At 38.3% G+C, this 144,179-nt stretch overlaps 7 protein-coding genes and 6 long non-coding RNA genes across 16 annotated transcripts in view; 8 read left to right on the plus strand and 5 right to left on the minus strand.

Moving 5' to 3' along the window:
• Nucleotides 1-3,231, minus strand: part of pde9ac (phosphodiesterase 9ac) — a 14,262-nt gene extending 11,031 nt beyond the window's left edge. For all 3 annotated transcript variants that reach the window (XM_059330844.1, XM_059330843.1, XM_059330845.1), the window contains exons 1-3: nt 3,106-3,231; nt 2,604-2,733; nt 846-916 (exon numbers count right to left, since the gene is read on the minus strand). In XM_059330844.1, coding sequence (XP_059186827.1) covers nt 846-916; nt 2,604-2,672 — 140 coding nt within the window. In that variant the 5' untranslated portion in view covers nt 2,673-2,733; nt 3,106-3,231. The remainder of the gene's footprint in view (nt 1-845; nt 917-2,603; nt 2,734-3,105) is intronic.
• A 5,529-nt stretch (nt 3,232-8,760) lies between these two features.
• hepacama (hepatic and glial cell adhesion molecule a) lies at nt 8,761-18,315 on the minus strand. The gene is made up of 7 exons (XM_059332161.1): nt 18,210-18,315; nt 15,034-15,381; nt 14,041-14,322; nt 11,380-11,470; nt 11,048-11,115; nt 10,814-10,884; nt 8,761-9,653 (listed from the first exon to the last, which is right to left on the minus strand). Exons 1-7 carry the CDS (start codon nt 18,313-18,315, stop codon nt 9,291-9,293), a joined length of 1,329 nt encoding a protein of 442 aa, XP_059188144.1. The 3' UTR covers nt 8,761-9,290.
• Nucleotides 18,316-22,752: 4,437 nt separating this feature from the next.
• LOC131969530 (neurogranin-like) lies at nt 22,753-27,552 on the minus strand. 2 transcript variants are annotated; one of them, XM_059330583.1, is made up of 3 exons: nt 26,805-27,552; nt 25,127-25,328; nt 22,753-23,714 (listed from the first exon to the last, which is right to left on the minus strand). In XM_059330583.1, exons 1-3 carry the CDS (start codon nt 26,817-26,819, stop codon nt 23,659-23,661), a joined length of 273 nt encoding a protein of 90 aa, XP_059186566.1. In that variant the 5' UTR covers nt 26,820-27,552; the 3' UTR covers nt 22,753-23,658. The 2 variants fall into 2 exon arrangements, with proteins under 2 accessions (XP_059186566.1, XP_059186565.1); XM_059330582.1 differs by having other exon boundaries at nt 25,173-25,328; nt 26,805-27,548.
• A 1,990-nt stretch (nt 27,553-29,542) lies between these two features.
• On the minus strand, nt 29,543-34,128 carry LOC131970741 (histone acetyltransferase KAT6B-like). The gene is made up of 4 exons (XM_059332162.1): nt 33,680-34,128; nt 32,203-32,282; nt 32,045-32,088; nt 29,543-31,484 (listed from the first exon to the last, which is right to left on the minus strand). The coding sequence occupies exons 1-4, from the start codon at nt 33,831-33,833 to the stop codon at nt 29,543-29,545; spliced, it is 2,220 nt and encodes a 739-aa protein (XP_059188145.1). The 5' UTR covers nt 33,834-34,128.
• A 345-nt stretch (nt 34,129-34,473) lies between these two features.
• Nucleotides 34,474-37,829, minus strand: LOC131969536 (uncharacterized). The gene is made up of 3 exons (XR_009394127.1): nt 37,802-37,829; nt 37,158-37,270; nt 34,474-34,579 (listed from the first exon to the last, which is right to left on the minus strand). It is a non-coding gene; the product is annotated as an uncharacterized LOC131969536 (long non-coding RNA).
• A 4,291-nt stretch (nt 37,830-42,120) lies between these two features.
• On the plus strand, nt 42,121-43,463 carry LOC131969532 (uncharacterized). The gene is made up of 4 exons (XR_009394123.1): nt 42,121-42,174; nt 42,369-42,456; nt 42,979-43,167; nt 43,355-43,463. It is a non-coding gene; the product is annotated as an uncharacterized LOC131969532 (long non-coding RNA).
• Nucleotides 43,464-45,388: 1,925 nt separating this feature from the next.
• On the plus strand, nt 45,389-53,724 carry LOC131970742 (proprotein convertase subtilisin/kexin type 5). Its single transcript, XM_059332163.1, has 8 exons — nt 45,389-45,487; nt 46,330-46,514; nt 51,189-51,325; nt 52,029-52,253; nt 52,427-52,568; nt 52,719-52,842; nt 53,237-53,428; nt 53,551-53,724. The coding sequence occupies exons 1-8, from the start codon at nt 45,389-45,391 to the stop codon at nt 53,722-53,724; spliced, it is 1,278 nt and encodes a 425-aa protein (XP_059188146.1).
• Nucleotides 53,725-53,828: 104 nt separating this feature from the next.
• On the plus strand, nt 53,829-55,175 carry LOC131969534 (uncharacterized). The gene is made up of 3 exons (XR_009394125.1): nt 53,829-54,004; nt 54,118-54,312; nt 55,066-55,175. It is a non-coding gene; the product is annotated as an uncharacterized LOC131969534 (long non-coding RNA).
• A 186-nt stretch (nt 55,176-55,361) lies between these two features.
• On the plus strand, nt 55,362-84,581 carry LOC131970743 (multiple epidermal growth factor-like domains protein 6). Its single transcript, XM_059332164.1, has 31 exons — nt 55,362-55,483; nt 55,590-55,724; nt 56,443-56,595; nt 57,466-57,524; nt 58,907-59,047; nt 59,140-59,325; nt 59,624-59,695; nt 61,321-61,447; nt 62,085-62,218; nt 62,644-62,841; nt 63,955-64,104; nt 65,646-65,825; nt 67,662-67,778; nt 68,581-68,730; nt 69,696-69,848; nt 72,865-73,074; nt 74,364-74,468; nt 75,071-75,215; nt 75,295-75,506; nt 75,684-75,902; nt 77,652-77,751; nt 77,996-78,168; nt 78,431-78,667; nt 78,804-78,991; nt 79,684-79,804; nt 80,136-80,286; nt 80,495-80,634; nt 80,861-81,007; nt 81,998-82,126; nt 82,532-82,687; nt 84,523-84,581. Exons 1-31 carry the CDS (start codon nt 55,407-55,409, stop codon nt 84,549-84,551), a joined length of 4,494 nt encoding a protein of 1,497 aa, XP_059188147.1. The 5' UTR covers nt 55,362-55,406; the 3' UTR covers nt 84,552-84,581.
• Nucleotides 84,582-97,843: 13,262 nt separating this feature from the next.
• Nucleotides 97,844-100,394, plus strand: LOC131969535 (uncharacterized). The gene is made up of 3 exons (XR_009394126.1): nt 97,844-97,903; nt 98,984-99,087; nt 100,267-100,394. It is a non-coding gene; the product is annotated as an uncharacterized LOC131969535 (long non-coding RNA).
• An 11,864-nt stretch (nt 100,395-112,258) lies between these two features.
• LOC131969533 (uncharacterized) lies at nt 112,259-114,195 on the plus strand. Its single transcript, XR_009394124.1, has 3 exons — nt 112,259-112,619; nt 113,577-113,685; nt 114,095-114,195. It is a non-coding gene; the product is annotated as an uncharacterized LOC131969533 (long non-coding RNA).
• Nucleotides 114,196-121,545: 7,350 nt separating this feature from the next.
• LOC131969531 (uncharacterized) lies at nt 121,546-123,973 on the plus strand. The gene is made up of 3 exons (XR_009394122.1): nt 121,546-121,573; nt 122,323-122,468; nt 123,843-123,973. It is a non-coding gene; the product is annotated as an uncharacterized LOC131969531 (long non-coding RNA).
• Nucleotides 123,974-124,166: 193 nt separating this feature from the next.
• LOC131970744 (uncharacterized) lies at nt 124,167-133,006 on the plus strand. Its single transcript, XM_059332165.1, has 10 exons — nt 124,167-124,278; nt 125,859-125,991; nt 126,127-126,282; nt 126,696-126,822; nt 127,650-127,861; nt 128,524-128,686; nt 130,057-130,145; nt 130,840-131,000; nt 131,138-131,252; nt 132,828-133,006. Exons 3-10 carry the CDS (start codon nt 126,249-126,251, stop codon nt 133,004-133,006), a joined length of 1,080 nt encoding a protein of 359 aa, XP_059188148.1. The 5' UTR covers nt 124,167-124,278; nt 125,859-125,991; nt 126,127-126,248.
• The last annotated feature ends 11,173 nt before the right edge of the window (nt 133,007-144,179 follow it).

Consider the following 144,179-nt stretch of genomic DNA (forward strand, 5'->3'; position numbering starts at 1 on the left):
ATCTGCATATGTGCATTGTGCCTAGAATATATTTTCTCCTATACTATATTACAAAGCAAAGTCAGGTTTAATATTCTCAAAAAGTCCAAAACAGAACTGAAGGCAGACGTGGGGACTCCATATTCCTCTTCCTGACTATACATACAAAATAAATAATAGTAATAATAATTTTTTTTATACAGCACGTTTTAAAAACAGCAGTTTACAAAGTGCTTTGACAGAGAGCATAAGAGCCATAAGGCTAAAAACAATTCTTACATTAAAAGAAAAACAATAAGAGACAGAATAGGAACAATCACAAGACCTTCTCAGATACACAGAAAATAAAAGGTAAAAGGAGAAAAAAAAGTAAAAAATGAAGAAGTAAATGGAGTGGTGAGATAGAAAGCATTACATAAAAGCAAGTCTATAAAAGTGGGTTTTAAGAAGTGATTTAAAAGAAGCACGACATGTACTCGTTGTACACGGTCTCCCATAAAGTTGGAATAATTTTGTTTTCAGACACAACCCTGTGTAAATTGTGGTTTAATTTTCATTGTGATATGTTTGGAAGTGATTGATTAATAAAGTGTTTAGAAGATATACACTTTATATGTCAATAATAAAACACATTGTCACAATCATTTCATGGAAAGAGGTAAAAAAAATACTTTATTCCAACTTTATGAGTGGCCGTGTATTTTAGTGGCTGCTTTACTGCATGATTATCTTGCTGTGTTGTGTATTTTTATAATATTTTTGTGCAGCTTTGTGTAAAAGTAGGCAATTTTCAATGCCCGGAGACACAGATAGGGAGTGACGTGATCTACATGTGAATAAAGAAATTAATGACAAAGGCCACAAACCTGGGAATGTTAGATGAGGAACACAGAAGTTCCTTGATGTCACACGGGCTGCAGTGCCGACTGAACACCACCTGTGAGGCAAACACATTTTGTATTAATTCATCACATGTCATAGTAATGATGGAAGTCTCTGGCAATGGATCACCATGGCAGTGGTGTGATTTATTATCATGTCACGTTTGAGAGGAAAAACCTGTTCTGTGGCCCATGAATCCAGTCCAGTGTGATCTGTGTGTCTGCATGATTTTCAAAGGAACACCTGCACACAAACAGCTGCTGTGGCTTTGACATAAGGTCTCAGTGTTCTGACAGGGAGGTTATCAAATGTCACGTGTCTTTTAGAGAGCAGAGTCACATGGGAATGTAAAGTAAGGGTCGGCTCATTTTATGGTTGAATAAGGTTAAGTCAGCAGGGAGTCTAATGAAGGAAAGACAGCTGGAGTGTGTGTGTGTTCACGTAGCGCTAGCGTTATCCACGCCTGTCATGCAACCAGCCCAGTTTAGTTTACAGCACATAGCACAGTTTATGCATAAGGATTATACAATCTGTCTATGGAGGGGTGAGTGTAAAGAGTGGGAGTGTTAACCCTGTGCAAAATATGTGATCTTGCATCTTGAAGGGAGCAGGTGTAGCAGACAAACGTTCAGCCTCAGGCCGAGGGCTCGGGGCTCTTCAACAGACATGTGTCATCGCCAGCTCTGTACTTGAACCACTCTACATCAGCAGATCAGCAAGTGTTTCATTTATCTGTTCCTCGGCATGTTTGCAACACTGGCCTTAAAGCATTTGTCACGAATCATTGTCGTTATGACTAAAAAGGTGAAATACAGTAAGTCAGTGTTACACTTTATCATGCATTCTTTTTTTCCTTTTATGAAATTGCTTGATTTCTACTAAGCATAAGGAAATAAGTACATCTACAACCGTTTTTTTTGCTCATATATAAGAGAGCTGTAAGGCAGTAGTATTGGATTCTAACAAGTTGTTTTCAACAGGTGTTTGCTTCTGTCAGTAACACCTACAAGGCTTAAAGCATCACCATCTAATCTCATCCTCAGGTGACGAGTCCACCGGGAATGCCTGCTATGTGGTTCAAGATGGCAATTTAAAGATGGAATTATTTAATTGCTATAATTAAAGTAGTTTAAGATTGTTAAACTATATAATATAAACTGTAGTTTTTAAACTGAATAAAATAAAATACAATAATAACTAAATCAATTTAAAAAATAGAAATTAAAAAATACATTTAGTGAGTCCCAACTGCATGAATCTAAATGTAATCCAACATTTCCTATATTTATATATATATATATATATATATATATATATATATATATATATATATATATATATATATATTATATATATATATATATATATATATATATATATATATATATATATATATACATATAGTTTTAGCAATAACCTTTACGGTCTATATTTTCTGAGTCATATCCAAACTATATGAATTTCATATATTCCAAATCCTATTGACAGTATATGACCCTATTGGCTGGCAGAAACAGAAAAGTAAAAATATGAGTCTGTATTATCAATGTCTATAACATTATTTTATTGGAGCTCAACTTTATAGCCAAAACAGACCATTTCATGCATTAGAATATACTTTTTTAAAATGTGTTAAGTCACATTATATTTCTAATTTACAAGGGAGACTGAACAGAGTTTTACAATGCAAACAATAAAAAAATATCCCAGAAATACAACATTTCTACTGTAATTGGACCCACCTTTTGCACTTTCCCATCGACATCCAGGTAAATGGCTTTCGGGGCGTAGGAGGAGGAGCTGGAGCCCATGTTGACCTCCCTCTCCTCTCTTACACCTGCAAAATCTGGCTTGAAGCCCTGATCAATAAGCCTAATGAAAAACAAACAAACTGCATTTTCAATATGCTCATGCAGATACAATCGAGTGTACACTGACAAAAACAATAAATCAAGACATAAATTAGCAACAGGTGCAAAGATTTCTGTCACCAAATTTGAAATTACAAAAATTTCAAGTATTTGCTGTTTGCAAATATACAGATTAAAAGTCAGAGCATAATAATACTTTTATAGAGGAATACAAATACACAACAATACCATAGGAAAAGGCATAAAATATTATAAATAAACTGTTAATCTATGTGTACTATTTTCAGTAATACAATGCCAGTTTTCACCATACATTCAAATAGTAAAACATAGTTAAAAGTCAAATTAATTGAAGAAAAGCAGCAATACTCACAGTGTCAGCGATGCAGCTTCCCCTGTGGAGACCGGAGGTAATGTCCCAGGTGCTGAGGATACAGCTGACTCACATGCAGACACACATGCACAAACGCAAAGGGAGAGCTACAGGGGAGGAGAGAGAGGACGCAAGTGATGGAGAGGTGAGGAAGGGTATGTGTGAGGAAGCAGGGGGGTATGGAGTACTATGAATATAACGGGCACTCTTAACAGGTTGCCAGGGGACAGTTGCTATGGGGAAACAAAAAGACAACCCTAATGTCTTAAGTGGTATACCGCTTTTACATGCACACTGGTTGTACACTTCTTATCTTCATAGTCTGATTCACTGTATCTCATAAGGGGGAAAAACCATTATGGCTTTATCAAATAGTAAACCTAAACTGTTTACAACACAGCTATCTGATTGAAACCTGGCTACAGAATCATATTATGCCTGTGTTCTGTTTAAAAAAAAAAAAAACTGGCCTAAAAGGAGTTCAGTGCACGAACAAAACACTGATTAGAGCACTCAAGGATACATGGAAAATTGTATCCTATCAGGGAGACTCCACTTCTGACCAAAGGAGCCCTAATTTCAAGTGAAGCTTTGTTCCTTCTGCCGGGGCGGCGGAGCTGCGTAAGTGCTGAATTGTATGAACATATGTGTGAATGTGTTTTATGTTCATGTGTCTGTTTTCAGTGTGTGTGTGTGTGTGTGTGTGTGTGTGTGTGTGTGTGTGTGTTACCTTCCCCAGACCACTCACCACTCCGTTGTTGAGGACAGGTCACACAGATGGTTTTGTCAGACGAGCTCACCACAGCACTTGAGAAGATTTCGAAGTGCATTTTATTTTTAGCGACAGTTTGTCTCGATGCATTTCATTTCATGACATGTTCATTTCATTTTATTGCCCCAAATCTCAATCTGTCTCTCAATTTTTATTTTGGGGAGTAATAATCTGTACAACATTCAACACTGACTATCTTTAGACTCTCCTTTGAGATAAGAAAACTTTTTTAAGGAGAAAAAATAGAACATCTCAGGAGAAGGGTTATCAAATCCAGTGATTCTCAACCTAAAGGTCAGGCTCCCTACATGTGGTCATAAGACAAATCTAAGTGGCCGTGAGGCAATCAATGGAGTAAAAAAAAGAAGCATAAACCAGTTTTTGAAATATATATTTCAGTGATGAACAGACAAAAGAGTCTAATATGCATTTGACAGATATACCCAGGATGTCAAACTGACTGAGCAGCAAAAACAGGTTGAAAAGATAAAGATATGGAATTGATCCAGCTGCCAGCAGACGTGTCCAGTTTTGAAATGCAGGCTAATGTTTTGGGCAATTTTGCCGTCACATTACGTCAATGAAAAGTGCTTGACAAACCACTTTGCCAAATAGTAAAATGCCTTTTTTAAAACCAAAAAGCAGCTATATTGCACTTGCCAAATACACTAGACTCCATTGACAAAATGAAAGTTACCTTGTAATTAAACACACTTCAATCAAACTCAACAGCAAGAAAATAAAAATCACAAAACCCTCTTGGTTAGTCTTTCTTTTGTTCCAACAATCACCAACTCTGGTTTGGTTAAAGAAACAACCTTGTGAGTATTATTTTGTATCTGTCGACTTTGAATATAGTTAAGCTTAATTACAGTTTCTGTCGAAAGGCACGTTTCCATTAGGTATTTTTCCCTCTAGTGAGCCGCTAAGGGTGTGGCCTGGGAGAGAGGATCCGCCCAAGATCCGCCCACTTCACCGGTTAGCGGGTCAGGTACAGTGTTGCCAACTTAGCGTCTTTGTTAGCAACTTTTCAGACCCCCCTAGCGATAAATCGAGCAACTTTTTCTGGTGTTACAGCAGACTTTTGGAGACTCAAAGCACTCACAAGCGGTCACAGCTCACAGTCCTCCTGCAGGAGTCTCTCGCAGCTGCCTGAGCTGGAGGGGATATTAACCCCTTAGCATCCAGTCTGCAAATCACGCATGCGCGGAGTCGCCTGGCTGGCTTACACTCAGTGTCTCATTTGGGTCACTTTTGCCGGTCCTGAGGCTGGATAAAGGAATTGTGACAGAAGACAGTGCATTTGCAGTTCTAAACATATTTAGGGTGTTTTTTACTCACTTTTTGTCTTCCCCACAACGTTATTCCTCTCTCCTACAGCGCCCATTACAAGTACATGCATATGGGAAATTATGCAAATTAGGTGATGGCGTCATTTATCGACTTCTAGCGACTTTTAGGACAGCCAATAGCTACTTTCCTTACTGAGGAGTTGGCAACACTGGTCAGGTAGCGGCTCAGAAAGTACCTGCCTCGGGTAGGTACTTTTCTGAGTCGCTATTGAGCCGCTAGCAACTAGTCGACGGCGGGATATGAAGTGAGTAGAACTCGACACAACCACAACATAAGAGCTCCATTTTAAAAAGAAATAAGCAGAGCAGACTGAGACGACAGAATCGAGAACAAGAAACCAAGATGATGGACAAAGGAAATTGAATGTCTCGACTGTTTGGACTTGATGCATCGGTCTGTTGACAGCATCGCGTCACTGACGTCACAGTCAAAATTGTCGCTGAATATTCACGTAAGTGTCGCAAACTATTTATGTCACATTCAATCTCCATTGGTAAGCCGCTAAAGAAGTACCTGTATGGGAAGAGAGGCCGAAATACAAGAAAATATACATTAAGGCAATATAACACAGTAAAAAGGCAATAATTAAAATATTAAATGTAAAGTAATTTAACATATGTAAACACATGTGAGGGATCAATTAAGTGGTATGATGTTATGAAGAGTAAGAACTGTAGATTTATAATATCTGAAACCTAATGACACAATTATACAACAGCGTATTAGGGCCAAGTATGAAAAATAAAATAAAATTCGGATCCAGGTTCCAGGATCCAGATTTATGAGAAAAAGCGCAAATCTACAAGAAAAGAAGTCGCAGATTTATGAGAAAAAAAAGTCGGAAAAAAGAGTGTTTTCTCGCAGATTAGCCACTTTAAATCTGTGACTTTTTTTCTCGTAGATTTGCTATTTTAATCTAAAAAAAAATCTCAAAATATTACCTCTTCCCCTGGATCAGTTTTTTTTTCATACTTGGCCCTAATTTACTTTCTAAATTATAAGAATTACGTGCAAAATGTGACAGTGAGTGAAGAAAAGTATCACAGAACACACTGGTAAGACTCTCTTTCTTTTGTCCATTGACCCAAATACAGATCAAAGCCTGTGTTCTACCTGTTATGTACTACCTGACCTGGACACAAAAAGGGCTCGATGAGAGCTTTCTAACAATAAAGTCACCCTCCTTTATTGGGAATTTCACATCAACAGGCTTGTATGAACAATTAGTTAACATTAGTGATGAGGCTCAACCAGGGAAGAGAAGGAGATAATTAATTAGAGATGGAGAGCATCATACATCTCTCTCTTTTTATGTCATAGGACAACGACTCCCCACACGTTTGCAGATACACAGACACATACACAAGTGCTGCATGCACACAGATGTGATCCTTCTCCCCGGAGTCTAATTACTGCCGGGGCTTCTAAGCTCCTCAGCCATGCTGGAGGAGAGATGGAACATGATGGGATAGACTGCATGACTAATAAAAATGTAACATCAAAATAGATTAAAAGCAATTTCCAGGCTCAATAAAAATCGCCCACTTTCATTATCTGATTTCATTTTCCACTTACTGTAAGCCACACGTGATTATGCACATTTGCGTGCTTGTTGTGTGCGCTTGTGTGATGCTGTATGTGTATTCATGAGTCTGTGTGCCAAGGAATAAATTGTGTTTCAACTAGAACAAAGAGACGGCAAAGCACAGATCAAAACAGGCGGCTCTGATTTGCTTATGTAACCACAGGACTCATAGCACCTTCTGTAACGGAAGATACATTTCAGGATAAAAGCATTAAAAAAAAAACGTCCTGCAGATCTTCATGACAAAAGATGTCCAGCTGGTCCTCTGAAGGGAACACATTATCCTGATAATAGTAATGGACCAGGCCACTTTGTGGGTTTTGGCGCATTAGTACGCTCTTTCACAAGCTTGTACCTGACAACTGTTCAGTACATCTTTTAATCTTTTTGGTCTTTTTATTCCATGTCCCTGACAGTGTTTTGATGAAGATAAAATCACCTCCATATTAAGTAACCACTGCTCCAATGCATGGATACATATACTGTAACGTCATTTAATTATTTCCAGGAACAGTTGTTCACAGTCAAGAAGAGCTCTTGTTTTGAAAATACAAAAACACTTGGAGGTTAAATGATTGCATGACCTGCATTTAACTAAGATTGACTGTAAATACAAACTGTTTGACCATACATCACTGGCTCCTCTTGGGCTTAATGAGCTCAAAATTTCTATATTTAATATTTTTATTTATTATTTAACAGAACTGTGCTTCCAGGAACAGCTTAATTGTCATTGACCTTTTCACGTCACGTAATGTCAATGAGGCACTTTGTCATTAGTCAACCAGTGGCTCATGGATGGCGTCGTTCAAGCAATAAGGTCTATTGAACAAACTAGAACAGCGTTATATAATCAGCTTATTTACCGTCCATTTAAGTAAAGACAAAGGGAAAACCAAAGGGCAACCCATCCAAAGAACTAAACATAAATTTGCACAATATAATACAAAATGCCTTACATCTACTTCTACATTATATGGATTAAAGGTAAAATGTATTTACAGGTTAATCTCTTCCTGACAAGTGTGCATTGAAAGATTTTAAGAAATGTGTGGGTGACACCTTATGGACAACAAAGGAACTACGTATGAGAATGGCAGCTCACACAGCACAAAAGTAGGTTAAGCAGTTCACATTGTGGTATTACTTTGTTGAAACACTTAAAAAAGCACAAAGAAAAATCAAAGAGTAATATTGTTAAATCTATGTTACAAAACTGATGACAAATGACAAAGTTTTTAAACAGTTTTTATTACCTGAAGCTATACAGTGACCTAATGTTGGATATCTTTGTGGTTTAATTGTTTAAAACAACCCAGCCCCCTTCCCAAGAAACCCCCCAAAACAAATGTTGTTTAATTCCCCCCGCCAACCCAAAACTATTAAATTACATATGTACAGGTACTTATCAAAAGTTCCCAGGAAAATCCATAATTCATCACAAAGCAAAATATATACAAGACCTGCAAGTCTTTACTGTCTCAGCCTCACTACATGTTGGTGGACAGAATATATTTTCTCATATGACAGGATATTATCAAAAGACTAGAAATATTGTGCATAGCCATGGAGAAATCAATGATAAATAATGGCGTATGAAGACAAAGAGTTAGCTGAAAGTGAACTCATCTCTTATCCTAGTGCATCACATCCATAATACAGTAACGCTTTATATTAAGGTCCTTGTAATAACCATTAATTAACAAGTAATAAGGCCCTTGTAAGTCCTTACAAGATGCTTATTAACATTATTGTGTGTTTATAAGCTTATATAAGTGTTAATAATGGCATTACAAACACCCATGACCAACCCATTATGTCTTTGCCATGCCTTTATTAATCTTATTTTGTTTGCTTATTGATATTAAAATATACTTTATTGCTCATCTATTATAAGTTAACTATAAGTTAACTACACTGTAAAAAAAAATCTGTTTAATTTATGGTAAAATACCGGCAGCTGTGGTTGCCAGAACTTCGCCGTAAGAAATACAGTGAGCGTATGTAAATGTAAATATCAGCAAAAAAACTGTAATTTATACTGAATAATCCCATTACTTTCAGGATAATTGTGTCATCATGGTATTTCTCCATTCATTTTACATGAAAATTGTTTATTTTTACAGCACAACTGTGTGTTCTCTACAGTTTATGACAGTAGAATTTAAAGTTTTATGCTATTCTTTGATTTACAGTAATTAAAACTATCGACTACGGTGATGTACAATGTTCAATTTTACGACCTATTTCTGATGCAATTTGACAGTGTTTTACTGTTATTTCTACAATTTTTTTTTACAGTGTATGCTTTTTGCAACTACCGGATATAAAGCAAGAACAATGCCTTATTACTTGTTAATTAATGGTTATTAAGGACCTTATTATAAAGCGTTACCCATAATCCTCCTGGCAGCGTGCAACAGAAGACCAACAAACTACAACTTTACATTTCACAGGATGTAAAACATCCCGTTGTCACTGCTGTGGTGGACTGTGAGTCTGATCGGAGGCATCGGGACACTCTGCCTCTACAGGCAGGTGGCTGGTTGGGATACCTACTGGTGGACGGACTTTTTTTATGGGGCTGAAACTGCGTGGAGACGAACCCGGGGAGTGAGCAGGGGAGCGGACAGGGCGTAGGAGAGAACCTGGAAGGGGTTGAGGGAGAGGTTGTGCCAGTGGAGAGGGGCTGCGGGGGTATCTGCGGGGGGTAGACCAGATGGGACGCTCAGTTCTGTTGGAGGAGATGGGAAGGACCGGAGCATAGGTAGCAGGGATACCCATTTCTGATTGGACAGCAGCATTGCCAGAACATTCTTCCAAACGCTCCAAAGTCTCCTGAACCCACATAAAGACATGTTACAATCATCATCAGGCATGGTGGTATCTATGAGTCTTCTTTCTGTAAGGTGATCCAACATTTTGGTCCAGACTGAAATATCTCAACTACTAAATGATGGATTGCCATTACATTTAACACATGTAAACACATGTGAGGGATCAATTGTGTGGTATGATGTTAAGAGTAAGAACTGTAGATTTATAATATCTGAAACCTAATGACACAATTATACAATGGCGTATTAGGGCCAAGTATGAAAAATAAAATAAAATACGGATCCGTGGGAGGGGGGTAATATTTTGAGAAAAAAGTTGCAAATTTAAGAGATTAAAAGTGTCAAATTTGCGGAAAAAAAAAAAAAAAAAAAGTTTGTGAAAGATTTATGAGAAAAAGCTCAAATCTACAAGAAAAGAAGTCGCAGATTTATGAGAAAATAATTCGGAAAGGTGATCCAACATTTTGGTCCAGACTGAAATATCTCCACTACTAAATGATGGATTGCCATTACATTCTGACAGACAGACATTCATGGTCCGAAGACGATGAATTCTAATGTAAATGCTTGAGCACCACCTGCAGGTTGAATTATATGGCTTGATTACTCATGGATGGAGACTGTCCTCCCCCAAAATATGACCTCATAGGTCATTACAAGTAGCTTATTATGACCCATGTGAATTTATGTACAGCGGTGACCTCAGAGTCTCTCTAGGGAGGTCGAGGTGGCTGAATGGCTCAAACAAACACAGGATTATGCAGGTGACAGCTGTTTGTGTCCTATCTGACACTAAAAGTCATTTTGGAGTCATTTTAACTAACTAACTAAATTAACAGAATGTACTTAACCCTTTATAAGGCAAAGAACTATATTTGGTAACTTCAGGTAATATTTTGAGAAAATAGTTGCAAATTTACTAGATTAAAGTGGCAAATCTACGACACATCAAATGTGCATTGAAATTCATTGATGGAAACAAGACTATTGTGCACATGTTAGCATGCTGGTGTTAGCATTTAGCTCAAAGGACTGCTGTGGACTGCTTAAGTACAACCTCACAGAACCACTAGCATAGCATGGCTTTTTCATTGTAAGGTTGTTATTGACTCATTTAGATGGTAAATGGTATTTATTTTTTTCAAATAAAATGTGACTTACATCTTCATTGAGAACATAAAGAGGCATGGGACTCCTTCGACCAAGTGTAGTTGGTTTTGGAACAACATCAACTGCAAAATCCAAACATTTATTTTAGTATTGTTGACATTCTGTTGACTTGTTAGCTTTGAAATGAGTAAAAGCATTCTTGAGTTTGGTGTAGTGTGTTTTAAATGTCCTACACGAAATAAAAAACAATAAGAAAGTGTTTTATATTCTGCAACTGTTGCTCACCATCATGGCCATTTTCACTCTGCTCCACATAGATGGGAGCTCTTTGGGGGACAGGTCGATGCTTCTTTCTATGGCAGAAAAACAATCACACACACAGCAGTTCATACAAGCTACAGGTCACTGTGTCTATTACTTTTTCACCAAATGTTCAGAGTATATTGACACTGTTGAGCTACTTGAGATTCTAGTCACATCATCAAGTGCAATATCAAAGCCAAAGAGAGAGGGAGGGAGAGAGAGAAAGAGGAGGAAAAAGCGAGGCTGAGAACTAGAGAGAGAGAGAAAGAGAGGGAGGAGGGAAAAGAGGGCAGAAAAGAAAGAGTCGCTCTCACTTGGATGGTTTCCAACAGGCACACACTGTCACCAGGGTGATTAGGAGGAATATGCCCCCGGTGGACAGGATGATGTATAGCGAGCTCCGTCCTAAACCAGAGTGATACACAGAGGTAGAAAGGGACACAAAGAAAGAAAGAAAGAAAGAAAGAAAGAAAGAAAGAAAACGTCAAAAACAGCAGGTCAATGCAGTTTAACTCTTTACCATTTTTTCATGTACAACTTATTAAATATTAAATGAAAAACCTATCAATTTTTCCCTATTTTTCTCTTTGACTGTGAAAAAACAAGTTTTCATGATTCGATGAACTTGTGTCTTCAAAAAATTTGTTATTTGTCAATTTGGAAGATCATTATTAATTTCATACTTTGAGCTTGGCTGGGACATGGAACATGCAGAACATTTGATTTTTTTTATTTATTTTTTTTACATTGCTTGCCAAGCCTTTTAGAGCGTGCTGGCATGAAAAAGGTGCAGTGAAGTAGCACATTAGTGAAGTCACTTTGAGACTTTGTGCCGTGCTGCTCTGCATGCAGAGGGAATAGAAAGCAGTTTGAGGGCCTGTAGCTGTCTCTTCATGCAACACATCATAGTACAGCAATAATGAAGTCAGGATTACTGAGGTCCACTGAGGCAAAGCGTCCTCCCCACCTGCCTTCTCTTTCTGCTCCCTCCTCATAAATAACTGTCCATTCATTGGATTAGACTGCCTCTCCCTCTCTCTCAGGCTGACATGTGGCCCTATGCTGGCGCCCAGGAACTGCCGCTCTGGGCCAACTCACAGCGCTCACAGACCAGATTTGCACTTGTTGTAAACAACATTGTTAGAGAGACAGGCATGCGTGGATGGGTCAGCATGAGATGATAATTACTTCTGCTAGCTCGTGAAAATGGATGGTTGTGGAATAATGACCTAAATATATACAGTTTACATAATCATTTTCATATTGGGTGGTATTAATTAGACCTAAAAGCCAGAGCTAAAATGTAAATTCAATCAAGTGCTGTTCATTTTAAGTACAATTTTGAAGTGTTTGTACTTAACAGTACTATACGAATCAATTTACATGCATTAATTGCTTTGTGTTGCCAATGTGTGAATGGATTGTAACATAAGTGAAAAACTAAGACCATCTACTACTTTCTCTTTTGTCTAACGGCCTGTGGATTGGTTTATATGTAAAGGACATGGGAAGATTTTTTGGGGAAAATCCAAATAATGAGATGTTTAATGTGCGATTTTTTCTGCCTTTGCTTCTCTTCAGCAGTTTGCAACACTAGCTAACATTAGCTGAGGAATTGAGTCCAAACAAAAGTTCTGACCCGTTAAGGGGTAGGACTAGATACGCTTTTTTACTTCTTCCTACCCCCTTTCGAGCTTGCAGAAAGTGTCTGTTTTTTTCAATTTTTTTTGCTTTTTTATTTTATTTTTTATTTATTCTTCCATTAATATTTAAACTTGTTTTTTTTATTGCTTGCATGTTCGAAATAAAGACAATCAATCAATCAATCAATCAATCAATCAATCAATCAATCAATCAATCAATCAATCAATCAATCAATCAATCAGTTCAAGCTGGGCGAGTGCGAGCAACAGAATGCTGACTGCAGTTCTCTGAACAACCACCAATGTTATTATTACCATTTTTTTTTATAGAAATGCCACATAGTATTTTTAACTTGTTTTCCTATTTTGTACTTCAAAAAATGGGAAGGAAATATTTTTCTTCTTAATCCAATACATTTATCTCACAACTATAGTTACCCTTTAGTTCACAGATGAATATTTTGTTATGTTGTCATCTCATTTAATATGATGCATTTTTAAGGGGAATAAACAACAGTATCAGCAAAAGCTGACATCAAATCCACCTCAACCAGCTAAAACATAAATATGCGGCATAAGAGTAGCTGTGTTTCCATTAAAGTTAAAGTGAATTTTGAAGCAAAATTTTTCATGTCACATGAAAGAAAATGCAAATTAGGGACATTTCCATCAACTTGTTTAGAGCGAATAAACAAAGCTGCATTAATGTACTTTGGTCAGAAGATGGCAGTGTAATGTGTTGCTGTAGGCTAATCCATCAGTAAACAGTAGAAGAAGAAGAAATTAAGGAAGAGAGAGAATATAACAAAAAAAGAGGTTGCTAAACTTTGGAAAATGGAGAGACGTCTTCAGGAATTTGATTCAATTGAGCAACTTATAATTGTTCTTTCATGTCAGCTTGGGAACAGCTGATCGGTCATGGGAGTTAAATGTTCGCTACATCAGAACTTATTCGGAAAAAGTGTTTCCATCTCCCATTTAGTGCTCAACTGATCATAACAATTTTTATGCCCATTTTCAGACATTTTATCGAATTTTGGTGTTTTCATCTAGATTTTCTCATGCAAATTTTCAAAATGTTCATAGAAATTTGTTGATGGAAACACAACCAGCAATCCAACACTTTTGTACTTTTATTTAAGTAAAATTTAGCATGCTGACACATCTCTGTAAGCAGACTACATTTGCTTTCAACACTGATTAGTGCATTTGAATTTCCTTTAAGTAAAGGACCTAAATACTCCCTCCACCTCTGCTAGAAACCCATCTCATGTAACTATACCATCATCTCTTGTATAACTTGAGATCCTACCGGTGTAACATGCCACCTACTGTAGACAGTGAGCCTGACAGCCATGCTCTTCATGCTGCTGATGGGGTTCTCCACTGTGCAGGTGTAAATGTCATCATCTGACATCACAACGCGTGAGATGGTCAGCACCTTTTGGTCATGTGACAGCTGCAGGCGTGTGTCATTGGTCAGCACCTTGCCTCCTTTTAGCCAGCCATAGATGGGTTTTGTACCGTTATCGTGGGAACAGTGGAGGTTAAAGTGCTCGCTGTACTCCAGGACAGACGAGGCCATCATCTGGATGTAGGGTTTGGACACCGGGACTGAGGAGGAGAACAGGAAAAAGACACAAAGCGGCTTGAATATTCAAAGCAACATGGTCTCACAGAAATCCGTGAAATAGCCACGGATTTCGCTTAACTCAAAATCCGTGGAATAGCCACGGAATCGCTCAAATTTCCGTGAAACTGACACGGATTTCGCTACAATGCAATCAATATTTTGACTTAGTTTCTGCATAAAAATGGATTTTGATCACATTTGTAGCGAGAAATATATGTTTTATTTTCTAAATATTCACTCAGTGAATGTACATAATCACTTTGTATGTTGGAATAGCCACGGGATATGACTGTCATTAACTTGCATTGTAGCAAAATCTTTGTCAGTTTCACGGAAATTTGAGCGAATCCGTGGCTATTCCACTGATTTTGAGTTAAGCGAAATCCGTGGCTATTTCACGGATTTCTGTGAGATCATGTTGTTCAAAGACATGAGTGTCTGACCCCTAGTTATGAAAGAACATGATCCGTGAGATCCCAGTTGGTGTCTTAAAAAGAGCAACACCAACACTGTGAATCACTCTGTTTCGTGTTCTGAAAAAACTAAACTTGGTGTTACAAATACACTCTCAAGGGTGAGAGATGTATTTTCAACTTGTATTGATTTTCTTTTAGCGGAGAACTCCTCTTCAGTGTCCTGCTCTGATTGCTCATACATTTAAAACTCTTTAAAAGGAATTTAATTCTGCATACCGTCCACAGTGAGCTCAATGTAACGCTCTCCGGTGAAAGTGTCATCTGTGATGGAGATCTCCACCTCGTACGCCCCTTCGTCTGACAGCTGCAGGTTGTGAAGCAGCAGCGAGCCATTCTCCAGCACCAGGATGCGGTTGCGGTACTCCGGCCTCAGGTTCCCTATGATGTCTGTCCCTATGGACTGCACCACGGTGATCGGTTTCTCTTTGTCCCTCTTTATCTGCCACTTAATCACAGGCTTGTCCGCGCTGCTGCTGGAGTAGCTGACTGACAAGAGGGCCTCTCTGCCCACCGTGCCCCTCACCACCTGGGTTTGGCTGGTCACATTCACCCCTGACACCTCACCTGGAAAAAATCAAAGAGACTGAAGTGAGGTCCTGAACCCAGGAGCAGATAGATGCAGAGGAATATAAGGACACTAAGCAACATGGTCTCACAGGAATCCGTGAAATAGCCACGGATTTGCTTAATTCAAAATCTGTGCGAGCCACGGAATCGCTCAAATTTCTGTGAAACTGACACGGATTTCGCTATAATGCAAGTTAATGACAGTCATATCCCGTGGCTATTCCAACATACAAAGTGATTATGTACATTCACTGAGTGAATACTTAGAAAATAAAACTTATATTTCTCGCTAGAAATGTGATCAAAATCCATTTTTATGCAGAAACTAGGTCAAAATATTGTTTTTTTCACTAAAAATGAGAGAACTGTCCGCCATGTTTTTTGTTCTGACTGCCGGGACCTTAAAAGTCACGTGACTTGGAACAAACCAATAGGAAAAAATATCCATGAAATATGCACGGGATATGACTGTCATTAGCTTGCATTGTAGCGAAATCCTTGTCAGTTTCACGGAAATTTGAGTGATTCCGTGAGTTAAGCGAATCCGTGGCTATTTCACAGATTCCTGTGAGACCAGGTTCACACTAAGGGTTTTTTTGGGGGTGGACACAGAGTAAACACAGGTCAGTCACTTTGCAGCTTTTCATGCTCCACCAGCGAGCACAGATCAGATGCATCCACTATTCACACAGTCAAACAATAGAAGACTTATGCAAAAACGCACTAATTACTGCTACACTAATTACTGCTATTACTACAAGAGCAAACAGAGATGAAAAACCAGAGCAGGAAAGGGGCAATAGATCTGTAAAAACAAAGCACATTTATGCTAAGTACAATAATAAGGTACTTAACTCCTATTGTTTTTTGGATGTAATAGCTTCCACCACTTCTGAGTTATGTATGATTTATTAGATTTTCAAAGTAACTTGTTCACTTGCATTATTTGTTTTATTGCATTTTACAACAAGCCCCCAAACCTTTTCAGAGTTAAAACATCATCATCAATATGTTGTTTTAACTGTTTTAAATAGTCAAATAACTTAAAACATTGAAACATTTTACACATCGATGTGTCCATAATCTGTCATGTCAATCTTATTTTAATGTTAAATGCTGATTTACTTTACTGGTTATTATTTGTGACAAGATCACCACATAAACCACACAATCCTAGCACGCAAGTATCCAGTTTTACAATGTATTTATTAAGTAAATACATACATTAAACCTTTGTGTGCAGAGGCTGCATTTGTCTACACTTTGTGAGTGATTGAAATTGATAAAATAATGAATACTTATCCATTACGTGTCATTTCCCCTCTAGCCTGACTGGCCGGATATGGACTGTGGCTATAAGCCTGCTGCTGGCATTCTTCCACACTATCCATCTAGTTTGCAAAGGCACCACAACTGCATTCGACCCACAGTGAAGCATTTAATACAATTCAGACATTTATTTTAAGCTCAAGATATTTTCTTAATACCTTGATGCTGTTATAAGGGGCTTTTATTTTTTAGGCCTTTGCCCAAGATTATTTTTTACAAGCTTTTGACTTGATGAATAGAAATCCTTTGCATTTTTGCCATAAAACAGCCATTATGCAGCTTACTGCATGCTACCCACACAGATAAACTCACATGCATGCACGTTGCTTTTCACTAATCACTGATATGCTGCTTAGGAACTCCCCCAAAGAATTCTCTATGACCCCTCGTTGTGAACAAGTAATACTCTAATTTTGATTTGTGTTCCCCAATTATCCTCCACCTCCCGCAGCGATAAGGTATTACAGTGTGAGCCACATTTCATCCTTTATCAAAGAGCCCTGTCTTGGAAACCAAACACAGCAAAGCTATTATGTTCACAGTGGAGTTTCCTATAACTCAGCTGTGGACTGGACACACGGAGGTCTAAACATTGGCTGAGGGCCCGTGAGGGGCATCCTACTGTTAGGGCCTCAGTGATGGAAAGATCAACCTAGAAGAGAGGGAGGAGAGAGAGAGAGCCGGCACTGTTCACTATTCTTTGCAGTGAGGCAGTTAGCAGGGCATCGCCTCATTGCCGTGGTAACCATTTGGGCCGCCTGACAGGGGTTGCCAAGGCGATAAGACAAAGGGCATGATTGTTGGAACTAGTTTCCTCCCTTGAAAAGAGTGAGAGAGTGTTAGAGAGGGAGAGAAAGAGAGAAAGAGAGAGAGAGTGAGTCTTTGTCATTGGTGAAGTTGGAGATAGACACTGGATCCAGTGATTCTACCAAAACTGGCCTGGTTGGATAAACTGGACCCATGGTACAGTCATTGCATTAAATCATTTTTTAAACAACACAATAAACATTTGACATGGCCTTTACCCTTCAAGTGAACTCATCTAAAGCTTCCCACACTCGGAAAAAGCAGGCGCTGGCTGCCCTATTCACCAGCTCTGCACAAAACATGATATCATCACACTTAACCTACACATCCTCTTCTTACACACCTACAATGGACACTCCAGGATCCTTTGAGATCAAGACGGGGGCCCAATAGAGAGCACCACCCATGAACGAATTCATTGTGGACAACACAAGGACAAGAACACCCATCAGCGACTAACTTAACCTGGATTAACTTCCCTTCAAAAGGAGCAAGAATTAAGGAAGTAAACCAAAGATTACAAAGTAAGACAATTTAAAAAATGTTATTTGAAATTAATTCCTGATAACAGGCCCAGTTAATTTGATCAATTAAACAAAAATCCACTAGCTTTGTCGTCATCAGAAAGGCAGCACAGTCTTAGGGAGACTCTTTCATCTCTGGATAGCCTCACAAATGTTTGAGCTTACCTGTGAAGAGAAGAAGGAGGAGGAGGAGGAGGCCAAAGAGCGTCAGTAGCGGAGGAATGTCTGTAAAAGTGTCGCCTGTAGAGGAGGTCTTCCTCTCCACCTTCATCTTGTGTCCTGGGCAGATTCTTTCTCCCACTTAGTGAGCATGGTTTATCCACCCCGGGCACGTCCCTGCGGCTCCACTGCCTGCCTGCCTGCAACACTGGCCTCTGCCTGCCTGGTCACACTGAGCCCCACTCTCCTCACAGCACCCCAGTCACTGCCAACAACAGCCAACTGTGTGTGTGTGTGTGTGTGTGTGTGTGTGAGAGAGAGACATAGATGAGCTCGTCTCTTCCACTCTGCATTGCCCTTTCAGAAAGGAGCTCAAAGAAAATAGTGTTTGCTTTTTTAGGCGGTTATTTATCTTTAAGTGTCTGGGGTTTTTTGTCCTATGAAAAAAAAGTGCTGTCTTGTTTTTTTACACTCCAAGTAAATCATTAAGGCTTTTAATTTAATAATAATTACTTTACAGGAATTCCTGCAAAGAAGAACGTCTGTACTTCAGTTCTAAGAGGAGCCCACTTAAAGCTGAATATCTGAGTTGGAAAAACAACTCACTTCCCCCCTCTTTGGCCCATGTTTGTCACATTGTGCAAACTCCTCTTTGGACTGGAGCCTCACAATAAACTCACAATTTGTCACTTGGCAACCAGCTCGTCTATTGACCCACACACACAAGCTCATGCAGCCTCGAAGCCCATTTTGCTGCAAGTTGCAACAGTAGCTGTCAGGTGCATGATCCATGTGACTATACCTGGAGCTGAGAGATACAAGATAATAAGAGCAACAAATAAAGGACACAAATAAAAAGTTTTGTACCTGCTCTGGCCTCTAGGTGGAGTAGAAGCAACATAGTGTAGAGAACACCAAAACACATCAATTAGAAAATGTTAAGCTGGTTTCTCATATGATGCACATGACACAACGACTCATTATACAGCACAACTGAACTTAAACCCAGGATGACCAAAGTCCTCAAAGCTACCAGCAGACCTGCACAGACCCATGCAACAGCACATAATGTGACCTCCATAACATCAACCACTGCACACCCAGTTCAAGACAGACAGTCACAGTCAAGCGTCCGAAATGTTTATCAGATGTCTGATATTTTGCATAATGCACGATTTTTTGATTTTTTGATTTGACTGTAAATCATAACGTGATTATGAATCATACAAAAGTCAAAATCTAAACGTTCTTGCAGCTTAGCAAAACAGATGCCATGTCCCATGATGACCTTTCACCTGCCGCAGGTCATCATCAGAATCAGAATCAGAAACACTCGAAACAGAAATTGCTTTGTTACAGTTCCTGCTGTATAAGAAACAAATAGACATAAAGTGACGTGAACTAACTGATGGCAGCAGGGTCGTTTTATTTATAAGCTAAATGATGAATAATTGTTAAATGTTCTTTTTGATAAGGGCCACTGCCAGACCTTTACAAAAGTAGAAATAGATAAAATAAAATAAAATCAATATGATAAAAAAGGACACTTTGCACATGAGGGGGAAAGGGACAGGTGCAGCCTCAGCCGCCCCCTCTGTACGTGCCTGGCACCTACACACTCTGATACAGCAGGTGGCGGTGACTAATCGGTGGTATTGAGCATTAAATGCATTGACATGCCTAATATGACAGATTATATATATATTTAAGTATTTAATTTTGCTCTAATAAAGCCAAAATATGTGTAGGAACTGTTAAGAATAGTGATGTCAGATAGATTTGGGTTAGATCATAGCTATTTATTAAATCATCCAGCTTTTCTCTTTCTTACACTCGAGTGTGCATCAACTACAGGTTAAGAACTTCTTTTTAAGATACAAAAAAGATACATTATTGGTTTTAGTATTGGTCTTGACAATGAGAGGCAGGTAATTATTGGTTGAAAGACTGCAAAAAAGTCAAAATACATATATCTTTTGACCAATATGGGTTGGTTGATGGCTGGTGATGATGCCAATATTTAGAGAGTGGGGCGGCCAATACAACGATTTAATGACAAATGAGACACAAAATTGCCGAACTTTATTACTATACTAACTTACTTATACTAACTTTATTATTTATTTTCACAGTTATTGTCTGAATTGTCTCGGCTTAAACAGATCCGCATTCTGTCTGCAGTGCACAAAAATATAAAAAAATATATCAACTAAATAAATGTCAACTAGTTATCAGAAAAATAAACTAGTTTAAGTGCACTTAATATGGCATTTATCAGCAGATAGCAACATCTCCTTCATCTTAATCAGTCTGATTGAGTCATCTCTCAATTGACTGCCAATCCATCATCTAGTCATAATTTCTTGTTAACTGTCACTTTATTACTTCCGGCATGATGCCATGTATAAAATCCCCCCCATGTGTTACATCAGTCAATTGTCTCTGTGTTTTGGAGATTAAGGCTTGTTTGCATTGATGAGTCAATTGCATTATAAGTCTCTCCCACATAAGGAAAGCAGTCTTTTGTTGAGTTTCTTTGGAGCATTTTGTTTGACAACAAAGGGAGGTTTTATGCAGAGGAGGAAGCACGGCTGATAGAAAGCTCCAGGAATGTGGGAACAGCTGCTGTTCACCAGCACTCTCCCAGGGCTCAGACTCCTGTGTAGTGGACCATCAAAGCCGAACCTCTCCCCTCCACCTCTGCCCTCGATAAAAGCAGCACCTCCCTCTTCCTCTCATCTTCTAACACACTCTAAATCAAGGGGGACTCTTTCCACTCAATACAGGAAGAGAGCCGGAGCACAGACAGGGCCTGTGTGTCTCAGTCAGTTTGGGTGAATGTGTTATGACAGAAACCATTATCAAGTTTGGCCCTCTACAACGCTGATGTCATCCTGTGTGACTCAGACACACAGATTTGAGAAAATGTGTCTTTTTTTCGGGTTGATGATGATGTCACAGCGATTCTTTAAACTGATTGTGCTGCATCAGGTGTTATATGCAGCTGAGACCTTAAAGTCCTTTTAATTACCACAAAGTTGTGTAACCTACTTGGTGTTAAGGATATCTCCTAAGATGGCGATGGCAGTGGCATAACCACTGGAAAGCATATAATTGCGCCCCCTGCTGCTTGTCCTGGCTTATTCATCTCTAATTATCACCCCGGAGACCAGAAAGATCTTTTCCTCTCTGACAAGCTGTCTGAAAAAGAGCACAAACCAGCCAAGCAGGTCTTTCACATGATCTGCTCCTAAAATAGTCCACATTCAGCTTAACAAGTTGTAAAAACGGGACAGAACTATTACTCTCTGCTTCACCGTGGAAGTTTTAAGGCTACCATGTGTTTTACAAACTCTCACATGACTCACATGAGGATCTATCAAGACCCCAACCAACATGTTTTTCAGGTTCTTTTTATTTATATATATTTTTTTGGAAACCTGTCTTTTCCCTTATTCTCAAAATTCAATCTACAGCACAAAGTGGGTGTTTTGCTATGTTTGGAGGTGTGCAGAATATTGATTGTTCACCCACAGTCATTAAAGAGACAGGAGAACGTGGCCATGGCACCTCTGGGACTGAGTAGGAGAAAAGAGAGAATCGGCCCATATAAAACCCATAGAGGATGTTTATGAGAGCGTGGCGGAGGAGGAATGTCAGCCTGAGAAGGAAACGCTTTGCACTGTGGTTTTACCAAAACCACTGAAAACAAGACTCATGATGGTTGTCCTATCTCTACAGCTGGTGACACAATCAACAACGCCTGTCTGTGTGTGTGCAGAATGAGTGACTTGAGTGGGATCTGCATACCAAAGCATGGGTTGTGTTTTTTCCTGTGTGAGAATGCATGTGCAGTTTGAGCCTGTGCAGAGTGCTGTGTGGCTCAGATGTGTGTAGGTGGGCTGAGTGGGAGCGCTGGGAGACTGAAGATGCTCTAGTCTGTTTCTCATAAAGCGAATAAGACTGCCTGGGCAAACGAAGCAAAAATTGTGTTGTTCTTTTGTGATTCAAACAACCTCACTGCAATAAAGGAAGACCTTAAAAAGTATTGAAAATATCCAACAGGTGCTCACATCACTCGGTGGTGTAGCTGTTTATAGCCATGCACTTGTTGATAAGATGAAAACATTTTATAGCTATATGCAACCAGGCTCTGCAACTGCACACACTTCTTTAAATGGCTCTATCTAATAGCTATTATTATGATTAAAAACACGATTCATTTGTCTGGTGTAATTGGCAGTTGTAAATATGAGAAACGCTGTTTTATGTTATGAATTATTCATGAGATTCGTTGTGCAAGAGAGCCACACGGGAGACAAAACACTGCCTCAGCCTCATGGAAACTGCTCTCTCCAATTAGCAGCCTTGCTTATGTTGCAGTGACAAAAGAAAAAAAGAGCAGCTTTGGCTGCTGTTATGTGGTACACAAATCTCAACTTTACCACTGAAGAATAGAAACGGGGGTAACAGATGACATAAAAGGTACAGTTTGGAAAAAACAGATACTTAATCTGGATTAATGAAGTTTAAAACAAACATTTCTCTGTATATTTAAGGTGGATTTATTAGTGTAATGACATGACTCTACAGCAAAGTTCAGCAAGATACTATTCAATTAGATATAAAGCATGATGGCTTTTTGACAGTGAAATTTTACACACCTGATTTTAACATACAAGTCAAACTCACCAACACAACAACGGAGCATATTGAAGCAATGTCTCATAAAGTTAAACTGTACCAAATGCATCTGTAAAGAAAAAAGTGTAATAACTGCATGCTTACTGTTCTGGAAGATCAGATTTATAGAAAATGCTTGAAAAGGTGAAAAGAGAACCTAGTTATTATGCGGTCAAAAAGGTAATCGAGGTGCAATCTGAATTGAGTAACTTAGAATGAATAGAACATACATAGCTACTTGTCTTTTGGTGTTTTAATCATTTTTGTAAGCAAGTCAAATAGGTAAAGAATAGTCAAGATACAAGCACATCATAAACAATGCAAAATAACAAATAATTGAAGCCACTAAATACGCAAAGTCTAACGCTGATGCATACAAGGTTTATACACAGATGGTATGAACGGATCCATCCAAAATAAGCCCTGTTTAGCATTTAGAGGACATTCATTTTCACATTCACAGATCATCATCTAAAAACTAGCACACTACCAGAAGTTTCACAAGTACATGCAGTGAGTTGCAAATTCTGGGTCAAAGACATCCGTACTGATGAGACTGCTGAAGAAGCAGAGAAGGAGTGTTAAAGTTCACAAAATTCACATAACACACCCTCAAAACGGTTCATTTTCTACTGCTAATTTGTGTCGAAAAAGAAAATGCCTCCTGGGGTAAAAAGGTGTGTGCCTGAAAGCCAGCCCAGCCAGCTTCTGTCAACCATCTTCCGCTACCTTGCTTCCCCTTTTTCTCTTCATCCAGGTCAGGACAGGGGCGTCACTGCTCTGGCACAGATGTGTCGTCGCTCTCTACTGCCCCCGATCCTCCTGTCTCTAAAAACAGAAACAGGCAAGGCGTAGTTAAACACTGCATAGCCTGGAAAAAAAAAAAAAATCTGTCGTCAAGGTTAAAAGCTCCAGCGTACAGCCACAAACTGTAAGGTTACTTGTGGGTGGATCTATTATAAAAACACACTTGAAAACTTTATATCAAGTTGCTACTGAAGAAGAATTTATTTTCTAAGGAGGTGAAACTTTCCATGACGCACATACTTCTTTGTCAAATCAATTCTTAAGTTTTAAAGTGTTTTGCAACGCTGAGAACTTGGCTGACATAACCGATAAGTTCAAAAACCTAGTTCTGTTGTGAAAAGGGGTCTCCCCCAATGGGAGGGAATGCATGGTTCCAGGCGGACAGGTCCATTAATTCTGCCTAGCACACTCTGAAGCATATACTGTACCCTAATGCACCTGGAGCTATTAATACATCTCCTACATAAGGATGCAAGGCAGCCAGCAACTGGGTTAGGGAGAATCATTGACGAGCATCCCTTGTGTCAGCCACATCCCCAAAGAAAATGTCGCTTTGTCTTATCGGAAAAGCTGAAATCTTGAGCGCTGGGAGTCTTATTTCTAAAAAATACACCTATCTGGTTAACATGTTTTAGAAAAAAATAGCAGATTTGACTGGATATATGATGTTTTTCCGAGTAAAACGCTACACTGTTTTATACTATGAGGCCTTTGTTTACTTTTGTTCTTTTCAGAGATAAAAAATAAAGCATAAAATCTAATCTAAGTGCAACCTTTGCTTGTGTTGAAACAGTAGACGCCCTCAGGAGAAAACAGCGAAACATCTCTGGACTAAAAACTGAATTCTGAAACCATTTTCTTGTCCACAGTTGTACTAGAAAAACATGTTTACCAATGTGAGAATGCAACTTGACATTTCTCCGGTGAACTGAACTCTGACAAACATCTTTTCTCTCTCCAGCGATTTAACGGCTCATCTCCAAGCAGATTCCTTCATAAGACCTTTAACAGTATAATTAATTGAGAGATCCAATCATCTGTTGCCGTACACCCTATGGGGTAATTAAATGAGTCACTCAGTTATGTATTGCATTAATCACACTTTGGTAACCCATAAGGGGCTCTAATAGGTGTATTTAATTATGTATAGCTTTTTAAATGCTTTCTCCCCCTAGTAGCGTGTACAGTGGTAAATCAGTTAGAGAAAAGGTTAGAGTCACTAAATGTTCCTTCTATCATCAACAACATGCAGAACAACTAACTTATCTTGCTTATATAATATCTTAAAATGCTTTATATCAAAATGTAACTTAAGCTCTCCATCGCTTACCTTAAGCGCACCTCCTGATGGGAGCCTCTGTTACAGTCACTAGCCATAATGCCCTCTTTAACGGCATTATGTGACCTCTACTCTTATCCCCTACACCACTGACCTGCGTCCCCCTGGCTGCCGTTGAGCACATCCCCAGTGCTGCTCACCTCCTCCCCTTCCGCTTTGTCCTCCGGCTTCATCTTCTTACGGGTCATGTGCCCACGGAAACCAGCCTGGATCTTGGCGGCGGCCCTGTTGGCCTCTGGGTCGTCCAGTGGGATGTCCATGATGTCCTCCTCCTCCTGGGGCCGGCTGCACTCCTCCTGCAGAAAAGGAACAGAAAGTAGTAGTCTATCACAGAAGGGTAGCATATTACATGATCATATGATGTTTTTTTTCTGGAACATTGGTGGAAAAATCTCAACAGATTGCGATACCATATTTTGTTAACTGCATACGCTACAACACAATCTTTTAGACAGCGGGGAGTGTGCGCTCGTTGCAGAGTGGCTCAGCCTGATTTCAAGACTTCAGCAGGGCTCTCAGGAGGTCACTAACCCACATTGCCTCCTTTTTTCCTCTCCCCTTCTCTTCTTGTCATATAATACATTGATGTCTGAGTCAGTCTATTCTGTAATGAATCACCATCATGTCTGCTGTGGGGGGGTTTTATGATGGAAAAAGGGTTTTTACAGTTTTAAAGAAAGCCATAAAATTGCACATTTGGCAGACTTATTGATTCCCAAACTGAGCAACAGTCAATGATGAGAAAATCTTTGTTCATAAACAATGAAAGCAGTGAGCTTTTGGCAAGAAACAAGGTTGGTGTAAAAGATGGCTTTAACGACAACAATTGATTTATAACTTATTCTGTCATATAGTATGTGGTTATGCTTAGGATGTGTTTCTTTCAAGATTTTTTTTTTTTTGCAACCCAGGCCAAAAGAGGATGACCCAGCAAAAATGACGCTGTAGTCAACAGCAGCAGCTCGCAGAGTGACTGAAAGCACAGAATCCACTGTCCCAAAGGAAACATGGGGTGGGCGGGAAAGAGATTCTGGCTTGTCATTAAGTGTCGGTGGAATAGCGCCAAGGCTGTCGACAAGTTATGTAAACACCAATTCAGATTCTGTGGCGAACGCATATCAGCTACACCCCGTGCTTTGCTTATAGAAACAGATTGACATTTCACACAAAGGCAGCCCACAGAACGAACCCACTGCCATCCCACTGCCTTGGTGAAGCAGTGCATCATGTCTCCAGTGAAACCCCTCCAGTGTAGGAGTGTGACCACCCACCTGTTCAGCCAGCATTCATTAGCCTCTCTGTCTGACTGCTCACTGAGCAGCCAGAATCCAGCTTTTTTTTTTTTTTTTCAACACCAGCAGAGATGCAGGACTGCTGCACTGTATTTTGCTGGCTACACACCTCCTCGGGAGTCTTATTGTTTTTGTTGCCTCAGGGTCCTTAGACTTGATTTGACACAAATTGATTTGAAATATTCTGATGCAAATCTCATGTAATATGATGCACCTATGGTGAAAATAGCTTTAAAAAGGTGTGAAATGTGACTCAAAATTTAACATGTGTGGATCAATAGGATCCAGATTCATAACATAATTTTTTTTTTTTTGTAAAAAACAAAAAACAAAAATACACATGGCAGTTTGAGGGCAATCAATCACTAGTAAACACTATTAGGAACAAACAAACTGAATTACCAAATTGACCAAACTGATTGGTGGTTAAAAATGCAAAAATAAATGTTGTAAAAAAGTTAATGTGAAGCTTCTACTTACATTGTGACAGTCCATGTCTTACACTCAGAGATGACTTCAGTCTTCAGGTGAGCTGACCTAGTATGACTTGTATGCCTCGATTTCTATGTAGACCAAGCAAAGCTCTCTTTAAATGAGTCTCCGGTATAATACAGATGCCCCACTGGCTCTTACTAACAATCACTGTATGTTCAGTAACACCCGCTCACGCACAGAGTGAGAGAGAGACATACAGTCACTGAGAGAGGAAGAGAGAAAGAGGGAGGGAGGGAAAAAGAGACCTCCTACAAACATGACAGCATGTGTTCTATCTTTTCAGTCCCATTAAGGCTGCTGACCTACTGTGTGCACATTAACAGGCGGCACACGCCCGAAAGACGTGAAGAAAAGTAACTAAAACAAATCTGTAGGCTTTTTAAGTGATATAAAGTGTGACGTTTTGACAGAAGTGAAACTAAAGAGCTATACAGTCCAGATATAAATTAGGAAACAACAAATTGGCTACCACATGCACTGAGCATCATAAAAAATTCACAAGTTTAAGTGTTACAACAATAAACTCCATAAATAAAAACAGATGACTAACTTAGAAATACTATGTAAAAGCCAGATGGCCATAAAACAATTATTGCTGACTTTCAAATTCTACTAATAGCGCGAAAATAAACCAGTGTAAGCATCTTGGACTGCTTTACACTAGGAGGTGTTATAAATTTATTAGAGGCAGAGTGAGCTAACAACCCTCTCCATCCCTCTGATCCCAGCTGGTATGGCCGCCCACACTCCTCTGCCAGCCTCAGAGACAAGACGTAGAGGGAGAGAAACAGAAAACGTCCATTTATCTGAGTTATATATCTGACATTAACGCTCTCCTGCTGGTTTAGCAACCATTCACACAATATGTTAAGTTATCCTCACGCCTGATTTCACAAAGCTGACTGGCTTTATCACTCAATTTTCTGTTAATTTGAGAAACGATTTCCACTGTGTAGTTTTAAATTTACTGCAATCAATCGTGACAGTCTGCTCATAATGGGCTTCATCATTAATGTGACACAATATTTATTCTTCCATGATGGTAAGAGGGTAGGACCATCACTGTGTGCACTTTTAAACAGTGAGTTAAAGGCACAGAAATGACAATAAAAATATTAGACATGGCACCTGCAGCTAGGTCACTGTTAGAATAGGTGGCCTATATATTGTACAGTTTTGTGGTGGCCTTGTTTCGGCTGAAATAACTTCTAAGAGTATACAGAATAGCACCACACTGTATGTAAAAACCAGAAAGTGCCTTTTTCTGTTTAATCAGTCAGTTGGAAACTGCTATTAAAGGTAGATTACTGATACAGATGGTGCCTAGCAACTATCAGCATCACCATCTCCTATTAATTCCATGACGACACGAAGAGAGAGCAGGATGGTGAGGGGTTACTATGGTAACGTTCTTAGTACCCCTTCCTACACTCCCCTCCCTGTGTGTTTGGAGCCCTGTTGGTCCAGACAAATCAGACAAGGCTAACTGTGACAGCAGTAAAAATGTTAAATGTTAATTCACAAGACAAATTGTCCGCTCTTTCTTTTATGATGATAGATTACCGAAACAACTTTCAATCTGTGGAGGCTGTAGTGGCTCCCATGAGGAAAATGGATCCGGCACTAACAAAGCCACAGTATTACAGTTTTATGAGCATGCGGCAGAGCAAAAGCCTCAAACAGCATCTCGAACATGCCCGTATATACACAAAGACACAGATTGTGGCGAATTTAGAGACAAAAAATATAATTTTTGCACATTTCACTTTCAATGATTGTGATCACAGCCCTCTCGATGACATTCAAAGTTTATCAGAGCAACCACCATCCAGAAAATGAACTATTTCGGAGATATTTTCAATCACATACCCCTAGAGAGTGCATGGGGGAAAAAATGAGGGCCTCTGTTGATCAGATTCGTCCTTGAAGGGTTTATTTATATAGGCTACCTGAGACAGGAATGGGAGCAAAGCAGACTGGAGCAAAAGACACCTCAGTCTCAAATGGTATGAACATTTATTCTCAGCCTGCTGACACAAGTGGAGGAGATGTGGTGAGTAGCAACAGCCAATAGTGAAAGAGGCATATAGATCGTTTACTTTAAGTGTAGAAAGTAGCGTAGAAGTCCTGCATTTAAAACTTGGGATGCACCGATCCGACTTCTTCAGTCCCGAAACCGATACCTGGCCTTTGACTTTCAGCTGATACCAACTACTGATCCTACACCAGTATTTAATCAATAAGCTGGACTGCATGTAAGCTGTTATTTTTTTTAAAAATAGTAAATTAAGCAACAGCAAATTGGTATAAAAGTCACTTAACAAAGTTTAAACCTTTTAAATGCAGCAACAAACTTGAACTAGTACCAAACCTAAAAGTGCTCTTGCAGAATGGCCCATTTCAGAACAAGATTAATTATATTATTGGATTATAATCATTCATACAATGTTGCTGGTAAAGATTGAGCTAATGTTATTTATTTTTATATAATACTTCAGAGTAGTTTTACCTATAATAATATATTCATATATTTGCCTCCAAAATTACTCAAGAAAAGTAAAAAAAAAATACCTTAAAAGTATACTTAAGTACAGTACTTGAGTAAATGTACCCCCCTGTGTTCCACCACTGGCAACATAGTATATTATATTCAATACAAGATCATATATGGCAATAAAAAAATAGTATATTATCAGCTATTTTCCCACTCCAATAATGTTCATCTATAGTGTTAATGTATCTAAAAATGGTAAAATATGTTCCATCATTGATGCATATATTGTGTATTGAGAAGAAACCTTAAACTTTACCTCGTCACCATTCGTGCCTTCCGGCTCTGTTGAGTCCTTTTCAGACCCAAGTGGTCTCTCCTGTCCTTGGAGGTCTGCAGCAGGAGGATCTGCTCTGTGAGTGGGGCTGTTGCTGCCCTCCTCACACATTGCATCACTCTGCTCTTGTGTTTCAGAATCAATCTTTCCTTCTTCTATAAGTTCCTCTTCTTCTGAACCTCTCTCCTTTGATGTGACCTCTTTTCCTTCCACCGTGTCCTCTGGCTGGGACTCTACAGGTGTTCTCCGACTCTCCTCGTTCTCCTCTGGGAGTCGTTGTGCCTCGAAAGTTTCACTCTGGGCCTCCGTTGCAGCAGTTGATGAATTTGACTGGCTAACATGTGATGGATGCTTTTCTGCACCACCACCATCAATATCTTGTTCCTCCATCTCACTATAACCTTCTGTATGTACGTCCTCTTTGTCTCCTCCAACTGTGTATGTCGCCTCGTCTTCTTTGAAGTCAGACTTTGTTGCTTTTTCAGAATCCTCACTCTGGTGAAAATCGCGTTCACTCATCTCCTCATTATCTTCATTTTTAGAACCAGTTTCATCCTCTTGGTTCTCTTCGTCTGCCTCGGTGGTGGGCTGATGTGATGAGCTGATGGTTTTAACACCTTCAGGCGTCTCATCATCATCACTATCATTCAAATTAGAATCGTTAATGACCACCTTCTCCTTAATTATGTCAGATATCTCGTGCTGACTTTCCATATCATGCCCTTCAGAGTTAATTTCCTTTTCAACTCCCATCATTTCGGGTTCATCATGGTCTTCTGCACTAGATATATTTTGGTCAGTAACATCTTTGGACACTTCCTCCTGTTGCATTTCTAACATCTTAGTCTGTAAGACCTCAACTGAGCCCTCATCCTCTGGCTGTTTCTCCTCAAACTCGTTAATCTCCTGAGCCTCTGGAACATCATCAAAGCTAATCTCAACCAAGGAATCCTCCTCTGGTATAGCATTACTGTCTAAAACACCCTCTATAAGAGCTAAACTTTCATGTATTTCCCCAGAAGAAGCCTCAGTCTTTGTTCCTTCCTCCTCCTTTGTCTTTTCTACCTGATCTTCTGCTTCTTGTTGATTGTTCTCAGGGGTTTCAGATCGAGATAATGATGATTGTACAAAAGTTTCCTCATCTTGGGGTTTTAAGCTATCGTCATCATCTTTATCAGTGGCTCCATCCACTGTTCTCTCTGTACCTTCAAGCTCTGCAGCACACACATCCACATCAGCTAGCCCAGAATATGGAAAGATCCCCAGTGGTTCTTCAACGTCAGTATTTTCCTCTCCTTCTGAGTCTTTAATCTCTTCATCTACAGCTGCAGTCTCTGGTTTATCACCTTCCTCATCTTCTGCCGTTCCTAACTCCTCAGCACACACATCTACATTTGAAATCCCTCTGAATGATAAAAAGTCAGTAGGCTCTAACTCAGACTGAGGTATATCTTGGTCTGGAGCAGAGCTGCTATCTTTTCCATTAGCTGTCCTGTCAGCTTGATCAAATGTAGTTATTTTTGGGTCCCTCTCTTCCTCTGTCCCACTCAGCTCATCTGCCTGTACATCTGCAGCTTGGGGCACGTCGACTGATTCATCTTCTGAAAGTCTCTTTTCCATTGAAATAATGTGTCTCTCTGTAAAATCATGTTTTTCTTCTTCTTCTTCTTCTTCTTCCTCTTCTTTTTCGTCTTCTTCTTCTTCGTCTTCTTCTTCTTCCTCTGTGCTTTCAGTTAAATTAATCTCTTCAGAGACATTAGGTTGTGTGGTGGAAACATTTGAGGCTTCTGCTGAATGACTGGATTCATCCTCAGTTTGGGACACATGTGATTGTTCTCTAAAAAAGTGCCAATCAAAATGAAAGACTTAAGGTGAGGATTGTTTGATTCAACAATTCAACTAGGAGACAATTTAAGTGATATGTCTTTGAAATATTACAATTCATAATGCGTCTGTGACTCTCATTCAGCAGTTGGTGGCTTCCTGTCATTCAGTCTTGCTCTTTTTTCTCACCCTCAACATTGCAAACGGAAAGTTTTTGTACTACTGAGCTTCTCTTTAACTCTGGGCCATTTCCAGATTTCTTGTGCACAATGTTTTGCTTAAGGGGTATTTTACATTGAGCTGTCTGGAAAGTTGAAGCAGGACTATTCTATTCATATTCTTAAGTAATTATCACAAGTTACTGTATATTCTAAGAACATCTGTAAAAAGAAACATTTACACAATGACCTCAGATGTTAAGCATAAAGTCTTGAACAGTAACAATATAATATTTTATTGTAATTCTCATTATTTCTTTGCTTGGCTCTTGGCACTTTTCTTTCCCTCATGTCTCATCCTCTCCCTCTGCTGCTGACCTTCCTGGCTGCTGATAGCACATAAGGTGAGACTCACTTTGAAATGGTCATCTCTGTTGCAGGCTCTCTTTCAGGACTAGGCTGTTGGGGGGAAAAAACAAAAAACAACAAATGTGTAATGGTGAATAATCAATACAGACATATTGATAAACAGAGGAAAGATTTATGATGGCAGTATTGATTGTGATAAAGTACCTCAGTAGCCTTGAATGCATGGTTGTTGTAGAATCTATCTTCCAGTTTAGCGGCCCACTCAGCGGGGTCCATGCCAGTTTCTACAAGCAATAAATAAATAAAATACATAACAAATCAATAACAACAGTCGAGGCCGGCTCTACGCAGGGGCAAGAGGGGGCCGAGCCCCCTTAAATAAATGTCTTGCCCCCTCAAATCAAGATTTTAGTAGTTGAGAAAGCACATTTTAATATACTCACAAAATTAATATACATTACAATTTAACAAAATTATCTGCAGTAGCGGAAAAATCCGCCGAAAAAGGGACACAAGATACACGATTGTTGGTTAAAATCTGTATGAAGGATGTTTTATTTTATTTTATTCATTTATTTTATTTTTATTTTTCAGTTTCCCCCCTGAGGGATTGCCACCTTATTGTGGTCAGGGGGTTTGCATGCCTCAGTGACCTTAAGAGCTAAACCAGCAGGAGCTTAGTCTGGACAGGTCTGAAGGTAGAGGCCTGACAAAGTGTAATCCACTTCTCCAGGTTGGGGTTGGACACATAGACCCCTTTCAATGAAAAATGCATCATTACTGTAACGTGAGGGTTCGATGTGTGGTGGTTGGATCTCACTTTATAAGAAGAGACAGCAAGATGGAGACAGGTGACTTTCTCAAACAGCCTTTTTACTCAGTCACCAAACTTCAATACAACTTCACTTCCTGGTTTCTCACATCCCACCAGACTCAATCAACCAATCAGAAGCCAGTCCTAAACTGTCTTAAAGATGCAGCTGCAAACATTCAACATGTAAATAATAAATGTGCAACATAAATACACAAACAACCAATTGATGAAAATGATAACATTGTAAAAGCATCTTTTAGTAAATTAACTCAAATATAAATTATATTAACTTCTGAACCTTACATTTGTCATAACCCGGCTCCTAGGCTATGACAAATATGGAACAGGACACAAAGGATGTCTAGAAAATAATGAATTTATTAAACTAACTTAAACAACCAAGGTAATAAGTACAAATATGAAGTGTGTAAGTCAGTAACATCAGTAATGTAAGTGTGGATGTGTGAGCAATATGAAGTGGAAATGTTAAAAGTGGAAACAAAGCAGAAACCAAACAAAGACAAAATGCTGCTGGCAGGATGCAGCCCAGAGAGAGACCAGAGAGAAAGAGCCGCCTTGACTTTGGGTTTTTATGCTTTAAGGAGCGCATGAACCAGGTGCTCCCAATCTGCTATGTGTTGATGGTGCCTTCAGGGACACATGGGAGAAACAACTGTCAACCACATCATCAGCACCTCAACACTAGACGGGGACCGTCACACATTACTATAAGCACAGAAAAAAAAGTGCTGGAGCATGATATGTCCACATGGTGCCCCCTTCACATTTCTGACTGCCCCCTCATACATGCTGCCTAGAAACGGCCCTGACAACAGTATTTTAGCAGGTAATTACATGTAAAATTACCTTCTCTTTGTTTGAGTAGAGCTTCAAAGTAAAGTGCAGCATATTTAGGGATGTCTTCCGGCTGGTCTCGCAGGACTTCTCTGGCCAGCCCCTCCAGGACGGTACCAAATCCTCGTGGGACCCGCAGGTTAGTGTTGGAAAAAGGTACTGACATTTTTTTAAGAAACACCGGGACGATAACTTCCGTGACAGCTGAGGATAACTGACCGGGAGAAGTCGAAGTTTTTCCTTATTTCTTTCCTAAAAGAGAGAAGCTTGCTAGTCGCTTACACGCTCCTTAAATTGCTTAAATATATACTTAACATGATTTAGAACATGTTTTGTTATTAGTTATACGTGTTACCGGAAGTTACCTGTACTTCGCATCCACCTTAACTTATGACCGTTTTGGCTAGCAACAGTTAGCTACTGTGTTTTGTTTTTAACCGTTACCAGGCAACAGTTGTAACTACGGACACCGAGAAGGCTCAAACGTCATGAAACTCACAAGAAAGGTCAGGTCATTCTTGAAAAAGAGATTTTAATCTCAATGAATTTTACCTGGTTAAATAAAGGATATTGATTGATTGATTGATTGATTGATTGAAAGAAATGCTTTATTGAATATTAATGCGGGTCCATTATAAACATAGAGTAAAACAGTATAATACGTACAAATAAAATGGCATCACTTGATGAAAAAAAATGCAACGTGTAATTAGCATGTATATCTGAAACAAGACATGAGTTTTTCTGCTGCCTCTCCTCCTCCAGCAGCAGTGAGCTCAGTCAGGCATATGTGATGACTGCATACTCCGAGTTGGTGCTCATCTTGCGGCTGACCTCTCTGGGCTGGGGGACATGCAGCCAGTCAGCTGACCGTGAGGCCTGCAGGTGAGATCTCGATTCATCTCCCCACCACTGCTGCAGAATCAGAATCAGAATCAGAATCAGTTTTTGCCATGAAGGTTTTAAAATACAAGGAAGTTTCTATACTGGTGCATAAGAACAAACAAAGTAGGCCTACTAAAATATAAATGGAGAGTAAGGCAAATTCTGCGAGAAAACGAAAACAGCAGCATTTAGAACAGAGGTGTCAAACTCAAATACACAGTGGGCCAAAATTTAAAACTTGGACAAAGTCGCGGGCCAACATTGATATTTATTGAAAAAATTGACCTAAACAAGTTCAAACGAAATGGAACAAGCAAAGCTTGATATCACTTAATATTGCAAACATGCAAAATCGAATATCAAATAAAACAAACAAACACATCAATGGCATTCATTTCTTAAATAAAATTTAAATAAAAATCGTATGTCCCTTTATTTTATATACGGCCTTCTTTAAATTTAAATTTAACAGTAATCTTTTTCCACAGGCTAAAAATAAATGTAAGAATAAAATAACAATAATAAACCAAATGACTAATAATAATATCCTTCAATGAATGTGCAACCATTCAAGCCTTGGACTAGCAAGAAAAAGTGCATAAAGACAACTTTAATTGTTGCTCAGTTTGCTAGACACTGATCTACTGTGTTCAAGCCAAAACACGAGAAGAGCATTCTGGGATTTGTAGTATTATTTGCGCTGTATGATACCGGCGGGCCAGCTCTGGTTGTCATTTGGTATTTCCTCGCGGGCCAAATATAATTATATTGCGGGCCAAATTTGGCCCACGGGCCAGAGTTTGACACCTCTGATTTAGAAAATAAAAAGAGTATAAAAAGTCAACATACAGCAATATAAACGGTAGAAACAATACGTACAAATATAATTATATAAGTTATACAAACTTTCCAGGAGTGTGCAAATGTAAGACAGGAAGAAAAACTCATGCAACATGTTGGGAAAGGCATTTATGCTCTCTCATGCACTCTTTAATAATCAGTGGTGTAATGTAACTAAGTGCATTTACTTGTTCTTTAGTAGGAATTTGAGGAACTTGAGTATTTCCCTTTTATGCAGCTTTCTACTTGTACTCCACCACATCTCAGACACATACATTTTACTGCACAGTGGTATTTGACAGTGGGATATTAGCACAATGACCTGAATATCTATTTCACTACTGTTAAATAAATGATCAATGATACTAAAAGATAAAACTGTTTTTATTAAAGTGACAGTAACCACTTATTTTACTCAAAAACAATCTGTAGGTGTGTAAACCAACATGGAAATCAATGACAATAACAAAGTAAACCATAACCTGGTGAAATTTAAACAATATATCCAATTAGTTGTCTAGGTACGCTAACTAAGTTAATATAATTTATCCTTCCTCCCAGGCTTATAATAAGTGTAGAGGGTTATTCATGTTTATGGCCATTCTGTAGGCAGCGTATATGGTGCAGTTGAAGCACCATATTCAGAGATGCTTTTTTGTATTTAGTCTGTGCAAGTTTAAATTGTGATAAGAGAAGATATGAAGAAAAATATTAGAAGACTTTTTATTTGAAGTTTCTTGTTTGGCAACCCCATAGTGACAGATGCACACCAAGCACAGGAGCTCCTTACTTTCCCTAAGCCTCGAGCTGTCTATAAAGCATAGCCAAGTTACTGCTCATTCATTTAAGCTGATATATTCTGGATATTTGGTCTGCCTCCTTGTAAACCAACAGCAGTTAACTATAAGAGTTCATCATAACTGTCAACAAACTACAAACTGTCTTCATACACTTTATTATAATTTATCAATATCTTTCATATTGTAATATAGTTTGGGCAAGCACCTTTCCTACTACACTCCATAGAATTTTGGTTCTTCAGAAACATTTTGTTAGGATGGCAACCCGATCTGAGTCACATGCCTCATCTGTTCCTCTTTCAGAAACTCCAAATACTTACTGTTCATGACATCAATATTTCTCAAATATGTGTTTTTATTTTTAAGGTACATTCAGATCATGAAAACTTTCCAAAGCACTTTAAGACTTATTTTAAATTTAATTCTCAGATTCACTCTTATTCAACGCGTCATTCTTTAGATCTTCATCCTCCATGATTTCTGACATGCAGAGGTCAATTTATTGTTCAATTTAGGGACCAAATTATGGAATACCTTTTCGCATCTGGCAAGGGACTCCATCTCTGTAAAATGCTTCAAAAGATGTCTAAAAGCTAATTCTAGTTCTAATTCACACACAAATACACTTTTTTAACATGTTCATTTTTGTTTTTGTTATTGTCATTATAACTTGTTGATGTTATACATTTGTTTTTTCTATTATCAGTTTATTTATTTCTAATAACTGACATTTTAGGTGGAGGCTTTAAATAAGCCCATCTGGGTTTTCTGCCTCTCCCTGCACTTTACATTATATGTTATCTTTGTCATTTTATGTAATTCTAACTGTGCAAATAAATAAAACCTAAAACCTAAAATAACATAATAATGTACCTACGTATATTCATGAATGTGATATACAGTTGCAAAGACTTTCAGTAAGATGAAAGTGATAAACACATTTACTCTGAAGTCTGGTCCCTCACCTCTTTTTGATCTCCGGGAGTCAAGTAGCCGATCTGAGTGAGTTCTGGTGTACTGACACCTCGGACAGTGATCATTATGTCAGCATATGGAACCTCAGTGTCACTCTCATTATCTGGGTGAAAGAAATTATACAATATATCAGTTATTATCAGTCTTGGTGTTGCAGACAGGGATTCTGTGTCATAGATAGATAGATAGATATACTTTATTTATCCCAAGCTGGGAAATTACAGTGTAGCAGCAGCATTACACACAGAGACAATGACAACACAATTAAATAAAAAAGAACAACCTAGGCATACTTCAAGCAATAAAATATAAAAATACAATAAAATACAATAAAAAATAAAGTGTCTAAAGAAGGAGTATGTATTAAGGAGTAGAATAGAATTCGAGTGCAGAATAAATATGAATATACAGTATAAAAATAATGAACAGGTGTGCATAAAAAACACATTAAGTGCATAGCAACAGTATGTAATGAACCAGACTATTATTTGTTATTGTACAGTGTGATGGCATGTGGAAGGAAAGATTTTTTGTATCTGTCCCTTTGACAGCGGAGCTGGAGCAGCCTGTGAGAGAAGGTGCTCCGCTATATATATATATATGTATTATATGTATTATACAGGGGTCATTTTACCTGGTGTAGGAATCCTCAAAGTCACTCTCTCACTCTGTGTTGACAGGGATCCTGGGAAACATGCAAGTAATGAATGGCATGACTGCATTTGAAAAGTAAAATTATTGCATTGGATTTTTTGCTTTAAACAGTTTTACCTTTAATTGCTGATGGAACAGGAGGTAGTGGTGAGCTGAAACAAGAATATACAAGAAAAGAACAAATTAAGAATTAGGTAAAAAAAAAACTCATACAGGTTCATCTCAATAAATTAGATTATCATAGAAACGTTTATGCATGTCAGTAATTCAATTCAAAAAGTGGAAATAACACATTATATAGATCCATTACACACAGAATGAAACATTTCATGTGTTAATTTATTTAATTTATTCTAATTATAATGATTATAGCTTATATTTAATGAAGGCCTAAAATTTGGTGTCTCAAAAACATTTTAATATTACAAAAGACCAATTTTAAAAAGTATGTTTAATATGGAAATGTTGGCCCCTGAAAAGTATGTTCATATGTCCATCTATATGCACTCAATACTTGGTTGGGGATATTTGACTTGAACAACTGGAAATTTACTTTTCCATCATATTCTAATGTATTGAGATGCACCTGTATTTTTAAAGGGTAATTGAACACAGATTGACCTAAATATTAATTCTTAAATTGTACTCACCCTGACCTGGTCACTACATGTTCCCCTGCAATGTGTGACACAATGATATTGAGATAAAATCAGGTGTACTTTCTTATTTATTTAGCTTTTACAGCAAATGCATGTGGACAGTTAAAAAATGTGTCATCACCTTTATCATTCCAGCTCTGTCTGTTCCGGTTCACACACAGGTAAACTGCCAAAACTGCAAGCACCATGGCAACAGCTACGGTAACTGCTGCTAAAATCTTAATTCCAGTAAATTCTCCTGTTAACATGGAAACAAGTATTAACTGTTGGATTGTATTTAATTGAAAGTGCTACTTCAACTTCAATCTCCCACATAGATGCACATAATTGATCACACCAACATTAATTAACTTAAAATTGTGCACTGCATCTCACCTCCACTCTGGTTAGCAGGCAGAGATGCTGAGAAATGTAAAGTATAGTATATATAAATACAAATGCATGAAAATAAGGTATAGTTTCAATGTAAAATATCTGATATAATACATTTTTTAACATTCAATGTCCTCACCATTTTTAGTTTCTCTCTTTGGTGTAACTGTCCAGTTTGGGACACTTGGATAAGGAATGGCTGAGAAAAAGAAAAAGAAAAAAGAAAAGAAATGAAACCCACTTCCAGCTTCTCCAACATCTATTTGCTTGTTACATTCATAAACAGTTGCAGGACACAAGTTATATCTTATATTGGTTTCCCTATAATTACCTGGAAGTTGCAGTAAAACAGTGAGTTCTGTTTTATGTGGAACATGAGGAGTATCTGAATCTTGTGTGTAGCAAGTGTAGTTCTTCTTGAGATCTTCAGTGGATACGTTTGTCAGTTGAAGAGAAGTTGTGCAAAAGCTGCCGTTTCTGAACGTCAGGAGACAGACAGGCTTGTCTGATGCTTTACTCCAACAGCCTCGAACAAATCCAGCGGAGCAATTGTATGTGCAGTTTAATGTTAGTGAGCCGCCCAACTCTACAGCCACAAATTCAACTGGCTCCTTCATATTGCCGCCGTTTACAACATCTGCGAAAAAAGGAAAACATTTTTTAATGAATGCTTTATTTCGGTTACAAAAAAACCCAAAGACAACAAAATAAAATCATGTTTTTACAAAAGAATCCATCAGACAGCAACCGAAAAAGGAATAGGCTGAAGCCCCACCAAAGGCTTATTTTTGCCTCTCCTGTACCATCTACATGTATACATTATATACATTACATTAACTGAATAATTCACATTGTTACAAAACACATTGTTAGCCTCATAGCATAATTGCCTAAGTCATTTTTTGGCCAAATTGTGATATCTGCCTAACTTTTCTCTCCTACCACTGCTGCATCTTTCTGCCTTATTGCCTATGTTCTCAGCCTATCAGAAGACTTGTTAGAGTCCAAAATCACTTTCTGCATTAGTCATCTCTTTGACTTAGGTATTTTTGCCGCTACATACAAACCAAACTACATTATTTATATGTAAGAGAAAAATTGCCTTAGACAGGGTATATTATGCCTAAGTCACTTTTATGAAAACGATGTGTTTAATTTTTTATGCAAACTTGTTCACACTTCTATTTGAACTTACTGTTACAATATCAATTAAAAATACCAATGGGCTTACTAAAAATTGTGTTTTTTCTTGTTTTCCGAAAACGTTCAAATATGACTTAGGCAAATATGCTATGAGGCTAACGACATGATACCTTAAACTGAAAAATCAAATTCAATCAAATTTCATTGTAACCCTTGATAATTTTAGACTTTAAAGTCTTCTTGAAAACTAACATTGAATTTCACATCTTTATTTCATCATTTCGTCCATAATTTTACACCCAAAACTGACACACATCTGTACTTGAGATTTTCAAAACAAGACTTTGTGAGTTTCAAACATAAGATATCAAACATATTTAAGTTATAAATCCCCTGCCTTAATTTAAACATTTTTTAATACAAACAGGAATTGACATGTTTACCACTCGAAACATAATTTCTAAGGTTTTGGAAGATACAATGTCCTGAAATTTTAATGTGTGTGATCTTCTAAAAAGCTGATTTGTGGAATCACGGTATCCAACTTCATTTATTATCCTGATAGCTCTTTTCTGCAGTTTAATTATTGGATCTAGGTTTGTTTTATATGCATTTCCCCAAATTTCAACACAGTATGTCATATAAGGCAACACAAGTGTAAAGTACAGCAAATGAAGGCAGTTCTTATTCAGTAGATCTCTTGTTTTGTAAAGGATAGAAATAGACCTGGATAATTTCTGTTTCATATATTTTAGGTGAGGCTTCCAACAAATTTTATCATCTATTATTACTCCCAAAAACTTTGTTTCATATACTCTTTTTCAACTAGAGAAAACTTTAGAGAAAAAACTTGTATAAATCGAGCATGTTTTTATGGTTTAGTGTATATATTTAACGCATATTTTGTAAAGTCTAATCCAATGACAAAGAATGTATATACTTTACCTTGTGTAATCCAAAAAAAGAGCAAAGTGAAGTGGACTGAAATCATCATTGTAATTCCTGCTGTCTCAAAACATGCAATCAAGTATCCTGTGCTCAAGTTGTTTGGTTAAGCTTGCAGCTGCAGAAAAATGCTGATATACCCACACAAATGCGCCAACCACTGGGTAAGGGTACAGGAAGTGGTGTACAACAGGATTCAGAGCTGTGTAAAAATAATTCATAATTTTCCATTCTTCCACCTGACTTCCTGCAAAGTACGGAAAAACATAATCTCAAACATGATGATAAACAAATGATATACATATTGAAACAAACACATTTCTCTATATGTTTTAATATTGTAAATATACATTTTCCATGTGGCTTGAAAAAAAAAAAAGCACATGATAATGTGGTTTTCATATATCTGCAGATGCACCATTGCAGCTCGATCTTTGCTCACAGAGGATGTGTCTGGCTTTCTTTTTCTACGAACATTGAATAATTTATTTTCCAATCCTCACACTCTGAAGACAAAAGGGGTCCTTTGTGATAAAGCCTTCAACGTTAGTGTGTGGATTCATTTAATTGATTCCAGAAATCCGTCTGATATTTTCTATCTGTCACATGTTTTTTTCTCTTTATAATCTTTAAATGAATTACACAAGTAACATAAATAATTGATTCATTAAGAGAGACACTATCTAGGTTAGTCTTATAGCACATATTCATGCATTATGGAAGTGGAAGGTTCAGTTACAGAACATCACTGCACACTATTACCAGCTAGAGGGATCACATGGGAACTCACATTTCATGCTCGTGTTTCACTTTCAGTGACTGAGGGCCTCTCACTTTCAGACCTTTAAACAATCATCCCTGTAGGCTCAGACCAAACCTCCTTGAATGAAAATACTCCAAAAAAATGATCCGGTGTGGACTTGATTAGACATTCAGGGATAATATTCTCATTGGAAATAATGCATCTGTTCTGTTTTTCAGTTTTATGGATTTTTTTGCTGCTGACACAATCTGGACTCGCCTCAGGTAAAAGCCACTTACTGTTAAACGTTTTTTTCAAGTTGACAGTGAAACATATTGGCTAATGACTGACTTCTTCATTTTATTTATGTATGCAAGAATCATCTGAAGGGAGTGCAGACCTCGCCTTCGGTGAAGAGACAGACATTGATCAGTGTCCAGAAGGAAAATACTTTTCCCACCAGCTTTGTTTGGAGTGTCCTTCTGGTCATTTGTAAGTCATCAACCATCTTTGAAAATACTGACCTGTGTATTGCGTACAACACTATGAAAAGACATCAATGAGACCTGAGCGTAAAAAGACATTATTTGCATGATTTAAACATGATTAAAATGTGTTTAATCACTATTTGACACATTAAACTATAATATATATATATATTAACTTATTATATTCACGTTGTTTAGTTGTCCTGGCAATGTATCTGCACCTCATAGATGTCCAGCAGGAACATTCAACCTCTACACAGGGAGAAGCAGTATCAGTGACTGCAAGGTAAGAAGCGGATAAAAGCCCATCATCATATAAACAACTTTTCCATTAAGTCCTTCTTTGAAAGCCAAAGACATTTTGCAAAGTTTACTTGACAGTTTTTCTAGCAATGAATCACATTCCTAAACAGTTTTTTTATGACAACCACTTGCTGTGTTCCCAAATGCAAGGTACTGACATAAAGTACATACTGTTGCATGTAGTATGCATACAATCCCTTTTGCAAGAAAAGCATGCTGGCTTGCATACTGCAAAATGTGACGGGATGCAGTGGGACATTCTGGTATTTTTGGCGTAGTGCATTTGACATACTATGCACTAGGACAACCTAAATCTCTTTCTGGTGTAGTTTAAAGAATGGTAATATGAGCATTGGATTTGATTTGTTATTGCATTTGCATTTTCCCCATAATTATGTACATAAATACCAGATACACCTCAAATATTGATCTTTTTGCAGTGTGATAGGTGCGGTTGTATGTCATTGTTATTGTACTGTCTTTACTCATTTCTGTGCCTTTGCAGCCTTGTTTACCAGGTCTGATCAGTTCGGAGGACAGCGTGGACTGTAAGCTGTGCCCTGCAGGTTTCTCATGTGATCCAGCAAACGGGACCCTCTTTTTATGCCCCCCAGGACAACACTCTCCTGAGGGGGTCCTACAGTGTCTGACATGCCCTGTAGATTCTGTTTGCACCTCTGGATTTCCTTTTAAGGTAACTTTTTTTCAGCATACTATTTTAATTTCAAATCCATTATCCTAAAAGATATTTGTTGATTAGACTAGACTATACAGTTTGCCTTTATAATTGGTTAGTAAAGTGTGTATAAAAATTGGAATTAATCTGAATCAAGTGCTTTTTCTTCTTACTCCTTAATTTATCTTTTATATGTGCCTTGCAGTGTGGGCCTGGCAAGGAGCCTAATGTAGATCACACTGTGTGTAATGACTGTTCCCCGGGCTTCTACTCTACTGTGTGCACTATCCAGTGCCTGCCGTGTCCAGCAGGTAGTGCAGTAATAAATTAACTTTTTCTAATGTGCTCTTGATACAGTGCTTTTAATAAAATCCCCACTTTGTATAGAGAGAGAGCAAAAACTGCTCAGTGTTGACCAATTATTCCTAAACATTTAATCCAAATGGCTATAATTGAATGGTTTGATTCTGCAAATTGTCTTTTTAATTTAGAATTTCCTGCACAAACAAACACACCTGCACTTCAGGAAAAATCCAGATGACTCGTCAAAATGCTAGAAAGCTTCAGGAAAACTGGGAATATTTAAAGCAGAATTTTGATGCTGTGTTTTTTGTTTTTGTTTTGTTTTGCCACCTTTTCAACTTCTCATATCTGTTTATCTTTGAATTAAACCTGTTAATTTGTATCCTCTGCCTGTGTAGCGGCTTAGTACTCTTTCTGCATTGTGTGATATTTATTGAGACCAGGACATCTAGTTGGCATCCAGCCATTTATTCTGAAACTGATAAAATAAAAACAGGTGCATCCCTCGTTACCCCACAAGGTCTGAATGCCCGACAAGAAACACAAAAATACTAAAATCATACACAAAATACAAAAATCATACCTGATAAAATAAAAACAGGTGCATCCCTCTGAAAAATATAAAATTAAAAGACACGTTAAGTTTCTACTAAAATAAAGTGAAATTAAATTAATATATTAAAGAAAAAAGATGGAGCTCATAGCCCGTAACCTTACCGTTACCCCACAAGGTCTGAATGCAGCTGCCCCCGGGGTGCACGACACTAAACCCCAGGGGTGCTGCGTTCAATACCTGTGGTTTTTTTTAAAGATGGCAAGTGGAATCACTAATACCTGATTAACTATGTTACACCTGCTATAGGAAGTTACTGTCCAGATGGTGGGATGACACAGCCGCTTCCCTGTCCTCCCAGTTGGTCTTCCATACCTGGACAGACTTACTGCCGTATCTGTAATGACACATCTTTGCTGTGTGGGGGAGCTGTGGCCCCCCGCTGGAGCCAGCCAGTCCACAGGTCCAGTCCAACCATCACCTGTCGGCCAGGAACATACAAAGACCAGAGGGAAGAGTTATCATGTGTGCTCTGTCCAATAGGTTAGTGTCTATCACTGCAAGACGGACGTTTATATTATGATTTCCTCTCTTCCTGGAAGAAACTTGATATGTGTTTGTACATGTTTTTCTTCGCCCCAGGTCATTACTGTGTGGGAGGTGTAGCTGTACCCTGTCCTGCAGGGAGTTATGGCCCTAAAGAAGGTCTGCAGAGGCTGAGAGACTGCACAATCTGTCCTGCGGGTAGAGTATTGATTGACACGGGCAAACCTCCTAAAACTGTTATAGTCACTCACATTTTCACAGACAATAATATATATATGCAGTCACAACAGCATGGTTACTATTTATTACAGAATTAAAATTACATGGCAATTTTTGGAATAAGAAACATAATCCATTGGATTATAAAACATATGTTATCAAATCTGTATTCTTTTGGATTAGGGTTAGGGTTAGGGTTAGGGTTAGGGTTAAGGATTATTTTATAATCAAATATCGGAAATATTGCACCTATTAAATAAAAAGAAACAACACATTTGTTGGTGATTTTTTCAAATAGAATCTGATGACATTTTTAGTCATCTGATTACGTTATCCGGAATACATTAAATCTGTTACTACCCAACCCTGCATCAGAATTTATACACAAAAACTACAGATTAAGCCTAATAGGCCAGTTTTACTCCACTTATTGTTTTGCATGTCTTTGCCATATATGATGTGATATCCTGTAAAAATACAAACAAAAAACATGTTTTGATCTTGTCTATAAATACTCTTCTCCAGGGTTTTACTGTCTGGAAGGCAGTTCACGGAGACCCACCTCCCAGTTCCTGTGCCCACGGGGCTATTACTGTGAAGAGGGCACTGCCACCCCTCATGGGTCACCTTGCCCTGCTGGTACAGCGGGGGAACAACTGGGTCAGACAAGTAGGGCAGCCTGTAAGAGATGTAGAGAAGGACGCTTCTGTCCTGCAGGTAAGTCTTAACACTAATACACTCAGTTCAATGAAGCAACAAATACTGAAATGTGTCACAGTAGTAACTACAGGCATACTTGAAGGAATAACATAAAAGAGAGATTGTGTGTGTGTGTGTGTGTGTGTGTGTGTGTGTGTGTGTAAGGCTCATCAGCTCCTGGTTTGCCCTGTGCTCGGGGTAGATATTGTCCTGCTGGCACCTTGGAAGAAGTGATATGTCCTCGAGGCACCTTCACCCCTCATCAAGGAGCAATAAGTGAGTTCATAGGCTGTATTATTGCTGTTTTATACTCACCATTTATTAAATGATATTTCATATTCACAGTCACTGATTTTTTTTTACCTGTCGTACTGGGCATGAGGCTCTGGCTAGTGTTTTATTTATAGGTGAAATTATTATTTGGAAACTGCCCTACAGTCCCTCAGCAGCTCAGCTCAAACTAATATGGTGCTATAGCAGTCTATCATAGCAAAACTCAGGGGTTATATAAAGATATAAGTGTTGTTTAGTTCCCGTGATGAGTTGAAATATATGGATGAGAAATTGCAACAGATGGAAGCCGAAAGGGCAGAGAGAAAGCGTCTAATTTAGCAATAAATAAAAACAACTGCCGAAGACAAGCTGGAGCTGTGAGTCCACTAAAGAAAAAATAATGGATGACTGTCGGAGGAATCTTTATATTTGCTAAATGAGCAGGGACTATAAAATACGAGGGATTGTAAATTTCCAAATCATAAATTTAAATGAATCTAACAGACATCCTAATAGAATAGGCGTACAATGTATTCTAAAGCTACAATCATCTCTGCATCTTGTAACTATTCCCTCCAGGTGTGAAGGACTGTCTCAAATGCCCGGCTGGTTTTTACTGTCCTGAGGGGATCAGAGACCCTGTGCCCTGTCCACCAGGCTCCTTTAACCCCTTAGAGGGTCAGGATGAGTTGGCTGATTGCAGAGAGTGCTATGCGGGGAAGGCCTGCACACAGGTAGCTCTGAGAGCACCTGATGTGGACTGCATGCAAGGGTTAGTCATCTCTTCTGATTTAGGCTACGTTTACACGAGGACAGTCTGAACAGAAGACGCAAAAGTGGCGTCGCGTCTTCACTTTTTATTCCTTGTTTAGACGAGCATTGGGAGGAAATCTGCGTGCATACGGTGATGCAAAAGTGTGTGAAATTCGATTGTATGTAGCCAGGCGGCATCACTTAAAGCGATAAGAGCATCTTTGGGCATGCAGAAGTTTTCACGCCACACATTTTCTTTTTTTTTTTTTTTAAACATGTGTTTATTAAATTTTCAAAAGACAAAACAGGAACACATACATGACAAAAACAAAACAAAAAAATAAAAACAAAAAAACATACATTTGGCTCACATACATATTTAAATTCAGATTTAGGCGAGAGATTCAGGAGTCATCCTACACAAATAGGATAAGCAAGTGAAACAAACCAAGTGTGCACTGCCATGCATGATACATTCACATGATCACAGAAAGGTAACCAGAAACAAAACCATATCAATTAAACGGTAGGGTGTCACTTACAAGGCAGAGCATTCTCAGCTACGATACCAACCCTCTTGCAAGAATGGTAGAGATATTCAAACCAATATATGACAAAAAGGGTTCCCTGCTGTGCAGTCTACATGTCAGATAGTCCAAAGCAACATATTCAAGTATCACCCTTTGCCATTGAGCCTTAGAAGGAGCTTTATCCATTATCCAATTCAAAAGAATACACTTTCTAGCACAGAAAGCAAGTGTTTGATGAAGTTTTCTTTTAAATTTGTCGGTGATGGACAAATCAGATATGCCGAGTAGTAGATACAAGGGGTCGTTATTTCTATTAGTGGATAGAATCTTATTAATTTCCTGCCCAATGACCTGCCAAAACTGCTGTATTTTTCCACAGTGCCACAAACAATGTGTGAGACTGCCAGTTTCTATTTTACATTTGGGGCACAGCGGGGATGAGTTAGGATTAAATTTATGACGTTGAGATGGAGATATGTGGGCTCTATGCAGAAGCTTTAACTGCATGGCTCTCACTCGGTTGCACACACTCAAAGTTTTAGCATTCTTCCACGCATCGTTCCAACCTTCATCTGTCATGTTAACATTAAGTTCTTTTTCCCATAAGCCTGTCAGAAAATAAGTGTTTGTGGTGTTATGCCCCTTAAGGATATTATAAAATAAGCTAATAGACCTGCCAGATTTCTGTAAAAAGAGTTGTCTCTCTACATGTGAAATATTTTGACACTCAAGGATTGTGGTATCCTTTGTAACAAAGTTTCTTACTTGCAAATATCGAAAGAAATCCTGTTGTTGAATGTCATATTTCCTTTTCAATTGACTAAAAGACATCATGGTAGAACCTTCCAGTACTTTATGCAAAGTGGATATTCCTTTATTTACCCAAATCCGGAAGTTACTGTCCATCACTCCAGGAGGGAAATCAGGATTATCACATACTGGAGTAAAGACAGAGGTGAATTGAGATCTGCCCTCTAATTTTCTAATGGCATGCCATGCCTTAACTGTGGAAATTGTAATTGGGTTAGTACAAGCAGACTTCAAAAACGCACTTTTCCTAATAAACAAAAGATTACTCAAGGGGTATTTGGACATTGAACTTTCTACATCCAACCAGAGAGATGTGGACTTATTACCCATCCAGTCGGCTATAGTACGCAGATGAACACTAAGCTGAAACTTTCTAATGTCTGGGAGATTAACACCTCCTTCTGTGGAAGACAGACATAATATAGCCATTTTGAGGCGTGCTTTCTTCTTTGACCATATAAAGGAACTAAACCAGCTATTTAGCTGTTTGATTGTCTTATGGAGAAACATAACTGGGATCATTTGTATCGGGTAAAGTACCCTGGGGAGGATGTTCATTTTCAGCAGTGCAACACGGCCTAACCAGGAAATTGGGAGAGTGTTCCATCTCTCAAGGTCCAACCTTATACTCTCGAATATGGGTGGGAAATTTGCTTTATATAATTGGTCAAAGGCGGGTGTTATACGTATACCCAAATATACAAAACCTTCTGGTGACCATTTAAAAGGAAAGGGAGATGGAGTTTTGGGTATTTGTTTCAGACTACCTAATGGCATTACTTCCGATTTACTGAAATTTATTCTGTAGCCAGAAAAAGTACTAAACATATTGATGGTCTCAATAAGTGCTGGGGTAGATACCTCAGGCTTAGTCAGAACAATCAAGACATCATCCGCATACAAAGTAATCTTGTGTTGTCTTGTTTCAGTGGTGTGACCATGTATGATTTCATTTGTCCTGATTGCCTCAGCGAGAGGCTCAATTGCCAGGGCAAAGAGCAAGGGCGATAAAGGACATCCTTGTCTTGTACCTCTTAAAATTTGGAAGTTAGAAGAACACAACCCGTTTGTAAGCACTGCTGAGAGGGGATTCATATAAAGTAATTTTATCCAATTTATAAATTTTTCACCCAGGCCGAATTTGTTTAATGTATAAAACAAGTATGGCATTTCCACGCGGTCAAATGTCTTTTCGGCATCCAGAGAAAGCACCAGACCATTCAAAGACTGCTGTTGAAAAACTTGGATTGTATTTAGTAATCTGCGTATATTATTGTATGAATTACGACCTTTGATGAATCCAGTTTGGTCATCGTTTATAAGAATAGGGAGTACCCTTTCTAATCTTGTTGCTAATATTTTAGAGAGGAGTTTTAGATCAGCATTCAGCAGGGAGATGGGCCTGTATGATGCACAGTCCTCTGGGATTTTGCCCTTTTTTAAAATTAGAGAAATGTGCGCCTCTCTCAGAGACTGCGGTAAAATGCCTTTCTTAAAAGAGTCATTAAACATATCCAGAAGAGGGTCAATCAATAAGTCATGGAACTCTTTGTAGAATTCACTACTGAGTCCATCTGGACCTGGAGCTTTACCAGATTGTAACCCTTTAATAGCATCAAGGACTTCCTTCTTAGATATAGGAGCTTGGAGAGATGTTTTCTTGTCAACAGATAGACTGGGAAAGTTGAGGGAAGAGAAAAAATCATCCATTTTTTCAGTATTGTCAGTTTGTAGTCCAGATTTGTACAAATTTTCATAGAAAGTTTTAAATGTGTTGTTAATGGTTATGGTGTCGAAAGCCTGTTTACCCAAGCTATCTATAACTGAGGGAATAATTCGAGAATCTGCTTTTTTTTTAGTCAGATATGACAGATATCTCCCTGCTTTATCACCATGTTCGTACATTTTTTGTCTAGCAAGTCTAATTTTACCTTCTGCGTCTTTTGTTAATAGTAAGTTCAAAGTGCATCTAAGTGCAGAAATCTCTTTAAGTCTCTGAACAGATGAGCTTTTAACATATTCTTTCTCCGCATGTTTCAATTTCGACTCCAAGATTTTCCTTTGTTCGTCCTGCCTTCGCCTCTTAGTGGACATGTAAGATATGATAAGACCTCTTGAAAAAGCTTTAGATGTTTCCCACAGCAACGAGGGGTCATTTGTGGAAGCTGAGTTAACAGATAGAAAGAACTTAAATTCCTCTCTAAAGTAGGATATGAATTTATGGTCTGTTAAAATAGAAGGATTAAACTTCCAGTGCCTAGTTTGGTTGACTGGGTTTCTTAAGTTATATTGTATGGACACAGCAGCATGATCGGAAATAACTATATTTCCTATAGAGCTGGAGATAACTGACTGCAGCATAATTCTTGAGAGGAAGATGTAATCAATCCTAGTATAGGATTTGTGAACATTTGAAAAAAAGGTATATTCTTTCTCAGCCACGTGTTGGGCTCTCCATACATCTATATAGTGTAGGTCCTCACAAAGTGCTGAGATGACTCTAGCTTGAGGTGAAAGAGAAGATTTTCCGGGAGGAGATTTGTCCATAATGGGATTTAAATGACAATTAAAATCTCCTCCAATAAACGTGTTTCTAATATTAAGATCTATCACTTTAGAGAAAGAAGTAGTCAGGAGATCAATTGGATATCCAGGTGGGTGGTAAATATTCACCTCACACATTTTCATCAGCTACTCCTTCCACAAAGTTCTCCACCATCACTAGATCTCCCAGGTCTCGTTCACAGCCGTCTGGCTCACCTCCGACGAATTGCTGCATCCAAAATGTGATAGAGGTAATTCCAGATCCTTCTCTGTTCACTAATACTATCTCTACATATCCTGTACATTTGGTGGAAAGACTCCTGTAAGTTTATTAGAGCTGCCAGAGCAGCTTGAAGGTCCCACCATGGAAATAATCCCACGTTTGTTTATTTCCTGTACTGGAGCATGTATGTGACGTAAACACATACGTGACGTGAGCAGATCTGAGCAGAGTTTTGTGTCTTGTCAGTGTAGACGACACGCTACGGCGGAGCGTATTTAACTTTTCCACTTTGAAGGTGGTTTCAGATTTTTGCGTTTTTAAGCCCCAAAAACGCCGTCACCGTCTAAACGAAAGGCACTTCCGATAAAATATTTTGTCGTTTTTACCCGCGAGCGTCCTCGTGTAAACGGGGCCTTAAGAGAAGATTTTCTGTCAAACATGCTTCAGTGATACAGTCTGCATGTCTGAATTTATGGAGTAAAAGCATTTCTCTGACACAAGGATTTTTGTAAACTTTAATTGATTCTAATGTTGCCTTAAGAATTGTAACCCTATAATTTTGGTCCCTTTGCCTGGACCTTGATAGGTTTGTGTGTCCCCCTGGTTCCTCTAAACCGAATGCGCCGACCAACGCCTGCCCACCAGGGACGCTGAGCAATCGCACTGACCTCACTGACCGCTCACAGTGTCAGCGCTGCCCGCCGCGATATGCCTGTCTTCGAGGTGCCATTTATTTTTCACACATTGAAATGTTCAGTTGGCCTTTAAAAGTACTGTTTAATATTCCAATAGTTGTAGTATCAGAGGAAATGTATTTTGCTGACTATGCTAAACAGAGCTATGTGATATATAATATAAATTTGTGATATGAGTCAACATATTGATAGAGCTGTACTGTGTGTTTTCCTTGACCTAAAAAATGCATTAATATACACATTTTTAAGATTACTTGACTGATCTAGAGAAATTAATTAATCGACTAATTAAATTACTATGTACAGTCATGGAAAAAATTATTAGACCACCCTTGTTTTCTTCATTTTCTTGTTCATTTTAATACCTGATACAACTAAAGGTACATTGGTTTGGATAAATATAATGATAACAACAAAAATAGCTCATAAGAGTTTAATTTAAGAGCTGATATCTCAACATTTTCCATGGTTATCTTGATAATAACCAAAATAATTTCAAGAAAATCATGAATTGAAGAAAACAAGGCTGGTCTAATAATTGTTTCCCATGGCCGTATATCGACATTAATAAGAATTTACTTCCTTGAAGTTTTCTTTTGTCTAAGTTCTCTTCATTGCTTGAAATTAGTTATTTGATTGTGTCAGTATCACCTAACCTACTTTATATCAATAAAAACTATAGGTTGCAGCTTGTTTTCCCACCTTGATCCTGTTTTATTATGTTTCATCAGGAACTGGTGGTATCCAGAGACCACCACTCTCCTGCTTTGCAGGGCATTATTGTCCTCCCGGAACAATGTTCCCCACCCAGTACAAGTGTCCTGTGGGGACGTGGAGTGGTCACAGTGGATTGGAAGCTGAAAGTGAGTGTCGGCCATGCCCACAGGCCTGGTACTGTTTGGCCGGATCTGCAGCTCCGTCTGGTCGATGCAGCTCTGGACACTACTGTCCTGAAGGTACACATGAGTGATTATATTTAATTAAACTAATAAATATGATTAATTCTGTAGTTCAGAAAATCTTACACAAGCACGAATTTGATTTCACAAAATAGGATTTGTTTTCTCTTCAAAACCTGTAATCATGAGTCATTCATGTGGATATAATTATTTTGATGTTGCATCATCAGGGACCGCATATGGCACCCAGTTTCCTTGTCCTGCGGGCACCTACAGCATCCAAATGGGCAACAGATACAGGGAAGACTGCCTGATTTGTCCTAAAGGCTCATTCTGTCAAAAGGGCACCTCTAAGCCTTCACCCTGCCCACCGTAAGCCGTCATTGTGTGCTGAACAGATGTGGGAATTATGATAAAGAGGATGGTGACATGAACATAATTTGCTATATGGGGTAAAATGAAGGATTAATCTGCTGAAATAAGTATGATTGAATATATCCACTCTGTCCTGTCTTTCTCCAGCTCCACATTTCGCCATCTGAAAGGAGGTCGGAGGCTGGAGGACTGCTCTGCTTGCCCTGCTGGCTATTTTTGTCCCCTCTCAGCCACTGTCAACCCCAGAGTGTGTGGAGCTGGCAGCTACTCTGTAAGGCCCCATCTATAACACAGTCCACTGTGACTGGTCAAGTAACAGAACCAGTGGAAACGAGAGCTGGTGCATTAGTCTTGTCATTCTATAAGCCAGTCTACCAGTCTGATTGTCCTATTTTTAGATTAGCATTTTCCGCCCACAGTGATCATCTGACATTACTCACCATGTATGTACATCTGTAAATCTCAGCAAGAGGAGTAGTTAAAGTCACATTTTATTATAGTTCATCTTTTGCACTCAATATTGAAGAAATAACTGTGTGCACCTTGCAAGTTCGATCCACCTTTCCCTTGAGTTTTCAGTCTGTATTTTGCTCTGTCCCTCCCCCATACTGCTTTATATCTTTAACTTCAACTCTGAATCTTCCTTCACGTTCTCTTGTGTGTAGGACGAGGGCTCTGTGGACTGTTCTCCATGCCTGCAGGGCCACTACTGCAGTAATGAGACCACAAGTGAGGAAGCAATGTTAAGCGTGATGGTGTGCCCCCCAGGCTTTCTCTGCTCTCAGGGTTTGGCCCGAGACCCCCAGCGCTCAGCCACGCTCTGTCCTCGAGGTTTCTACTGCCCTGGAGGAGGCATTGTGAGTCGAAGAAGGATACATACAGCAAAAACAATATGATTCAATTTAGATGGTCTGCTTTTTAAATGTCTGAAGCAATTTTTGGTCCATTTCCCTGTCTGAAAATATGATTTTCTTCACAGGATCCCAATCCCCTTCCTTGCCCCAATGGTACCTACAGCGACTCTCCTGGTCTACGTAACACCAGTGAGTGTGTCCAGTGTCCAGAGGGGAAGTACTGTTACTCCCAGCAGCCTCAGGAGCAGCCTATTACCAGGCCTGTAAGATGCCAAATAAATAACATATACAGTATTTAAAATGGGCAAGTGTCCCAATAGTTAAATACTAAGCACAAAAATGCTTTTTTTTAATTTTTCACCTTTCAAAATGATTACTTTTGCTGTGATATTTCAGACAGGTGTGTGTCCTCATGGGCACTATTGCCCCAGAGGGACTGGCTACCCTTTTACCTACCCCTGTAAGACTGGCCAATATAGGAACAACACACTTGGTCACAGTGGAGAGGCGTGTGTTTTATGTCCATCAAGGCATTTCTGCGACAGACTGGGAAGTAGCCTCCCTTTAGTCTGTCCTCAGGTAGGATTATCCAGCTTTTTGTTGCATGCATGAGATAGTGTAACTTTCCTTTAAGTGTGCTTGCCACTGTGCAGGTAAAACTTTCTTTTCTCTGTCTTTCACTCAATTAACAGGGCTTTTACTGTCCAAAAGGCACTTCTACTCCCGAGCCTTGTCCTGAAGGAACCTACAGCTCACGTTCAGCTCTCAGTGATGGGTCTGAGTGCTCCCCCTGTGGCGGAGGCCGGTATTGCACCAGTGTGGGACTCTCAGAGCCCTCTGGAAGCTGCCAAGAGCGCTTCTACTGTAGAGAGGGAGCCAAGTCTGCAGTATGCTATATATATATTTTTTGAGATTCTTTTTTTTTGGGACAGCAGGTTATATTACAAAACATACATCAGAACACAAGCAATTTTTTCCACTGCGGTCCACAGATTCTTAGAAATTTAAGAACTGTGCCATTTCATGAGAGGTAAACTGTGCACATAAGAACAATCAACAATGTATTGGGGTGGACTAAATAGAAAATAGATTAAAAATCTGCTTTATTATCTGCTAGGGTAATAAAACCACATTACAGGGTAATTGGATACCTCCACAAAATCTGGCCGTAAGGACCTTACATATTTGACCCACTCGTTCCAGAATTTAATGAACACATAGAGATGAAGAGGTTAAGTAATATTTTCCATAACATAAATGTCATTAGCTGTATCTATCATATTGTGGAGGTTTCAGGATGTAACCAGAGCCTTGTGAGCACTTATTTTATAAGCAGATATCAAACTACAAAACATCTATTCATCAGAACGCACTGCCTGAAAATCATGAATATGCAATTTTAATCATTTATTAAACAGAAGTTGTCATAAATGCTTTATCCTTGTGATTATATATTATAGGTCAGTGACTCATGTCACATTAAGTGAGTTTACACTTTCTGATATTTAGTGTGGTGATGAATAATTTCATACATTATGTCATTATGTATTATATTAAATTTACTGTCATGGGCCTTTTAGGCATGAAATTACTTCACTGCAATACATTTCTTTACGTATATGTACTGTGACTATGTCCAGACTCCTGCGGATGGTCCGACGGGAGGTTTGTGTCCAGCAGGAAGTTACTGTCCTCTAGCTTCGTCCTCTCCGCTGCCCTGTCCTCCCGGCACCTTTAGCAACAGCACCGGCCTCAGCAGGCCTGAGGAGTGTGTCAGCTGTCCACCAGGGTAATGCCACTCATACTCACTCATTGTTACCTCTCGTATTATGTTTTTAGAGGAACATGTCAAGTAGAAACTTCTATTCTTGTGTCATTTTTTTCCCCAGTTTCTATTGTTTAGGTTCCAACAACACCTCACCTTCAGGTCCTTGTTTCCCTGGTTTTTACTGCACTGGTGGCTCAACCTCACCCGTTCAGAATGAAGCAGAGAAGGGTTATTATACCTTGGAGGGGGCAGCCAGGCCACAACCATGTCCTCTTGGCACTTTCCAGCCGGTAGGAAGTAACCCAAAAAAAATATCAAGTGCTGTTCACCTGAAAGTCTACTGTCAAAATTAGACAGAGATAAAGCCATATTTCTTTGTCTGTACATCCTCCACAGCGTCGAGCTGCACAGTCATGTGTGGAGTGTCAGGGAGGCAGACTGTGTAACCAGACAGGCTTGTCCCAGCCACCCCAGTGTCCCACAGGACATTACTGTCCTCCAGGGACTGCTGTTGCTCGACCCTGTCCTCCAGTCAGTATTTGTTATGTGTTAAGTGTATGTGTGATGTGATGTTTGCTGTGTTTTGTACATTAGCGCACTAAAGCTTAACCCTTTATCGGGCGAAGAACCATATTTGGTAATTTCAGCGGATATCCAAAATAGGGTCCCCGTGTCTCTCTGTGAGGTCGTAGAACCACATGGATTTCTTCCAGCTAATCAGCAAAGACCAGGCTACCAATCAGTACGATAATAATATAATAATATTAACTTTATTGACCTAGACCTCCAATTGACCTTGACCTCCAGTTATTCTTCAGTGACTTGTAATAATAATTAATATTTAGAGAAAAAAGTTGCAAATTTACTAGATTAAAGTGGCAAATCTACAAGAAAAAAAGTTGCAGATTTAAGAGATTTAAAAGGGCAAATCTGCGTGAAAAAAGTCAGATATACGACGAGTTTTACAACTTTTTTCTCGCAGATTCACCACTTTAAATCTCATAAATCTGCAAATTTTTTTCTTGTACATTTGCCACTTTAATCTCGTAAACTTTTTTCTCAAAATATTACCCCCCTCCCCTTGGTCCGTATGTTTTTTTTACACATTCTGTCTGTTTGTAATATCCTCCAGTATTCTCTAGGGTTGAAATTTGGAATTTGCAAGTATTTCAATGAGTGCCCTATTAAGGGTTAAGGTTTTCAAAGTCACATAACTAATACTGTAAAATATTACTCTCTGATTGTTCAGGGCTTTTACTCTGACCAGCCTGGTGGCGACGCTGTGCAGTACTGTCGGCCATGTGAGGCTGGCAGGTTCTGCAGCCGAGCCGGTCTCTCTGACCCTCAGGGTCTCTGTGACCCAGGACACTTTTGCACCTCTGGAGCCTCCACTGCCTCTCCAGTAAGACATAACAAATTAAAGTTTTTAAAAGCTTTTATAGAAGTTATTACAAGTTTTTAAAAGCTTGGCTTCCTGCAGATTTATCCAAGTGATGACAACTGATGTTTTTTTTTTAATTAGGATGAAACTGGAACAGATGTAATAACATAAAAATGTAAAAAGTTGTCTTAAACTCTTAAAGTGTGAAGATTTTACCTGTAGTTCATGGCAGTTTCTTTTACATATAAAGTGCCTCTGCCCAGGTGCCTCATGCTGTGCGCAGAGAGTGAGAAAGATTTAATATTAAAGGAATTTAATTTAGCACCATGTTTTGATGTCACATTACCAGATATTTTGTTCACTTTATAGACATACTTTATATGCAGTGAAGTAGCAAAAAACAGGCTCTAATGCCTTTCATACGTTAACCATGTTGATCTTTGTGCTTCATCTGAGGCAATCTTGTATTTTGTTTGCATGCTACAGCAGCACAGGGAAGAGAAACAGGGAAGTAAAAGAAGTGAGAGAAAGAAATGATTTTAAGTTGATTATTTTTATCTGATTTATTTTCTCAGTTAAACCTGTGCAGTTGATTTGATGGCAGCTATTAATTTCCCACACACTTTGAAAGCTAAAGTGTTTTCTGTCTGTCTGTCTATCTGATATGAATATGAATTTAGAGGCATGTTTAGTTTAAATTTGCATTAGCAAATAAATAATGTTTTCCAGCAGTGTTTTTTTTTTGGATAAGCTGCGTATAGTGCGTGGGAAATGAATGACAGCTTCCAACTCAAACTGCCCACAGATTTTACTTTTAAAGTTGTTACCACGACTGAAAACCAAATGATCAAACTCTGCTATATTCACATGATTCCTTGAATATTTCCAAAGGTGGCTGTGGCCTCTGGAGGTGTATGTCCTGCAGGCTACGTCTGCCCACGAGGGACCAAGTACCCTCAGCAGCACCCATGCCCCGTAGGAACCTGGAGCAGCACTGTGGGAGCCCAAAACCTTTCTGTGTGTTGGCCCTGCCCTCCAGGACTCTACTGCAACAATACTGGACTCAGCCAGCCCTCAGGAATTTGTCATACGGGTATGGAAATTAATTATTTAGTTAAAAGAGCAATTCAATGTTTCAGAAAATGTTTCATTCAACACCCACCCTTTCTTAATTGTTCACTTATTTGGCATCCAAGAAAGGAACGTTAAAAAATAATTATATCTATATTTGAATAACAATAACTAGGATATACGTAATGCCAAAACTCACCACAAATCACCATATAACACCGATACATAATTCCAGACCTCCAAGCCTAAACTTATGGGAGCTAGGAAGTTTTTAGTTTGTGGAGTCACTGGTGTCCCTAAACCTCTCCAAAACTATATAATAGAAAACATAATAGAATATGCGTACAAAGACAAACAACATACGGTGTCACTAAATACAATAACATTTTAAGCTTATTGCCGGTGAGCAGGTGGAATTAAAGAGGTTAAACTACCAAATTTTCAAAAAAAATATAGAAGTCAATGCAAAATAAAATTTGATAACATGAAATTTGAACTTTTGAAGTTTTTTTTCATGTTTTTTATATTTGTCCACACTGCAAAAAAAAAAGAAAAGTTGGGTGAACTAAACATTTCAAGGCAACAAACTTCGATAAAATTTTAAGTTGGACAATTAAACTAAATATTTTAAGTTTCGTTTTTGAGTTTGCACAACTCTGAATTCAGATTTTTGTCAACTCAACTGTAAGTTGTACTAACTTATAATTTTACATTGTAATAACTTTTAATCCTTACTTCTGTAATTTGCTGAATTGGCACGATTGTAACGCCGCTATGAAATGTCAGCTAATGTTGCGACCACAATTTTTAGTTAGTATTGATACGCTAATGGCTGCTCTTGTAGCTGTAACAAGCAGCGCCGCTAGCATCAGTTAGCCGCTAGCATCAGTTAGCCGCTAGCTTTCGCTAATGACCGAATTTCACCGCTTTCCCGCATTTCACAACAAAGAAATAAGAGTTAGCAGAACTATTGTCCCTTGTTGTGAACCCCAACTTAAAGATATAAGTAACAACAACTCACCAACTTGTTTTTGAGCAGACAACTGGCTTCCTTTGTTGTGCTAACTTACATAATTGCCCGAAATGTCAATAATTTATATTTCAAAGTTTTACCAACTTAAATCACTGTTTTCGGCCAAAAAATACAAGTTGGCTTTTCTGCAGTGCACTGACCATTCCAGTCAATTTTATAGTTGGGTGAAGATGCTTGTCCATTTCTTACTTTACATCCATGAATTGTTCTGTATCTACTGATTTATAGGCTATTACTGTTCAGGAGGGGCTGTGTCTCCAATGCCCTCAGACAGAGTAACGGGGGACATTTGTCCAATTGGACACTACTGTCCCATGGGCTCAACTTCTCCTGTAATCTGCCCTGATGGGACCTATGCAAACACTACAGGTAGCCTATATCCAATTACTTTCCTGGTACTGCATGACATATCAGGTATCACTGCAAACATTACTTCAATAATTTGTCTTTTGTGGATAAAGGGGCAGAAGAGTGTGATGACTGCCTCTCAGGGACCTACTGCCTGTCAGGAGAAGGTGTCCAGCCCTGTCCAGCAGGACACTATTGTCTTGGTGGCGGTGTTGAGGGCATCCTGCCCTGTCCTCCTGGCACATACAGCCCTCATTATGGCCTCAGCCAAGTGGAGCAGTGCCTCATTTGTCCAGCAGGTGAGAGTATTGTCACATAGTTATCCTCACTGCTCTGCAACACACTAGAAAGTCTTTAAATAGAAAGCCATTAAATATTTAGTGGGCTGAGTCGGATTTTATTGTATCCAGTCCTTAATTTGCTAGATGTGTTGGAACTAATGGATTTAGATAAAAAGCAATAATTGAATGTTTCATCACGTTTAATTAACTAGAGGAGAAATATTATTTTATGATGTGATGGGATTAACAATCAACAATTTGTGATGATTTCTGGGCCTTATTCCTGCAGTGGTTTTTCTTCATATTGTGCTAACAGGCTTCTACTGTGAGGACTGGGGTCTTTTTGAACCTACTGGACTCTGTCAAGCTGGTTATTACTGCATAGCAGGTACACTATGTTCAGTGATGAGCACAAATGCATAAAAATATATATATATATATATAAAGTCATGGAAAAAATGATTAGACTACCCTCGTTTTCTCTCATTTCTTGTTTATTTTAATGTCTGGTACAACTAAAGGTACATTTTGTTTGGACAAATATAATGATGAGTTTAATTTAAGAGGTGATATCTAGCAATTTTCCATGGTTTTCTTGATAATAGCCAAAAAATCAAGAAAACCATGGAAAATTGCTAGATATCACCTCTTAAATTAAATGTGTGTGTGTGTATGTGTGTGTGTGTGTGTGTGTGTGTGTGTGTGTGTGCGTGCGTGTGTGTGTGTGTTACCAATTACAGGTACTTGTGCATCAAATAGATCAACATAGAATAAAAAATACTATTATGAGAAGGTGTAACTAATTATACAAACTGATATTATCACATTTTAGGCAATTAGCAGCTTCAACATGAGTCTGACCTTAACCCCCCTACATTCAGAAGATAAGCTTTGCTAATTTTGCACATCATAGATTTTAATCAGCCAATCAGGATATCTTGAAGGCAGGGGGCTGGAGATTCAGGGGTGCATGCTGGGTGGTTTCTGTTGATTGACTGATTGAACAGCTGATTGAAATGCAACCGAGGGAATTGGATAATTTGGCCACGGTGATGCACTCGCTCTTTCAGAAGACAATGAGACTGGGCATTTAGCCAATGCCTTTTCAAGAGCGATAAATTTAAGTGCAGTGGAGTAAGTAAGTTTCTAAGAAGTAACTTTCTCCTACTTACAAGCAACCAATTGAAAAATGGTACCATTACAGCAGAGTGATTCTCCCCAAAACTGCAGACCAGGGAACATGAATGAAGTATGGTAGTTGACAATGAACGTGTTTCTGAACCAGACTGGTGTAATGCAAGTGAACCACATTACACCAAAGACTGTCATTAGGCTCATTGTTGTACAGTTTTTTTTATTTAAACCTGAGCATAATAATGTGTCTTATTTGAAAATTAAATTCTAATTAAAATAATGTATGGTAACGCTTTATAATAAGGTCCTTAATAACCAGTAATTAACAAGTAATAAGGCATTGTTCTCGCTCTAGATCCGGTAGTTGCAAAAAGCATAGTTAACTTATACGGTAGTTAACTTATAATAGATGAGTAATAAAGTATATTTTAATATCAATAAGCAAACAAAATAAGATAAATAAAGGCATGGCAAAGACATAATTTGTTTGTAATGCCATTATTAACACTTATATAAGCTTATAAACACACAATAATGTTAATAAGCATCTTGTAAGGACTTACAAGGGCCTTATTACTTGTTAATTAATGGTTATTACAAGGACCTTAATATAAAGTGTTACCTAATGTATTTTAAGTACTTCAAATACACAATTACAAGCTCTTAAAGTATTTTGTGAAAAACTAACTTTTTATATTAAGTATTTCAAATACATTTAATTGAAAGTACTGCTTCTCTGACATCATGTTTGATAATTGGCAGTTGTGACCATGACATATTTATCTCTGTAACCTAAAGACCTGCTGCTGTACAAAAGAGAAATTGTGCTGCTAACCTGAAGCAGACAGCTAAATTAATGTCAATGTGCAACTTCTCAAGGTGTGAACGTTCACAATCCAGATGGCAACTTCAGCACAGGAGTGGGAGGAGCCTGTCCAAATGGAAACTATTGTCCTGAGGGCACCAGTGTCCCACTGCCATGTCCACCAGGGACCTACTCTAACAGGTTGGTGGACACAAATATCACATGCACACACTTGCAAGCAACCCAGGGGCGTCTCTAGGATTTTGACACATCCGGGGCTGTCAGAAGAGTCTAGAAGAAGCCCAAGCTTAATTATTTTTAGGTACTCAATCTATGAATCTAGAGGGGAAAGTAGCTAATGTTAATGTTAGGCTTTCACGTCGAACCATGGTGTTTATTTTCTCACAGGAGAATTGTGTGGAAAAACATGGAAATCTTTTTTTGTGACATGATATCTTGTTACACTTCAGCTTAACAGCTTGCTGTCGTCAAGTGCGCCTGCTGCCTGACGTTGCTGTTTGGGTGAATGACGTCACGTGCGACCTGGAGGTGTTAACCACTTGTGTGCCAAAGCCAAAGTAGTGGCTTTTTAAAAATAAAAATAAATTGTTACTCAAACCTGTCCCAAAACACTGTTTTATCAAAGCATGAACATAAGATAACCGAAGTTTGAGGATGTGATCTTAAAAAAATATATATATATATAATATTCGGGGCTAATTAAAAAACATCCGGGGCTGTAGCCCCGAATGTTTTAGCCTAGGGACGCCACTGAAGCAACCAACCTTTTGCTTTGCTACGTAACTCTTTATGTTTGTGTGTGCATGTGTGGTTGCAGCCTTCATCTGACAGACACTCTTGAATGTAGTCCGTGTCCAGCTGGTCAGTTCTGTGGCACCACAGGTCTCACTCGTCCATCTGGACTGTGTCAGGCAGGATATTACTGTCCAGGGGGAGATACGACAGCTACAGGTAAAATGGCAAAAAATACTGAGTTTATTATTTTATTAATGACAAGGTAATTTAATTGGGCTTCATGATTTTAGATTAAGTCCATCTCCCTACCTGCAGGATAAGCAGCTCAACTATCTTCAAATATAAACACAATAATTTCACTATTACTTAATTAACTAATAATAATTAATGTAGTTCATATATGAAATGAGATAGCAGAGAGCAGAGCTACTATATAATGTGTGATGGGAGATTTTATGAATAGGCATCAGATAGAGGAGAAACAGATGCTGATAAATGCAGGAAATCTGAATGTGTGAGGGTGTTTTGTTGAATGAATGATGACTGAATTAATCAGGGTTTATCACATGATTCATCACATTAAGGGCTTAGCAGTCATAATCTCAGTAATTCAGCACATCTAATTGGTTTTTCCTCTCCAGGCTCAGAAGGAGGTTCTTGCCCAGCAGCTCATTACTGCCCTGAGGGGAGTGTGAGCTCAGTGCCCTGCCCAGCTGGGACATACACCAACCTCACAGGCCAGTCAGTGTGTTCCCGCTGCCCTGCTGGCTACTACTGTCCAGAAAAGACTGGCAACTTCACCAAGTTCCCCTGCCCCCCTGGCTTCTATTGCCCTGATGGTAGATTCAAAAACACGGTCATGGTTACTCATGAATTTGTTGACAGTAGTGAAACTTTAGGAGATTCTTTGGTAACACTTTACAATAACCAACTAAGTGGTGTTTATAGATGGTTTATAAACCAATTATTAACCATTTACAAAGTGCTATACACTACTGGTCAAAAGTTTTAGAACACACCAACTTTTCCCGAATTTAATTGAAAATGATGCAGTTTAATGTCTCAGTGTACTCTAAAATGAATGCACATTTGCAACATTTAAAATTCTTTATTGAGCATGATAGTGTTTTGAAAGTAAAAGAAAGATTCAAAATCACATTTTATGTTGGACTAAAGGACTAAAAAAAGACACAAAATGACAAAAAAAGACACAAAAAGACACAAAATGACTTACAAAGACATTAAAAGAATTCAAAAATGGACAAAATAGCCCGAGACTCCATAGAGTTAAGTTGTTAACCCATTTCTTGTTCCCTGAAAAAGGCCTTCTTGTATAATTCTGAAATGTACATTATTTTTCAGTTTTGGTTAACCTTACCTTTTTTTATTTACCTCTGGCAGTTCACCACTTACCTTTGTACCCTTTCAAGCTGTTCATTTGACTTGAACTGCTTGAATTTCAATAAAAAACTGGAAAAATTGGGGTGTTCTAAAACTTTTGACCGGTAGTGTATATATTTAATCTTTAAATGTTTTCAACCAATTTCTTAAAGGTGTATGAATCATTTCATAATCATTAACATACTTAATTTGGTGTTAAAAATGTTATAATCAGTGCAACTGAAACTATTAATAAACTATTAATTATAATTGAATTGTTTGTTAATGGTAAAGTAACTATAAACTTACATTAATATACCATCTATTTGTCATTTATGAATTACGTAGTTAGTTAACATTAATAAATTATGTATTTACCATTCTAAAAGGCCTATAAATGGTTTATAAATTATGATTAAACATTAATAAACTATCTGTTTACCATTTATGAATGATGGTTATTGTAAAGTGTTACCAATTCTTTCAGTACTTTAAGATTGTTTCTCCTTTGATAAATAACGCTGACCTTGCATGTAGCACTTGTTTGAACTCAAATTGTGTCATATGCATAGGTACAAGGCATGCCACCCAGTTCCCCTGTCCTCGTGGATACTACAACCCAGAGCCCATGACTCAGAGTCTGGATAGCTGCCTGCCTTGTCCTCCAGGACACTACTGTGAGAAGGAGAGGCTGACCAAAGTGTCTGGAAAATGCAAGGCTGGTCAGTAATAGTGTCTTTGTTTGCTTCTACCAAAGACACAATCACAGCCATACAGGCTGCTTTCTCAGTGTCAGGACTTTATCCTCTGTGCCAGAGCTTTTGTCTCTAGGGGTCGGCAAGTCAAAGCAGTCTGCAAGACTTGCATGTAGGAAACAAAGCTTGCACATTAAGCAGGAAACGTCACAACTCAACACCAGCAACATCAGTCATTCTTTTACTTCTCCTCTCTTCACAGTTTTATTCTAACATTTTGGCAACAGCAGTAGCTTTTCGATAATACCCTAAATTATTTATTTATGCACCAAGGCGCCAAGTAGCCTGGCTCCATATGCAAACCACATAATAGTTTCAGGCACATATTAAAACGGTGGTTACCCAGTTTATTAAACCTTGTGACGCTTTACAATAGTTCCTCTGATGTCTTCATAGGCCAAAAATACCAGTGTCAAAAACATTTTTTTATTAAATATTTTACCCAACAACAGTGATGACCATAATTATACAATATTCATTCATTTTCACAATTTTAACCCTTTAAATGCTAGGTTGTTTACATAAAACCACTGTAATACAGCATAATAACACAACAAATGAGCATTTTCTGGATATGAAAGGCTAGGGGTTTTTTTTTGTCAGAGATATGTCAATAATTAGCAACAGCATTGATTTTCATGCATTTTGTGCAGCTTAAAAAGAAAACTAATTACTTGCATTATTAGTTGGACAAAAAAAATCAGACAAACAGTCATGGTCATAACTACTGTTTTTACCCTTTAAATGTCAGTTTGTTTACATAATGCCACTGTTTTATTCTGATCTCCCCCAAACAAAATTTAAATTATTCAAATTTCATAATGAATGTTGTTGAGAATCATTTATAGATATTGCATCAAACACTGCAGTGCTCCATAATACACCATCATTAATAAAATAACGTGTATTTGCCCTACAGGGCAAACATGAGAAAATAGCTCAATCTGGTGGTAAATGGTAAAAAGTCAGAGCTCTAGATTGTATGAGTATGAGTATAAGTATAAGTATGAGTATAAGTATGATATAAGAGAATAATGATTTATGTTGTAATGGCCATAGGATTAAAAATGTGCTTTTAATGGGTTTCAATGGGAACATTTTCTTCCTTAAGGGTGTGCGTGTCTGTATTTATTTATTTGTTTATTTTGACTTATTAAAGGAGCTGCAGATTGACTTCTAAAATTAAAAAAAGATGGAAAACCTCACAACCTTGACATGCATTAAGACCGTGAAAAGGATCAATAAAACGCTAAAGAAGCTACTCGTGAGACTCAGGAGTTAAACCTTTTTTCCTTGTCTATGACTCATGTTTCTCACCTTGCTCTCTATTTCTGTCTCCTTTTTCACCCTGTGCTGAGAAGTTATCATGTGATAAGATGTCAACGCTGATTCTGCTTTATGTCAGCAACAGGAGTGTTGGTATACCGCGGAGACAGACAGCAGTCAAAACATCAGTACATCATCTTCAGTGTTTCCCACTCTGTCTTTTGCTGTCTCTGTTCTTTCAGGTTGGTTCTGCGTGTCAGCAGCATGGAACTCCCAGCCCTTTGACCTGGACAATTACACAAATGCCAACTGTCTTTGTCCAGCTACATCCACCGGGGGGCGCTGCCAAGTGGGCTTTTACTGCCCCTTAGGTAGCTCAGAGCCTGTGCCTTGTCCACCTGGAACCTTCTGTAACATCTCAGGTATTTTCACCCTGATAATCAACAACCGGTGGCCCTGAGAGCTGCAACTTAAGAAAACACATGCAAATACACAAAACAAAAGCAAATTGAGAAAACATCTTCATCAACTTGACAATGCATGCTGAGCATTTAGAAAAAGTGCTGCAAATAGACCACAACACGTGTATTTCCACTTAAGGACACTTAAAAGTGATGCACATGTCTGGACACACTTGTGATATTATCACATTATTTCAAGATAATGATAATTTCACGTTATAACATGAAATTATCACGTTATTTCATGATAATGATATTTTCATGTTATAACGTGATATATAGCGTTAGCCCGCTAGCCCCCTATCAATCACATTGCAGTTAAACAAATCAAATAAATGAATGATGCACGTTTTAGTTGGTCTCTCTCAACGGCACCGAGTTGGTCTTGGTCTTGCTAACCCGATAACGCTAGCACCCTATCGCTCACCGGCTAACGCTAGCATGCTATGATCGGCCGCTAACGTTAGCACGCTATGATCGTTATAACATTGAAATTATCACTATCTTGAAATAACGTGATGATATCACAAGCGAGTCCAGACGTGTGCGTCACTTTTAAGTGTCTTCTAGAAACAATTCTGTTGTGTTCTGCTCTATTTGCATCACTTTTTCTTATTGTGTTGTGTTGTGGTCTTTGCAGCGCGTTTTATGAATGCTGCGCTTGTGTTTGGCAAATTGAGGAAGATGTTTTCTCAATTTGCTTGCGTTTTGTGTATTTGCATGTTCTCAAGTTGCAGCCCTGTGAGCTCTCAGGACCAGAGTAAAAAACCTACTCATGCACACCAGTCCACAGTCTGCACATTAATGGTTACAGCACTGGTTCTCCATTTGAGTTAACTGGTTTTCATTCCTGAACATATATATCTAAAATCCCAAATAAGCTCTCACCATAGACATAGGTTCTCACATGTTAACATATTCAACAGTTAACATATTGTGTATTTTTTATAAAGTATATGTGCATTAAACAGCTCCAAACACACCACCCCAAGGCATGTAGGTGACTCATCTCATTCAATCACCTGAGCTGTCTTCACTCAGTTGATTTATTGTTACAGCGTGCCCTTGGTTGTTAAAATCGGTTATATTCAGCACACACAGTCTCGCACAGTGCTGTCAATTTAGGTTGCCTTTTTTTATTGCTCACACACTTTCACAGCGTAAACATTCTTCTTACTCTCTGCTCCACCACTACCTTGCCCAGTGACTCCAGAGGTCATATAGTCAGGTATCTCAAACAACACAAACTCAAAAGTACAATTATCCAAGAGAGGAGGACAGCCCTTGAGCCGTCCTCTGGCTCCAGCGAGTGTGTCCTTCAGGTTCACCATGCCTCTGCATGAAAGGGAGGGTGTAATTAGCCAACAGATACCACCTGTACCAATTAGAATCCTGGCACTGCTCCTATAAGCCACTCCCACACCACACCACCACAAAATATCATAGAGACCTATATTGAGAATATACTGAAGTATATTGAACATGAGAGCATACTGTAGTTTTTGAAAATGAATTAGATTACAAAATATATGACTTTATATTCCCTTACCTAACAACAATAACTGGTATGTTTTACAATATATTTTCAATATATTATGCAATATTTTACACAAGTATTACGTTCTCTGAAAAAGAAACATTATTTTTTATTGTGATGATGGCTAAGTATGTATCAGGGGCTTTTTGATTTCAGGCATTTTGGGGCGTACTCATTATTCTGTCAGTCTCATGCTAATTTATACATGTATTCTGGGTATATGAAACCTACATAACATACGTATTGATGTTGCTCAAAAGGTTTGGCACTGCCGATGGGCCCCTGCTTCCCTGGGTATTACTGTGTAGAAGGAGCCACTGAGGCCAGACCAACAGATGGAGAAACAGGCAGCATTTGTCCACCTGGGGCATACTGTGGTAAGCCCCGCTTTACTGCATTGGAACGGTTCTATGACGGACTTGCCAACAAAGTTTTTAAGCCTATTAATAAAGTAAAGTGCTCGGTGAAATGGACAGTACATTGGGTCAACAGATGTCTGGCATAATCACATTCGATGTTTATAATTGAATTTGAAAGGAGGAAAATATTTACTTATCCATCATATCAGCACGTAACATTAGTTTATGGCATCTGCTACTCAGAACTGAAGAGCAAAAAGTTAATCCATGCGCATGAATCCCTCTATATATTCCTATAGAGGGAATAGTAGGACAACACATCCTTAAGCAGACACAGACTGAGGCTGTTGAGAAACACTGAGCCCATCCAATAAGTCATTTGTGCATTACAGACTGATACAATACAGTGCACAAATCTGTCTTATCATATCTTATTTTACATTTAAATGACAGCTCCTTGGAATTGATTGGAATTATTTTTTATAGCAAGAAGGCCTTTAACATTAGGGGTTCGTTATGACTCTCCAATTTCTTAATGCAGCACAGAGACATGCAAATTAGGTGGACTAGAAGCTCTAAAGTAGCTGTGACTCAGGTAGACTGGACACCCTACATTACCCATGGGTACTGTGAGTCATCTTGTTTCTATTTTTGTTTTCCCATCGATAAACTGCTGACCTGTGTAGGGTGTCTCCACACTCTCTGCCCAATGAATGCTGGTATAACCTTTTGTTCCCTACAGCCCAGAATAAGTATTGGCATGTAAAGTTATTGATTGAATGGCTGAATGGATGACTAGTCCAACTATTTCTCTCTTCAGTGGAGGGCTCAGGAGAGCCAGAGTTGTGTCCAGCTGGTACTTTCTCCTCAGTGCCAGGTCTAACCAGTGAGGCTGGATGCCAGCCATGTACCGCAGGTTTCTACTGCAGAGGAGCAGGTCTCAGGGCTCCGACAGGACCCTGCAGCCAAGGTCAGTCCATGAACTGTGTCATGATTCTTCGGTATAATACAACTTTTTTTTTTTTTCTATGAATTTTATTTAGGACAGACAGTACAGAGCCATTAAACATTGCAATATGAAACATGAGACATGAGAAGATGGTTGTCACCCCAACATGGTCTCACAGAAATCCGTGGAATAGCCACGGAATCGCTCACATTTCCGTGAAACTGACACGGATTTCGCTACAATGCAAGTTAATGACAGTCATATCCCGTGGCTATTCCAACATACATTATTATTATTATTATTATTATTATTATTATACAAAGTGATTTATATACATTTACTGAGTGAAGATTTAGAAAATAAAACATATATTTCTCGCTACAAATGTGATCAAAATCCATTTTTATGCAGAAACTAAGTCAAAATATTGATTTTTCACTAAAAACGAGAGAACTGTCCGCCATGTTTTTTATTCTGACCGCTGGGACCTTAAAAGTCACGTGACTTGGAACAAACCAATAGCCACGGGATATGACTGTCATTAACTTGCATTGTAGCGAAATCCGTGTCAGTTTCACGGAAATTTGAGTGATTCCGTGGCTATTCCACGGATTTTGAGTTAAGCGAAATCCGTGGCTATTTCACGGATTTCTGTGAGACCAAGTTCTTCACCCGGCTGTCCGTGAAGAGACCTGGGTAGGCAAGATGTTTTGTAAGATTAAAATGTCTTGTTATATTATTAAAATAGCAAATTTTTGCTAAATTTAAAATTCTTTTTTGATATTATAAAAAAGCGTTCAGTGGTTGGTTGTTTAAAATTGTTATGTTATAAAATAGCAGATTTAGCTTTTTGATATTATAAAAACAGCGTTGTTTTAAAATGTTTTTGTGTAATTGTCCCTTTGGCCTGTTTCACAAAAATCTGTGTATGATACATTCTGCTCCAACCTCCTCGCACACTTTGCCGTCTCTTGTCACCCTAACAGGCTACTGGTGCCCACCTGGTCAGACTGTGCCTACAGCTCTGCCGTGTCCTCCAGGTCACTTCTGCTCTCAGGGTAATGGCGCTCCAGAGCCATGTCCATCAGGAACCTACCAGGACAGAGAGAAACAGGCAAGCTGCGCTGTCTGTGAGGCTGGTAAGAGACCCTTTTTACTCTTTTTATCTTCTCAGCAGAAGCATATATTTTTCTTTTTTCAAACACAGTTATTATGCCTCTGCACTGGTGATAGCATAATGTTTTTGGGTTGGCTCTCTATCCATCTGTGTGTCCATGCTATTCTTGCGTTATCTGAAGAATGTCTTTTGAGAATTTCTTCAAATTTGGCACAAATGTTTACTTGGGCCCAACGATTCACTGATTCGAAGGTCACTAAGATCTTACTAATACGTTGAATACATTTTCAAACATCCACTTGGCAAAAGGACGAACTGATTAGATTCTGGAAGTCAAGGTAAATGTGACCTCACAAAATACATTTCTGGCCATAACTCAAAAATTCACTCTCTACTTATGACCATGATCCTGTAAGCAAGTAATAGAAACAGAACAGAAATATTGCACACGGTACACTTATTGCACTTATTGATGCACTAATTATTATTGCACTATACCTTGATTGTTTGCTTTTACTCTTCCTGTAAGTCGCTTTGGATAAAAGCGTCTGCTAAATGACTAAATGTAAATGTAAATGTAATATAAATGTACATCCAGTAATTATGCAATACCTGTCATATTAGCTTAGTAAACACATATTTTGTTCATTTTTTCCCCCTATTCTTTTTGCAGTTGTATGAAGTAGGTCATCTGTTTCAGAAGATGTCCTGTAGGTGTTTAACAATATCAACAAATATTCCAGTAGAGAGTTTGTTTTTCTGAAGCCAATGTTTTGTAATAGCCTTTTTACTTGCTGCGAGGCAGATCCTTAGGAGGTAGGCATCATCTTTACTTAGCCTGTCAGAGATATGTCCAAGATAGATTGATGTGAATGTTGTACTGATACTAAAGCCCAGTGTGTCTGAGATGATTGCTGCTACTTCCTTCAGGAAGTCTAAATAGAGGAAAAAGACCAGCAAACATGAGTGTGATCAAACATGATTTCTCTACATCCCCTCCAGCAGAATTGCTGAGTGGCAGTTTGTTTAGACGTATGTTTTGGGAGTGAGAAATGAAGGATTCAAGTTTTTTCAACAGAAAGCTCTTCAGGTCAGGAAGTTGGTGAAGGACAGCTGTGTTCTCAAAACAAAGTTTTTTCCCATAATCTGAGCTTCCTTATTCAGTTATATGATGCCATGGTGTAACTTGCTTATAAGACCTGCATTGTTCTGGAGTTGTAAACATCAGAGAATATATGTATAAGAATTGGTGGCTAGAAAATGTGTAATTTTTGTGCCCAGCACCCCTGTAATATTAGGTCTGGACCCCGGTCTGGCCCCCTGACTTTATCTCAGCCGGCAGACATTGGTACCCATAGACTGTATAAATATTTGACCTAGTCACCGTGGCGTCACCCATTGGTTTGTTGACTGCCCGTTTGAGGCTTTTTTTTTGAGTTTGGATCATTAGTAATCATGATCAGTAATCATTACACTCGTCACCATCTTGTTTCCGGAAATGGGGAGCAGACCATATAGAAAGCCTCAAAGTTATGAGACCAAACAGGTAAACTTCCTTTTTTTTAAAAAACTTTATTGACATGTTGCCATGGATACACATTGCTTTTCTTCTCTTCTGATGAAGGCTTGCCTTGTTAGTGACCTGTCAATCAAAGGTAGCCACACCCCAAATCATATGATTTTTTTATCATCTATTTTTTATTTCCTATTTTCAAAATGGGGCCATTATTTACACAATTAACTTCAAATTGTCTTGAAGAAGAGTTTTTACTTGCGATTGAGACCATAGTTTCTGAGGCAATAAATCAAGTGAGAAGGTTTCTCATGTTATATTGAAATGGATGGACCCAAACGAGAAGGAAAAACTGGCATAGTCATTTTCAAAGGGAGCCCTTGACCTCTGACCTCAATATATCTGAATGAAAATGGGTTTTATGTGGCATATACTGTTGAGCTGTTATCTACACCTGAACATCCCCTGCCCCACCCACCCCTCTGAGAGGGTTAGTGAAATGTTAACAGGTTAAAGATAGGAGTAAAGTAGAGAATTTCACCCTTGGTCTCTCTGTCCAAAATGAAACATGAAATAAGCTTATCCCTAGGAAACACTATACAAAATGGTTTGTTGTTAACCCACTGACGCCTAAAACTGCCTGTAAAACCTCTGGCCGATTTTAAAATAAGCCCCTAAAACCTGAAGTTTTTCTGGAAATTCAACAGAAGTGTCAACGCTTCTACTAAATAATAGATTTTTCAGCCTCTGTAGCAGATAGAAATGAAATTCAAAAAGTATTTGAGAGCTTAAACAAATACTACAAAACGACGTATCCGCTTTCCAGGCTTCAATGGGTTAAGGCAATTGCAGTTAATATTACATAACTGAGACAGATCTTTGGGTAAAGTTATTCCCAGGTACATGATATTGGGTGAGTACCAGTTGAAATCATAATTTGCAATGAGTTCTTGTATTGGTGTAATTAAATGTCAAAACATTTGGTTTTGGCATGTATGTTTCCAGCATTTTCATTCGTAAAGTCCTGAAGGTAGATCTGTGATTGTGATCATTACATCATTTGTTTACAAACTTTCTACTCAGTTCCTCCTATAGAGATACCCTTTAATTTAATCTCCTGTCGTATTGCTTGGGCCAGAGGTTTGATTAATAAATTGAAGAGAACTAGCGTGGCAGCCCTGCCTGCAGCAGCGTCACAGAGTGATGAAGTTGAAAAGGCTACCATTAACCTTTATTCTTGCAGTAGGAGAAAAGTAAAGTGCCTGAATACAACTTATAAAATCTCCTCTTTTTTTAAACACTGCTATTTGGCCTTGTGCCATTTTTATTTCGCTGAACCGGATGTAATGAAAACAGCTTTCAAGCACTCCAGCAAGAGTTTTATTCATTGGTGTTGATGACTCATTCACATGCATTTATTAAACTGCACTTAGCAAGTTTGTTGGAAGAAGTTTATTATGAAAATAAAGAGAGTAAATGTATCATTTTCTATGCATATAAACATATGCATTTCTCTTCTTTCAAGGTTACTACTGTGATCTGAGACTAGCAAATGTGTCTTTTCTGAGGCCCTGCCCTAAAGGACACTACTGCCCTGCTGGTACAGCCCTGCCCAACCAGCACCCCTGCCCCAGAGGCTCCTTCAACCCAACACTGCGCACACACAGCCTGGCAGGCTGCAGGCCTTGTGCTGCTGGACAGTACTGTCCTTCTGTGGGACTGTCAGAGCCGGCAGGTGAGAAAGACTCTTCTCTTCTCTTCTCTTCTCTTCTCTTCTCTTCTCTTCTCTTCTCTTCTCTTCTCTTCTCTTCTCTTCTCTTCTCTTCTCTTCTCTTCTCTTCTCTTCTCTTCTCTTCTCTTCTCTTCTCTTCTCTTCTCTTCTCTTCCCATTTCCCAAGTTTAGAAGTTTTTCTGGCTTCATTCTGTTCATGGGTAACGCTTTATATTAAGGTCCTTGTAATAACCATTAATTAACAAGTAATAAGGCCCTTGTAAGTCCTTACAAGATGCTTATTAACATTATTGTGTGTTTATAAGCTTATATAAGTGTTAATAATGGCATTACAAACACCCATGACCCACCCATTATGTCTTTGCCATGCCTTTATTAATCTTATTTTGTTTTCTTATTGATATTAAAATATACTTTATTGCTCATCTATTATAAGCTAACTATGAGTTAACTATGCTTTTTGCAACTACCGGATCTAAAGTGAGAACAATGCCTTATTACTTGTTAATTAATGGCTATTAAGGACCTTATTATAAAGCGTTACCGATAATTTAAACAACAGGTTGATAGTGGTTTCCAATAATTGCATGAATAGCAATAGATGCATAGAAAATAAATCAAGTAACTAATGAAATATGTCCGGGAACTAATTTTCTGATCATTCCGACACTTTGTTAATGCAGCACAAATGCCCTATCCCACAATATTAATGAAGCTCGATATAATTGTGAATTTGCCTTATTATTCTGAAAATTAAATGGGGTCTTCCTTGACCCATACTACACCCTTCCACCAACTTTCATGACAATCTAGCCAGTAGTTTTCCTGTAATCCTGCTGACAAAGAAACAAACCACACAGAAAAATAACCTCCTTTGCATATTCTCATTTGATAATATCCCAAGTGTGTCTAAACTGTATTTTACCAGCAAACGAGCATATTATACAGCCTTATCATGTGATTCCTAATGTGCTGTTACGTAAGCTATTTGAGGAGGTTTATGTAAGGTTCAGAGGAGTGTTCCCCAGTGCCTGTTTTAAATATTTAAGAATTAATTGCAAAAATAAGCAGTTTTCTGACTTAACTCTTTGGAGCTTTGGACAGCTTTGGAATTTATTGTATTTGCTTCTGGTTTTGAGGTAATTATATCCAACACTGATATATCAAAAGCTAATTTGGGTGATCCAGTCATTAAACCCAGAAGCTGTATTCTTTAGCATACACTGCGGGGCTATAGATGTATCCTAATAGCTGTATGATGATTATGTGTTGTGGTATTCTTCTCCCTATAGGAGCATGCCATGCTGGTTATTGGTGCAGAGAGGGATCATCCTCTCCCAGCCCGCTGGATGGACTCTCAGGTTCCCTGTGTCCCCCTGGTCGATACTGCCCCTCAGGTTACTAGCTTGTCCTCTCTTAATAAGCAATCAGCCAGCAGCTGCTTCAGTGCTGCTATACTGTTGATGGCTGAAATTCATCAAGTTGCAGGCGGTCCACATTTTCACAATAATGGTTTTTATAATCCAGAGCTGATGCAGCTTGTTTTATAGGCTAATGTAACCAAATTTATACGGTGTGGGGCTATTAACATTCTTCACCATTTCATTCAAGGGCTACAATGTTTTATTCATGCTAATTACCATTTGGTGGCCTACAGGAAGTAGTGACAACATTTGTCTTGTAACTTTTGATGCAGTTTTCTTCAAATTAATTTGTGCACTTGTTCTTTCTGACTTGGGGCACTGACCCATGCTTTAAAAATGCAGCTGTAGGGTAAACTCAGCTTTTTTTCCTCAGTTACTCAACACACAGCACTCAGCAATGAGCACACTTACTTAGTTGCATTTAAATGTTGCTTACAGTGTGTAAAAAGATTGTCACAGCAAGTTGCATTGCCAAACCAAATAATTTGCTTGTCATTTTTCATAATCTTTAAATAGTTTTCTGCATAGTCCTCTGTTTGATGGAGTTGAAATGTGAGTTGGTGTTATCTCTACAGGCACCACTGCTCCCGTGGCCTGCCCTGAAGGAAGCTGGTCAAACAGCTCAGGCCTGCAAACTCTGCAGGACTGCAGACCCTGTCTGGGAGGATTTTACTGTGACTCTGCTGGCCTCACTAAACCTACTGGACCCTGCAGTGGAGGGTACACCAAAAACACATATTCCTTGTGTCCTTGTTTTCTTTTCATGCTGTTCTACAGATTTCATGCTCTCATGTTGCAGATATTATTGTGTAGGGGGAGCCGTCACACCCACCCCTACTGATGGCATTATAGGGGGACCTTGTCCTGAGGGTCACTCCTGCCCAGAGGGAACTGTTCAACCTGTGCCCTGTGATCCAGGGACTTATGTTGCTGTCACACATGCTACTCAGTGTGAGCTCTGTTTGCCAGGCTGGTATTGTGTGTCTGGCTCTCTATACTTGTGTCCAGCAGGTGTGTAGTTTGCTCTTAATACATACATTTGTAAAATGATCAATTATCTAGCAAAACATTCACACAAAAAATGAAACAAATAGCAATAATCAATAAAAAAAGACTGATGCATTGCACTGATACAGTTTGCATCCTTCATGTGTATGCACTTCCTTGTGTTTGCACTGTGGCCTGCAGGCTTTTACTGCCCTGAAGGAACTGGATTTGACTTGAGAGGCTGTCCAGAGGGAACTTACGGTCCTGACCCCGGCTACTGGTCTGTCTCTCAGTGCAGGCAGTGTGACAGTGGCCATTACTGCTCTTCCAGAAATGGCACAGCTGTCACTGGAGCATGTCAAGAAGGATATTACTGCTCACATGGAAACACCTCTCCACAACCTCTTTCACAGGCTGCAGGTAAACACACATCTTTACTAGACAAGTCCTGCTGTGTCCAGAAAATTCAGTACAGTTTAGCCTGATGAAACAACATGTTTGATTACTAATATGTGAGAAAATTGAATGGTCTGCTTTGTAATTCTCTGGGAAAGTGGTTTTCCAGCTTTCCTATTTTGAGATAGTTGACAAATGGCAGCTTTGTTCTGTGTGTCTCTCACCAGAAGAGGGAGGGCCGTGTCCTGCCGGTCATTACTGCCCCAAGGCCACCATACATCCTCTGCCCTGTCCGCGTGGAACATTTTCTAATCTCACCAAATTAATCTCCCAGGTCTCTTTATCTCGATATAGCACTCACATGCCTCCTTAACAACAAGCGAGGGAGTTTTTCTCCTCAAAGTAGCAGCAGGGTGTAATTTTGCTTGGAAATGTCACATTTTTTTGTGTGTTTTTTTTGTTTTATGTGAAAATGTTTTAATATAGATACAACAAATATTCAAAAACTACACATTATTTTCCTCTGCATAATTCAAGATGTTTTATGATTCATGACACAGATATGTGGTATAAATTAATTCAGATCCTACAACAGCCAGTTGCACATAGGGATGTGGTATATAGTTTTTCATCATAGATTGTAAAAATAAAAACTTACAATTGGTTACTTGAAGAAACTTTCTAGCTCACTGACGTACAGTCCTATATCGATCTGTGGATCACCACCACAGGGAGCCTGCATCTTTTTAGTCAATCGAATTGGCCGTTGTAAAAAAAAAAAAAAAATTTGGATGATTTCACAATTTCACAGTTATGTATTTTGTCTGTATTTATATTTTATTTATATATTATATATATATTTATTATATTTTATTTTATTTTATTTTTTATTTCATGTCATGTCTTATTAGCTTTATTTCTCATTTGCATTAAATAACCTAATGTTATTTATTATATAACACTGCAGAATGTCTATCACACTATTCTTTGAAAACCAGTTTATTGTCAGCAGTCCTGCTACACCAGCCCTGTACAGTAACTTACAGTGTTTTCTCTGTTGTTCATTGTGACAGCCAATCAATATCTAATCCCAAATCAATGTTGCAATGAGGCTCTCTCTTTTCATTTTCTCACCACCCCCCTCTCTCTCTGTCTGTCTCTCTCTCTCTCTCTCTCTCTCTCTCTCTTCCTTCCTTCCTTTCTCTTTGTCTCTCTTATTTCCCCTCTCAGGAGAATTGCCAGCCATGTCTCCCCGGTTACTATTGCGATGCTGCAGGGCTCTCAGCACCTTCAGGAGCATGCTGGGAAGGTTTCTTCTGTCTGGGGGGTGCAGATCGCCCTGACCCTCCTTTGAGAGACAGCCGTGGAGGACCGTGCCCAAAAGGTGATCAGATCCCTCCGAATCTGTAATTTCTTTAGACAAATGAAATACAGAGAAAAGTGTAAAAAAAATAAAAATCCATGAACACAGACATGGGGATGACACTCTGGGGCTACTATTGTTTAGACTGGAATGGCAGCAAACAATTATGCTTTGCATGGCATTGTATGGAATACAAAAGGAAATGGGAATTGTGAAGCGCACAATTAAATTGAAGGTTTACAAAGAGCTCAGAGGCAGCTTAGTGAACAGGTAAACAAAACCTTTTCAAGTTAATAGGGCTAAACATAAGTAGCTGCTCTGTTGACACTTGAAATCGAAGCTTGTCCCCTGTGGACCGTGCGTGTCTCTGTGTGTACTTGAGTGTGCATCTCTTGCCTTCACACGACCAGGTTATTACTGTTCAGAGGGTTCTGTGGCTCCTCAGCAGTGCCCCGTGGGAACCATCAATGCAGAAGACGGCAGAGCCAGCTGCAGCGCCTGTCCTCAGGGGTAAACTCGCTTATCAGCCACACACAGTCACTCTGCACCGTAAACATGTATACTCACATGTACAGTAAACATGATGGATTATGAAAGAACATACAGTACGTGTTTTTGATGTTTACACACATAAATTATTTTCCCCATCGATTTGCATACATATATGCACATACAGACACGAGTATATTGATGCCTCATTGCCACCAGCAGCGGCCAAGAAGTAAATGATTCCATCCTTGTTTTGTCTGGATAGATTTTATTGTCCTGGCACACAGAACGGTTCCCTGTCGAGGACTTATGAGTGTCCAGTGGGTCATTACTGTCCGTCTGGGACCGGTTCCAAACACCAGTACCCGTGTCCAGCTGGATCCATCAACCCCCACACTCAGATGACACAACCCCGGGACTGCTTGCCCTGCCCTTCAGGTCACAAACCCTAAACTATTAATGATTATGAGTTAAGGTCAAGTAGCTGACTCAGTTTAGGACGACCTTGAGGGTAAATGTAATTAAATACAAGAAAAGAAAACAGCTCTTATTTAAAAAAAAAGTAATAAACTCACAAACTTACCCATCACAACTGGGAATAATATAGTATGAATTGCCTGTTCTGCGTTTTCTGTTTTGCAGAGTCATTCAGGGTAATTTTCCCTTCGAGTAAATTTCACTCTTTTTCCTATCAAACCAGGCTCCTTCTGTTCATCCCCTGGGAAGGGTGTTGCATCAGGCCGGTGTGATGCAGGGTACTACTGCCTCTCTGGGGCCTGGTCACCCGCACCAGAAGAAGGAGGGACGACAGGTGACAGATGTCCCGAAGGTCATTACTGTCCCCAGGGCTCCTCAGCACCACTGCCCTGTCCCATCGGGCATTACAGCAACAAAACAAGAAACAGTTATCTCTCCGACTGCCTGCCTTGTCCTCCAGGTTGGGACTAATTTATGCTGCATACATTAGTGTGTAATTAAGTGTCCTTTATCTGCCTGTAGATAAAGCTTCCATTACATAAGTTGATTTATCAAGGGATAATCCATTCACACAATGTGTTCTCCCTGTTTTGTAGGTTTCCTGTGCGTCACCAGAGGGCTCTCTTTCCCTTCTCATCTCTGTCCAGCTGGCTCTTACTGTCCAGGCAGAGAAAACAGCAGTGAGCACGCCTCCATACCCTGCTCACCTGGAAACATGTGCCCACCTGGATCTGCTAGACAGGTAGCCTGCTGGCCAGGGACCTACCAGGGTTTACCTGGACAGGTGAGGAAAATGAGGATGAACAGTCATAAAGTGCACCTACTGCTCTTTGTAATACAATTAGAAAAACCTACAATAGCTGCCCAACTGTCTTGAGCAGTATATGATATACTGTACTAAAGCATGGTCTTTTTTCTCTAAAATTGGATCTAAAATAGCGCTATCGACTGTATAACTGTATATGATATATAAAAAAATGGGGATTTTAACATGTTGTTAACATATCTTCATTCTGGGGGAAGTTCATGGCTCTCCTGACAGCATCTTTAGGTCTGTGTTTACTGTTTACTTGGGTTTAAGGATTATCAGAATTTAATCAAAATCACAATATAGAAATATGTAGAAATCGCAGGAGGTGCAATATTTGTTAAAGGCAAAATATGTGTCAAAATATCCTTCTTGCCATCCCTACAAATGATATTCTAGGTTAAAAAATGAAATTTATAAATAAAAAATAAAATAAAAAGCACAAAAGAATTTGTTTGGTACAGATCCTTGCAAACATCACACAATGTTCATTTTAATATAAACCAAAAATAATGATGCAAACATGATCATAATGATCACATTATAGATTTATTTTTATCACAAGCATTAAAAATGTTATGTCTGTTGATATTTCTGAACATCTGTCGTTATAATTTTGTATTTAATCTGTGTAGAAAAAATGATGTGTGTAATGTTCCCCTCCACAGGCAGAGTGTGTTAAATGTCCGGCAGGATTTTACTGTGCTGGCTCAGTGGATGATGACACTGGGCTTGTGTCTGGTACTCCCACTCCCACACTGTGTCCTAAAGGACACTTTTGCCCACCAGGTAGGATACAACAGTACAGCTATTCTAGCACATCTTTGACAAATGTACAATGTTATCAGATCATGTTAACAGATATATATGGGCCACAGTGATGCCTCGGGCTCTGTGAAATTGGTCAATTAACCAAAAATGTGTTGTATTGCATGCAAAGCATTGAGCATTGCTCTTGTTTTGTGTGTTCTCCTGATTAAGGGGCCGTAACAGTAAATGGCTTTCTAATTATGCAAATGGCCATTATAGAGCATAATCAAGATAAGGACGGCCCTCACAAACTGTTCTGTGATGTTTAGTCCTGGACCATCTGTAGATATTATACGCTATTTATCTACAGGAACGCAGTCTGGTTTAGCATTCCCATGCCCAGCTGGTGCCTTCAGCAGGCAGATGGGGTTGTCCAATAAGTCGGGCTGTGAGCTCTGCCCTCCAGGGAGATATTGCAGTTCCTCTGGACTGGCTGCTCCCACTGGGGTTTGCTCTCCTGGGTAAACAAACTGAACACATACTTCATCACATTCATACAGATACACTATGGAACATATGACATTGTTTCTGCTTAATTCGGTCTCTCTTGCCTGTAATTGTACCCCCGTTATGATCTGCCTCCTTCCGTCTTTCTCATCTATCTTTTACCTCCTACATCTCATATCCCCCTCCCCATCCTCTCTGTCTTCATCACCTGGCTGCCCCTAGTTACCTCTGTATCCACGGTTCTGTTTCTGCCCAGCCAGAGGAGGGCCCGACAGGAGGCCGCTGCTCCGCAGGGTCCTACTGCCCCCAGGGTACCAGCTATATGGTTCCTTGCCCTGCAGGCACCTTCAGCTCCATAGACGGTGACAGCTGACACTGAATAATAACTCTATACACTGTTGGTGACATTTGAGCTTAATGGGCTGATAATATCTGAAGTCATTTGCAATGTTGGTGGGGATTTTTGTAATCAATAAAATCATTTTCCACCCTTCTTCATCAGAAAACAATAACTGAAAACAAGTGAAGTGTGTTTCACTTGTTTTCTTGCATGTAATTAGTCGTTGAGTTGTATTTTTGTTGTTCCAGGGGCAGTTTCTGGAGAAGCATGTCAGTCCTGTTTGCCTGGCCATTACTGCTCTGAGGTTGGCCTCTCCTCTCCATCTGGGCCCTGCAGCCCAGGCTTCTACTGCCTGGAGGGATCCAGAACGGCTACACCTTGGGGTAATACCACAGGTAACAGGCTGATTCTTCTTGCCCTTTTATATAGTGTAAACAGTGGCGGTTCTAGACCAATTTTACTGTGGGGGCCAAGGAGGGGCCAGTGTTTAATCAGAGGGGCACATTAGCACATGAAAGAATGGCAAAGATGATATTTGAAATGTCTTGAAAAAGACACAAAATGACCAAAAAAGACACAAAATGACCAAAAAAATACACAAAATGAGAAGACAGAATGAGCAAAAAAAACCCCACAGAAGACATAAAAATGACCAAAAAAAAGACACAAAATGACCAAAAAAAGACACAAAATGACTAAAAAAGACACAAAATAACTAAAAATGACACAACAACAGACACAAAATTACCAAAAAAAAGACACAAAAAAGACACAAATGTCCAAAAAAGACACAAAATGAATTACAAAGACATGAAAAGGATTCAAAAATGGACAAAATAGCCCTGTAAGACTCCATAGAGTTAAACTATTATACAATGTACACATTTTGGGTTTCTTTTGTGTACAATGAGATATTGTTTGAACAAAAAAAAGTTAGAATTGTTCCATTGTTCATTGTTAGAAATTGATCATTTTATTATTAATTTGACACAGGGGCCACAGCAGGGGCCAAAGGCTTCTTTACAGGGGCAGTGGCCCCTGTAGGCCCCTTTGTAGAACCACCACTGAGTGTAAATACATGGTAACATGCACAACTGGTTATTTTAGAAATGGTATTTATGACAAAAAAACAGGGTAATCTGACATGAGCTTGAATATCACTGTGCTATGGACCATTTTCTCTTAATGCACTTTTGTTTTTATTTAACATTTCTATGACCTTTGACTCCACAGTGCCGGAGAGGTCTCCTAAGAACATTTAGCAGTCCCCACTGCTCTCTCTTGGTAGTATTTCTCTCCCTGGGATTGCTGAAAATGACGCTGGCCTTTTAGTTCACTCACTAACCTAATGAGTAATGACATCCAATAAAGGTCTATTGTCTCAGTTTCAGGAGGTACTACATCGCCATCCCCACTTCCTGCCAATTTAACCCTGGGTCAGATCCATGGTGGTGTGTGTCCTGCAGGCCACTTTTGTCCTAAAGGGAGTGCAAAGCCCAGCCCCTGTCCTCCAGGTAGACTACCTACATAATCCAACAAAGTTCTGAAAGAAGTGTAAATTATGTATTATGAATATGTTGCCAAACAGAAGTGTAAAAGTCAAGCCACTTCAGTCTGACCTCTGGTTTTTTATTACCATGTTTCCAAAGGTAGTGTACATTACCACGAGGCCCCAGAGGTACAATATAATGGAAATGTATCCTGAGGTTGTAAAACCGAATGGGAACACAGTAAAACTGTCATAATGGTCATCTAGTTACTTAACCAAGTGGAAAAATGTGGCCATGTATGGTGCACGTACATGGCACTATTATGCCATACTGTTTTATTTCATCTCCCTATATGTGTGTGTGTGTGTGAGAGAGAAATCAAGAAGAGAGTTATTTCTACTCGCATGATAATTTGTCTGCTCTATATAGGCACGTTCTTGGGGAGGGCTGCGGGTGAGTCGGAGGCTGACTGTGAGGCTTGTTACCCGGGTTTTTACTGCCCCTCATGGGCTCAGACCTCTGCTGACCTCCTCTGTCCCCCAGGGTGGTTCTGTCCACCAGGATCAGCGTCTGGACATCAGCCAGGTACAGTACACATCATCAGGGGTCAGCCCAAGTTTAACCATGGTAGTCTTTGCACTTCATCATTTTCCTTTTTTCTTTTTTCTTAATGCAATGTCTATGTACAGTAAGTCTGGTTTCCAGATAGCTATGGTCACATGATGTGGGGGTTTAAAGGCAAAGGTTCACTTACTTATTCACTGTTATGTAGTACCGTAATTCAACTTTAAATACATGAATGATATGGTACATTTTCACTTACAGGGGATGGGATACAAAACAGTGAACACACCATTGGTTGTACTTAAAATGAAGTAAATCAAAATATAGTCCGATACCATAACAATTATATTGCATGGTTATTAGCAATCTTGGACATGTTTATTTGTTTATTTATTATGGATCCCCATTAGCTGGTACCTTAGTAACCAGCTAGTCTTCCTGGGGTCCACAGGAACAACACAGAATATACAGAAAAAACATATTCTCAATTTATCAAACATTTACAGGTAAGGTCAATCACAATAAACCTAAAAAGGGTAAGAAAAGGAAAGGTAAGAACAACATTTAAAAATGTACAGCTTGTATAAAATAACATTTCAGTTTCTTTTTAAATACCTGTTTACTTTCAGTGCAACAGAGGTAGTGAGGCAGATTATTCCACAGAGTAATTGCTCTATAGATAAAATGTAAAATGTATGTACATTGATTATGTTGTTTATGAGAATTTGTATGTTGAAATTTTGCTATATTTACTGTTCATTTTATTTGTTATCCTTGTTTTTGTTTTACAAAAAAAAAAATTACAAAAAAAAGATGCTTCGTAGGGCATTGGCCTTGCCCTGTGAAAACCACTTATCTCTCAAATATCAAGCTAAGAAAAATAGCACAGTTTTAAGGTTTTTGACAAAAGATGGTCGTTGTCTTTAAAGATGGAAACATTGGAGAAGAAACACCTGATACTTAAATTTATCTGAGAACCTAAAAATGACAAACATGGAGATATGTGGTTTTCACTGTCAGAATTTGTCACTGTCAGTTTTGAAGCTAGCTGCATTCATTCATTCATTCATTCATTATCCTTTACCGCTTAACAAATATTACCAAAATATATTATTACCAAAAAGTTTGCTCTCACATATTTTTGGTAGTTTTGCAGTTTAAAGCCACAATAAGTAGAATTTGAACATTGTAACTAAACTAAAAATGGTTCCCACCTCCCCAGCTCAATAACTTGTAATTAGATGGCGAGTTTAGCGATATTCTGTCTAGAGAGCTAATAGGCATAGCTTCCGATGACACAGATAACAGCGTCAGCTAGAAAATAGAAAGAAAAGAGAAAATACAGGCAGAGGAACGGGTCACTGCAGATACAGACAAGCATACTTCTAGTGTGTCAGAAATGATGACGGAGGGATTATTCGTGAGTCTATTTTATTTTAGGAAACTACTATTGTTCCTTTTAACTACTGGAATAGATAGATAGATAGATAGATAGATAGATAGATAGGTAGATAGATAGATAGATAGATAGATAGATAGATAGATACACAGACAGACTTTATTTATCCCAAGCTGGGAAATTACAGTATCATAATCACACACATAATCACAATATCAGCCTTTTGGACCCAACTTTGTAGCAGTGAAGATAAAACTTTCAGTATACTTAAAGTCTTTTCAGTGAGGTGTTTGCATTTATCATGTCTGTCCTCAAATACACTTGGTCTGTATCTGCTGCTGTATTAACTTGTTATGTGGATGTGTAGCAGAACTCATCAATTACTTTTCAATCCTACTCAACACATACCATGGAGGTGATTCTATTCCTCAGATGTGCTCTCCTCCTCCTCCTACAGTATATTACACCTCCCTGGAGATTCTATGAAAGGCATCCTCGACCCTGTTTCGCCTTTCATCGAGAAGATGTTTCGCTAATTTGAGCATGAAATGACCCAGAACCCATAAAGAGTCTCCAGCTTTTGCTGTCAGAGTCAGGGCACCTGCTGCTGAGCCTCCTTTCTCTTCTCTTTGCCTCCCACAGGATTTCAGACCAGGATGAAAACGGCTCAGAGTCACTCTCTTCTTTATTACTTTGTTTCCATGGTACCACATTGAGCATGGTGAAATGCGGCAGCCAGTAATTGATTCATTCATTTATTTAAAAGGATATCACATTAGTCCAATATACTATATTCTCATTCCTTTTTTTATTGTAAGCATGAAGGGACCAGATGACAGTTTGATTTTCTTTATCTAATTGTGTCGCAGGATGTCAGTGCCCGCCTGGCCATGCCTGCCCACATGGTAGCGCTGAGCCGACCATCTGTAGTCCTGCAACTTTCCAGTCTTTATCTGGACAGTCCATGTGTGACACCTGCCCACCAGGTAATTAAAGAAAACCTCCCACATGCATATACAGTCATGGAAAAAGTTATAAGACCACTTTTTTTCTTCAACTCCTTGTTAATTTTAATGCCTGATACAACTAAAGGTACATTTGTTTGGACAAATATAATGATAACAACAAAAATAGCTCATAAGAGTTTCATTTAAGAGCTGATATCTAGCCATTTTCCATAGTTTTCTTGACAATAATCAAAATCATTATCAAGAAAACCATGTAAAATGGCTAGATATCAGCTCTTAAATTAAACTCTTATGAGCTATTTTTGTTGCTATCATTATATTTGTCCAAACAAATGTACTTTTAGTTGTACCAGGCATTAAATGAACAAGAAAGCCATGAGAAAACAAGGGTGGTCTACTAATTTTTTCCATGACTGTATATAAACTACACACAAAGAAAAATGGTGGCCTCTTTTCTAGTAGCAAGTTATTGAATGCCTTTTTTTGGTCATTTTGTGTTAGTTTTTTTAGTCATTTTGTGTCTTTTTTGGTCATTTTGTGTCTTTTTTTTAGTCATTTTGTGTCTTTTTTTGGTAATTTTGTTTCTTTTTTGGTCAATTTGTGTCTTTTTGCGGTCATTTTTTGTCAATTTTAGTCCTTTTTTGGGTAATTTTGTGTCTTTTCTAGTAGCAAGTTATTACTTTACACGTACCACCTTGGACAGGTTTCTACTGTATGGATAGCTATGGTCACATGATGTGGGGGTTTAAAGGCAAAGGTTCACTTACTTATTCACTGTAATGTATCCCGTAATTCAACTTTAAATACATGAATGATATGGTACATTTTCACTTACAGGGGATGGGATACAAAACAGTGAACACACCATTGGTTGTACTTAAAATAAAGTAAATCAAAATACAGATACCATAACAATTATATTGCATGGTTATTATGTACGTTGATTATGTTGTTTATGAGAATTTGTATGTTGAAATTTTGCTATATTTACTGTTCATTTTAATTGTTATCCTTGTTCTGTTTTTGTTTTACTTGCATGTTAAAAAAAACTAAAATTACAAAAAAAAAGAAGCTTGGTAGAGCTGCTGTAATGACATGCACCACCTTGGACAGGTTTCTACTGTATGGAGGGTTCAGCTGTGCCATCTCCGTGTCCGATGGGCAGTGTCAGCCCATCAGCTGGCAGGACGTCCATGACTGACTGCTCCCCCTGCCCCGCTGGCTCCTTCTGTAACCACAGCGCTCTGACAGAGCCGTCTGGACCCTGCAGCCCAGGTCTGACAGTCCAGCATCGTCATGGGAACACAGTCTCAGAGCTAAAAGAGTGTCTTTTCCATTCCTGTATTCCTGCACTGTATGATGCACAGTTTCCTCTGAATGTTGCTCTCAGTGAGATGTCTCCCCTTGTCTACCACAGGACATTTTTGTTCCCTGGGGTCCATAGAGTCTTCCCCTGTCTCCCAGCCTTATGGAGATGTTTGTCCTATGGGACACTTCTGTCCTCAGGGCAGTGGGTCACCCAAGCCCTGTCCCGTTGGCAGCTTCCTCCCAGAGCCTGGAGCTTCCTCCTCCTCTCACTGTCACCAGTGCCCCCCAGGGAAATACTGCCTTAGTCCTGGAGGCTTGCAGCCAACAGGTGAGGGATTCCACCTGGTTAGTAGTCAGGGACCCCCCGATAGCAAACAGTAATCACATTACGTTATTAAATACCAAGATAAATGTATTGTAACATGTTAGAGTTACTGAGAAAACATATGAAATTTAATTACAGTTACTAATCATGATGTTGGTGATTATAAAGGGTTTACTTCCAAATACAACCTGTTCTTTTTAGATAAAATACTTAATCCTCTATGGCAGCTATTCTCAACCTTGGGGTCGGGACCCCAATTGGGGTCGCGAGATGATTTCTGGGGGTCGCCAAATCATTTTGGAAGTCAGCTCTGTCTCCACTGTGTTAAAGTGTTCATGTGTTAATGTGTTTTAGTCATTTTGTGTCTTTTTTTTTTTTGCTTTTTTGTATTTTTTTGGGTCATTTTGTGAATTTTTTTGGTCATTTTGTGTATTTTTTTGGTCATTTTGTGTATTTTTTTGGGTCATTTTGTGTATTTTTTGGTCATTTTGTGTCTTTTTGATCATTTTGTGGTCAATTTGTGTCTTTTTTGGTCATTTTGTTTCCTTTTTTGGTCAATTTGTGTCTTTTTTGGTCATTTTGTTTCCTTTTTTTGGTCATTTTGTTTCCTTTTTTGGTCATTTTGTATCTTTTTTTGGTCATTTTGTTTCTTTTTTGGGTGATCTGAACTGTGCGTGTGAGATTCTGAGCGGGGGTCGCGGACAACATGCATGTTAAATTGGGGGTCGTGCCTCAAAAAGGTTGAGAACTACTGCTCTATGGTACAGTCTTGCCCTCAGGCAACATACCCATTTTTGGCCTGGCAAATTTCTACAATGCATGTTTTTGAGTGATGCAATACTTTTTAAAAAGAGGGAAGCGTATAGGGAACCAATAGCAATGCTTTAATTTGTCACATGACCTCCAGGAGGCCATATTGAAACCCTATTTTGCAGACTTTATCAAGGAAACAACTTTACCATTTTGTGCCACAAAAAAATCACTCAAAACGTAACTTCCTGGCCCTTTTCCATCTGGAAAAAAAAATATTCCTTCATTTTTGATAGTTTCATACACTTAGACTGTTCAAGACATTCATTTCAATGGGTCTTTGGTTCAATGCCTACAGGCAACACTCAGACAGGTTAAAAAGTTTATTTTATAACGTTTTTAAATTTAAAATGTTATGTATTGTACCCTGTTGAAGCCACTGAATTTTTTACACATTTTTATTAAATAAATTATGTTAAATTTAATTTAAAAATTCTCTTTTTCACTTGTGCACTGTTATGGTACAGTGTTGCTTTAGTCTTTTTTAAGACAAAAAACACTCCAAACTTTTTTTCCTAACTGGCATCATAACTTGTACCATAGAGGGTTAATACCATTATACAGCTTAGGCACAGTGCTACAGCCCCTTACTTAGGGGACATCAAACATTTGCGAATGCATATTTGCCCATTCGTTTGTGCAGAATTGAAAGAGAGGTTAGTATTTGCCAATATTCATTTTGCAGATGTGTGACTGTGCCATAACAGTGCAACCAGCAGCTGTCTACAAGTAGCGACTCCTAACTTGACAGACGCTTGTTATGGGTCGCAGTTTGCCACAGTAACAGTGTATTACATATAAACTGGTTACAATATAATGCATACATTTCATGTCACATTTGGGGCAGCACAAAATGCGCCATTGGCCCTCCAGTTACACTATGAGCAACTATTATTCGTGTTTGTTTATTAATTTGGTGTAATAAGCCCTGATAACACCAGTTCATCACATTAATTCACTTCAGTTTATTGGCCCTTGAGCAGTGGGAAAAAAATTCAATAATGCAACAGTAATAGTTATGATGATACAACTCACCAGCCAAATAGGGGAGCAGACAGGCTGTTATTATTGGCATTATAATTAGCAAAGTCCTTTTTGAATTGGAAAGCTATTCATCATGACATTTTTGATTTGTAAATATTATTAATCAAACATCAATTAAATGTTTTTTGAATCCACTCTTTTGACTGACATGATTTTACAGGGCAAACATTGCCATAAGAATGAAATGTTCAGACTCAAAGATGCAAATAATGGTATTATTTTGCAAGCATTTGGTCAGAAGCCAAATTTAAATTTTGATATACTGGTGGCATGAGCAGAGAATTCAAGGAATAATGAAAATGAGTAAAGAGCTTGTTCTTCGCTGGTGCATTTCAAGTTACACATAGAAGAAATGTGATGCTGTCAAAAAAACTAAACAAGGGAGCTTGCACCTTAAACACCTGACAATGGAGAATTGTGTCTTTAATATTTGCAAAAATAGCCCCCACAGTGGAATGTTTTAAGTCTCGTCTCAAGACCCATTTTTATTCCTTGGCTTTTTAACACTGCGTGAGTTTTGTGGTCCTCTGTGTCTTTTATTTATTTTACTACTTTTAACTACGTCTTTTATTTTATTTTACTATGTTTATCTGTTTGATTGTATTGTTTTATTTATGGCGTCATTTTAGATTTATACACTTATTATTTTATTGCTGATTAGTATATGGAATTGTTTGTTTTATTGTTGATTTTATGTACAGCACTTTGGAGACGTTTGTGTTGTTTAAATGTGCTATACAAATAAAGGGGGATTGGATTGGATTGAACTATATCCTATATTTTTATATTTTTTGCTGTCTTTCAGACGCAAATAATACAATTATTTTTTTAAATCTTACATTCCATTCTTGTTTTCTAATTCCTCCCCATGTTAGGTCTGTGCTCTGCAGGTTTCTTCTGCTCTGGAGGGTCTGACAGCCCCACACCTCGAGCCAGCGCCTCTTTGTTCATCTGTCTTTGTGAAATACTGAAGGTTTATACCACAAAGACAGACGCCGCCCTCTGGATCCACAATCTGTCCTGCTTCAATAACTCCAGTAATTCTGGTAAAATATGGCTTTCTTCAGTTTGTAACACCACAATAAATGCTTCCTTTGAAAGGGCACTACATCAGTTTCTTTAAACTATTCAACTAGAGTGCAAAGTCTTACGTGTTGTGATAAATGTCCCGCAAAGCAGCAGCTTTGCAGCTTGACCTTCCCTTCAAGTATTTTACAATTAATCATTGCCTTACAGTGTTACATTGTGAAAGGATGTTGTTCCCTTGGTAGTTTAAACTGGTACATCAACATTAAGAAAGAGAAGACTGGTTCCTCTGTGCGAGACAGAGATATTAACTTAAACATCTTTCATGCTTTATCTGCCATGTTCTATAATAGGGAGAGATTCCAGCTGGATCCAATCGGTAACGCCGCCACAGGCAACTTCAGACCATATTGTGACTCACTCAGCGCCACGTCTCAAGAGTCCACATTATGCCTGCTCCACCTACAGAGGAGACATCTGCCCTCAGGGTGGGTAAAACCTGACAGTGAACTTGTGTGAGCTGGATGTGATACTTCGTTCATTCCCTCTAGCACACACGTTATCTTTCTTGCTCATGACATGGTACTCCCATTTAGTGAAATTGAAGTGACACATGACTGATTCCATCTGATCTGTCCAGTCTGTGCAGCATATTCCAGTTTTAATTCCACTTCCTCTTGGTTTTAGTTATTGTTCGGATTTTAAAAATTCAGCCCTCCGAAAAGGCTTGACAGGAAGCACACTGAAGCAATAACTCCTGTTTTATCCTTGGTCTTCTTTTATTTGTTACAAAATGACCACAGGTGACCACAGGTCATAAACCTGAAATGATTAATACAAAAACAACAAGTTACATACAATAATATTAATGAAATTGTAGCTTTAAATAGCTATTTTTACTTTTTACATTAAACAAGCATTTACTCTTTTTAAATATTTTGATTATATTTAAAAAGAGTAAATGCTTGTTTAATGTAAAAATGTCTTCTTATGAATTAAAGTAATGAATTGCAGTAACATAGTAACCCAAAAACTTAAACACAGTGTCTTAGCTAAACATTAGCAGTTAACTGCAAGCAACACCTAACTAAGTGCTAGCCTGAAAGCTAATGAAGTTAGCCCTAACACTCTCAAGCCTGCCCAAACATCAACAATATATTATATTTATAAGACACACATTATTAGCAGTCTATTCCTTAGCTAGCTGCAGCTTACCAATGGGCTATGTGCTTCCTGTCAAGCCTTTTCGGAGGGCTGAATTTTTAAAATCCGAACAGTTATACTTTTTTCTTTAAAAATGATGACTTCAATGTTAAATCAGGACAACAGGAATGAATGCCCACAGAAAAAGGCTTTGTCTTTGACACCACATGATGAAATCATCGTCATGATACAGTAACTTGGTGAAGGCAGCACTCGATAAATGCAAATGGTAATTCAAAGAGAATGCCTCCTGCACAAAGAGCTCACTCTTGAAAGTTTAAATTCCCTTATATGGAGAGTTGAAAGCCTGAAGTTAGACTATCCTCTTGAGGAGCTGCAGATGGTTGGGTGATGGTGCGGAAAATACAGCCCAACTTAACAGCTGATGTCAGACCAGCAAGAAACTGATTTAAAATTCTTGCAGCAAAGTAATTACTACCCCCTGGAACATAAAAAAAATCTGGTGGGTTAACTGTAAATAGAAGAAGCAGAAAATAAGTTCAGAGTTTGAGAAAATCCTCTATCTCTAGAGGGAGTGCCGGCATTACAACAGTAATCCTTCTGATTGGACTTTGGGTTTTGCTGGAGTTGATTTATTTCAGTGATACTTTTTGTGGCTATTTAATAATAATAATAATACACTTTATTTATGTTCACCCTTTATTTATTCCAAGTAAAAAATTGCTCTTATAATATAAAATTAACTCAAATAAATACAATGAAAACAAATCAGTAACAGGTATTAAAAAGAGCAGACATGAGACGTAAAAACAACAAAAACCTAAAATCCTAAAGAAATAAACACAAGCAATAAAAATCAAGTTAATAATAATAAAACATATTCAAACCATGAAACAAGGATGCAAGATATAAAAGAAATATAAAATATTCATAATGATGTTGCAGAGGGTAAAATGAATTAAAAAGCAAATTAATAACAATATATTTTTTATTAAAACTATCAGCTATCTATCGAATGTATGTCTGTAATTAGGTCCAAATCTTTGGTGCAAAAATATCATAATGGAGCCACAAACCTTATTTTGAGCCTTACAATGAAGATGAAACAGCCTATTAAGTCTAAATTACCCCACCAGCAATACTAATAGGTCAAAATGAGCATTTATTTGTATGAATGAATATTTTGTCAGAATGCAGCCAGGACCCAAGTGCAAATGAGAGGCTGGACAACAAAGAAATATCGAAGGGAAACCAAAACTAGACTGGATGTTGGCAAAATTTAGAGGTTAACAGACTTTCTTAAGCTATGAACTTTTTAGTTGACTAAAAAGTAAAAGTAACATAAAATGTAATGCCGTATAGAAGCATCACCTTTTTATAATTGAAGAATACAAATTGCTTTCGGCCTACACCAGCAATCAGTGAAAATTAAAATGTAAAGAAATAGAAAATACATTTTATTTGGTATAATTTTTTGGTTGCAGCCACAGGGAGCCGCTGCAGATGGCCTGAAGAGCCACATGTGACTCCGGAGCCACTAAAGAAATTCTTACTCGATTACTTACTGATTTGTTTATGATTTGTCAACTAATTAGTTGATTTAATCAAAAGATCTGTGAAAGAGTTTCTCCTCCAATAATCATGCAAAAGCATCACTTTGAATCTTGTAGGGTTTTTTGCAAATTCATGATGAAAAATGCCAAAAAACAAGTAATCGACTAGACTAGACTTAGACTTAGACTTTCTTTATTGTCATTGCACAAAAAACACAACAGTGAATCTGGCAACGAAATATCGTTGCTTGGCTTCCGCAGTACACATAACACATAACTGGTGAGCAGAACCTGTTAATAAATACATACTGTGGACTGTCACAATAAATATATCTATATAAATATATATAAAAACTTGTATAAAAATAAAAATAAAGGTGTCCAATATGTACATGAATTATTGCACCCTCAAAGTTAGCAGCAGTGTCTGAATTATTGCACAGATGATTAGTTTCACTTTACAGGCAGGGTTATTTGGTGTTAAGCAGTCTGATGGCGAGGGGGAAGTAACTGTTGCTGAATCTGACTAGCCAACTAAGGCCAAAACAACTTATTACTTATTGACTTAAGAGCGAGCAGCCCTAGAGCATGTTCAGATAAGCACTCAATCCTAAAATGATCCTCAATTCTCCATCCCTCCTCTATTTTTCAGGTTTCTATTGTCCTTTGGGCTCTGCCTACCCCCTGCCTTGTGAGGCCGGCTCTTTCTGTAACCAGACTGGTCTAGATGCTCCGGCTGGGCCCTGTGCTGCAGGATATCACTGCCCCAGAGGCTCTTTAAACCCCCATGCCACCTCCTGCCCCACAGGACACTACTGCCCCCCTGGAACTCCTCTTCCTCTACCCTGCCCTGTTGGAACCATAAAAAGTGAGATATTTCTCTTTTGTAAAGTAGCTGTAATTCATCTAATCATCTCATGAATTTAAATATCAAAAGATGACTGTGTGCTAAATGTATTTTCTCTGCCTTTGAAAATAGAAGACAATTCATGACACTTCAGTAATCCCCTGCCCCTTTTTTGTCATGAATTAATGATGAAAAAGAAATGAGACATAGTCCTGAACTGAGAAACACAACACCTAATCCTCTCTGTTGCACACATTGTCAGTTTCTGCTGCTAATGTCCTTACATGAACTGGTGTACATCGCTGCAGTTCAGTGATGCAGTGGAATATGAAAACTTCCAATGAAGCATTTTTTCCCTCCCTTGGGCAGCAATGAATAATTTCAGTCACAAAGTGGTTTAATCGTGTAATTGTATTCCTGTCTCGCGGCGGACAACTGGAATCCCATTAAAATATGCTGTAGCTCCTTTGTACGGTTATGAATCAGAAACTGATGAGGGAATAGGTATGTATTTTGCATCAAATTAACATTGTTATCTATTTTAATGCTTTCATTACGTCAAATCTGTTTGCCAGTCAGCAAGCGCTGTTTACACAAAACACCAAGCAATTTATGACTTTTTTAAGTATATTAATTTATGATCTAATTTCCAGTTGATACGTGCATTGTGTGTTATCCATCAGATTCCCTCGGTGGAATGTACTGTTACTTGTACCAGGCATTAAAATGAACAAGAAATTGGGTGAAAAAAGAAAAGGAAAGAAAAAGGGTGGTTTAAGATTTTTTTCCATGACTGTATGTTAAATGTTATTTTTGTTGTTATCAATATATCTGTCCAAACAAATGTACTGTTACTTGTACCAGGCATTAAAATGAACAAGAAATTGAAGAAAAAGGGTGGTTTAAGATTTTTTTTCCATGACTGTATGTTAAATGTTAATGATTTAACGCAAAATGATAATGACCCATGTTCAACTTAATGCTTTGTCAGTGTAAAATATAACAGTGTGATGACACAGGAGGTGTAACATCCTCAGAAATTGTCCAAGGAAACAACATGGAGTGCTCCCTGTGATGTAATACTGAGCAAATATTTACACAAAACACCAAGCAATTTCTGACTTTTTTTAAGTATATTAATTTATGATCTAATTTCCAACTGATACGTGCATTGTGTGTTATCCATCAGATTCCCTCGGTGGGTCTACAGTGGAGGCTTGCCAGCAGTGTCCTCCAGGTCACTACTGCCACCAGAGAGGAGCTGCTGAGCCGAGTGGGCAGTGTGCAGAAGGCTACTACTGTCCGCAGGGACAGCGCTCTGAGAGACCGCAACAACATGTCTGCTCAGTGGGACATTTTTGTGAGAAGGTCAGCCATCCAGTATTAGTCTTCAAGCTAATGTCTGTCAACATTGCTGAATATTGTATGTGATGTCCCTGCATGAGTCTTCCTCCTCAGCTGTGATTTTTATTCTGTCATGACAAGTGCATTACTGCATAATATTGGCAAGGCAAGTTTATTTGTATAGCACAATTCAACACAGGGTAATTCAAAGTGCTTTACATACACATTAAAAACAGCAAGACACAATTGAAAACAGTAAAAACAGTCAATTAAAACAGGGAAATAGAAATAAAAATATAAATAGGATAAAATAAGATACAGCAGGATAAAAAAAGAGATAAAATAATAAAAAGCACAAGTCAAACATTGTGTAGTTAAAAAGTAAAGGGCAGTAGAGTAGAGCAGATAAGTGTTAAAGTTAAGAGTACGCTGCAGTAAACAATAGTGTTTTTAGTAAGTATGTTTTTATAAGTGAATTGATGTTGTCTTCCTGTTTTTCTTGACTTTCTCAGTCCTCTTCCTGTGTTGTGCCTGCCTGCCTCAGTCTCCACTGGTATCTTTGCTTCACGATTATGCCTGATGATGTATGTGATTCTCCAGATAAAATCTTAACAAAATCAATTTAATGCTTGCTCCAGGGCAGTGTCAGACAGACTTCCTGCCTCCCAGGCAGCTACCAGCCCAGACAAGGCCAGGGCAGCTGTGAAACATGCCCTGCTGGATTCTATTGCCAAGATCAAGGTAAAGCTGGTGGGCGGACAAATTATTAGATGACAGAAAATTAAGCAGCTGGGAACATAAATGTAATTGACATTCAAGTTAATTTATTCCTCTCTACCTTTAAAAAACTCCTGAAGACCCATCTCTTCAGAGAGCATCTTCTCTCCTAGACCACATGATAATTCTACTCCTCAAAGAATTGTCACTAGCACTTACTGATGCACTAATAGCTCTTATTGCACTATACCTTGATTGTTTTTTTTTTTTTTTTTTTTTTAATTTTTATTAATTTAGACAAAACACAACACAAATCACCAATGAACAAACACAGAGGGAAAAACAAAAACAAAAACAAAACAAAAAACACAACAACAAAATCACAAAACCGACCCAAATAAATAAATAAAACCACAATAATAAACAAAAACCTTAACACATCAAAACTAAACAAGACACAAACAAACATCAAACATAATTCCCACATAAAACATACAGTATATCAGTCAACGTGATAACCTAAGAGAAAATAAAAAAGGGTTTAGTTAAAAAAATACCTTGATTGTTTGCTTTTACTCTTCCTGTAAGTCGCTTTGGATAAAAGCGTCTGCTAAATGACTTAATGTAAATTTTCATTCTGCATTGTGTCTGTACATCAGGAATGACCCTTCCACTTCCATGTGAGAAAGGATTTTATTGCCCCCGCTCATCAACAATTCAACATCCGTGTCCAGCAGGAAGCTATGGAAACACATCAGGACTGGTTGAGGAGAGGCAGTGCTCACTGTGTGACCCTGGGGTGTACTGCCAAGGAACAGGTGCAGTGCATTGTCTTTGCCTACACAATTATTTACTTGTTATCTATTTCTCACATACCCCTTTTCCACTGAGGCTGTTTGTGGGCTGGTTCAGAGCTGATGCTCAATCTTGAACCTGTTCTTCACCCTTTCACAGCTAAAGCAGCTATTCTCAACCTTGGGGTCGGGACCCCAATCGGGGTCGCGAGATGATTTCTGGGGGTCGCCAAATCATTTTGGAAGTCAGCTCTCTTTTTGCTCTTTTTGGTAATTTTGTGTCTTTTTGGTCAATTTGTGTCTTTTTTTGGTCATTTTGTATCTTTTTTGGTAATTTTGTGTCTTTTTTTTAGTCATTTTGAGTCTTTTTTTGGTAATTTTGTGTCTTTTTTGGTCAATTTGTGTTTTTTTGGTAATTTTGTTTCCTTTTTTTGGTAATTTTGTGTCTTTTTTTAGTCATTTTGTGTCTTTTTTGGTCATTTTATGTCTTTTTTTAGTCATTTTGTGTCTTTTTTTGGTAATTTTGTGTCTTTTTTGGTCAATTTGTGTCTTTTTTTGGTCATTTTGTGTGTTTTTTGGTCATTTTGTGTCTTTTTTTGTCATTTTGTGTCTTTTTTTGGTCATTTTGTGTCTTTTTTGATCATTTTATGGTCATTTTGTTTCTTTTATTGGGGGATCTGAACTGTGTGTGTGAGATTGTGTTCAGTGAGTGGGGGTCATGGACAACATGCATGTTAAATTGGGGGTCACGACTCAAAAAGGTTGAGAACTACTGAGCTAAAGAACCAGCTCTTATTGAATTAAACCAGTGGTCCTTGAAAGAGATGAACTGTCTCCTTGTACCGCGGTCCTCCACAGAAGTTCTAAATAAACCCGAGGGAGCATTAACCCATAAGAACCCACGGTGACACAGGTGTCACAAACATTTTAAATGTTCTAGTAATGTTCATGTATGTTTTCCTAAGTACATAAGTGTGTTTTGCAGTGTTTTGTAGCTACAGTAGGTTTTTGAGAAGCCGTCCAATGAGGCAGTTTTATTTATATTTATTTATTATTGATTTATTATCATTTTGTTACTTAAAAACAAATCTGAAATGGAATTTGTTGTCTAACATCACTATTCTGGTCACAATATTGATATATGTTATGGAGATTAAAACAAAAAGGCAAATGGTTATTTGTTATATGTATAATTGATTTATTATTATTTTGTTACTTAAAAAAAAGGAAAAATTGTGTCTCTGTAAGCAGAAAATGTGTCTAGTTTATTCATTTAAAAATAAGAAATATCAAACATAAATACCATAACAGCCCAATGTAACGTATATATGTCACATCACAGATCTTTGACATTTAGGGGTAGTATTTTTTAAAACATCATAAATGTGTTCTATGTGGTCCACTTGGTCTGTGGTCCATCCCCCATAATGTTCCATTAAGGATTACTGGGTCTGGGTTCTTATGGGTTAAGGACAAAACTTGCTAGCGAAGCCAGGAACAACTATTGTTAAGTGACAATTTAGTGTTGTGCTTGAAGTTAGCAAACCAGAGATGATACAGTGATGTAATGAAGGTTTGCCAGTTTAAACTGTGAACAGGAACCAGCCCAGAACTAGAACTACTTTTGAGTTTGTGGAAAACAGGATAACAGATGTCTATCTTGCAGCCAGCTGCAATTTAAATTTAGTGATGTATTTCAGAAGCAATTAGAGATAAATGGCTGCTCTGTTAACAGGGTGATAAAAAAACCTCGCTTGAATGATATTTATTCAAAGGGAGGACAGTCCCCAGTGGGCCATGTGCTGCAGGGTTTGTTTGTGTCGGAGGAGCCAGTGAACCTTCACCACTCGACATCCTGACTGGATCACCATGTCCTCCCGGCTTCTTCTGCTCTGTAGGGACTTCTGTACCGAAACCATGCCCAAAAGGAACATTCAGGTGCATATCCTGCAATATCTCTATAAACTTAATAATCCTCATTTCTATAATTACCACGAACCACAATTTTTATATGCATAATGGGATTTTAACTCTAAAACTACACTAAGTATTGCAGCAGTGGTTGAACATTGTTCTCTATTTATCTAAGTTGTAATTTAATGTACAGTCATGGAAAAAATGATTAGACCACACTTGTTTTCTTCAATTTATTGTTCATTTTAATGCCTGGTACAGCTGATATCTAGCCATTTTCCATGTTTTTTCTTGATTATGATTTTGGTTATTATCAATTAAACCATGGAAAATGTCTAGATATCAGCTTTTAAATTAAACTCTATTAATTTATTTTTGTTGTTATCATTATATCTGTCCAAACAAATGTACTGTTACTTGTACCAGGCATTAAAATGAACAAGAAATTGAAGAAAAAGGGTGGTTTAAGATTTTTTTCCATGACTGTATGTTTTTGTGTATTTATTTTTATTGTTTTCATAACAGAAAAATATAAACAAATTATATATACAAATTAGAGATAGTTGGTGGAGCTACACAGAACAATACATGTTTTTTGTGTGGGTATAACATAAATGGCACAGCAACAGAATAACACTAATTCAGTTTTTAGACATTAAATCAAGAAAAGGTTGCCATATTTTAAAAAAAGACATCCTCTTTAGTAGATATTATGTACCTGATTTTCTCCTAGTGTAATACATTTCCCATCTCTCTCAACCACATTTCAAATGTAGGAGCCCTTTCAGATTTCCAAGATTGTAGAATTAACTTTCTGGCTAACAATGTTGAAAGGGAGATAGCCTTAGCTTCATAACTACTTTATGACTGTATGTTAAATGTTAACGATTTAACGCAAAATGATAATGACCCATGTTCAACTTAATGCTTTGTGAGTGTAAAATATATCAGTGTGATGACACAGGAGATGTAACATCCTCAGAAATTGTCCAAGGAAACAACATGGAGTGCTCCCTGTGATGTAATACTGAGCAAATATTATCCAGATGCATGAAATCACTTGACTTTTGCTATGTTTTATAGTTTGCATGCATCTTTTGACAGTGAGCAGAGCGGGCTCGTGGATGAGTCTCAGTGTCGTAGCTGCAGTCCTGGCTTCTACTGTTCAGAGACGGGCCTCTCTGCAGCCTCTGGACCCTGCCTGGCAGGTCAGAAACAACACTGTGAAGTTTGTTTTGTTAGAATGGTAGCAAGTTCCAGTGGTGGGATGTAACTAAGTACATTTGCTCAAGTACTGTACTTAAGTGCAATTTTGAGGTACTTTTACTTTCAACCTGGTCTCACAGAAATCCGTGAAATAGCCACGGATTTCGCTTAACTCAAAATCTGTGGAATAGCCACGGAATCGCTCAAATTTCCGTGAAACTGACACGGATTTCGCTACAATGCAAGTTAATGACAGTCATATCCCGTGGCTATTGGTTTGTTCCAAGTCACGTGACTTTCAAGGTCCCAGCGGTCAGAACAAAAAACATGGCAGACAGTTCTCTCATTTTTAGTGAAAAATCAATATTTTTACTTAGTTTCTGCATAAAAATGGATTTTGATCACATTTCTAGCGAGAAATATATGTTTTATTTTCTAAATATTCACTCAGTGAATGTACATAATCACTTTGTATGTTGGAATAGCCACGGGATATGACTGTCATTAACTTGCATTGTAGCGAAATCCGTGTCAGTTTCACGGAAATTTGAGTGATTCCGTGGCTATTCCACGGATTTTGAGTTAAGCGAATCCGTGGCTATTTCACGGATTTCTGTGAGATCATGTTGTTTACTTTACTTGAGTATTTCCACATGTGTAACTTTATACTTCTACTTCACTACATTTTGAGGGCAAATATTGTACTTTTTACTCCACTACATTTAGCTGACAGCTTAAGTTACTTTTCAGGTTGAGATTTAACATAAAAAACATAATCAATGTAAAATGATTATGAATGTTCATAACTTAAACCACATAAAATTATATTAAATAGATAAATTGAGTCCTACCTTGACAGCAGTAAAATGCTGCTTATTTAAATGCACTAATAATAATAATAATTTAATAATATATTTAGAATATATAAAACAATCTGAGTGGGTCCATTATGCATAACAACTACTTTTACTTTTGATACTTGAAGTACATTTTGATGCTGATACTTTTGTACTTTTACTTCAGTAAGTTTTGAATGCAGGACTTTTACTTGTAGTGGAGTCATTTCACAGTGTTGTATTAGTACTTTTACTTAAGTAAAGGATCTGAATACTTCTTCCACCACTGGCAAGTTCTTACTTTATATAAAAGTGTAGCATTTTTATTGAAGTGTTTCTCCCCAGGTTTCTACTGTCTAGAGGGATCTCAGACTGCTACTCCAATGTCAAGTGTATCCGGAAGTGTTTGTCCGACAGGCCACTACTGTGCCGAAGGCAGCAGTGTACCCTCGCCCTGCCCAGCTGGCTTTTATCAAAATGAGACCGGAGGAAAAGGCAAAGAGGACTGTAAAGCATGCCCTCTTGGTAAACAAGAAGTATCAACAGAACGCAAAATTGACTTACAAATCCCCTCGCTGTCTCTAAAGGCGTCCGTTCTGCTTTAATGTCTCTGCCAGGCTTGTTCCAGGATTTGTCAGGCCAGAAAGAGTGTAATCCCTGTCCTCCTGGGTTCCACTGCCAGTCCCAAAGTCCTAGCCCCACCAGGGGGAGCTCCACTGGAGTCTCCAGTCCTCAGCCCTGCCCAGCTGGCTACATCTGTCCCCGGGAGAGTCCAGACAGTCAGCCTCTTCCCTGCCCCAAAGGCACCTACAGCCACAGCCACGGTCTCACCGCCACAGGTAAAAACCCAGTCTTTGTGCACTGCACAAAAGGTGTGTCTAAAAACAAGGTGCATACCCTGCAATATCTCTATAAACTTAATAATCTTCCTCATTTCTATAATTACCATGAACCACAATTTTTATATGCATAATGGGATTTTAACTCTAAAACTACACTAAGTATTGCAGCAGTGGTTAAACATTGTTATCTATTTATCTAAGTTGTAATTTAATGTACAGTCATGGAAAAAAATATTAGACCACACTTGTTTTCTTCAATTTATTGTTCATTTTAATGCCTGGTACAGCTGATATCTAGCCATTTTCCATGGTTTTTCTTGATTAGGATTTTGGTTATTATCAATAAAACCATGGAAAATGTCTAGATATCAGCTTTTAAATGAAACTTTAAATGAAAAACAAGATAAAAACACTAAATCTGAGGGAAATTATCTTGCTGCATGGACAGATAATTTCGTTTGACAAGATTTCTTGAAATAAGATTGTTAAATCTAGAAATAAGCATGTTGAACATGATGAACTCTTAAAACAAGATAAATTATCTAACACTTCGAAATGTAATTTGTTGTTTTTTTTATCTTGGTATGAACCAAATCATTTGCAGTGTAGAAGAAGAGAACAAATAAAATCACAGTATTAAATGTGGCTTTTTGGACTCATTTGGAGAGGAAATGACTTATTACGGCAGATGTTTGGTGATATAACTCTAAATTTGCATTTAATTTCAGACAGTCTACAATAAAATAAAATCATTTCAATATTATAAAAACAATTTTTCTTCACATTAGCTTCCTTGATTTAGTTTATTTCAACACATCGACACCTCTGGCAGTGTGTGACCATGTCAGTGACTGGCAGGTAGCTTGTTTTAATGTTTGGACTGAAGATAACGCTGCCAATCTTTGTTGGCAGGTGAGTGTCTTGTGTGTCCAGCGGGTCAGTTTTGTGGCTCTGAAGGTTTGGTTGAGCCTTCAGGGCCGTGTGCTGCTGGATTTCTCTGTCTGATGGGCGCCACAGTACCGAACCCGACTGACAACAGAACAGGATCTCTCTGTCCAGCTGGGATTTTCTGCCAACAAGGGCTAAGAGCAGGTAGATGGAATAAAAGACACCTAGCATTATTGTTAGGGTTTCTCAGTAAGTTTCCACCTTTAATGCAGTTTCTGCTGATAAAAGATTATCAAGATATTTAAAGATAATATCCTTCATTTCAATGTTTTGTTTTCTCCTTTTGCCCTCCAGGTCAGAGGTGTCAAACTCTGGCCCGTGGGCCAAATTTGGCCCGCAGTATAATTATATTTGGCCCGCGAGGAAATACCAAAATATAGTACTACAAATCCCAGAATGCTCTGCTCGTGTTTTGGCTTGAACACAGTAGATCAGTGTGTAGCAAACTGAGCAACAATTAAAGTTGTCTTTATGCACTTTTTCTTGCTAGTCCAAGGCATGGACTTGAATGGTTGCACATTCATTGAAGGATATTATTATTAGTCATTTGGTTTATTATTATTATTATTTTATTCTTACATTTATTTTTAGCCCGTGGAAAAAGATTACTGTTAAATTTAAATTTAAAGAAGGCCGCATATAAAATAAAGGGACATACGATTTTTATTTAAATTTTAAGTAAGAAATGAATGCCATTGATGTGTTTGTTTGTTTTATTTGATATTCGATTTTGATTGCAATATTAAGTTATATCAAGCTTTGCTTGTTCCATTTCGTTTGAACTTGTTTAGGTCAATTTTTTCAATAAATATCAATGTTGGCCCGCGACTTTGTCCAAGTTTAAAATTTTGGCCCACTGGGTATTTGAGTTTGACACCTCTGCTCTAGGTGATTGCTGGGCAGGGTTTTATTGCCACTGGGGCTCCAGCAGAGCAGATGAAACTCTGTGTCCAGCTGGTTTCTTCTGCCCCAGAGGAGCACCAGTCCCCATACCGTGTCCTGCAGGAACATTTAGCTCTGAAACAGGCAACACACATCAAGACAACTGCACCACCTGCATCCCTGGGTACTACTGTCAAGGTGGGAAACAGTCATTAACTTAGAGCTATCCTCTGTAACAGCAAGAGTGATTTTTTATGTTCAGTGTTCAATAATCACACAGAGATGAACCGTACACTGTCTGAGTAATTTAATTTCCAGCATTAGTCACAATAGATTAGCATGCAGTGCCGCCACCGGACATGTTTTAATAAGGGACACATCTATCAGAGACATGTCAAAAGGACTCAGATCATTGGCTAGCTAGGTGCAGAATATTTACAAGCCCATATGTTCACTTTTTAATTAAAAGCAACAAATTCACACCCTCTCTGTAGGGATCGTCCAAAGTCACTCTGCAAAGCACATGGTTTTACTAATTGAGGCGGAGATAATACTTCCTGAGGTAAAACCGGGACAGCTGATGGAAGTTACACCTCTCTTTATCTCTTCTAATCTAACTGATTTTTACAGTGTCAGAGAGTGCACCTCTTTAATTATTCAGCTGAATCTTTTCAAAGTCAAAGACGTTAGACATTTTAAAGTTGTCATTTTATTGCTCTTATCGGCAAGAAGAATACGTTTTTACCTACTGCAATTGCACTTTATAATGACTCCCCTTTTAGTAAGGACAGAAGCATATTTTTTTAATATTTATTTAAATTTGAGCTTAGCTGCTTATACCGTATTTACCAAACTGTATTTCTGCACATGTTTTTTGCACATGTATATTTGCACACCTGTTTATTTATTTACACACCTGTATATTTGCACACTTGCTGTAACTATTATCTATGAGTAACAGCTACTAATGCACATGGACCATCCATTCCACTTCCTCTATACTAGGCTATGTATTGTGGGCTCATGTTCTGTATAGGTGGAATATGTACACTACCGGTCAAAAGTTTTAGAACACCCCAATTTTTCCAGTTTTTTATTGAAATTCAAGCAGTTCAAGTCAAATGAACAGCTTGAAATGGTACAAAGGTAAGTGGTGAACTGCCAGAGGTAAATAAAAAAAGGTAAGGTTAACCAAAACTGACAAAGAATGTACATTTCAGAATTATGCAAGTAGGCCTTTTTCAGGGAACAAGAAATGGGTTAACAACTTAACTCTATGGAGTCTTGGGCTATTTTGTCCATTTCTGAATTCTTTTCATGACTTTGTAAGTCATTTTGTGTCTTTTTTTGGTCATTTTGTGTCTTTTTTTAGTCCTTTAGTTCAACACAAAATGTGATTTTGAATCTTTTTTTTATTTTCAAAACACTATCATGCTCAATAAAGAATTTTAAATGTTGCAAATGTGCATTAATTTCAGAGTACACTGAGACATTAAACTGCATCATTTTCAATTAAATTCTGGAAAAGTTGGTGTGTTCTAAAACTTTTGACCAGTAGTGTATGTATACATGTGTTGTGTTGTGTATTTCTTATCTTTCTTATCTTATCTTATCTTATCTTATCTTATATTCTCCGTGTTTATTAATTATTCTTGTTGTGGCTCAGTTGAAGGTACTGTACAGCCTGCACTGTGTCCCGCTGGATACTACTGTCCTCCAGGACTGACTCTGGGACTAGAGTTCCCTTGCCCACCTGGCACGGTGCAGAGCCAGCTTGGAGCCTCCAGTGCTGATGCCTGCCTGCCCTGCCCTGCAGGTGTGAAAATGATTAGTGTTTTGTTCTACATCATCGTAACCTAACCCTTAAAGGAATAGTGGGGTTATATGAGGTACTTATCCAAAGTTGGTGAGAGGCAGGCAGGATTATTACACAGTACAGGTGCATCTCAATATATTAGAATATGATGGAAAAGTCAAATTCCAGTAGTTCAAGTCAAATAGCCCCAACCAAGTATTGAGTGCATATAGATGGACATACTTTTTAGAGGCCAACATTTCCATATTAAACATACTTTTTATAATTGGTCTTTTGTAATATTCAATTTTTTTTGCTTGACACTGAATTTTATGTCTTCATTAAAATAAATTAAATAAATTAAGACATGCAATGTTTCATTCTGTGTGTAATGGATCTATATAATGTATTATTTCCACTTTTTGAATTGAATTACTGACATATATAAACTTTTATATGATATTCTAATTTATTGAGATGCACCCGTAGTTAAACAATGTTCTGCTGTGGATGGGGGCAGAAGCAAGAAAATATTTAGCAACATAAAAAAGGTCCACCTCAAAGAAATCAATATCAGTGTGCTATATTTAGATATTTTTACCACTTTTCTTAGCCACCAGAAAGCCTGTTTAAGTGGGAGGAAGTGAAGCTGTTCTATGCTCTCATCAAAGCCACAAGACTCCATTGAAGAAAAACAGTATATTTTACCTCAGAGAGTACAGGAATTACTACTGCTGCCTCAATTGTTTCGTTTATGGTAATGTGTGACTCTGGATCTGGAAAAAAATCAAATCAATATCATAATTACTTTATTTATCCCAGAGGGTAAATTCAGTTAGTTTGTTAGCTCTGTTAGAATGAGACAGCCTGATGGCTGCAGGAGCAAAGGATCTTATGAATCTCTCCGTCCTGAAACGGACAGAGAGGAGCCGTCCACTGCTGTTTTTTTGGTCCATAACCCTTTATCAGGCAAATAACTATATTTGGTAGTTAGAGTCAGGTAATATTTAGAGAAAAAAGTAGCAAATTTACTAGATTAAAGTGGCAAACCTACAAGAAAAAAAGTCGCAGATTTAAGAGATTTAAAGTGGCAAATCTGCGAGGAAAAAGTCGCAGATTTACGAGAAAAAAGTGGTGAAAAAACAACTTTTTTCTCCCAGATTCACCACTTTAAATCTCATGAATCTGCACATTTTTTCTCGTAGATTTGCCACTTTAATCTCGTAAACTTTTTTCTCAAAATATTATTTTCGTATGTTTTTTTTACACATTCTAGCAGTATGTAATATCCTCCAATATTCTCTAGGGTTGAAATTTTAGTATTTCAATGAGCGCCCTATTAAGGGTTAAAGTGGTGATTCTGGGAGAAAAAAGTTGCTTTTTTCCCACATTTTTCTCGTAAATCTGGGACTTTTTTGGCGTAGATTTGCCACTTTAAATCTCTTAAATCTGCGACTTTTTTTCTTGTAGATTTGCCACTTTAATCTAGTAAATTTGCAACTTTTTTCTCAAAATTTTACCTGAAGTTACCAAATATAGTTCTTTGCCTGATAAAGGGATAAAGGTTTTGTGTAGTGGATGATCCGGGTATTTCAAGACGGCCTTGAACATGTTGACTGGTCATCTCTCCACCACCTCCTCCAGTGTGTCCAACCTGGCTCCAACCACAGAACCAGCTCTTTAGACCAGTCTGATCATCTCTGTGTGTGATGTTGCCTCCCCAGCAGACTGCAGCATAAAACAACACACTACCACCACACACTGATAAAACATCTGCAGCATCTTATTACAGATGTCCAGAGATCTGAGCTTCCTTAAACCATTGACGCCTAAAACTTTCTGTAAAACCTCTGGCCGATTTTAAAATAAGCCCCTAAAACCTGAAGTTTTCTGGAAATTCAATAGAAGTGTCAACGCTTCTACTAAATAATAGATTTTTCAGCCTCTGTAGCAGACAGAAATTAAATTCAAAAAGTATTTGAGGGCTTATACAAATACTACATAACGACGTATCTGCTTTCCAGGCTTCAATGGGTTAAGAAAAAGAGGCCGCTCTGCCCCTTTTTGTAGAGAGCGTCAGTGTTTAGGGACCAGTCCAACTTATTATCCAGGTCTACACCTTGATACTTAGAACTTGGCACCACCTCCATGTCCACCCCACAGGTATTCAGTTCAGTAGGAGATAGTTCTTGTGATGGACTAAGTACCTCATACAACCCTGCATCAAAAAAATCTTAACTTTCCCTTAACTGCACATTCAAGAAGTCACTGTGTTTCAAATCATTATGAGGAAACACATTATTATGTTGGTATTTCTTACAGGAATGTTTTGCTCTCAGCCTGGTCTGTCCCAGCCGAATGGAGTCTGTGAAGCAGGATTCTACTGTCCTGCTGGATCAACCAGCCCTAACTCTACTGAGTATCAGGTGCTGTTCTTGCCCTTCATATCCTCTGTTGGTCTGTAACCTGGTAACGTCGGTCGGTAGGTCCTCGTTCCCAAAGAAAGATTCAGTATGATATTGGAGCCGCCTTGACCTTTCATCTAATGAAACTAAAAAAAAAAAATCAAATCTGATCAGTCATGCTGCCCTTTTCCATATTTTACCCATTTTTTTGCCCATTATCTCTCTTCTAACAGCCCCATTAGCTGAAATGTCAGCTTTATACACAAGATATTTTAAAAAATGGCCACATTTACATGTAATTAGCTCCGGTTATTGATGGTGCCTTGTTGATGAATTGCTTTTCCTCTGGCACTACCATCAAGCCTAAATTCCCACTGGAACACAGGAAATATTCAAATCTAACTGTGAGCTTACCAGGAATTTCTCTGAACACATTTCTGCTCCCCATTTTAGCCATGAGCTTTTGTCAATAGCGCCCGAATGGCAAAAATGTTATGCACGACATATTGTGTTCATTAAAGCTCTTAATTGTGTGATTCGATAAACATTTCAGCCTCCAGAGACCTCGGGGCATTTATAGACGTTAAAATGCATGAAAGCAATTGCTTTTTAGGAAATTGTGCAATAAAAAGTAGAAATGTTTGTGGCGTTTTAATGTTTTTTTATATTGTTGTTGTCAGGGTAATTCTACCAGAAGCTACCTTTGTCCTTCTGGCCACTACTGCCCCGCTGCCACCAGCTATCCACTCCCCTGCCCCACAGGCTCTCTGTCCATCTCCAGAGGACTGAAGGGAGTTGATGGGTGCCCCCCCTGCCCCCCTGGACTGTTTTGTGAAAGACCTGCAATAGCAGAGCTGTCAGATGCTCTCCCATGTCATGCTGGGTAAAAACTTATGCTCTTTTGCTCTTGGAACTTCTTTCTCGCTCCTTCTTTCTGTCTCTCCCTGAGGTGTACTGCACCGTGCTCTCACTTTGTTTCTTGCAATTAGTTTTGGATTTATGTGTAGGATTTATCATGGATTAAACGGACCAGTCCAATATGCCAGCAAGACATCCGGTGTTCAAAAATCAATTGCAAGCCAGAATACGCACAAACTACAAAATCAGATGGATAATTGAGGACAGCAGAAGGCTTTTACATGAGAGTCTGTCGAGTCTCGGCAGGAGAGGGAGCAGGTGTCTTTAGCAGGATAAGATCCACACTTGACACTTTGCTATTTGTTGCATAAATGCTCTGCAATGAATACTCAGAAATAAAACCCACAAAGCACCCGTAGCTCTTCAGTGTGGCTGCTGCTGTTTATCTCCATTCTGTTCTAGCATTCAGTGCAATTCAAGGATATTTTGGCCATAAATAATTGGAATATTTTTTGTGACAATCATTGCCAATTATGAATACGTATTTCTCTTTTTTCTTCTTATTTTCCGGAATAATTGGAACTTCAAGGGACTACTGTATGTGGAATTTTCAGAAAAGCCTTGTTATTACTGACACCTGTGGCTGTTTAGTGAACCTGGAACAAGTGAGCATGCTGGGCATTGTCCCAAATGGTGACATGGGGACAATGATCATGATTGACCAGCATCACGATTGATGATAGAGGGGTTTTTTGTGCTTCCGTGAACTTTTTATTAGATTTGTTGTTGGTTGGATTTGTGCTGGTTAGATGATTGACATTATTGGGCTCCATTTCTAACATAATGTTCCTGTGTTGCAGTGTAGCGGTATTGAAGAGAGGTAGTACACATCACAAAGTCCTTTGCAGAGAAATTAGTGCACAGGCTGTTATAGACAACCAAGAAAATCAGGGAAGGTCTCAGTCTTTAATTCAAATTACAGTCTGCTCACACATTGACAATGCAAAACCATTAACACGTTATTGCTTCACATAGAACCTTTAAGTATAATTATAAAACAATGATGCATTAGCATTAAATACTATGTGGTGCATTTCAAGTCAATTAAATTGTCAGTACTGCCATTTTTGGGGGTAATTATTACAAAGTCAAACTGGTTAAACGTTTGCTCAATAAAAATAATTTTCAGTGTAATTTCAGTCTGTATCAAATAGGGATGGAATAATTAATCCATGATCGAGTAATGGTCGTTAAGAATTTGGTCAATCCGTGGCCTAGAGGTTAGGAATCGGCCTTGTAACTGGAGAGTCGCTGGTTTGAATCCCCAGTACTGACAGGTCTAGGACTGAAGTGCCCTTGAGCAAGGCACCAAACCCCCCTGCACAGCTCCCCGGGCGCAGTAATGTGCTGCCCACTGCTCCTTGCATGGTGTGTTCACTTTGTGTGTACAAAAGGATGGGTTAAATGCCCATTGTGGGGCATTAATCCCCATTGTGGGATTAATAAAGTAATCTTTTTCTTCTCAATCACATGGAATTATCAAACCTTGCTAGCAAGAATTACTAGGTTTAATTTTATCCAAAACTTTTTTAAACACAAAACACATCTAAATTTGCAAGATTACTGTGTAAACTAACCTCATGCCTCTTCGGAGTCTAAAACATAAAACATTGAACTCCTTGACGTTATCTTTACAGTTTAACCTCACTTGATTTAGTTTAACGATCGACAGGATCAAGTCTCTGTCCGTCCTTTCAAAGTAAAATCGTCCGTTATCAAAACATGCTTTTGCACAGTACTATCTAATATATTTTATTTTACCCATGTATGCATTGCAAATAATCGATTATATTGATCGTTAACGTTAGATAGATGTTAGATGATGAGTTGGCTGTTTTTTTTCCAAACTCCCATCCCTAGTATCAAATCAGGTTGTATCAATGCAGTTAAATGCAGTCATTGTAGACTGGATTGCTGCCCATTGAAAAGCTGACTCACTAAAGTAAAGTTTGAGGCACATCCTGAGGGGTGTCCTCTACCTGAGACCATTAAATACCATCACAAAACTGAAAACCTCTGCAATACTTGGAAATTATATATCTTCACTGACAGATTGTTCAACCCGTTAATGGCAGCTTTTGGCAACATTTGTGATATGAGGTTTGTTTTCCCTGTTTATGCCTTCAGGTATGTGTGTCTGGGTGGCAGCTCCAGTCCCACTCCGTCTGATGGTTCCCATGGCTACCTCTGCCCCGCTGGCCATAGCTGTCCTGTTGGCTCGGCAAATGAGGCGCCCTGTGAGCCTGGCACTTACAGTCCTGCCCCTGGAGCAGCCCACTGTATTAAATGCCCCAAAGGGACAATGTGTTCCTCCTCTGCCACTCGAGAGCCCTCTATCTGCCCAGCGGGTGAGAACGGTGCAAATAAACTTTGAATCAGCAATATAAATCCGATCACTCAGCATTTTACACACAGCAGCAATACTATCCAGTGGTCAAAGTTCTAATCTTGCAGTAATGATAAAACCAATATGTAATAAGTGCTTTCTTCTTAGGCCATTTTTGTCCTGCAGGGACTGGCCTGCCTCAGCCCTGCCCCTCAGGGACGTTCAGGAACCAGACAGGAGCCTTTTCTATCTCTGTCTGCACACCCTGTCCTGCAGGATTGTTCTGCAGCTCATATGGAGCCTCAACACCACAAGGTGAACAGACAAAAAGATATTTGATGACATAATTTTTCAGCCAAAATGTACACATTCTTATACTAGTAACATCATTAAGTAACAAAGACACACTTTTTATTGATGTTGTGTTTTTACTGAAGTGTTGTTGTTTTATCTCACTTCATGTAATTGTTGTGTGTTTTGCATGAATTTTTATAGCCGTGTCGAAAGACAAATTTCTGCTCTGTTGAACAGACAATAAAGATATATTCTATTCTATTCTATTCTATTCTATTATATTGATTGTGTCTTTGTATTTTCGCCTAGGTCCTTGTTTGCAGGGTTATTTCTGCCAAGGTGGAGCCATGGAGCCAACACCACAGAGCTCTGACAACTCCTCCAGGAACGGTCCTTGCCCTCTGGGCCACTACTGTCCAGCAGGGTGCCTTTCACCAATCCCATGCCCTCTTGGCAGTATTCGCAACACTATCGGTACACCCACTGTTTACACTCCTCATAAAAAGGCTTTTTTTTTAAAAAATATCCGTGAATAACGTGGATCATGCATTTGATCGTGTGAGTTTGTGAGTGAGTACATGCATCTGTCCATCTGCTAATCTCTCACACTACTGGACCAATCAGCCTAATACATTTCATGCACATTAATGACATTGTGGTAATTCACAATGAAGTCACTGGTAATTTGTGGTAATTTTGAAAAAACAATTTTCTTTACCGTTTTATCGTCAATGACTGCTGACTCCGAGGCATTTCCTGCAATCAGCTGAGTTAAAAAAAAAAAAACAAGCTTTATCTAGTTTGTTGCAGGCCACAATTTTATTTTGACTCTCCACCAGTTAAACGCAGGATCACATTTATGTTACTCGTGCTAGAGACATCAGTGTAAAAAATACTGCCAAATACTTTCATTAATCAACTGTGACCAAAATAACCACTATTGCGTTTTTGTTCCTGTTGTGGAAGTCCCAGATATGTCGGAAAACCAAAATCAATCATGTCTGAATTAATAACCACATCCAGGTGTGCAAACAGCTTGGTGAGTTTCAACGCCATCTCCAAGTATGTCAATGACTAAATAGGAATGAAAACAAAATAAATAGATTATGCTGTAATTTAATTGCACTAAATGCATTAAAACTATGGCAAACTTTTTTCGTGTCTGTGTGCAAAACATTACACATACAACACTTTTGTAAAGCTTGTTTTCAGAACTGAGTGTGGATCAATCAGAGCTATGCTATGCAGGAGAACCTCAAAGCCTGGTGAAGATCTGCACTTTTCTACTTTCTGTTAGAGTCACTCCGTCGTGTAAATAATTAAATAATTCAATACCCATATCATCTCTTTAATTAGTAGCCGGCATTTGCATTTGAAAGAGTTCCTAATGGGATCTGCTTGTCTGATCTGCAACCCTGTATACACTCACTGTTATCTGTTGTCATAGGAGGGGTCTCCATGGAGAGCTGCACAGCCTGTCCTGCTGGTCATTACTGCTCTACTGAGGGTCTGGCCAGCCCCAGTGGCCCCTGTGCTGCTGGTTTCTACTGCCCTTTTGACTTCTCTTCAACCACTCCATATGCCTTCCTCTGTCCCAAGGTAAGGGTTATTAATATACTATGTCATTATTTTCCCTCTCTTTTCCCTCATCTCCCCTTTATTCCATATTGTTTTCCTAACAGTATCTCTCCTGGAGAAGCTGTAATTTTTTAAAAATAATTCATTTTATTTAATAGGGCACCTTTCAAGGCACTCAAGGTCGCCTTACAACATGGAAAAAACAAAAAAACAATGTAGAACATCATACACATCATACAATCAAAACAAATCAGAACATTTACAAATACATTACAATAAAGGAGGGGAGTTTGTGCAGAGGATCAGATGGAGTGAGCGAGTCTGAACAGGTAAGTCTTGAGTTGTGATTTGAATTGATTGAGAGATGTGATGTTGCGAAGGGAAGGGGGAAGGGAATTCCAGAGCAAGATAGCAGAGCAACTGAAAGCTCTGCTCCCCATGGTAACGAGACGGGCAGGGGAGACGGAGAGGTGGTTGTGATGTTGATTAATGTTATTGCCTTGCTCCACTGAATGCCTTTGTCATTCCCATTCTCTCGTAGGGCCACTACTGTCCAGAAGGCTCTGCCCTGGCCTTGCCTTGTCCCACTGGAGAGTATCAGCCGAACCCCGGCTCAGAAAGCTGCATCCCATGCCGTCCCGGGTTTTACTGTGAAGAGGCCATAGTGGGAGAGCCATGGCCCTGCCCGCCACATTCCTTCTGCCCCGCAGGTACTCTTAAACAGTAGTTCTCAACCTTTTTGAGTCGCGACCCCCAATTTAACATGCATGTTGTCCGCGACCCCCGCTCACTGAACAGAATCTCACACGCACAGTTCAGATCATACAAACTCAGTTGATACGACGAATTTTGGACAAATAATGAAGCAGACAACAACCAAAACATCTCTCTGTCTGTGCATTTATATATTTTTTTTTATATTTTATTGTTACTTTTAATCTAAGTCCTTTGCTATAAGTTTAAAGGTCCATTCTGACCTCCTGAGTGTGTAACAGTCAGCTTCAAGCCAGAGACTCCTTGTAAAGTAATAACTTGATACTTTGGGATTAGTCAGAAAAGACCCAAGAAAATTACCCAAAAAAGAATCAAATTGACCACAAAATGATCAAAAAAAGACACAAAATGACCAGAAAATTACATAAAATTAAGCAAAAAATGACTCAAATTGACCAAAAAAGACACAAAATGACCAAAAAAGACACAAAATGACCAAAAAAAGACACAAAATGACTAAAACATGGAAACAAAATGACCGAAAAAGACACAAAAAGACACAAAATGACCAAAAAACACACAAAATGACTAAAAAACACACAAAATGACCCCCAAAAAAGACATTAAATGACCAAAAAGACTAAAACACATTAACACATGAACACTTTAACACAGTGGACACAGAGCTGACTTCCAAAATGATTTGGCGACCCCCAGAAATCATCTCGCGACCCCAATAGGGGTCCCGACCCCAAGGTTGAGAACAGCTGCTCTAAAAGGACAATGTTGACAACAGGGAATAGCAACTTCAAATTAATTTATGTATAACTTTATAAACCATCCCGAATAACACATACAAAAACACACAGATGCCTCTCAGACTTGTGTTTAAGTGATGAAAAATAAATCACGCTGTCAGCCTCAGCTCGATACTGCATCGTTTTTTTTTTCAGGCACAATGGTGCCTCAGCCGTGCCCTAATGGGACATACACTCATTCAAACCAAGGAGGGCTACAAGAAGAGAGAGAGTGTTTACCCTGCCCTCCAGGGAAGTTCTGCAGGTACACTGGATGCATCATTTGTCATATGTGTGTATGCATGTGTCTCACATTCACAAATATCCAGAAATACACAGACAGACACACAATTAGGCACACACACATTATCAAAATGCATACATGGACATATGCTCAGAGGCAAACATTCATCCCTGCTCTGATTATGCTCACAATTAGCAGAATACAGGAGTATATCATGTTCGGGAGTCACGGTTCACTGAACAGCCAAATTAACACCTTGATATGCATGAATATAATGAATTTAGATACGGGAGGTGAGAATGTTAGGAACAATGTGATTATCATTCTATTTACCTAATGAAGCATACATTTCACTGCCTCTCTGATTGTTTTTGTGTGTATATGTGTGTTTTCTATGTGGATAAACTAACCCTGTGTTTGTTTTCTTCAGGGCCGGTAGGATTCAGGGTGTGTGTGCTGCTGGATATCTTTGTGTTTCTGGGAGTGCAGATTTCACCCCTCAGGGACCAAAGTCTAATCTGACCCAGTGCCAGTGGGCCATGCAGTGCGCTGGACCATGTCCACCAGGTACAATAAATCAATTATTTAAAAAACAACGACCTCAATGCTACCAATAATTGATATTTAGAAATATCAATTTTCCATGGCATAGCGAAAACAATGAAATCCCCTAATTTCTATTATTTTTTTACATCAGTTTTTACAATGATGCACAAAACTTGATGAAAATAAATGTAAATGTTTTAAAATTTTGTAGAAATTCAAAAAGGAAAATGTATAAAATGAACGCTATTTTAATGTTGCGGTAAGGACATTTTGTAAGAAAAAGTGCTGAAAACCATAAAAAATAAACATTTTCCAGATTAAAATCTTAACGATTAGAAACAATTTTGTGTATCTGTTAATATGTATCACAGACTCTGATGGTTAAAATTGAAATTCATCGAGGTTGGTTTTTTTAATTTGGGAGAGTCAAAAGTGACCGTAGTTGCAGAAACACCCTTATATTTACACACACATTTTCTTACTTAAAGCTTAGATTCTTTGATATATGAGATCAAATCAGCTCTCTTCTTGGAGAATTTTAATATTTTGATACATTTTTAATCTCATATCTGTATGTATTTTTTTATTCCAGGTTTCTACTGCCCTGAGGGCACAGAGGAGGCTGTGTTGTGTCCTGCAAACACAGTGAGGAGCTCCCCAGGAGGTGCCAGCCTGCAGGACTGCTTACCCTGCCCACCTCAGCATTGGTGTAAAGCTGGTATGAGCTGATAATTCTCTTCATGTCTTAGTAGTTCAAAGTGTTTTTGTAGCGACTGGCTTCAGGTTTTCAGGGTAAATTGAAGCATACAGTTTTAATTATGAAGAGGCCTTTTTTTCTTAAGACAAATGGTTTTGATAAATCATAACAGGAATGGCTGAGACATTGATTCAGAAAATCAAAGCAGGAAGGCTCTTGTATAGATTGGGAGCTCTGACATTTATATAGATATTTTTTTCTTTGGCCTAGATTAGCTGTATTTAATCCTGATACTTGGAAAGCAGCTTATTGCTTGTTTTGCCAGGTAGTTATTGTCGTCATAGTGTGTCTCATGTGTAAACTGAGTATAAGAAGATATCAGCAGGATCTTTGGACTGAAACTGCAGCTAAAACCACAGGCTAGGAAATGGAAAGAGCCAGGAAAGAGCCTTGCCTTGAGAATTATAACTGAGCTCAAGATAATGAAGGGTAAACAGGTTTGAAATGTAGCGAGGAGCCAATATAAAGGCTTAATGAGCCTTAAAAGTGATCAATAAGGTATTGAAATTGATTCCTCAACTCATAAGCAGCAGTGGTACAAACGTGGCATAAAACAACCTCACTATGAAAGTACATGAAACCTTTTTTCTTTTTTTTAAAACCACTTTATTTGTGATTTTCCACATATCATATGAAACAATCATATTCTCTGTTTTATAGATAGCCATAGAAAAAAAACAAAAAACAATCCCAATAAAAAACAAACCGAATCCAACCTGACAAACCTATCACAGACACCAACCAGGACAAACAAAAACAAAACAACAACACAAAAGAAAGGTGCACCTAACATTCATTATTTCAGGTGTAAAAGTTCAAAGTTCAAGTTCCAGACCAGGTAGATTGTTCATATAAGTTATTAGAGGGTCCCAGGTTTTGTAAAATCTGTAGATCAGGGGTGTCAAACTCTGGCCCGCGGGCCAAATTTGGCCCGCAGTGTAATTTTATTTGGCCCGCGAGGCAATACCAAATTATTATCTTATTATTGTACTATAAAAGCTGACCTGCCGGTATTAAACGGCGTATTTACAGCTAATACTACAAATCCCACAATGCCCTGCTGTTGTTTTGGCGCGTCAATCAGGACAGGACCCAGAAACGCTCCTCTGTGACAGTCGTCATAGCAACCTCAAGCTAGAGCTGTCTCCGAGCTACCCCTTCCCAAAAATGGCGAAAAGAAAGGCAGAATTTATTAACCTGTTGAAAAAGTTTATTTTGATATTTAAATCAGAAGGATGCAAATCGAAAAGAGGCATACGGTTTTTATTTATTTTTTATTGAATAAATTAATGACATTGATGTGTTTTTTATTTGAAATTTGATTTTGCATGTCTGCACTATTTAGTCATATATTGTATGTTTATAAGCGTTGCTGGTTCCATATTTAATGTTAAAGCAAAACATGTTTGGTATATATTAAAAGGTTTATTTGTTCAATGTTGCGATTTTATTCAAGTTTTAAATTTTGGCCCATTGTGTATTTGAGTTTGACACCCCTGCTGTCGATGGAGCCGTTGAGGGTTCATCTGATCTTTTCCGAAACCTTTTTCCTTCTTCCTAAATTTGGCATTTGTGTGTTTGCAGGTGACCCGGTCCTTCATCCTTGTCCTGCTGCTCATTACTGTGATGGTCTGCCTGGCAGTGACTTCAATGGAGGGACAGGACCGAGGCCATGTCCGCTCTTCACCTATCGAGCTTCCCCTGGAGCAGGCAGCAAGGGTGACTGCCTGGCCTGCCCTCCTGGTTCACACTGTAACAGCACAGGTCTGACATGCTGCATTAAAACTGACCACCAGTGGCGGTTCTAGACCAGTTTTACTGTGGGGGCCAAGCAGGGGCCAGTGTTTAATCAGAGGGGCACATTAAAAAACAGCAAAGATTATATTTAAGCATTCAAACCCTTTAATTTAGCTTATTTAAAAATCTCATTTAATGTAAGTATATTTGGAATATACAAATACATTGATTGAAACAAAGAGACTTACCATCAATAATAACTATTTTTGTTCGACATAGACATTTCTCATTTTTGTGCACAATTACTTTTTTTTATTTTGAAAGAGCAGTACGGTGAGAATGATCTTTTTTTATATATATATACATACACACACAAGCTTTTATTGCACAATTAAACTATTATACAATGTACACATGCTGGGTTCATTTTGTGTATAATGAGATAGAAAAATAGGTAAAAATTGTTCTGTCGTTCATAGTTATAAATTGATCCTTTTATTATTAATTTGACACACGGGCCACAGAAGGGGCCAAGGGCTTCTACACAGGGGCAGTGGCCCCTGGAGGCCCCTGCGTAGAACCGTGTATTTAAAGATGTATTTAAATGTTTCTTTCAAGGTTTTTTGTATTCTACCATTCCCTGTGCCTGCTGTATGATAAAGTGTAAAATATGTCTTAATAGTCCTGTCTCTGTCGGGCTTGAATTTAAATTTGTAAGGACAGATCAAAGAAAATTACCTTTCTAGGCTGTATTCACTTCAATATGTTCTTACATTATTACACCAGTGCCTGAGCCGGAGATAAGAGTGAAGGAGGTATAATGTAATTGAAGACTATGAATTTTAAATGTGTGATACCTGAGGCTATGGTCATGCTTAAGCGGTGGATCTACAAAGAATAAACTTTTTCTAATCTCCCAAAAAAAAAGCTTAAATGATTTCAAAGTGAAATTGAATTGTTACTTTATCTTCAATAGTGGTTTATTCCCAGCAGATGATCTCGCTCTCTCTTCCGCCTGTGGATATTTGTACGCATAAGTAAAGGATTCTAAATTATATGTAGTAGAAAACTAATTTTGGTGAGCAGTGGCGGTTCTACACAGGGGCCTCCAGGGGCCACTGCCCCTGTAAAGAAGCCTTTGGCCCCTGTTGTGGCCCCTGTGTCAAATTAATAATAAAATGATCAATTCATAACAATGAACAATGGAACAATTCTAACCTTTTTTTTTGTTCAATCAACATCTCATTGTACACAAAAGGAACCCAGAATGTGTACATTGTATAATAGTTTAACTCTATGGAGTCTTATACATTCTTTTTTGTGTCTTTTTTTGGTAATTTTGTGTTTGTTGTTGTCATTGGTGTCATTTATGTGTCTTTTTGTGTATTTTTTTTGGTCATTTTGTGTCTTTTTCAAGACATTCAAAGATTTTGAATGCTTAAATATCATCTTTGTCATTTTTTCATGGGCTAATGTGCCCCTCTGATTAAACACTGGCCCCTCCATGGCCCCCACAGTAAAATTTGTCTAGAACCGCCACTGTTGATGAGAGTAATGGTTCAGGCGTTTTTCCTTTAATGTCCCACTCAGTGTGTGTGGACAGATGCAGCAAATGTATTTCTACTTTGGTTATATTGTGTGAAGAAAAGTGTTTTTTTTCTCCAAGGGCTTACAGACTACTCAAACAGCCCCTGCCCGCCTGGTTTCTGGTGCAGTGGATCTGGACCCCCCATCCTCTGCCCTGCAGGCACCAAGAGACCTCTTCCTGGAGCAGCAGCACCCAGCCAGTGTGAACTGTGCACAGGGGGAACCTTCTGCCCTGATCCTCGGGCTACAGGGAAGCCCAATGTTGAAGGGATTCCCTGCAGGGCTTCTTATCAATGTCCTCTAGGTATGTTCATTAACAGAGTTTAAAATGTATAAAAGTATATTATCATCTGTGTGTGATGACTTTAAGTCTCTCATTTTAATAACTGCCTTAAGGCAGTAATAAAGTTTGGCAGTAATTAGTTTTTGCTCATAATCCAGGTGCAGTCTCAGAGAAGCTGTGCAGAGCTGGCTCATACTGTGGACCTCAGACTGCTGAGCCTCAAGTCTGTCCAGAAGGATATTTTTGTCCTGAGGGATCTCATTCCTACCACACCCCCAAACAAGTGTGAGTGCACGAAATGTCCAATATCCTGCAAAGGCTGACATGAAAATAAGAGACTTTAAAGGGATAGTTGGATGGTTAGATTTTTTTGAAGTGGGGTTACATGAGGTATTCAGTGTATTATATAGTGGATGATGATAGGCACACCCACAGTTTTGAGAAGTAGGCAGCAGGTCCGGAACAGAAACTAAGCAATATACTGCTATGGACAGGGGCAGTAGCAAAATGTAATTTAGTTCAAGTGTACACTTTTCACGGTTTTACCTTGCTGTAAGACAGCTCTTTCCGACAGGTAACTGAAGCTGAAGTTATCTACAGCAGTAGTTCTCAACCTTTTTGAGTCGCAACCCCCAATTTAACATGCATGTTGTCCATGACCCCCGCTCACTGAACAGAATCTCACACGGACAGTTCAGATCACCCAAAAAAGAAACAAAATGACCAAAAAAAGGAAACAAAATGACCAAAAAAAGACACAAATTGACCACAAAATGATCAAAAAAGACACAAAATGACCAGAAAAGAAACAAAATTACCAAAAAAGACACAAAATTACCAAAAAAAAGACAAAATGACCCAAAAAAGAAACAAAATAACCAAAAAAAAACCCCACAAAATGACTAAAAAAAGACACAAAATGACCAAAAAAGACACAAGTTGACCACAAAATAATCAAAAAAAGACACAAAATGACCAAAAATGACACAAAATGATCAAAAAAAGACACAAAATGACCAAAAAAGACACAAAATGATCAAAAAAAGACACAAAATGACCAAAAAACAAACAGAAAATGACCAAAAAAAGACATTAAATGACCAAAAAGACTAAAACACATGAACACTTTAACACAGTGGAGACAGAGCTGACTTCCAAAATGATTTGGTGACCCACTGAAATCATCTTGCGACCCCAATTGGGGTCGGGACCCCAAGGTTGAGATTAGCTGATCTACAGTATGTTCTCTTACTCCTTTGACAAAAACAGTAATTTTACCTTGCAGAACACAGAGGTTGCTGGTCCCACTGCCTCATTTATTTGTGTGAAATTGGTGTTTTAAAGGGTTAGTTTGGATTCACCAACGTCACACTATAACACAAACAAACAAACAAACAAACAAAGCGATCGAGGCAGCAGTAGACCAGCAACTCCTGTGTTCTGCAATGTAAAATTACTGTTCTTGTCAAAGGAGTCTGGTGGCTTACAAAAACAAACAAAGTGAAAAAATAGTGTTCACTTAAACTGATTCTGACCTTTTTACTTTTAGCTGGGCCTTTTTTTAGGTGGCTAAAGTACATTTTGCTGCTGTTGCCGTAAAAAACCTGCCTGCATCTTTAAACTGGGGACGTGCCAACTGCAACCTACTGTATGCAACACTCTGACTGTGGATAAGTGCCTCATACAACCCCACTTCAAAAAATCTGAACTACCCCAGTAACTGTTAAAACCTAAAAGCTTAATGGCTTTGGACTGATTCTTCGCTGTGTGGGTTAAAGCTTTATAAATAACCCTGTTACCATGCCCCACAGCTGTCCGTTCCCCTACTACTGCCCAGCCAACAGCTCAGCCATGAAGTCCTGTGAAGGGGGTTACATGCCTGTCAACACCAGCGGCCTCAGGGGATCCAAAAACAGCTGCTGTAGTGAGTGTGAGGGGGGCACCTATCGACCGAACCTCTCCCCTAACCCACGATGCCTTCCATGTCCATCAGGATACTTTTGCCCCCCAGGTACTCTACCAACAACTACAAATCATCCCAGGTGTCAGTTTATGTTTACAGTATTTGTTTTTTATGGCCTACCCCAGGGGTGTCAAACTCTGGCCCGAGCCAATATCAAATTATTATATTATTATTGTACTATAAAAGCTGACCCGCCGGGATTATACGGTGCATTTACAGCTAATACTACAAATCCCACAATGCCCTGCTGTTGTTTTGGCGCGTTTTGGCATGTTTATTTCGGTCAATACATGTCATCAAAACAAACCAGAAAGTTAACATTGATCAAAGTAAACAACATGTAAACAGAGAGAGGAAATTGATAATAGACATTTGGACCGAGAAGGCGTAGGCGGAAGCATAGCTTATTACGCCTACCCTGTTACAACTCAAGTAAATTTAAAAATTAGAAATGTACAATCTGTTATTTATCAACAAAAGAAATCAGCAATCACAAAAGAGAGAAAAGAAAGAAGCTTATTACTCATTACTCTAACTTATATGAATTAATCATCCTATTTTTAAGTAATTTTTTGAATAAGTTAATGGTATTGCAAGTTTTCAAGTCTTTCTCCAATTTGTTCCATAAATTAACAGCTGTTACCGTGGTGCATGGTGATTTGGTGTTGGTTCTGGTTTTTTATTTTTTTAAATATACACACACCTCTGAAATTATAATGCTTTGTCTTAGATTGAACATTTTCTGAATATAGTCAGGCAGCATGTTGTTGTTAATTTTGAACAAAAACTCGAAATAAAATGTGAATTTATTTTAATTCAACAGGTACAGACCACTACAGGAGTAACCCCTGTCCTCTTGGATATGTCTGTCCTACGGGATCAGCCCAACAGATCCCCTGCCCCCCTGGCTCCTTTGGGAACCGGACTCACGCTGAGACAATGGGAGACTGTCACCCATGTCCAGCCGGAACCTTCAACCACCTGCTCGCTCAGAAGGCCTGCTTTCCCTGTGGCAGCTCCTCCACCTCATTAGCAGGTTACACTGCAAAAAAGCCAACTTGTATTTTTTGGCCTAAAACAGTGATTTAAGTTGGTAAAACTTGGAAATATAAATAATTGACATTTAGGGCAATAATGTAAGTTAGCACAACAAAGCAAGCCAGTTGTCTGCTCAAAAACAAGTTTGTGAGTTGTTGTTACTTATATCTTTAAGTTGGGGTTCAAAACAAGGGACAATAGTTCTGCTAACTCTTATTTCTTTGTTGTGAAATGCAGGAAAGCGGTGAAATTCGGTCATTAGCGAAAGCTAGCGGCTAACTGATGCTAGCGGCTAACTGATGCTAGCGGCGCTGCTTGTTACAGCTACAAGAGTAGCCATTAGCGTATTAATGCTAACTCAAAATTGTGGTCGCAACATTAGCTAACATTTCATAGCGGCGTTACACTCGTGCCAATTCAGCACATTGCAGAAATAAGTAAGTAAGGATTAAAAGTTATTACAATGTAAAATTGTAATTAGTACAATTTACAGTTGAGTTGACAAAAATCTGAATTCAGAGTTGAGCAGACACAAAAACAAAACTTAAAATATTTTGTTCAATTGTCCAACTTAAAATTTTATCGAAGTTTGTTGCCTTGAAATTTTGAGTTCACCCAACTTTTCTGTTTTTGCAGTGTAGATCAGATGTTTCTATATAACACAGACCACATTAAATGCTTTTATCTGAACAAATAGTATGTTTATTTTATGATATTTAAGTTTTATAAGCATCTGTTTCTCCTCAGGTTCTTCTTCTTGTACGTGCATTGGTAAGAATCGTGCGTTCCAGCACTCGGATGGTTCATGCTTGTGCAGAACTGGTTTCATCTTCTACAATGAACTGGACTTCAAAAGCTCTACCTCTGACAGTGAATTGGACTGCCAGCCTGAGGTCAGAAGCAAATAGTTTCTTTCACTTACTGTATCACATTTCCTTAGTGTTTTCATCTTCGGACAGTTCTGTGACATATATTCACTTTCATCCAAAATCTTTTTTTTGTGTGTTCAAATAAGTATTTTCTTTCCTTTAAATGGAAATGTAATCAAAAGTGTGGATTGGTTGAAAATCAGATGTGCTGGTGTGTCCCTGAGAGAGGCTCAGCAGCCCATCCATACATATTTAGCATTGAAGTTTCCCAGAAGCATATCAACCACCACTTAGAGTGCTGACCACTGCAAATAAATTATTGACCTGTGAAAAACATGCGAAATATTGGCAATGATTTTACTTACTACTTTATATTTTCCAAAACATGGAAATCAATATAACTCTCTGAGATGGGGGAATACTCTTATACTGGTTTTGAATAAAGAATGATGTAATGACCAGCAAGGTCTGTGTGTGTGTGTGTGTGTGTGTGTGTGTGTGTGTGTGTGTGTGTGTGTGTTTGTGTGTGTGTGCGTCTGTGTGCGTCTGTGTGTGTGTGTGTGTGTGTGTGTGTGTGTGTGTGTTTAGTGATTTATTTTCTCATATTGTGGAGACAAATATGTTTACACAGTCACATTGTGAGGACTTATCTCCATATAGGGACAAAAAACAAGTCCCCATAATGTAAATCATTACATGTTAGGGTACAGACTGGATTTAACATTAGGATAAGGCTTAGGGTTAGGGAAGGTCTCCAGGAAATGAATGTAAATCAGTGTATTATCCTCTAAAGCGATGGAAATATAACATGCATATGTGCGCATGTTCTTGTATTTTGTACATAATGAGGACCAGAAGGAGTTTTTAAAGTGAGGTCATTTTTGAGAAGTGAGGACATTTTGGCTGCCCCTCAATTCTCTGTGTGTGTGTGTGTGTGTGTGTGTGTGTGTGTGTGTGTGTGTGTGTGAGAGTGTGTGTGTGTGTGTGTGTGTGTGTGCGTGTGCGTGCGCGTGCATGCGTGCGTGCGTGTGTGTTTTGTGATGTATTTTCTCATATTGTGGAGAAAAATAGGTTTACACAGTCACATTGTGAGGACTTCCCTGCATATAGGGACAAAAAACAAGTCCCCATAATGTAAATCATTACATGTTAGGGTAGACATCAATGTATTATCCTCTAAAGCGATGGAAATATAACATGCATGTGTGCGCATGTTCTTGTATTTTCTACATAATGAGGACCAGAAGAAGTTTTTAACCAATAAAGTGAGGACATTTTGGCTGCCCCTCAATTCTGTGTGTGTGTGTGTGTGTGTGTGTGTGTGTGTGTGTGTGTGTGTGTGTGTGTGTGTGCGTGTGTGTGTGTGTGTGTGTGTGTGTGTGTGTGTGTGTGTTCCAGGCAAACAAACGGTGTGCCACAGGCCAGGTTCGTCTGGCAGCATCCAGAGAGTGTGTGTCACCTTCCCTCCACTCCTGTAATATCACCTGTGGACGACATGGAGGAACTCTGGATGTGGAGATGGGCATGTGAATCCCACTTTTACTATTTTAAAAACTGCCCAATAAAAATGACTAAAGCTAGAATTAATTAAGAAATTATTATTAGAATCTCAAAGCGATTGCCAGAATAGCCTGATGTACTGTCTGTCCTTCTGTCTCTCGTCCTATCTGCTCCATCCTGACGTCTCAGCTGCCATTGTGAGCGATATGTGTCTGCTGAAGAGCTTTGCAACACTTCCTGCCTTTCCAGACTCCCTCAGCTCTCTGCCCAGGTGTCTCCAGATGGACACCTGCTGCTCAGCCTCAAAGAAAGAGACAGGACGGTGTGGGCCAGGGTAAGGGATAATGTTTTTTTTTTCACTTACCTTGTATTTATGGATTGCATTTACTGTGTGCACAAATGGTAGGATTTTTGGAAGCTGCAACCACCGGATGACAATAAGCACAAATTTAATATTAGTGTTGTACTGATGCAGTGAGCCAAGAGGCTTTTCAGACTGTGGGGATCTAGCTAGATCAGTGAGTTGGTGGAAAGCTTTGCGTAGCATTTATCAGGGTCTCAGCCAGTCTGAGCCTCAGCGGGACACCTGGAAAAATGTAGCAGCTGCACATTTGGTGATATCATTGCATTACAGCAAAGGGAAAGTGATAAATAATGAGCTTCCCTCTCCATGCAGGAAATTGAATTTAGCAGTTCAACAAAATAGCAACTTGGTGTGCATAATGTGTGTGTGTCATGTTAAGAGATACTGTTAACATTTTGTAATAACCATCATCAATAAATGGTGAACGGTAGTTCAGTTAACTTTAGCTAATAGTTATATTTGTTAAAAAACAATGACATGATATGATTAATTTCCCCTTACTCTTCACTACACTGCAAAAAAAGCCTTGTAAAAAATGTATTTTTTGGCCTAAAACAGTGATTTAAGTTGGTAAAACTTGGAAATATAAATTACTGACATTTAGGGCAATAACGTCAGTTAGCACAACAAAGGAAGCAAGTTGTCTGATCAAAAACAAGTTTGTGAGTTGTTGTTACTTATATCTTTAAGTTGGGGTTCACAACAAGGGACAGTAGTTCTGCTAACTCTTATTTCTTTGTTGTGAAATGCGGGAAATCTGTGAAATTCTGTCATCAGCAAAAGCTAGCGGCTAACTGATGCTAGCGGCTAACTGATTCTAGCGGCTAACTGATTCTAGCGGCTAACTGATTCTAGCGGCTAACTGATTGTAGCGGCGCTGCTTGTTACAGCTACAAGAGTAGCCACAGTAGCCACAAGAGTACTGCTAACAATTTGTAATAACCATCATCAATAAATGGTGAACGGTAGGTCAGTTAACTTTAGCTAATAGTTATATTTGTTAAAAAACAATGACATGATATGATTAAATGATTAAAAATAACAACAGTTTGTTGTTTCACACATCATGACATTTTATCTACTGTTTTAAGCATGTTTTTGTTTATTACCAGACGATTAAAGACTTTTAAAACATAAGCCTATTAACATTATATTTTGGCAGCTAATGGTTACAATACTTCATTTAATGGTCAATAAATGCTTTGTGAAGCATTTCTAAACATTAAGACAGATGTATGAGCACAAATAATCATGTGTTTTTATAGCTCACCAATAAAATATTTATTGGGGCCAAATTAATGTTACTTCATGCATTATGAATCACTTCGTAATCATGAACCAATTATTATAAGCATTACTTGTAACTTTAACAGTCATCCACATTCTCCAATTAGTGCAGTGTCCATGTGCAAATGGATGTCTTGCCAGTTTAATGAGGAGGAAAAATTAGTTATTGATATCTTGTCATTTTATGTCTTGAACTTATGTAGTATGCTAGTGATGTCATAGCAGTTCTTATTGGGCTTGTTTTTTTTTTTGTTTACTTCCAGAGTGTAATAAATATTTTAGGGCCAGATATCCATGCAAAAAGCATCGGTAAAATCCATCTGGTCCAGTTTGACCCTGAAGGAGTGTTTGGTTGGATTCCCACACAGAAACAGCTCATCAGTCAGTTTCTGTCAGGTCAGTTTTAACTTGTCTTACTGATTCATTTGATTTTTATTGTCCAAATGTCTTTAATTAAGCCTATTGATTTCCTGCATTATTTTAAAAGAAAACAGTTGAAAATGTAACTTGACTGTGTAAACCCTGACTCAGAATCAATAGAGCTCCTAAATACAAAACCCAGACAGAGGAGAGACACAGAAGATGATGAGGATGCTGACCTGGCTGTCCTTCCTCGTATCCCTAACCCCATCGCTTGTCTGTCCTCTGGTGACATGATCATTTTCCATCTCGCCATCAACCACACGGGTACCACAGATTTTGCTTACTTTCATGTATTTTGACTGAGAATCACTTTTTTTTAACACTCTTTTTATTTGAGTTAAACACACAAACAGATTTGTCATATTTTACATATCCATATATATATCAATGTGCATATAAACACCAAAGAATACAAAAATAAATAAATACATAAAATAAATCAAACAAATAAACAATAAATAGATAAATAAAAAACATGAGAAGCGATAGAAATGGAAGAGGGTATCGAATAGCTCAGTGCTGTCTTCATATTAACATCAGGTTAAGTTGCGGGAAGTGTTTGTTTGCTTCTGTTGAAGTTATCTATAAAAGGACGCCAGATTTGATAGAATTTGTCTTCACATCCTCTCAGTTTTTAAACACAGTAATCTTGCTCTAACTTTCTTTGTGTCTCTAAGACCGCCGTCTCAGCCACTTCCCAGTGTACCAGAAAGACCACCTGTTTAACAGTAACCCAGGCTGGGACTTTGGAGCCTTCAGACATCTGCAGATACTCATGAAGCAGACAAACTTGAACTCTACAAGGTAGTGTTGAGTCTGTCCTGCAGGTTGTGTCTCAAGTTGATTATATGAAACCTCATTTGGCAACCACAATGGTCCTCTATACCAGCTATTCTCAACCTTGGGGTCGGGACCCCAATTGGGGTCGCGAGATGATTTCTGGGGGTCGCCAAGTCAGCTCTGTCTCCACTGTGTTAAAGTGTTCATGTGTGAATGTGTTTTTGGTCACTTAATGTCTTTTTTTTGTCATTTTGTGGGGATTTTTTGTTTGTCATTTTGTGTATTTTTTTGGTCATTTTGTGTCTTTTTTTGGTCATTGTGTGTCTTTTTTGGTCATTTTGTGTCTTTTTTTTTATCATTTTGTGTCTTTTTTTGACCATTTTGTGTCTTTTTTGGCCATTTTGTGTCTTTTTTTTGATCATTTTGTGTCTTTTTTGATAATTTTGTGGTCAATTTGTGTCTTTTTTGGTCATTTTGTTTTCTTTTTTGGTCATTTTCTGTCTTTTCTGGTCATTTTGGGTCTTTTTTTGGCCATTTTGCGTCTTTTTTTGATCATTTTGTGTCTTTTTTTTATCACTTTGTGGTCAATTTGTGTCTTTTTTGGTCATTTTGTTTCCTTTTTCGGTCATTTTGTGTCTTTTCTGGTCATTTTGTGTCTTTTTTGGTCATTTTGTTTCCTTTTTCTGGTCATTTTGTTTCTTTTTTGGGTGATCTGAACTGTGTGTGTGAGATTGTGTTCAGTGAGCGGGGGTCGCGGACAACATGCATGTTAAATTGGGGGTCGTGACTCAAAAAGGTTGAGAACTACTGCTCTACACCACAAACTTTTTCTCTTCCTCTCCTTTTCTCAGGTTTGCCCATGTGTTTTCAGAAACAGGGAAGTACGTCTTTGTTGACAGTGCTGTCCCAGAGTGGAGTATGGTGGTGGTGGTCAGTGATGAGGGGACAGAGTGTGACCCTCGGGCTGCTGTGTTCCAGCCCATGACCCCTGCACAGCTGGTCAAGTATGGGATTGTCAAGCAGCACAGACTCAACCTTCTACCTGACTGGGGAGTGATAGCAGGTGTTTTCCCCTTACTCTTCACTACACTGCAAAAAAAGCCTTGTAAAAAAACTTGTATTTTTTGGCCTAAAACAGTGATTTAAGTTGGTAAAACTTGGAAATATAAATTACTGACATTTAGGGCAATAATGTCAGTTAGCACAACAAAGCAAGCCAGTTGTCTGCTCAAAAACAAGTTGGTGAGTTGTTGTTACTTATATGTTTAAGTTGGGGTTCACAACAAGGGACAATAGTTCTGCTTGTTACAGCTACAAGAGTAGCCATTAGCGTATCAATGCTAACTCAAAATTGTGGTCGCAGCATTAGCTGACATTTCATAGCGGCATTACAATCGTGCCAATTCAGCACATTGCAGAAGTTAGCAGAAGTAAGGATTAAAAGTTATTACAATGTAAAATTATAAGTTAGTACAATTTACAGTTGAGTTGACAAAAATCTGAATTCAGAGTTGAGCAAACTCAAAAACAAAACTTAAAATATTTAATTTAATTGTCCAACTTAAAAATGTATCGAAGTTTGTTGCCTTGAAATTTTGAGTTCACCCAACTTTTCTTTATTTTGCAGTGTATTAATGCCTGCTCCACATTTTTTTATGCAGGTGCATGTCTGTAAAAAAGTGTTTTCTTTTTTAATCATGACACACTGACGCTAACTGTGTGTAGGGATCCTGAGTCTGCTCCTGGTTGTGGTTGTGGTTTTGACGACCACAGTGTTAGTTCTGCGACCAGGCAAAGCAAAACTTGTCTCCCAGTGGAGGACGAAGCCAAAGTGGCGCAGCCTTGGGGAGCCCTTCTGTCCAGTGGATTGTGTCTGCAGTGGAGACAGGTCAGTGTGCTCGACATCGGAACTGATGGTGCTTTATGTCCATGTGTCAGGTGTTAGAAAAATAGCTTGAGGAAACCTTGAAAAATGAATACCGGTAATCTGACTCCAACGCCAAAAATCCTCACCTATCTTTTCTGTGCAGTCGTTGATGGGGAATGATGAGCAAGAGACGTCCAAGTTCTCACTTTAACATAATTTTATTACAATATGTCAATAAATGTGCAATACAGAGATCTCTGGGTTCACTCTCCATGTCCCTGATTCACACAGACGGGTTTCAGTTGGTGAAGTCTGAACCCAGAGATCTCTGTATTGCACATTTATTGACATATTGTAATAAAATTATGTTAAATTGAGAACTTGGACGTCTCCTGCACATCATTCCCCATCAACGATCTGCAGTACTAAAAGCACTCTGCAGAATTACTCCACTACAAATAAAAGTCCTGCATTCAAAACTTACGTTACCCTCCTGTTATCTCCACTTCTCAGGAACAGCAATAATGTATGTGGGTTAATTTGACTGGGGGCATGTTTAATTATTATGTCAGAAACAAAAAAATTCCAATAAACATTGTTTGTATTTCATTAATAATTCCATTACCAACCATTTCAATCAATGTTTAGTGCACAGATCATGATTCAATGAGAATTATTCACTTGTTTTTCATTAAAAAAAAATGCAAATTACAATGGAAAGTACATTGGAAATAAAAATGCAGTTTTACATGACATTGATTATTTTGATTTTTTAATTTGACTTTTTTCTTTTCATGATAACATTTTTTATCTTTGAAATGGGTCAATTTGACCCACAACATAACAGGAGGGTTAAGTTAAAGTACAAAAGTGTCAGCATCAAAATGTACTTAAAGTATCAAAAGTAAAAGTACTCAATATACAGAATGACCACCTCATCACTTATTATAATCGATGTAAGCAGCGTTTTAATTTTCTTAAGGTAGGGCTAATTTTAACTACTTAATGTACTGTTGTGTGATTTAATTTATAAACATGTTTATCATTTCAAATTGATCATATTTTGCACGTTAAATCTTAAAGTAAAAAATAATTAAAGCTGGAAGCTAAATATTGTGGAGTAAAAAGAACAATATATGCTCCTTAAATGTAGTGAAGTAGAAGTATAAAGTAACATATAAGGAAATACTCAAGTACAATTTTAAGGGTACTTGTACTTTACTTAAGTACATCACTTGAGTAAATGTACTTAGTTACATTCCACGACTGCTAGTAGCACATACTGTGCCATATACCCTTCATGATTGTTCTAATTATCCTTGTCCTCCTCCTATATAAACTACAGTATGTACAATGACTTGTAAATGTGTGGTTTTGTTTTTATCTTTCAGCATAGCTGTCCCAAGCCTGGGTGGCTTCCTCGGCAGTAGGGGTGTAGGGGAGGGTGCAGAAGCTGAGGAGCCCGCTGTTTCAAAAGGAGGTGAGCTCACTTTATTACCATTCACCTCTTATGAAGTTTTTTGCATCATAAAAACAGAAATGGTCTGTTAAACGTCCTGGTAGTTCTGGTTTAAAAGGAGTATATACATTAGTATATTGGATTAAGCCATCAGCTTTTATATCTTTCTACAATTCTCCAATTACCTGGTCAGTATCACACACAAAAACACACAGGCTTATATTTACCATTGGCTTTTTTTCTAGTCAGTGATAATGGTTGAAATGAGATAAACATGGAGTTGACATTAATGTTTCTCACTTACTGCTCATTGCATTATTCATGCAACCCGATAACGCGTTTAAATGTCCATTGGCCTAGTAATTATAAACCCATCACGCATGGCCAGGTAGCAGTTAACGGCCTATTCCACATTTGATTGATGATAAAGAAATAATGACTTATCTCACACTCTAATGACTTGTGCTGGTATCTTTGACTCTCTAGTTAGCCTCTGCAATTTTAATTCAAGTACTTATCATCCACTGCATGCTCTATGCAGACTGTCTAAAAAGCTAGAGAGACTATTGAATTGTTATGTAGCACATCAAGTTGCAGCCACTTATGAGGAGATAATCTTCTCTGTCTCTTTACAATGGCGTGATGAGACTTTTTTTCTCTTTAATTCAGCCCATTTCTAACTTGCATGTTAATGAAACTGACTGCCTCATTTTAGGAAGTGTGTCAGGGTGCTGTGATTTGGAGGAGTTAAACGTGAAGACTCTGTACGACAAACTAGAGGATCAGAATCTGCACATTGCCTCGCAACTGGCCCGACACCGCAAAGACACACAGGAGTTTTATAGAAACATTTGTCAACAGACTGAAACACTCAAAGTAAGTTATAGTTAAGGCATAAAATTGTCATTATTTCAAGAAAAAAATCACCATTAGGTAATATTCTATAATGTAATATTCAAGAATTATTCTCAAGTGATGCAACAAAACAGTAAATATTATATATTTTCTTTCAGAATGTCTTTGACAGTATGGATCATAAAAAACTGAGTCTTCTTAAGGAGCTGCTAGTCCATAATGCAATGAGGGATAAACCATCTAACTACAGTGCAGGAGAGAGAGATACACACGGTAAGAGTTAATGGTGATGATGATGATGATGATGATGATGGATGACATTAGAAAAAACACATTTTCCAAAGCAACAGAGAAAGTAATTTTCTTCTATTAAAGAAAAAAGACAAACATCATAATCTCAAAACCAACAAAATTAAATGATTAATTTGTCAATTTGGGAAATGCACTTATTCCCTTTCTTGTGGAGAAGATTAATACTTCTTCCTCTGTGTGATAAAGAAAAAGCTGCAGCCTGTTAGCTTATCTTACCACAAAGGGAATGACCAAATAAAATATAATTTGTTGAGTTATCTTTAGAGGTGACAGTATATCCCCTTGAATCCCACACACTGCTCCTTTAACAGGCTAAAACACTGTGTGCCTGGCTGTAGGATAACACACAAGTGTTTCATTTGTATTTAATGACCCAAAGACTCATATCTACCTGTTTTACTCTGGAGGCTGAAGACATGCCACATCCTTTATTATTAATGTTTTTCTCTATACTGTTTCTTGCATGGGACGGAATAACCCCATCACCCCAGCCGAGGCCACTACTACGTTACTGGGAGCTGTTCTCAGGTCAGTGGAAACTCTCTTATGCAGGCTGACAGGAGAAGCCTGGCAGAACCAGGATTTGCCTGGTCCCCCATACGGTCATACTGGTCCTCACGAAGCCAGGGAATGTGAGCCGCAGGCTGGATACACACAGCACGGTGACCCCAACATGTGCTATACACAGGTACTGTAAGTGACCTTGTAGAACCTGATAATGTAATAAATTGATAACCTGATAATGTAATAAATTCCCGTTGTCTTTGAATTTCAAGAAGATGTCGAATGTATTTGTGTGTCATGGTCGGAAGATCATCTGGGCCAAGTTTAGAGAAGGTTAGACAAAATTTGTGATAAGAGAGGCCTTCTAAAGGTTTTTGATCAAATCAAAGATGGCGGAAAATCCAATATGGCCGAAAAACCCCATTGAGGATGCATTGAGCTCGGGTTGGCCCAAGGGTTCCAGTGATACATCCTTTGAGAAAAACGGATGAACGGGTCAAAAGTTAATAAACATTCAACTTTGCTAGAGTTGACTACACATTATCACCACTTGAACTCAAGTAATGGGTACTTTATTACATTATCAGGAGGTTATTACATTATCAGGACTTGCAAAATGAAGGCTAACCTGATAATGTAATAACCTCCCATTAATGTAATACTTTATTACATTATTGGTTAAAAGTGTATTACATTATTGGGAAATGCACTTTATTACATTATTGGGAAGTTATTGCATTATCAGGTTTTATTACATTTTCACTGGACTCAAGTGCAGATTTTTATTACATTAACGGGGTTATTACATTATTGGGAATTTATTACGTTATCAGGTTCTACAAGCCTTGTTACTTGTTTTTGTAGCATATCTTGGAATAATTAATTGGAGAATAATAGCGTCTTTGAAATCATGTCCACAGTTTTCATCTGTGAATATGACCAAGGCAGAGCAAGGTAAGGAACAGATTCACCAAAAAGGTTTGTTGAATTTCCGAAAGTATCACCCCAGTGAGATGATTCTGTCTTCCCCAGTCCATCTACAGAGCACAGCTCCTTGTCTCAGTGACCACGACCTGTCAAAGCTGGTCAGCATATCTCCTCTATTCAAGACCCTGCAGGAGATCCAACAGTCTTTACAGAGCCTCACCACAGCAGAGTCCAATCAGCTGCTCCACAATGGTACAGAAAATAAGTACAAAAGCCTCAAATGAAGCTCATAATCAGTGGTGGAAATTATTACAAGTCCTGCATTCAAAATGTACTTAAAGTATCAAAAGTAAAAGTACTCATTATGTAGAATGACCCCACTATACATTGTAATTAGATTTAATTAATAATATTGCGTGCAATCTGTTGCCTCAATTGTATTGAGTAGCTGTTGTTTATCTGTTTTTACAGTGTACAACGGCGTATTAGGGCCAAGAATGAAAATTAAAAAAAAATATATATATATATGGACATGGGGGAGGGGGTAATATTTTGAGAATTTCGGGCATTATCATGTGTTGCTTTTTTACACCTGCCATGGTGGCTGGATTTAGGGATTCTTTATTCATCTCTGAAATGTGTGTGTGTTATTGCTTGTGTGTGTGTGTGTGTGTGTTTTTTCCGGACGGACCCATAGAGGCATGGACCATATCCTACTTCACCCTTAACCCAATAGCAATAGCTCTTAGAGGGCGAAGCCTGTACAAAATAAAACATTAGTTACGTACTGTAACTCCAAACTCTATGAGTATAGGCGCAGCCCTCTAAGATCTGGCCCCCCTGGCTCCATAATGGCTGAAGAAAAGCTATTTGGGGAGTTGATTGTGCAGACTCTTTCCAACTTTTTTTCATAAATCTGCTACTTTTTTCTCAGCAATCTGTGACTTTTTTCTCGCAAATTTGCCAGTATTAATCTGGTAAATCTGCTACTGTTTTCTGGCAGTTTTGCCACTTTAATCTCGTAAATTTGTGACTTTTTCCTCGAAATATTACCCTCCTCCCCCGGGTCTGTATTTTTTTTTCATACTCGGCCCTAATACGCTGTCATACTACTGAGATTGTTATATACATTTCAAATATATTATCGGATCATTATTACTGATGCATTTATGTAAGCAGCACGTTCATTTTCTCAAAGTGGGGCTAATTTTTGGATTCAAAAACATTTCTAATTGTTATAAATTTGTCATGCTCAAGTAATTAAAGCTGTAGTGGAATAGAAGTACAAATTTACATAGAATGAAATACTCAAGTAAAGTTCAAGTGCCTCAAAATCATACTTAAGTACAGTACTTGAGTAAATGTACTTGGTTACATTCCACCACTGCTCATAATAAATATGAAATATTATATAATGTTAATATGGAAGCTAAAATGTAGCATTTGCGTCTGTTTTAGCAGCCACAGAGCATTCGGTCCAGGAGAACCATGATGTGCAACTTATCCCCACTGCTCTGGACAACCTGTCACCTCAACACTCGGCCGTTTTCCTGTTTGGTTGCCAGGTGATGCAGTTGCTTGCAAACTGCCCTATGTTCCCCAATGCGCTTTTGCTGCTGGCAAAGTCAATCCCTGTTTCTTCAGCTTCCTCTAATGATGCTTTGCTGGCACATTGCTCAAAGGACTTTTATTTTGATGCAACCAATCAAATCCTTTATCTGTCAGAGTCAAAGCTTCAACATGTGGGACATTTCATCGCTACCATTCTGCAGTCCATGGCCTACATAGCATCAGGTAATCAGACAGAAGAGAGTCCTGAGACCCAGTCTTGTGTCATTGTTTGGAAACAGTCATCTAATACAGTTCAGTAGCTCTGGCAATCATCCTTAAAAGCACAGAGTTTGTAATCCTCTTTGGAAACAATATGATATTTGTTTTTCTTTTTTAATCTAGGATCCAAACCCCAGAGCTTTATGCAAGCTCTCCATGGGGCCATTTCAGCTTTAGGCCTTCAGCTGTTCAACTGTTCTTTCAAATGGAATACAGTAGAGGTGAGTAAGTGCTATTTAAGCATCGCACATCATCCTCCTACTGCGCAGGCAGGGGCTGCTAACCTTTTATGCTTCCTTTTTACAGTCAAAAGTCAGTGCTTCAGAGGGGCAGCGTGGTGCATTAATTGAGGAATTTCTCAACATTAGAGTTCCCACACAAGCACAGTTCACTGAGCACCTTTTAGCAAGCAGGTTGGTGAGAAAGATAGAATGTTAAGCATAATATGGTATGCACTCACACAAAATAATGAAATTAAATATTTTTCTGCCTGTCCTCCAATTTAGACTTAAGAAATATAAATATTTCAAGTTGGAGCAGCTCATCACAAACCTCAAACGGAGGAGTTCGACCAAGGACACACACAGAGGTAAGCCAGTTGTTAATGTATAGTAAGATTTTAAAAAATCAATGACAACAATTGCTCTTACTTACAGTACGGGATGAACAAAAAATGAACAACCACGTGTAATAGAAGACTGCCAAGCTAAACCTTAACACGTGCAAAAATGATCAAATTTAACACTATTCAATTAGTTAATTAAAAAGAGATTTATATATGGCACTTATAGTTAACATCCAGAGATCAACTCACCTCATTTATTTATACAGTCATGGAAAACATTATTAGACCACCCTTGTTTTCTCTAATTTCGTGTTCATTTTAATTAACTAATCAACTAAAGGTACATTTGTTTGGACAAATATAATGATAACAATAATTGATTTGATTTTGGTTATTATCAAGAAAACCATGGAAAATGGTCTAATATTTTTTTTCCATGACTGTATATCCATTTCAGACAGAAACATGCAAACCCAAAGTTCTCCACAAAGCAAATCTGAAACAACACAGACAAATGAAAATAATTAAAAACAAAAATTAACCCAAAAAAAGTGAAATGATGCAAGACAAAAATGCACCAATAAAGCAATAAATTGTTAAAAAGTCAATGTGATTAGATATAATAAAAAACAGGGGTATATCAATTATTTAGACTTTAAAATCTTTCTATCTTTTTAAAACGTACCTACAAAGAAAGTACCTCTCTCTCCCTGTCACTCTGCAGCTGCTCTATCAAATAATAAATGCAATAAAAGCCTGAAAAACAATCTTAAAAGAACTACAGAGAGAGCTGCATTCTTATATTCAGAGGCAGTGAGTCCCACAGTTTAGGGAGATAAAAACAAATAGCATTCTCGCTGCTACTTTTATGGAACATCAGGAACAACTTTGTGATCCGGCAGTAACATAAAATGAAAGAAAATCTCATGTATTGAAGAGCAAGTTCTTTTGAATCTTTCAAAACAAGTAAAATAACTTGAGAATCAATTCCATATTGCTTCAATTCTATTAAAAGAAACAGTGTAAGGAGCACAAACTCTTGACCCTTGATCAATGAAAAATCTATCAAGATCTTACTAGCAGTCCACTTATTTCTGGAGATAAGTATAGTGCTTTCAAACCACTATTTTCTGCCCTGGAGCCATTGATCCATCACGGCCCTGGCAGATTATCTTCTGAAACCCATGAAATCACATATAACAATGCACCCATATAAACTAAAATAAAAGTAATTGTGGTTTCAGATTGAAGTTAAACGTTTTTCCATTTCACCCCAGTCACAAGATCTTAACATCATTAAACTATTATAGTAAGCCCCGGAGAGGAAAGGAGTGCAGTCGATTTTCCCCTCCTTTATCAACTAAAGGGCTTTTTGTTCCAGAAGAACGGTCCAATAGCCCAGCTCCCTGACTTTACCAACAGCATGCTGATGACCACTGAAGCTATTCTGAAGGCAAGAGTTCCTTCTGCTTCTGCGAGATAAACAATTATCTTATATTATTAGGAGTGTCAATAGTTTGGATTCCATAGAGACTAATTCTTAAGAATCGACAGTAAAGTCTTGTTTAAGGAATGAGCTCTTAACCCAGGAAGTAAATTAGCATGTTAGCGCCATGCTGTCTCTCCTCTCAAACTCAATGAGCATTTTGAATGGGTTTTTGGTTATGAGCCTGAAGTAAGGCGTATGGTAAACACAAGCTTGAGAGATGTTTGCATTTTGTTAGTAAATACCCCCACTTGTGAATTTTTATGCTTATACATGTCCTTAAAAAGGTGGTTGCTAACAAGTGGCTAAATGAGATTACAGTGGTTACATATTATTATTAAAGTATCAGTAACAATTTGAAAGTATTTCTTATCTTAACTTTTTCAAAATTGACCAAAAAAATTCTTGAAAAATGACACTTGGGTTACTGATTGACGGCAGCCATATTGGATGTCTCAAGTGAAGGCCAACAGGTGCATAAATTACTGATCCCTGGTGGATTATCCAGGTACTGCATGTATCTGATTGTGTACAGCAGGTTTTTCTGGAAAAAAAAATATATATCACACTGATGATGTAGAGGTCCCAAACACTTGTCTATCAAATATTATACACTTGGCTTTACAGGGTTAATAAACAATTTATTAGGCTACAGATTCGCTAGTTTGTCAAAACCAATAGTTAGCTTGTTGGAGACCGTCTGAAGCATAATGGTGGTGATGTAGAAGAAATATCACAATAGAAAAGTTTAAAAATTTAGACTATATTTTGAAAATAAGGAAATGTGTAACATCCCTCCTGCTGTATACACAAGTAACCTCACCTAGCGGTAACCTCACCTAGCACTAACCTCACCTAGCGCTAACCTCACCTAGCAACAGAAACACAGAGCTAATGGAAAAATGGCAAACGTCAGAGAGACGAAAATGCTGAATATCTCAAAAAGAAGAAGAGAGGGTACCATGAAAGTCACATTGAGTTCGGCTTCATAGAAGCAATGGACAATGGGGGGTCGCCAAAGTTTACAATGGTAAAAATGTGGGTCCCTCAAGAAAAAGGTTGGGAACCACTGCACTATAGCATGACGTTAGCTTTTTTTTTTTTTTACTTCTGTCAGCTTTTTAACGTTTAATAACTTAATAAAAAATGTTCATTTGTGAAGATTAGATCCTGCTGAATAAAGCATCGGAAATGAGCTTCTTTTCTACAATGATCCAGAATCTAATGCAAAAATCCCATAGGCGAATTCTCAATGGACCCCATAGAGATGCTACTTCAGGTTTGGCCCCCAAAAATACGTAATTTTGTTTGCTATATATTTCTGCAGGTTTATCACCAAAAGGAACACCGATGCAGGTATCACTCCATTACAAATCATAAACCATCTTAATTGAAAAGTCCTCCAAGCAGCCGCCATTGACCTCGTTTTCTCTCTCACAGATGTCCTGCATAGAGGAAGAAATTGACCGCATGAATGAGTCTTTCTTGCAGCTGAGCGTGCAGCTGCAGAAGAGAGCTCAAATGAGCACATGGCTAAAGGAGAGAGAGAACAGTGCTGGCAACCATTCTGCGGTAATTATCTGGAATATTACACATTTCATATGTTGTTATGTAATCCAAAGTATTAATCTGCATAGCAATTTAATTGTGTTGGGAACGTCTCAGTAATTTATTTCCTAGAAATATCAACATGCTGAAATGTCTTTTTCACTACTAAGTATTATATTATTCATCATTATAGAATTTCATACATATAAATGGTATAGCATTTAGTTGATTCAATCATCAGAGCATCATACTGATGTTCTTTTGCTCCTATACAGCCCTGACTAAAGGGGAAAAAATGTGTGAATCAGTATGCATGAGTGTGGTGTGCGCATGCATTTGCATATTTACATAGTTGACTGAGACAATGTACATGTATTCATTTATATCTCTTACCACGCACCATTTACAATACGCTCTCGGTGATATATCCTTACACAGAGAGCAACACCAACAAGCATGCCAAGCCTGAGTCGTAATGGAACAATCCTGCTGGAACTGAAGAGACGCTATGTATCACAGCGCCTCAATGAGCTGCAAGTCACATTAGGCCAGATCAGACAGAGCCAACAGCATGACAGCAAGTCAAAAGAAGGAACAAGAAGCACTTCACACACAGACAGCGGCACCGATCAGCAGGGGCAGGTGGAGCGTTGTCCTGGCACAGATGGCTGCAGTCCCGCTGACGGCCAGTGGCAGGACAGTGAGAGTCACAGCCAACAAAGAGTCCAGAGAGGTCTGGGTGACTATAAACTGGAGAGTCATATTACTGACCAGCAGACAAGTGACAATGTCCACAGCAACCCTGACACTTCACTGGACCGCAAGATGCTGGAGAGACAAGACCAGCTGCATCTTAATGTTCCAGGAAAACAGGAGCTAAACAGTCACATCACCATAGACAATAAAACTGGACATACAGATATAGATGATATGTGGGGGCCTACTGATCAGTAACTGGATCTGAATGTAGATCATTGCTGAGAAAGATTTTTGGTAACACTTTACAATAACCATCATTTATAAATGGTGAACAGATAGTTTGTAGACTGTATATAGACCATTTAGAACGGTAAATACATAATTTATTAATGTTTAACTAACTACATCATTCATAAATGACAAATAGATGATATATTAATGTAAGTTTATAGTTACTTTACAATTAAGAAACCAATAAATTATAATTAAAAGTTTATCAATAGTTTTAGTTGCACTCATAACATTTTTAACACCATATTAAGTATGTTAATGATTTTGAAATGATTCTTATACCTTTAAGAAATTGGTTGAAAACATTTAAAGATTAAATAGGTATAGCACTTTGTAAATGGTTAATAATTGGTTTATAAACCATCTATAAACATTACTTAGCTGGTTATTGTAAAGTGTTACCAGATTTTTATGTGGTTCTCTTCTCATTATTTCTCCTGCCTTTTTGTGCTCCCTTCTATCCAGCCGAAAATAGCTCTATTATCGATGTACAGTCTAATATTCTGTCTTCTCGGCTGAGAACGAGCCGAATGACCTCTATCTTTATTCGTGCCCGCTTTGAAACAATTTAGCTATGTTCTGTTTAATCATCTGCGATCTTGAGCAGAAATAATTTCTGGCAACAAGCAGCGGTTTGACACAATCTGTCATCTTGTCCAAATAGTTTCTCTGGCGGGAGTTAATACCAGCCTTGAAGACAGGCTCTGTTCATTACTGTATTCTAATTAAGATTGTAAACTACGGCTGAACGAACACAAGGTGACACTTGTGCTTCTCTGTTGGTTTCCTGCTCACAAAGAGCCTCTCTCTCTTGTAGAGGTGACGACCTGCATGTCTTCATGAATATTTAATAGTAAACCACAGCAACTCTCTCCCCTTTTCTTGCTTCTTGTGCAAGTCCCCTAACCTTACATCTCTAAGCCCTTTTCATTGTGGTGAGCTTTCTCTACAACCAACAGGTCAACCAAGTGGCACTAAAACTAGCTACGAGACTTGAAATCTTGTTAGACAAGTCTATGCTGCTCAACTTTCTTTGGTTGGGTGGTTTATCTGACGCAAGAGGTTCTGGGTCTTATAATAGAAAGTGAGTATTCCTACAGGGGGCTGTGAGCCAAATCAGAAGGTCAGATGGAACAAGTCTTCACTTACTATCAGTGTTAGCTTAGAGCTCTGTGCCAAGTCCCCGGGTTGGATCTGGCATTGCCCCTGTAGCTCTGTGTGTGTGTGTGTGTGTGTGTGTGTGTGTGTGTGTGTGTGTGTGTGTATGAGGGGTGTGGTTCAGTGGCTCCACCAGCTTATATGCCTTATCAATTAGATTAGCTGCTATGTGCCACTGATCTCGCCTGTTTGTGTCTGCCTCACAGTGGGAAAGGCATCATATAACTCCATGCTGAGCTGCTCTGGAGCCCTCTGTGTGTTTCTGTATGTGTGTGTGTGTGTTTGTGCATATCTTTGTGTGTGTATATGCAGTGGAACAACATTATGCTTGCTCTACTTGTTTAGATCAACACAAGGGTTATTTTTAGGAAGACTCTTTGTGTGATGTTTGTGTGACTATATGCATATATATATATATGATCCCAGTGGATCACTGGTAGAGCCCATACCACCAAGGAATCTGACCCCTTTTTTCTTAAATTTCTTGTTCATTTTATTGCCTGGTACAACTGAAGGTACATTTGTTTGGACAAATGTAATGATAACAACAAAAATAGCTCATACGAGTTTAATTTAAGAGCAGATATCTAGCCATTTTCCATGGTTTTCTTGATAATAACCTAAATCATTATCAATAAAACCATGGAAAATGGAAAACAAGGGTATTCTAATATTTTTTTCCATGACTGTATGTTTACTGGGTGTCCCGGTGGCTCACTGGTAGAGCCCATACCACCAAGGATTATTGCAGCAAAGGGACCTGGGTTCGAAATCCCCTTCCATTCTCTCTGTCACTATCAAATAAAGCATGAAAGAAGGGGGGGGAAATCTGACAATGTATATATATATATATATATATAGTGAAAATAAGATATGAAATATATATCTTAATATGAAAAACATGTAATAAATATCTAAGAAAAAAGGAAATGCTTACAGCAAGTCTGAAAAGGTAGAATTGTGAAGATTCAAAGTAGGCCATGCTTGTCTGTTTGTTGCCATGTTTTATGTGGAAAGATTGAACAAAGGAAAACGGTTACCACAAACAGCATTCAAATCAAACCTGACTTCATGCATTTTATGACTGCAAAACCCAGTGCTGTTTGTGGAAATGGATCAAGAATGATTATGATAAATGTATATGTTAGATGTTTAGAGAGATGAGTACACTTTCAGCATTAAGAGGTTTTTCTAACAGGCTGCACATTAGATTTACATCTCAGTTCCCAACATGCTTCATCCATGGCTGTCTGCTGTAATCATGTTATAATCTTGAAATCCTTCCAAATCCCTAGAAATCTGTTCTCTGCAGAGCGTCCCCGAGGGGTTCTGCACAAACATAATCACAAACGTATACAGTACATATATAAGCAAACACATACTCTCTGTTACCCACGTACTTGAACACAGGTACTTAAATTAATTACCCCCTTATATAAAATGCTGTCCTCTTACTCTCATATACTCAAAGTGCTGTATTCACCACCTGCTGTGAAAGTCTTCAGACCCTTTTTTTTTTTAAAAACGACAAACACTGGATGGTTGTAAGAATAAAAAGGAGGTGAAGAGAAAGCTGTCTTTGAGGCTTCCTGTTGTCTTGCTGAGTCTGTGGTCTGTCGCTAGGCAGGCCTCCTGTAGTCACCATGGTACTGCATTACTGTTGCTATGGTTTCCTTATCTGCAGGATGTGGTTCAACCAGGCCTGCCATATTTAGTCTGCTCCTCAGAGTGCCGGCCTACTGCTGATGCTGACAGCAACACAAGAGTGCACTCAGCTGCCTCGTTGCTGTTCTTTTACATTAAAATCTGCTCCAACAACTGCAAAAACCTGTTGATTCACTCTGTCAACAGTTCTCAGTGTTTTACAGCTCTCACACAGTGTGTCCTCATACTCATTTTGATGTCTCCAGATTGTAACAAAGAAGAAACACAGGTTTTTATCACGTGGCGTTTTAAAAGAAGACAAGGCAGAAATACTCATGCCCTAATCCACTCCACTCCATATACAAAGGCTGCAAGATTAAAATACTGTGATGTTACAGTGAGATTATCGTGGCTCTTTAAGGTCTGAGGATGCAGCATCACAGTTTCATCTCCACCTGTTTTTTTTCTGTGTTTTTTCACAGAGTTGACATCACAGTAATCCTGCTTTCTTAGTTTGGTTTCTCAGAAACAAGAGATAAAAAAACTAATTTGAGATCAAAGAATTTGTGACACGTAGACTCAAACATAGAAATAGCATATCTCGTGTTTAAATGTACAGTATATATATATTCATACGTTGAAGACTTTATATGCTAGAAAATATAGGAGCGGAGTAATCAGGAAGTAGATTTTCTTTCCTGTGAACAAAACCAAATAAACTAATATATATTATCATATAATAGGTCATATGTAAGAGGTTTTCTTGGTAAATAGATATGGATCTTTCACAAGTATTTAGTATTATATTGATTTTTCACAAAACAATTGTGGGGCAATAAATATTGATGTTCATATTTGATGTACTGCCTGTCTATAAAACAGAGAAAGAGGGAAAAAGATTTACTCTGTGGATTCAGTCTGTTGGCCATTTTATTGCATCCCCATCACTTCTTTCAGCCTTTACAGGAGAGTCAAATCACTGCAGCTTTCAGTGTGATACCAAAATGGGATATAATTACACTGTTCAGCAGTCACTTCACTCCTCTTCTGGGGCAGGCTGTGTTGGCGTGATGGACAGGAATAAGGTTTCAGTCTTTTTCCTACCTAAGTCTGTGACTCATCGAAAAAACAGATTTTAAAAAATGTTTATCCTTCATTTTCAGCATTCCTTAAATGATTAAAGAACAGGAAAGGCAGTTGTTGCAGTGTATAGTTGTGCAGCAGAGAAGAGTTTGTACGCAAATAGAGACAGAATATCACAGAAAAGGTCAGGCCCTTTTAAAGCTAAACTCCAGAGGATAGAAGATCATTTGATTAGTGGCTTGTCTTGCACTGTATTTTATCTGCTTCACTGCTGCAGTGAGCCTAAGCTATAGATCAGACTGTATGTGCTTAGCATTTATATGATTTCAAAGCACAAATCCAGGGTAGGAGCCCATGCATTTCTAATACTATTTAGTGCTTTTATGTAAGGATACATGCATACTATAATACTAAAATGGCATAGTATATTATTACTATTATTATTATTATTATTGTATATTTGTATATTGTTAAATGTCTTTTCTTAGATTGTTTATTTTTTATCTTTATCTTAATTGTGTGAAACTTTGCGGCTGTAACAAAGAAATTTCCCCACTGTGGGATTAATAAAGTCAAATCTGAATCTGAATCTGAATACTGGACACAGCTTTGTAAAACTGCAGCCAGTCTATTGTAGATGTGGCAACATATATCCTACTTTTGGACTAAGAAGACATACTTTGGTACTTAGGCAAAAGGTACTTTTATGTGTAGATACATACACATATGCTTGCATATTGTGCACAGCTTTGTAAACATGCAGCCTATTGTAGATGTGGCAACATAAAATATGCCACTGAAACACCAAACTTTTTGAACTAAGAAGGCATTGCAAACCCTTGCATTCATATAATACCATTTAGTGCTTTTATGTGTAGATACATACACATATGCATGCATATTGTGCACGGCTTTGTAAACTCGCAGCTTATTGTAGACCTGTGGCAACATAATATTATATGCCACTGAAACACTGAACTTTTTGGACTTAGAACACATTGCTAATACTTGGGAAGTAGGAATAATGTAGGCACTGATGTGGAACAAATTAAAATATCCAGTAAGAAAAGCGAGATCTTTTTGCAGCTGCTGTTATGTACACAATGTGCACACGTGACATGCTGTGTTTTGTTTGTTTTGGCTCGTGCAGTCA

The sequence above is a fragment of the Centropristis striata genome, chromosome 4, assembly GCF_030273125.1.
Source record: "Centropristis striata isolate RG_2023a ecotype Rhode Island chromosome 4, C.striata_1.0, whole genome shotgun sequence".
Taxonomy (NCBI): domain Eukaryota; kingdom Metazoa; phylum Chordata; class Actinopteri; order Perciformes; family Serranidae; genus Centropristis; species Centropristis striata.

Excerpts from the sequence above, each read along its gene's own strand:
- hepacama (XM_059332161.1), bottom strand. The coding sequence starts at position 18,315 with ATGAAGGTGGAGAGGAAGACCTCCTCTACAGGCGACACTTTTACAGAC. Across the intron at positions 15,382-18,209 it reads CCTCCTTCTTCTCTTCACAG|GTGAGGTGTCAGGGGTGAAT; the intron begins GTAAGCTCAAAC and ends GATTTTTTCCAG. Across the intron at positions 10,885-11,047 it reads GAGTGAAAATGGCCATGATG|TTGATGTTGTTCCAAAACCA; the intron begins GTGAGCAACAGT and ends TGGATTTTGCAG.
- LOC131970741 (XM_059332162.1), bottom strand. The coding sequence starts at position 33,833 with ATGTCAGTACCTTTTTCCAACACTAACCTGCGGGTCCCACGAGGATTT. Across the intron at positions 32,283-33,679 it reads TCTACTCAAACAAAGAGAAG|AAACTGGCATGGACCCCGCT; the intron begins GTAATTTTACAT and ends TATTGCTTGTAG. Across the intron at positions 32,089-32,202 it reads ATGCATTCAAGGCTACTGAG|CCTAGTCCTGAAAGAGAGCC; the intron begins GTACTTTATCAC and ends TCCCCCCAACAG.
- LOC131969530 (XM_059330583.1), bottom strand. Across the intron at positions 23,715-25,126 it reads CGGCAGCCAGGGGGACGCAG|AGACAGGAGGATCGGGGGCA; the intron begins GTCAGTGGTGTA and ends TTCTGTTTTTAG.
- LOC131970743 (XM_059332164.1), top strand. The coding sequence starts at position 55,407 with ATGAAGCAGAGAAGGGTTATTATACCTTGGAGGGGGCAGCCAGGCCAC. Across the intron at positions 69,849-72,864 it reads CTGCGCTGTCTGTGAGGCTG|GTTACTACTGTGATCTGAGA; the intron begins GTAAGAGACCCT and ends TCTTCTTTCAAG. Across the intron at positions 80,287-80,494 it reads ACTGGGGTTTGCTCTCCTGG|TTACCTCTGTATCCACGGTT; the intron begins GTAAACAAACTG and ends GGCTGCCCCTAG.
- LOC131970744 (XM_059332165.1), top strand. The coding sequence starts at position 126,249 with ATGATCATTTTCCATCTCGCCATCAACCACACGG. Across the intron at positions 126,283-126,695 it reads TCTCGCCATCAACCACACGG|ACCGCCGTCTCAGCCACTTC; the intron begins GTACCACAGATT and ends TGTGTCTCTAAG. Across the intron at positions 130,146-130,839 it reads GCCCGCTGTTTCAAAAGGAG|GAAGTGTGTCAGGGTGCTGT; the intron begins GTGAGCTCACTT and ends GCCTCATTTTAG.
- LOC131970742 (XM_059332163.1), top strand. The coding sequence starts at position 45,389 with ATGGGTCACCTTGCCCTGCTGGTACAGCGGGGGAACAACTGGGTCAGA. Across the intron at positions 51,326-52,028 it reads GCGATATGCCTGTCTTCGAG|GAACTGGTGGTATCCAGAGA; the intron begins GTGCCATTTATT and ends ATGTTTCATCAG. Across the intron at positions 52,569-52,718 it reads AAGCCTTCACCCTGCCCACC|CTCCACATTTCGCCATCTGA; the intron begins GTAAGCCGTCAT and ends GTCTTTCTCCAG.